This window comes from Sarcophilus harrisii, chromosome 2 (assembly GCF_902635505.1).
Source record: "Sarcophilus harrisii chromosome 2, mSarHar1.11, whole genome shotgun sequence".
In the NCBI taxonomy this organism is placed as follows: Eukaryota; Metazoa; Chordata; class Mammalia; order Dasyuromorphia; family Dasyuridae; genus Sarcophilus; species Sarcophilus harrisii.
This window is the reverse complement of record NC_045427.1, coordinates 252232845-252374897: the sequence shown is the minus strand read 5'-3', so window position 1 is coordinate 252374897 and position 142053 is coordinate 252232845. Positions and strand designations below refer to the sequence as shown.

The following is a 142053-nucleotide window of genomic DNA, read 5'->3' as shown; positions in this document are numbered from 1 at the left end:
GTTGGATTCCCAGAAGGACAGTTGATACCTGCCTGAGTAGCTATACTGCTACTAATTTAGCTTATGATATTTCACTAAAGTGTTACCTATTCAGAACTAGCCATTGACTCAATTACTTCTTAGCCAATGCAGTTGCTCAAATGTATAGCAAGAAATTGTAGTTATTTAACATCTCCAAACCTTGAGGTACACTGTGGTATGAACAACAGTCTAATCCCTTCCCCTATGTAAATTTAGTTTTGTTACTCAGTAGTTTTCAGTTGTGTTAGACTCTTTGTTACCCCATCTTGGCAAAGATACTGGAGTGGTTTGCCATTTTCTTCTGCAGTTCATTTTACAGATGAGGAAACTGAGGCAAATAGGGTTAAGTAACTTATCCAGGGTCACACAGCTACTAAATATCTGAGACCAAATTTTAACTCAGATCTTGACTCCAAGCTTGGAATTCTTTCCATTGTACCACCTAGCTACCCGATAATGGAAAACTATTATGCTGTAAGAAATGATGATCAGGATAATTTCACAAAAACCCAGGAAGACTGTTATCTATTCAAAATGAAGCAAGCAGAACCAGAAGAACATTGTATACAGTAACAGCAATATTGTAATGATTACTAACTGTGAAAAGCTTAGCTACTCTGATCAATACAATGATCCAAGATAATTCTAGAGGATCCATCAGGAAAATGCTATATACTTAATGACGGATGTTGGAGGGGATGTGGGAAAACTGGGACACTGATACATTGTTGGTGGAACTGTGGATGCATCCAACCATTCTGGAAAGCAATTTGGAACTATGCTCAAAAAGTCATCAAATTGTGCATATCCTTTGACTCAGCAGTGTTTCTACTGGGATTATATCCTGGAGATCTTAAAGGAAGGAAAGGGACCCATATGTGCAAAAATGTTTGTGGCAGCCCTCTTTGTAGTGGCCAGAAACTAGAAACTGAATGGATGCCCATTAATTGGAGAAAAGCTGAATAAATTATGGTATATGATTGTGTGGAATATTATTGTTCTGTAAGAAACGACCAGCAGGATGATTTAAGAGAGGCCTGGGGAGACTTACATGAACTGATGTGATTTCACTTAGGTGAAATGAGCAGAACTGGAGATGATTGTACACGGCAACAAGAAAACTATATGACAATCAATTCTGACAGATGTGGCTCTCTTCAACAATGAGATGATTCAAACCAGTTCTACTTGTGCAGTGATGAAGACAGCCATCTACACCCAGAGAGAGAATCATGGGAACAGAGCATGGAACACAACAGAACATTCTCATTCTTTCTGTTATTGTTTGCTTGCATTTTCATTTTCCTTCTCAGGTTTTTTTTCTTTCTTTCTATATCCGATTTTTTGTGCAACAAGATAACTATAAATAGATATACATTTATTCGATCTAACATGTATTTCAACAAATTTAACATGTATTGAACTACCTGCCAGCTAGGGGAGGGGGTGGAGAAAGGAGGGGAAGGAAAAATTACCCATCCATATGCTTTGTAAATAAAAAGCTTTAATTTAAAAAAAAGAAAATACTATCTACTTCAAGAGAAATCTGATGGACTGAGTGCAGATTAAAGCAAACTTTTTTCTCTTGCTTTATGTTTCTTTTTTTGCAACATGGACAATATAGTTTACATAACTTCACACATATATATGTACACACATGTGCGTGTATGTGTATGTGTGTGTGTGTGTTTGTGTGTGTGTATATATATATATATATATATATATATATATATATAAAATATCAAATTGTCTTCTTAAAGGGGAGAGGAGGAGCAGGAAGGAGAGAGAAAATCTTGACCAAAAAAAGGTTTTTAAAAGAATGTTAAAAAACAAATAAATAAAAAAAAAAATTAAATCCTTGAAACCTGATTGGCACAGAAAATTAAAATCTTAGGCCATTGCTATCATTTCCTAGTCCCCTAAATGCAAAGCAGCCAGGGAGAGCTCCAAATGATATCTGCTTGGTAGGAAGGACTTGAAAGCAACTCAGAAGCAAGAGAACTTCACTTAGCAGAATTAAGTTAGGATGACCCTTGTTAAATATTCTCTGACTATGAAAAAGTAAATTTCCTTTAGTCAGTTGTTGAATGCCCTACACTTAGCTCATTTTATTCTAACAGGAGACAGGCTCGAGTCCAGCACAGCCCAGAGCATGCACTCTCTCATAAGTATACTCCCAGAAGGGGAGAGTAGAGTTGGAGGAGGACAGGAGGTGTGAGAGGGAAGAACAGGCCCAAACTCTAGGTACAATGGTAATGAGGTACAATCTTAGGAAGCTTTTGTATCCAAAATGAGTTGTGACTTGGGAACTTTAACACCCTTTATCTCGACAGAAGTAATCACAAAGTTTACTGTGAGATATCACATTAAGGATTACTCCACTGCTGGGCCAGACCAGCCCCTCACAGAACATGGCATACCTGCTGAGCTCTCAGGTGCCTCTTCTGTCACCAGAAAAATAGGAGGTTGTGGTAGCTGATCTCTAATATCTCTCAGTTTTAGATCCTATGAGCTATTTAAAAAGTGCTGTATCCCACCAGCTTTCCACATAGTAGATATTTAATAAATATTAGGTGAGTTTTTTTTTTTTCTAGACTCCACCCAGCCTAAGGAGGGAGCTATTTTCATGTAGTTATGTGGTTGTCTTAATGACTCACTATATAGTTGTCGTTCTTATCCTTTGATACGATCTGTGGGAATGGCTGCTCTCCTCCCTTCATTCTACCAAGTAAATGCTTGAGGGAAGCAACATAATGGGATCGTAGATGATGTGAACCAGTGAAATAATTATATAGCAGCTCAGTCTTAATGACAAAAGATAATTGTCAGGGTGAAATGGTATTACTAACCACTTGTAGGTCATGCCACCAACAGCTTCTCCAGGGAACATACCTCCAGCCCCAGTCACTGCTGGCTAAGGGGGAAGCATGATGACACGGCAGCCCATGAACCAAAATTGAAGAAATCTCAAAATCACATGGAAATGAGTCAGATCCAATAAATGGAGACGTTTTTCTTCAACTGAGAAAGGAAGAGAAATGAAAATTCAGTAGAAATGAGGGCAAAGAAATCTTTCCCTTTTTAGATCCTGCCTCCCAGCATTGTTTACCAGGCTGTATCCTGAAAATATGGAATGCACAATATTAACTCAGGTTAACAAAAAATATGCATGATACCACACACAACACATAAACTGGAGGGTTTGTGATAAAAGCCCACTTAATTGAAGGAGAGTTTTATAGTGGTACATAGTACATAGTGGCAGAACTTGTTTGACCAGTAATCAATCGTGGCCAAGTAGAATCAGTAAATGAACATCTTAGATGGCATTGACTTAAAAAAAAAAAAAAAAAAAGATAGATTATTTCTGCAAAAGGCTTTCCTAGAAAGTACTTGCCCATGCAATTTTCCATTTATTTATGCCAAAAGCAATTTTTGAATGGCCTTTTTATTGGCTTGAATTCTTTATCCAGAATCGGTCCAGAATCCTTATCGGTCCAGAAATATATATGTGTGTGTGTGTGTGTGTGTGTGCGCGTGTGTGTGTGTGTATGTGTGTGTGTATGTAATACATATAATAATGTATTAGAAATAGTTTCATAGCCTAAGCCATGTAAGATATAAAAACTCAACTAATGGAATAAGAGGGTATGAACTAAGTGAGAAATGTTTTGTTGCAATACCTTGATATCTTAAATGTATTCATTTGTTTATTTATGTATATACTTAAAATAACACACTCAGTGGAGTGGAAGCGTGGTATAATAGATAGCACACCATCTTTGGAATCTAGGAGGATATAGGCTTTGACACATTCTAGTTGGGCAATCATAAGCAATTACAAAAAAATCAGTGCTCAAGGGAATCTTCATAAACCATAAGTAGCAAATGAGTTTTTGTTCCGGGGCCACTTCCTTGGATGGTGGATTCCTCCCAGAAGATCCATTTTAAGAAAAACGTTCAGGGCAGCCATGTTTTTTTCTTTTGATTCTAGTGCTGACTCTCCCAGCTTTCTCTTCTCTGTCACAATAAGATATCAAGTCAAAAAGCACTTATTAAATACCCACTAAGTGCAAGGCACTTTGCTAAACACTAGAAATATAAATTTGTTATTTATACTAATTTTTTTTCAGTTGTATCTAACTCTTTGTGACCCCATTTGGGGTTTCTCCAGCTCATTTTACAGATGTGGAAACTGAGAAAAACAGGGTTAAGTGACCAGCCCAGAGTCACACATCTAGGAAGATAAGTCTTCCTGATTCCTGACCCAGAACTCTATCGACTATATGAACCAGAGGAATAAAAACACAAGAGAGGAAAAAGAAAAATACAGTTACTGTTCTCAAGAAGCTAATATTCTAATAAAAATAAAATCAAGTTAAAACAACTCTGATTTTCTTTCTACATTATATCTGTGAATAAGGCAATTAAGATTAAAAAGGAAAGTAGCAATTGTTGGAGAATAAACGAATTGTTGTATTGTTGACAGAGCTATACATTGGTTCAATCATTCTGGAAATAATTTGGAACTTTACCCTAAAAGTCACTAAAGTATATATATCCTTTTCCCATGATTGTTACTATTAGGTAGATACCCCTAAAGAGGTAAATGATAGGGTATATACATGTACCTATAAGTACAGAAATAAACATAGGTACACTTTTAAGTTGTAAGCAAAGAATTGGAAAGAAAACAGATGTCCAATAATTGAGGAAGGGCTAAATAAATTGTGGTATATACATGTAAAAGAATTTTAAGGTACCACAGGGGAAAGTGGAAAGGGAATAAATGTTTTTATATCATTCATTGAATTGCAAACACTATGCTAAATGCTTTACTTATGTAATTTCATTTGATTCTCACAACAATGCTAAGATATAGGTATTGTTATACCCATTTTATAACTAAGGAAACTGAGGCAAATGGAGGATAATTGACTTGCCCAGAGTTACACTGCTAGTAAATACTGAAGCTGGTTTTAAACTCAGGTTTTCTTGAGTCCAGGGTCTCTAGCTACTCCACCACCTGGCTTCCAAAAAAATTGAGGAATATGTTGGAGAGATTTGTGTGAACTGATGTTGTTAGCAGAATGTTTACAGGTGTAAAGTTAGCAGAACCAGGAGAGTATTTTGTGCCATGAACACAACAATAATGTGAGTAGAAACAAACCAGAAAGACTTCAAATCTCTGACCAAAGCATCAAACAATCAAGAACACAAAAGTTAGATGATGAAACATACTTTCTACTCTTAGACATAAAACTGCAAACTCTAGTATCTAGGCCAAATTTTGCCCACCGCCTATTTTTAATAGCCTTTGATCTAAAGATTATTTTTACATTTTTAAATAAATTGTTATTGTATTTAAAAATGGAAAACTCATTCTTAGCTACAGGACCAAACAAAAATAAGTGACAGTTAGATTTGAATCCTGGGCTGTAATTTGTTGACACCCTCCCTAAACTAAGAAGTATAGAGCTACTCAAGAATTCCCCAGACATGGCCAATTGGTTGATTTCTTTTACTTGACTCTTCATATTTCTTATAACAAGGTGCATCTGCTGGAAAGAGGGTAGGATAGGGTGGAGTTTAGTAATAAATATAGGGGGGAAAGTTGTGATATTTCAATCATCAAAATGAATCCATTTAATGTAACTTATATTTGGGTGTCTCTGAGCCCATGGAACTGGTTTGAAGGACCTTTGAGTATACCCAGTTTGTCTAACTGGGAGCCCCTGCATCCCCTCTCATTTGAAAGGGCGCCTCCTTTGATTGTCTTTAAATGTGGTGAAACTGAGCCACATGATCTGTTTTCTGCCATCTTTTTCATGATGACTCCTATCTGCTGTGCCCAGCATAGAGATCATGAACTGAACCAGTGAGAAGGTAAGGACAGTCTTTCCTCAATTTACTTCTCTTTCACTTCAGCTCTGAGAAATGAATCTAATGATGTTTCTGTTTTGTTGTTTGTCCTCAGTTTCAGATGCTGGAGGTGATTCTATGTAACTGGAAGTTTGAATCATGACGACTTTAGAGCCAGAAATATGGAGGATGGCTCCATTTCAGAAACCCTGTGAAACCAGGGTGAGCCCAAGAAAGATTTTAAAGTTGCAACTGGGACTGTGTTCTATGGGAATGGGATTAAACTGTGAACATAATCCCTTTTTCCTGCCCAGGGACTGAGGTGGTATGAGAGGAAAATAAATTATGCCTCTCACATTTTAGGGAGAGTAAGTTTGTATGTTTTTAATTTTATTTTTTAGAAGCAAACATTCCTATGTAAAAATTCCTGTGTTATATTGTAAAAGCTAACCAAACAAGCTTGGGTGATTGTTTGATATTTAAAATTAAATTATTAATAGCTATGTGCTAATAAATAAATATAACATTTAATTTTGAAATATGTATAAGCTGAGCTTTTTAAAAAAGCAAATCTTTTTAGATGGATAGTTGATTCTTGGCTATAATCCAAGTTCCTTTGCCTTTCGGAATATCAGATTCCAAGCCCTTTGATCCTTTAAGGTGACAGCTGCTAGGTCCTGAGTAATCCTTATTGTGGCTCTTCGATATTTGAATTATTTCTTTCTGGCTGCCTGCAATTTTTTTTCCTTGATCCATTATTTCTGAAATTTAGCTACAGTATTCCTTGGAGTTTTCACTTTGGGGTCTATTTCAAGAAATGATCGGTGAATTCTTTCAATGGTTATTTTGCCTTCTGGTTCTAGGACATCAAGGTAGTTTTCCTTTATGATTCCTGAAAGATGATGTCTAAGCTCTTTTTTTCATCATGATTTTCAGGAAGTCCAATAATCCTTAGGATTGTGTCTCCTAGGTCTATTTTCCAGGTCATTTGTTTTTCCAATGAGGTATTTCACAATTTCTTCTATTTTTTCATTTATTTTGGTTTTGTCTGACTGATTCTTGATATCTTATTGAGTCATTCATTCATATTTGTTCAATTCTAATTTTTAGTGAATTATTTTCTTCAGTTACCTTTTTTTGGTTCCTTTTGTATTTGGCCAATTGAATTTTTAAATTAGTTGTTTTGTTCATGGTATTTTTTTTTCCATTTTGCAAATTCTATTTTTCAACAAATTGGTTTCTTTTTCATATCTATTTTGTAAGGAGTTGTATGGTTTTTCCATTTCATCAAATCCAAGACCCCAGCTTTTGGGATAAGAACTCACTATTTGACAAAAACCACTGGAAAGATTGGAAACTAATATGGCAGAAACTAGGTACTGATCCACACCTAACATATATAACATGTATACTAAGATAAGATCAAAATTGATTAATGACTTAGACATAAAGTGATATTAAAGCAAATTAGAAGAGAAGGAAGGAATTTGTTTTGTTTTTTTTAAAGTACTTCATTTTTTAAAATAGCTTTTTATTTACAAGTTATATGCATGGGTAATTTTACAACATTGACAATTGCCAAACCTTTTGTTCCAATTTTTCCCCTCCTTCCTCCCACCCCCTCCCCTAGATGGCAGGTTGACCAATACATGTTAAATATATTAAAGTATAAATTAAATACAAAATACGTATACATGTCCAAACCGTTATTTTGCTGTACAAAAAGAATCAGAATCTGAAATATTGTACAATTAGCTTGTGAAGGAAATCAAAAAATGCAGGTGGGCAAAAATATAGGAATGGGAATTCAATGTAATGGTTCTTAGTCATCTCCCAGAGTTCTTTCACTGGGTATAGTTGGTTTAGTTCATTACTCTTCCAGTGGAACTGATTTGGTTCATCTCATTGCTGAAGATGGCTAGGTCCATCAGAATTGGTCATCCTATAATATTGTTGTTGAAGTATATAATGATCTCCTGGTCCTGCTCATTTCACTCAGCATCAGTTTGTGTAAGTCTCTCCAGGCCTTTCTGAAATCATCCTGTTGGTCATTTCTTACTGAACAATAATATTCCATAATATTCATATACCACAATTTATTCAGCCATTCTCCAATTGATGGGCATCTACTCAGTTTGAAGGAAGGAATTTGTGACCAAAGAAGAATAGAGATCATTATTGAACACAAAATAGATAATTTTGGTTATGTTAAGTTAAAAAGTTTTTGTACAAACAAAACTAATGCAGACAAGATTAGAAGAGAAGCAATAAAGAGAAAACATTTTTACATTAAAGGGTTCTGATAAAAGCCTCATTTTTAAAATATATAGAGAACTGACTCAGATTTATAAGAATTTAAGCCATTCTCCAATTAAGAAATGGTCAAAGGATATGAACAGACAATTTTCAGATGAAGAAATTGAAACTATTTCTAGTCATATGAAAAGATGCTCTAAATAACTATTGATCAGAGAAATGTAAATTAAGACAACTCTGAGATACCACTACACACCTCTCAGATTGGCTACAATGACAGGAAAAGATAATGACAAATGTTGGAGGGGATATGGGAAAACTGGAATTGTGAATGGATCCAACCATTCTGGAGAGCAAAGGATTATCATACCCTGTGTATACTCTTTGACCCAGCAGTGTTTCTACTGGGCTTATATTCCTAAGATATCTTAAAGGAGGGAAAAGGATCCACATGTGCAAAAATGTTTGTGGCAGCCCTTTTTGTTATGGCTAGAAACTGAGTGGATGCTTATCAGCTGGAGAATGGCTGAATAAGTTATGATATATGATATGATATGTAATATGATATGATATATGAATGTTATGGAATATTATTGTTTTATAAGAAATGATCAATAGGATGATTTCAGAGAAGCCTGGAGAGACTTACATGAATTGATGCTAAGTGAAATGAGCAGAACTAGGAGATCATTGTACACAGCAACAAGATTATATGATGATCGATTCTGATAGACGTGGCTCTTTTCAACAACGAGATGATTCAGGCCTGTTCCAATGATCTTGTAATGATGAGAGCCATCTATTCCCAGACAGAGGACTATGGGAACTAAGGGTATATTACAACATAGCATTTCACTCTTTTTTGTGATTTTCTTGAATTTTATTTTATTTCTCATTTTTTTTTACTTTTTGATTTACTTCTTGTGCAGTAAGATAATTATATAAATATGTATGCCTATTTTGAATTTAATATATATATATATATATATATATATTTTACCATATATTCGATTACATGCCATCTAGGGGAGGGGGTGAGAGAAGAGGGGGAAAAATTGGAACATAAGATTTTTCAAGAGTCAATATTGAAAAAATTATCCTTGCATGTTTTTTGTTGAGGCAATTGGGATTAAGTGACTTGCCCAGGGTCACACAGCCAGGAAGTATTAAGTATTTGAGTCCAGATTTAAACTCAGATCCTCCTGACTTCAGGGCTGGTGCTCTATATACTATACAACCTAGCTGTCCCTCTTGCATATGTTTTGAAAATAAAAAACTTCAATAAAAAAAAAAGATGGAAAAAAATAAAATAGCAAATCAATTTAAAAACTTGAATGATACAATGGAAAAGAGCACAGAATCAAGAAAAAATGAATGGAGTTCAGAACCCAGAGCCAGGAAGAATTGAGTTCAAATTTGGCCTCAGACATTTATTAGTTGTGTGTCCCTTAGCAAGTCACTTAACCCTGTTTATCTCAGTTTCCTCATCTATAAAATGAATTGGAGAAAGAAATGGCAAACCATTTCTTTGGTAATTAAATCCCAATGGAGTCATGAAGAGTCAGATATGATTGAAAGGACTGAACAACAATAATGAACCAATCATTACTAGCATTTAATCATTGTGTAGCACATATTGGATTGGAGTACCTTGCATGAAGCTGGGCACACTCACTTTAGCTCCTTGCTAAAGGACATGAATGACTAAAAGTTCCTGGTTGTTTTCTTAGTCTTTATTACAGGGTAGGGAATGAGTGCTATGCCAAAAAGAGTATTGGAGATTGTAATGGGAAGAGCTTCCTACTTTTGTGGACTATCAGGACCAAGAACAGAGTTCCTGGTTTTTTTTTAAAGAAAGTCTCTCAAGGAATAGCTAGGTAGTACAGTGGATGGAGCACCAGCCTTAAAGTCAGAAGGACCTGAGTTCAAATCTGATCTCAGACACTGAACACTTCCTAGCTGTGTGACCCTGGGCAAGTCACTTAACCCCAATTGCCTCAGAAAGAAAGCCTCTCTGTTGGGACATAACTATAGCCATCTCTCCTTGGATTTTTCTTTTTTCCACCTTCTCTCACCCCCATATTCCCCAGCTCCTATTCCTGGCAGCAATTATGAATCTACAAGAGATAACATATGCTCGTCTTGGTGACCCTGAGGCCAGACACGAATGATACCCAAACGTTGTTTTAATAGATTTTCTTTGTAGTTCTGGGGTATGAATAAAATGATGCAGAGAAAGAAAAAACTCCCAAGCCCCATCTTAGGGGTCAGACTCCTACATGAATGCATCAGGTTCCATGTGAATCAACAACTTTGGGTGATGATTAGAAACCTATGGAAATTCAATTTCTGTATAAGACTATAAACATATGATATTGAAAGAGATATGGTCCATAGACATAGTGTCCCAAGTACCTTAACAGACTTTTTTTTGGATACACTGTGTTTTTTTACTTTGTTGATTAAAAATAGTGTTCAGTTTATAGGATATCTCTTTTTTTCTATTATTGAAGATTGTGATTGACAAGTTCCAACAGGAAAGAAGATCAGAGTATGAATCACTACATAGAATTCCCAATCCCTCTATTTTTGTCCGCCTGCATTTTTGATTTCCTTCACAGGTTAATTGTACACTATTTCAAAGTCCAATTCTTTTTGTGCAGCAAAATAACTGTACGGACATGTATACATATATTGTGTTTAACATATATTTTAACATATTTAACATGTACTGGTCTACCTGCCATCTGGGGGAGGGGATGAAGTGAAGGAGGGGAAAAATTGGAACAAAAGGTTTTGCAATTGTCAATGCTGAAAAATTACCTATGCAGATATCTTGAAAATAAAAATCTATAATAAATAAATAAAAAGAAAGAAGCTCAGAGCTTTATGGATGCTTACTGCTTAAGTCTCTCATGTGGAATGATGGTTACATATTACTAGATTAGAGTAGAATTGTAGAGACAAAATCTGATCTTGAGCACCCTCTTGTGGCCAGAATTTGGATATGACTGATTTAGTACATCCCGGTAAATCAATTTAAATACTGAACTTGCAGAACACTACTGTTTTTTGAGGAATAGAAGAATATGTTGTTTTGTTTTTTGAGGAATAGAAGAATATGTTGTTTGTTTTTTAATAACATAATCTTGATGCTTTAGTTTTTCTTAGTGATTATGACACATTGGTACTAAATGAAATACATGTAATGTGGCATTTTGATTCTACTTATACCTCTTTCAGGATTCTCAAGTCCTCTCAGGGGTTTGTGAGGATCTCTTCCTTCTTATCTTTGGTTTGAGTCCTCACTGACTGTGTTCCTTCTATTGTTAGGGGGCCACATTTATTTAACCACAAGCTTAAAAAAATTTCATCCCTATTTTTTAAAGCATATTCATAGTGTAGATTTTAAAATTACAGATATAACTGAAGAAAACCTCTAGACCCAAATAGTTAACAGGACCTAGGCTATTAATGCTAGAGAAAATACATACTCATGCATATTAAAGCAACGTAGAAATATCAAAGACTATATGTAACTCACACAGCTTATTCCAATCTAATAGAAGTGGAATTCTCATTTGAAAATCATACAACTGATATGTGTTACCCTTTCTCTGTAATATAGAGATCAAATTTAGTCACTTTTAGACGAATTAAAGGTTATTTCTGGACAGTATAAGTAAACCATTTTACAAACTTAACATTTGTTGTTTTTGAGACATTTTAGCTGTGTCCAATTCTCTATAATCCTATTAAGGTCAAAGATACTGTAGTGGTTTGCTATTTCCTTCTCCAGCTCATTTTACAGATGAGAAACTGAAATAAACAGAGCTAGTAAGTGTCTGAGACTGAATTTGAATTCAGTTCTTCCTGCCTCCAGGGCCAGGGCCACATCCACTGTGCCATCTAGCTGCCTATATTAGACTTAGTTGGGCATTTAATCTACTCATTACTATTTAGGCTGAAGGTACTCTACACAAAGGCCATTCTACTGAAGAAGCCTAGATAATGACGAGGATTAAAGAGCAGGAATACTGATAGTCACTTCAAATTTTAGATACTGTCACTGGTCATCAATATAGCAGTTGAAATGGATCCTACCTTATCATAGATCCAAAGATTTTCTGTTGGCATTAGTACCAATTATTCCACAGACTTCTGGCTTCTTCAATTGGACCATGAAATCTTGTCCACTCCCTGGGATATTAAAAACTTAATTTATGATTCTTCTTATAGATCTCAACACTTCCGTTCTTTCCTCTGGCAGATATGCCTTTTGATCAGCATCTTTTTTGGTCACAGTTTTACACATTTGGTTTGCCTTTACCAAAGAGAGAGTCCGTTTCTTAAGGCAGACCATCTTTCAAAGCTCTAGCAATTGGCATAAATCCTGAGGGATCAGATTATCACTACTTTAGAGAATCCATGCTTTGTTTCCTTCAGGAAGTCTCAGATAAGGTATCTCTGGCTCTGAGGACTTTCACTCTTGCCTGATTCAAGTTAGACACCTGGATCTTCTGCTGCTCAATTTGTTTCTCTTCCTCGCACCATTCTATTATCTTCAGTTTCTGTTGGCACAGGATGGGCTTTCTCAAAACTGAATTTTTCTGCTTTTGCATTTATTTCTTCTGACTTGAATTTGTTCAATGAATACTATCATGTGTTTGATCTGCTTTTGAATAAAGATATCACTGGGGACCATGGTGATAGCAATGACACCAAGGAACTTCCAGCATTAGAAAACAGCTGGAGGGGGGCAGCCCATTAGATAACTTTTACAAAGGAATTTGTGAATATATCAAGAAGGAATGTATAAACATTCCCTCCACGTCTTGAAGACATAATTCACCTTATACCTCTGTCAGGAATGGAGGGATAGATCCTAAAAACTTAGTTCACATAACATTGGTTTTACCCAAGTGTCATCCTAAAAAAAGGCATCAATGCTGTGTGAGTTTTTCCTAGTAGACTGGGATCCCAAAGGTCACTCTAAAAGTTGTTCCGTGGTTCTAGGTGGAAAATAATTCTGGGTTACCTATAACACCTAGTTTGGAGTCTGATTGCCTGGTTCTTTTTGCTTAGACTTCTGAACTTGACTAGAAATCCCACTGCCTATACTAGAATGGAAAAGAATGAACAAACAGGCTATAAAGTAGATCTTTTTTCTTGAGGGATATATGACCTCAGAGGGGAAGAAGACCCTCAGATCTTTCCTCTTATGGCATAATTTCTCTCTTTTTTTAAATTTAATAGGTTACATAATTACAGTTTATATGTATGGGTAACTTTACAGCATTAATAATTGCCAAACCTCTTGTTCCAATTTTTCACCTCTTACCCTCCCACCCCCTCCCCCAGATGGCAGGATGACCAGTAGATGTTAAATATATTAAAATATAAATTAGATACACAATAAGTACACATGACCAAACTGTTATTTTGCTGTACAAAAAGAATCAGACTCTGAAATATTGTACAATTAGCTTGTGAAGGAAATCAAAAATGCAGGTGGGCATAAATATAGGGATTGGGAATTCAATGTAATGGTTTTTAGTCATCACCCAGAGTTCTTTCTCTGGGTGTAGCTAGTTCAGTTCATTACTGCTCCATTGGAAATGATTTGGTTGATCTCATTGCTGAGGATGGCCGGGTCCATCAGAACTGGTCATCATATAGTATTGTTGTTGAAGTATATAATGATTAGGAGGTCCTGCTCATTTCACTCAGCATCAGTTTGTGTAAGTCTCTCCAGGCCTTTATGAAATCATCCTGTTGGTCATTTCTTACTGAACAATAATATTCCATAATATTCATATACCACAATTTATTCAGCCATTCTCCAACTGATGGGCATCCACTCAGTTTCCAGTTTCTAGCCACTACAAGGAGGGCTGTATGGCATAATTTCTCAAAGTTCATCAACATACCACCAGAACTCAGCTGAAAACAATGAGTTAAAGTGGTCAGTATTCATTCATATACTTCTGAAGATGCTGATAGTTCTAGATATTTAGCCAATGGAAAAAATCTCTTCCTTAGCATGTGATGAGCCAACTAAAACCAGTTATAGTATGTCTACATATAATCCATAATCCCTCCATGGCACTTACCTTCCTTGACATCATAATTCTCCTGGGAGCAGCTACTGAGTATCTTTCATGTTCAGATGCCATCTGAGCAAGCTGATGGGGTCTGTCCTTGTGCCAGAGCCCTTTTAAGGGATCAGGAGTCCTGCAGCCCATCTGTATAACTGAGAATTTTAATCATAGGTGATTTAGACATGAGTTCTATTATATCTGTGTGATATAATACCTGATATTTCATCATTAAGAAATTCATTTTATGATTTAAGAGAGGCCTGGAAAGACTTACATGAACTGATACTAAGTGAAGTGAGCAGATCCAAGAGATCATTGTACATGGCAACAGCAAGATTACATGATGATCAATTCTGATGGACGTGGCTCTCTTCAACAATGAGATGATTCAGACCAATTCCAATGGTCTTGTGATGGAGAGAGCCATCCACACCCAGAGAGAGGACTGTGGGAACTGAATGTGTATCACAACATAGCATTTTCACTTTTTTGTTGTTGTTTGCTTGCATTTTGTTTTCTTTCTCATTTTTTTTCCTTTTTGATCTACTTTTTGTTGTGCAGCATGATAATTGTGGAAATATGTATAGAAGAACTGCACATGTTTAAAATATACTGGATCACTTGACATCTAGGGGAGGAGGGGGAAGGGGAAGGGAGGGAAAAAATTTGGAACACAAGATTTTGCAAGGATGAGTGTTAAAAATTATCCATGAATGTGTTTTGAAAATAAAAAGCTTTAATTAAAAAAAAAGAAATTCATTCTGTTGGCAGGAGTTTTTGCTAGCCTTTGTAATAGAAATATTTCCTAACTTCACTTTACATTTTAATGTGAACAATTGTGTCAATCATTTTTTTGGAAAATAGATTTTGCTGGGAGGAAGAATAGTGAGTATGAAAGAAACAGGGCCAAAGGAATGAAGGCAAGAGAGAGATATTATATAACAAAACTTTGGTAGCATTATATTCTTTTTAAAATTTTAATAGTATTTGATTTTTCCAAATATATGCAAATATAATTTTCAACATTTATCTTCGCAAAACTTTATATTCCAAATTTTTCTCCCTCTTCTTTCCCTGCCCTCTCCAAAAACCAGCAAGCAATTTGACATAGGTTAAATATATGCAGTTCTTGCAAACATATTTCCATATTCATCATCTTATGCAAAAAAAAATCAGGTCAAAAGGAAAAAACAATATGTAAACAGGTATATATACAAAGCAAACTACATACATGATAAATGGGAAATAATTAAAAGAAATAAAGCACTGGAATTAATAGTATCAAGAAAAAGAGTGTGATCAATAGCATCAAAAGTTGCTAAGAAGTCAAAAAGGATGATTGAAAATAAGACTATTAGATTGGCTATGGGTACCTTTAGAAGGAACTATTATTCTTGAATTTGAAGAGTGAAGCAGTACAATTGATAGAATGCGTGGACTTGAGTCAGAGAGACTCATCTTCCTGAATACAAACTTTACTACTTAGTTTCATTTAATAGTTTTTCTGTTTGATTCTTAGTTTTTGGGCAGCTGGTAGACATTGCAGGAAATACACACTTGAACACTATTTATATAACTAAGATTACCCAGGAACATACCATCCTGGCCTTAGATAGTACTGTAAAAGATATTATTAAATGATGATATGATCAGGAAAGAAGGTGGGTCCATCATATAGGAAAAGCTAGGGATAGAAAACAGAGAGCCTGTTTGATTAATGGTGTCCCCATATTGTTAAAAAACCTACTTGCTGGAGGGTGGAGCTCTTAATTTAGGGTTCCTGGTCAGAGGGGAGAGCTGAGATGAAGCCAAAAGCACCATTCCCTCTACCCCAGGATTAAGGATGTTTGCACTAATACCTCTTATTAAAAAAAAATACTGGCAAAGAAGAACCAACCCCACGGTAGAAACACACTATGGGAACAGGGAAAACTGGGGTTCATCTTCAGAGAAGGACACTGAAATGAAAAAAAAAAAAAGACTTCTACCCCAAAGAGTAATGTGAAATGATTCCCTGCCCAGAGAAAATTTATAGTAGAATTCAAAAAAGAATTTAAAAATCAAATGAGAGACCTTGAGGAAAAACTAAAAATAAATAAAGAACCATCCAAGAAAAACAAGATGATTGTGGAAAAAAAAAAGTTAACTAGAAAAGGAGATATAGAGTCTTAAAGATGAAAATTAACTCTTTGTAAATTAGAATTGGACAAGACAAAGTTAGTGAAGCTATGAGAGACCAAGAAATAACACAACAAAACAACAAAAGAATGAAAAAATAGAACACAATGTGAAACATAAGAAAAACAGCAGATTTGGAGAACAGATCAAAAAGAAAAAATATAAGAATAATTGAACTGCCTGAAAGTTGTCACCAAAAAAAGAACCTTGACACAATAATGCAAGAAATATCCAGCCATTCTGGAGAGCAATTTGGAACTATGCTCAAGAGTTATCAAACTGTGCATACCTTTGATCCAGCAGTGTTACTACTGTGCTTATATCCCCAAGAGATCTTAAAGAAGGGAAAGGGACCCATGTGTGCAAGAATGTTTGTGGCAGCCCTCTTTGTAGTGGCCAGAAACTGGAAACTGAGTGGATGCCCATCAATTGGAGAATGGCTGAATAAGTTATGGTATATGAATGTTATGGAATATTGTTGTTCTGTAAGAAATGACCAGCAGGAGGATTTCAGAAAGACTTGGAGAGACTTACACGAACTGATGCTGAATGAAATGAGGAGGACCAGGAGATCATTATATACTTCAACAACAACATTATATAATGATCAATTCTGATGAACGTAGCCATCTTCAGCAATGAGATGAACCAAATCAGTTCTAATAGAGCAGTAATGAATTGAACCAGCTATACCCAACGAAAAAACTCTGGGAGATAACTATGAACCACTACATAGAATTCCCAATCCCTCTATTTTTGTCCACCTGCATTTTTGATTTCCTTCATAGGCTAATTGTACACTATTTCAAAGTCCGATTCTTTTTGTACAGCAAAATAACTGTTTGGACATGTATACTTATATTGTATTTAATTTATACTTTAACATATTTAACATGTATTGGTCAACCTGCCATCTGTGGGAGGGGGTGGGGGAAAGGAGGGGAAAATTGGAACAAAAGGTTTGGCAATTGTCAGTGCTGTAAAATTACCCATGCATATAACTTGTAAGTAAAAAGCTATAATAAAATATAAATATAATATATAAATTAATGCAAGAAATAATCCACGAAAATTGTCCTAGAATGATAAAACAGGAAGAGAAAGAAGAAATAGAAAAAAAAAAAATCTACTAATCACCATCACAACGAGATCCTTTGTGGGAAACACATAGGAATATTACTGCCAAATTTTGAAACCCCCAAATCAAAGAGAAAATTTTGCAAGAGACAAGAGAAAAAAAAATAATTAAAATACAGTGAAGCTACAGTTAGAATTGTATAGGACTTAGCAGTAGCCACAATAAAAGATCACAGATCCCAGAATCATATCTACTGACAATCAAAAAAACTAGGCTTGTGGCCAAAAATATCTTATCTAGCAAAATTATAATACTGAAGGAGAAAAAAATGGACATTCAATGAACTTGCAGATTTTCGGGACTTTCTATCAACCAAATCTGAACTTAATAGAAAATTTAGCATATTAAGGGCCAATATCAAAGATCAATTTCAAGGAACTCAACATGGATAAATCGTTTTATGTTTGTTTTTTTTTTTAACATGGGAAATGTATAACATATGTCTAAGATTGACATCAACAATGAGGCAGGTCAAAGGAAAGATTGGAGCTGAGTTAAGGTAAAAATAGTAGTCATATAAATGAAGTACAGAGGAAGAATAGACACAGAGGCATTAGAAGGGGGAGGAGGGATTATAATTCTGAAAACCTACTCATATTGGGAATGAGTTAAATAAGTGACACTATATATATATATATATGTACTATATATGTATATCATATATATTATGAATGGTATAGCACCCTCCAAAATCTATAAAATAAGGGGCAAGGGAAGCAAAGAGTGAAGGAAGAAGACAAGGAAGGGATCCATGGGTGGGAGGAGGTTAAGTAATAGCAAAGCAAGTTAGGAGCAGAATTAAAACAAAAGGTCAGCAGGGATAGGAAAGATATGTGTGTATGTGTGTGTATGTATGTGTATGTATATATCTACATATGTATATATAAATATATCCTTTCTTAACTATAACCTGCTTGGGAGTGATGGTGGGGGGATGAAAAAAGGAAAAAAGAATAAATTTAAAAAGGTGTGCAGCAGAGAACAAAAGAACAATTTACAAGGAAGTAAAGGAAAAACGTTCACTCGAATATAATTTCTTCTTTTAATATATATATACTTTCTTGAACTGGTATTCGTTGTTATATTTTGAATCCTCCTTGATGTTCTTCTGGGCACATGACAAAGTTCTCTTTTATTTTGTTTTCTTTTTCTGTTTTTTTTTTTTTTCTTATTCTGTTTCTTTAAATGAAATTTTTTTGGGGGAAAACTGTTTGGAAAAATAAAATTTAAATGAAAAAATATAATCCTATCAAAGTTTTTGTTATATAATATCTTTGCCTTTCTCACTCTACCCTTTTCCCCAGGGAAACCCAACAAGTATTGCCTGAGAGGGTTTAATTGCTGTTAATAGTAATAATAATCTCCTTCAATAGCCCCAGCCTCACCTTAGGAGTAACACCTTATAAGAAGAGAATGTAAAATAAGTGAGAGATAAAAGACAGAGAAGAATCTTTAATGTCTGGGAACATTACATAAGAGATTTCTCAAAATCTCTAGTTTGCTGGATCTTGGACCAAGAACTTTATCTAATTGACAATAGGATTAAGTGCAGTATGAAAGTGATGTCCTGGGGGCAAGCAGTTAGAAAGTGGCTTGAATGTGTTTCATTTGAGCAAGACTGAAAAGGATAGATAGAAGAGAAGGCTTTTTAAGAGGGGCCTATATATTAGTTTGAAAATGATGAACTGAAGGAGAATCCATTAAAATGGAGAGAGAACTGCAAGCATCTTTTTTTTGAGTTGTCACTTCATTTAGCATAGTGGAAAGACTAATATTTTCTCGTCACTGGAATCATGTGAAGTAGATTTTTCTAATATCTCAGTGACTGAATTTCATTTGCTATTATAACAATTAGGCCAATGATTAATGATATGGAGATCATTAAACAAAGTTATCTCTGTTGCATCTTTTGAGGAATCTTACATGATTTGTACATATGCATGGAAATACCTATAAGAGAGTCTTTAAGGAGATATTTTATTCTTCCACACTATATGTTATTTTGAGGAGGTGTTAGAATCCTTACAAGGTGTTAGGTCATTAGAATTGATAGAGGCAATCATTATCTAATTTAGTCTGGTTCAGTATGATTGATCTGATCTTACAAGGAGATGTTATGAGCCAGAACTTGAAACAAGGTACTAAGTGGAACGGATAGAAACAATGCTTGTGTTCACACATTTAGAGAGCTCATATAAGCAAGAAGCTCTTAGGGCCAGAGGCACTCTGGGACAGACACAGAGCACTCTAGGAGGAAGCCCACAAGGCCACTCTTGGAGATGGAGTCAGATTCATTCCAACTTTCATCTTGGTGCTTGGCTGGAGATATTTGGAAGAAGAGAAGCTGAAGCTGGCAGAGGCAAAAGATTAGCTGCAAGAGCTCTTAGAACCAAGGAGAGAGATAGGTCTCCGTTAAAGCTAAGTGGATTTTATCAGCTGGCTGTATTTGAGGTGATTATTGATTTGAACTGAAATTAAGGCTGCCTCCAGAAAACCTCCCCAAGAAACCTGCTCCCAGAGAGAACCATCTTATATTATATAAAAGAAGAGAACACCACGGGGAGGGGTCAACAAACAAAGAGCACAATGGGATCTTACATTTTTTTCACCTTTCAGTTAATTGTGTGATTGTAAATTATTTTCTTTTTAGAAAAATATCTCCAATTCTACCTCTTCTCTGCTTACCTCTTTAGCAAAGATAGCCTCAATGCATTTGTACTCTACTAAATATTATATAGAGATAGGCAAAATACCAATAAGTGCCTGCTTCCCTTTTTCAAGCAATAAGTTCCAAGTTCTCAGATAGGTCCTTATTAAAAATGGATTTTCATCACAATGCAGTAAAAATTATAATTAGTAAAGGATTACAAAAACAAATTAAAAATTAGCTGGAAATCGAACAACCTAATCTTAAAGAATTCATGTGTTAAAGAATAAATAATAGAAACAATGATTTCATTAAAAAGAATGACAATAAGACAACATATCAAAACCAACGAGATATAGCAGAAGCAGAAATCAGAGGAAAATTCATGTGTAAATGCTTATGTCAAAAGATCAAAGAATGAAATGGGGGTGCTATTTAAAAAGCTAGAAAAAGAATAAACTAAAAATCCCCAATTAAACACTAAATTGAAATGCTAAAAATTAAAGATAAGATTAATAAAACAGTGTAAAAAAACCCATTGAATTAATAAGTAAAACGAGAATTTTTTTTCACAAAACAATTGATTAATTTTATTTAAAAGGAGAAAAAAATCAAATCTATATTATTAAAAATGAAAAGTGGAACTACGCAATTGATGAAGATGAAATTAAAACAATTGCAAGGAGTCATTTTGCCCAATTACATACCAATAAACTTAACAATTAAATAAAATGCAAGAATATTTACAAAAATATAAACTGCCTATATTAGCAGAAGAGAAATATACCTATTTTAGAAAAATAAATTGAACAGACCATAAATGAGTTTCCTAAGAAAAAAAACACCAAGACCAGATGAATTTACAAGTGAATTTTATTAAGTATTTAAAGATCAACTAATTCTACTATTAAATTAATTGTTTGGAATAGTAGGCAAAAAAAAAAGATCCTACCAAACTGCTTTAATGAAACAAATGTGACACTGATACCTAAACCAGGAAGAATAAAAACATAAAAAGAAAATTATAACCCAATTTCATTAACGAATATGGATGCAAAAGTCCTAAATAAAATACTAGCTAAAAGATTACATTACAGAGATTATACATTGTGACCAAATAGGGTTTATACCATAAACGTAGTGTTTGACACTATGTGTTTCCCTTAGGAAACATCATATCATTATATTTATAAATGTAGAAAAAGCTTTTGATGAAAGACAACACACATTTCCATTAAAAACACTTGAATATATTGGTATAAATGGATTTTTTTCTGACTTTGATAAAAAAAAATCATTTACCTAAAACTATCAGCAAGCATTTTTTTTTTAAATGGGAATAAGCTTGTAACCCTGACAGATCAAGTGTAAAACAAAGATGCACACCTGTTACCAATATTATTCAATATTGTATGGAAATTATAGCAATAGCAAGGAGAAAAAAATAGAAGAAATTAGAATAGGGAATGAGGCAATAAAACTATCTCTTTTTGTAGATGACAAAATGATGTACTTGGAAAATTCCAAAGACTCAACTAAAGAGCTAGTTGAAACAATAATTTTGACAAAGTATCAGGACACAAAGTAAATCCACAGAAATCATCAGCATTCCTATATATCACCAACAAAATCCAGGAAGAAGAGATAATAAGAGATATTCTGTTTAAAATAACTCTAGACAACATAAAGTACTTGAAAGTACACCTGTCAAAACAAACCTAGGAAGGATAGGAACAAAATTATAATTTTATACAAGTAAATAATTGAAGAAATATTCATTGCTCATGGGTGGGCAGGGACAGTAGAATAAAAATTACAATTTTACCTAAACTAATTTATATATTCAACATCATCCCAATTATATTACCAACAAATTATTTCAATGAATTAGAAAAACACTAACAAAATTCGTTTAGAATAACAAAAAATAAAATAATGAAGTCAAATTTTATACAGTATCAGCAATACTATTTTAAGAACTTTGAGTAACTAAGTCATTTTGACTATTATAAATACCTAAATTAACTAAAGGACACATGAAGACACTATCTGAGAAAAATAGTGAAAGAACTGATAAATATAATATGTATAGAACTTTTTTTGTGTGTATATATACACATATAAACACACACACATGCATACATATATTTGTGTCTAATGTTTGCCCTATTTATTATGGATAGGAGGGAGGAAAAGAGGGGAAAAGTGAAAATTGCATAACAGTATTATATATTTAAAAGAAATAGCAAGTTGTACATAATAGATATGCAGTTTTATGTTCAATCATCTTTTTTTCTATTCTATTATGTTAAGGAAATGCTTGCTTTATTTCTTAAGTTCAGAATAAAAATTTTTTTAAATTTAAAAGAAAAAATAAAGAAAAATTAATCTCTCAAACTTTAAAAATTATTACCTCCAGCAGGAAATTTTCTTTTGTCCACTTAGTACAGCTTAGCTGCTCTTCCCATTTTTGCCTTGGTACAACTTTAACTCCCTCATGCAACACATCAAGGCTGTAATATTCAAGTTAACAAATGTATTAGTTCTTCTGTCATTGCTAAAGGGGCAATGTAGGACAGTGGATTTGGAATATAGGGACCTGGTTTAAAATCTCAGATATACTAACTACCAATTATGTAACTCTTGGCAAATCATTTCATCTCTGAGTCTCATTTTCCTCATGTATAAAATAAGGAAACTAGATGACTTCAGATATGACTTTGTTCTAAATTTATGTTCCCATGAACCAGATGTTGTTATAACATTCCAACTAACCTTTTGCTTAATTATAAAACACATTATGGCCCAAAGGCAGTATGTTGGTGAGCACTATTGCACATTTGATATTAAAAGTGTCAAATAAGCCTTAGAATATTGGAAGCTAAGCTTAGGGCTGGCTATGCTTAATGAAATAGCACATCAAGTGAGATCAAATAGTTGCTGATTTCCACTGGAGATGTGTATCTTTCAGTAAATGTCTCTAGTCTGATATTCATAATTCATATTCATACTGGGACAGGTAGGTGATATAGGGGAACAGAGTACTAGGCTTGGAATCACAAAGCTATCTCTCTGAATACTTCTCCCCCTACTCATCAATCTACTTTAATAGTATCTGCAATGCTGTTGGGATTCAAAGGAGACCCAAAAGGCTGGAGTTGCAGACTGGTGTCATGAAGTATCTCAAAAGAATTTGCAGGCTTGGACCCATCTCCAAGCCAAGGGGGCAAAGTTTATTATAAGTGCAATGTTAATTACAGCAGGCTAAGTTCCAAACGAATTTAGCAAAGAACCAGGAGCAAGAAGATAAATTTATAGGGAAAAGTTAGAGACCATGGCACTTCATGCACTCAAATGTTCATTTTATGGCTTACAGGTGGATTTGAGGAGTTGTCTGCAAAGCACCTCATTATTGTCTCAGAAACTTTGTTATTATTGACTAATTGATTGTTATTTGACAACCAGCAACATTAGTGAAACTATAGTGCTCCCAAGGCCAGGGGACCTTAGAGGTCTTCCCCTCTAGAAGCCAGGGGGAGAAATATATCATTTTAAACTACATCAGTCCCAAAGCCAGGTGGCTTTAGAATTACCTTTACGTCTATCCTTCGCACTGCACCCTATTAATTTCCCCTCAAGCATCTGGGACCCAAATTATTTGGGACAAAGGGATGAAGGTCTCATCTTCTGGAGCTTCGTCAGCCTAAGAGGTATAGAGTTGGCCCTGCCCAGTAGGGACCAGACTGAGGAGGGAAGATGTGGCTCGAAGATGTTGGCAGCAGCATCCAGGTTAAGCTAAGTCTCAGAATCAGGTAGCGGATGATAGGCTGGACAAGTAGTTAGTAGTTCATGACTTAGAGTCTGGAAGAAACAAAGTTCACAAGTAGATTGTGAACAAGGGGCCAAAAATGAGCCCCCCCAAAAAAATCAAAAGTGAAGATAGTATGAGGGTTACTAGGGACACTAACAAGGAATCCCACCTAGAAGAAGACTTGGGGAAGGGGGAAGATGAGACTGTCACAAATGTCTCGAATCCAGCCAGTTTTTTCTAATACTCTCTCAGAACACAGCTCAACCTTCCCTGAGGTTGATGTACATACATCAGGAGTGTTGGCAAGGGCACAGACACCACCACTAGAGGCAAGAAAATAGCCCAAGGCCAATTGGTTATCTAAAACCATGTGAGCAAGAGAGTCCAGGGATTCCTGGATCTCTCAGAAAGAGTGTGATGTTTCACTGACTAATTGATTGTGGGAGTCAGATTTGAAAGGATATTCTCATGTTCTAAATATCTAACCCCAGAAACTATCATTGTTGCAGCTTTCCTGAAATATCAAATTACATTTCCCCAAATCTTTTGACTCCTCAAAGGTGTAGGGGCAGTAGATGGAATAGTGGCAATATACACAGTGAAAGGAGTTGCCAGGCCTAGGGTGCAAGCACCATAATGTTTAAAAGGTGTGAAGCACTGGGGAAAGAGGATGACAAGCAGAGTGGAGATGATAATCTTAAATACCTCAGTCATAGCTTGGGTATTTGAGAAGTAAGACTGAGCTATTGTTCTGTAAAGAGCTGGACAAGTGAAAACAAGGTATGATCTCCTTTAGCAAAAACTTTGATTCCTCCTGAGCCTTTTCAGTCTTGCAAGGGAAGGCTTTTACTCAATTAGTAAAGGTGTCAACAAAAGCAGTTTAAAATCCCTACAAGGAGGCATATGTGTAAAATCTATCTGCTAGTCTTCTCCTGAGTATGTACCCTTCCTCTGGATGGGCTTCAGGACAGAAGGGGAAAGGTGGAGGAGGTTAGTAGCTCCTTCAGGATTTACTTGGGCACATATAGGGCAGGCCTGACAGACCTGTTTAATTATTTCTCCCAGCTTGTGACTGGTGAAAATAGGTTTCACAAGGGACTGGAGGACATTCTTTCCCAAGTAGTTTGATATAAGCCAAAGAGAAGATTTCACTGGCTTACCTCTGGGATTAAAAGCTGGGTTGAAGGTGTTTGAACCCACCCAGAACAGCATATCCCCTTTCTTTAGCAAGGGCCTATTCCTGGGAGCTATATGAGGGAGTATAGGAGTTAGAGAGTTGGGGAATCAAAGATGCCATGATCAGGGGCAAATGGCAGCAGCATGGGTTGCTGAATCTGCATGCCTGCTTGTCTTAGCCTGAAGTGAATCCCCCTTCTGCTGTCCTTTACAAGGCATAACAGAGACCTCTCTAGATCCATGTACAGCTTGCAGTAATTGTAGAATTCCCCTTGCATACTTAATGGAGAAATGTTTGGCTGTCAAAAATCCTCTTTCTTTCCACATAAGCCATCTGAAAAACAGGAAAGGCATATTTGGAGTCAGGATAGATGTTCACTCTCATTCCTTTCTCCTTCTGGGGAGGGCAATGAGTTTGACCCTCTGAGCAGAGATCCCAAGGGATTGGCTTAATCTCCAAGGTCTATTGAGGCCACAGAGTAAACTGCCTTCCTTTCCCCATTTTCAAGAAAACTGGACCCATTAATAAACCATTCACTATCTGGGTTGTGACAGGAATGTACCTCAAGTCCAGAATCTAAAACTTCCTCACAATTGTGAATGACATCACCGATGCCTTCCCCCACTCTGTGAAGGGGGAAAAAGATGTTGCACACCCTCATAGTTGAAGGAAAACTGATAAGGCTTTCACCTCATCCCTATTGTTCCACACCCAGTAACTACCAATTTTAGGCTTAACACAATGACAATAATTCTAAATAACTTAATTAACAATTTTAGAATTTTATAATAGCCAAATAGCCTTAGTTGTAATTTCCTCTTAATTTTCTAGCAAATATGGAAATATTCCCTAAATTACATTTACAAAACATTATAAAAGAGGGTTAGCAAGGCTAAATAAACTTTCCACAATGAGTGTAAACTGTTTGCATCTTTTCTTCCCAGGTTATCTATACCTTCTGAATCCAATTCTTCCTGTGCAACAAGAGAACTGCTCAGTTCTGCACACATATATTGTATCTAGGATATACTATAACATATTTAATGTGTGTAAGACTGATTGCCATCTAGGGGAGAGGGTGGAGGGAGGGAAGGGAAAAGTTGGAACAGAAGTGAGTACAAGGGATAATGTTGTAAAAAATTACCCAGTCATATGTTCTGTCAATAAAAAGTTACAATTTAAAAAAAAAAAAAAAGAAAGAAAAATAAATATATAAATAAACTTTCCACCTTTTAGTTGTTCAGCTTATTCTGTCTCTAAGCTATTGCAGCTTTGGAAATTCTCAGGAGGGTTCTGGCTTCCTCTCCTGTTCCCTTAAATAATTTTCCCTTTTGTTTTACGGAGAAACAAGACAATTTTAAAAACTGAGATAGAGCAAAATCATGAAAAACGAATGAGTCTCATCATGTACAATCAAGTTTCCAATTTTAACATACACACTACTTTAAAAGTAATTTAAAATTTTATTTAACTTTAATTTATGAGATCCAGATAAATTGAATTGCCACTTGATTATTTTCCAATTCATACAAACCATTTCTTCTTTTTGAGCCAGGAAAGAGATAAGTGCCAGTTTTTACTGATAGGGTCCTCAGAAGTCTGACTCCCTGCAACGAAAAAGCAGGATGTTTTGTTGCTCCAATTTTTTAAAGCAGCAGCAAATTGCTTTTCTGTTTTCCTAAAGTTCACGAATTTTTCAATCTTCTGTTAACACTATCGTGCAAGTAAATTACAACTTAAACATATCCCTTTAATAGGTTTTGATTACAGCTCCTTTTTTTTCTTTTTCTTTTTTTTCCATTTTCAAAACATATGCATGGATAATTTTTCAACATTAAGCCTTGCAAAACTTTGTGTTCCAAATTTACCCCTCCTTTCCTTACCGCCTCCCCTAGGTGGCAAGAAATCCAATATATATTAAATATGGTAAAAAAAAAAAATATATATATATATATATATATAAAATATGTTAAATCCAATATATGCATACATATTTCCACAATTATCATGCTACGCAAGAAAAATGAAATCAAAAAGGAAAAAATGAGAAAAAAAATAAAATGTAATCAAACAACAACAAAAAGAATGAAAATGCTATGTTATGATCCACACTCATTTCCCACAATCCTTTCTTTGAGTGTATATAGCACTCTTCATTACAAGATCACTGGAACAGGCATGAATCAACCTATTATTGAAAAGTGCTATATGATGATCAATTCTGATGGATGTGGTTCTCTTCAACATTGAGATGATTCAAATCAGTTCCAATTGTTTAGTGATGAAGAGAGCCATCTACACCAGAGAAAGGACGGTGGGAACCGAGTGCGCATCACAGCATAACATTTTCACTTTTTTTGTTGTTGCTTGTTTGCATTTTATTCTGCTGCTTCTGCTGCTTCTTCTTTTTTTTTCCTCCCACTGGTTTGATTTGACTTTTCTTGTGCAGCACAATAATTGTATAAATATGTACGCATCTATTGGATTTAACATATATTTATACCATGTTTAACATATACTGGACTACTTGCCAACTAGGGGAAGGCGTGGGGGGAAAGAGGGAAAATTGGAACACAAGGTTTTGCAAGAGTTAATGTTAAAGAATTGTCCATGCATATGTTTTGAAAAATAAAAAGCTTTTGGCTGTGTGACCCTGGGCAAGTCACTTAACTCCAATTGCCTCAGCAAAAAGAAAGAAAGAAAGAAAAAAGAAAAAGCTTTAATAAAAAAGTAACAGTTTTAAAACAGCTATTACTATCATATCTCAAATAACAAATTTCACTGTATGGAGCATATTTTATTTCTCTCTCTCTCACCTTTCTATTTATGTATTCCAGCTGCAGTCAGGGAAGAAGAAAGAAATTATCTTTCCATTATGCACTATCCTCCTTCTTCTGGGGAGCCCAGGTGTGGTAATCTTTATTTAGTTAAATTTGCTTCCAAATTACTTTACATTACAAACAATTTATAATTACAAATCATTTATCTCCACACTGGTGTTATATGTTCATCACATCTAAAAATCCATATAAAATAATCAAGTATGAAGCAATTATATCCAATAAAAGTTAACATTCATATAACATTTGCTTTATGCTAAAAGTTAACATTCATATAACATTTGCTTTATGCTAAGCACTTCTGCAATAATTTGATTTTCAAACAATCATTATTTCTCTTTACAAATCAGAAAACTGGGCAGAGATAAAATAATTTGCCATAAATTACATAGCTAATACATTTTTGCAATTGAAACAGAGACTGGTGGACTTACCAAATGCTGAGGCTGAGTGGCTTTCCCATTTCACACTGCCCTGCTGGGTGCTGCACTCAGATTTTTCCCAGGCAGTTGATGAACAGAACCTGCTCAAGTCTGGGGTAGCTGGTGCCAGATTGTTCCTTTGATGGTAGTTTCAGGTGCCAGGACTCAGGCAATGCTGACCATGAAGCATGATTCCCATTCCCACCCCCCACCCCTCAAGCTGAGTTGGAGAAGTGCTTGGGCAAGATGTGTGGGGTCACTACTGCTTTGCTGCTTCCCCCATTTCTACAGATGGGGCAGAATTTGAGTTTCCCTACAGTTCTTCAGCATTCTCTTTTCTTAATCTGAGATGAGATGAGAGAGGCTAATTAGAGGGACATGGGCTACATTGATCTTGATAACAATCTCCACAGCTGAGATAACCAGGATTCTGGGAAATGGAGCATGCGGAGTGATCAGGAATGTGGAGTGGGTTCTCTGCCTTCTGAGGTGCTACCTTAGCCTTTAGTAAAGTGAATCAAATTTTCCTTTCCCAATGGGAGCAAAAGGGGGTTCCAGAGTTAAGGAAGAGTTAGCAAAAAGTTTCTATTTACCTAGGTTTGGTTGTTGTTTTTTTCACTCTCCTTTCAGAATGAGGTAAATTTCTGGAATTATCCCGATGTCTCAGGAATTTTTTCCCTTGAAATCTTAAAATGACTAATTGCCAAATTCCTTAATCATTGGTCTCAAAACTTTGAGAATTTGCTAAAATGTTATTTTAGTGGTTCTATAATTTTAATTAGCTACCTTTATTTCTGTAGTAACCAGCTTGGGCAGAACTGGGGTCCACCAGACAAAAGTCACACTTTTCCCTTTCAAAGATACTAAGAAATTTTTTCCAGCATTCTAACTACAGCATATAGTTTTTGTTTTTTTTTAAAAGCTCCATTTTAAATCTTTCCAGGTAACAAAATCTAGCTCACAGAACAAACAAGATGCAGATAATTCTACACAAAGACACAGACACAGACAAAAATGACATGGAAGAGGACTGTCCCATCTTTGCCAAAAGCCGTAAAATTTCTATTCCTATTGCACCTTGCCTACTTTAATATCCCAAGGAGAGCAAAAAGATGGCAAAGGTTCCTTAGTCAAGAGGAAACCTATGCCAAGAATTGCAAGAACTCCCAATTCTAGGCATCCTCAATCAAGGAAAGTTTGCTCAGTGTGGAGCTCCTGATGACTCAACAAGCCTTCTGGAGTGCTTGGATGAGGGTCCCAGCTATAGGACAGAAGGGGAAAAAAGAATGGGGAGGGCTTACCTTGACATGGAGGGGGTGAAATCAGGGGAAAGCAGATTCTCCCTATACAGGGGCATCAAAGGTTGGTGTTCCAGACTGGCGTCTGGAGGTGTTTCAAAAGAATTTGCATCTCCAAGTCAAGGAGCAAAGTTTATTATAACTAATGCCAATTATAGCAGGCTAAGTTCCAAAAAAATTTAGCAAATACCAAGGAGCAAGAAGATAAAATTGAAGAAAAAAGTTAAGAAACCAGGTTCTTCATATCACTGATATGCTAATTTTATGGCTTACAGGTGGATTTGAGAAGGTCTTCCATGCACCTCATTATTGTCTCAGAAACCCTGTAATTATTGACTAACAGATTATTATCTGACAGCCTGAAACAAAGATAGAACTATTATAGCACTTCTAAGGCCAGGGGAACTTAGGGTTATCACTTCATCTCCCCTAGAAGCTAAGGGGAGAAATAGATCATTTTAAACTACATTACTCTTAAAGCTAGGTGGCTTTAGGATTATTGCTACACATCCCTTAGAAGCTGCACCCCATCAATGCTTAAAACCTAGTGTTTTACGGAAGCTGCACCCCATCAATGCTTAAAACCTAGTGTTTTACGGAAGCTGCACCCCATCAATGCTTAAAACCTAGTGTTTTACGGAAGCTGCACCCCATCAATGCTTAAAACCTAGTGTTTTACGGGAAGCTGCACCCCATCAATGCTTAAAACCTAGTGTTTTACGGAAGCTGCACCCCATCAATGCTTAAAACCTAGTGTTTTACGGAAGCTGCACCCCATCAATGCTTAAAACCTAGTGTTTTATCTCTCTGTAAGAAATAATGAAATTAATTTCTCAACTCTTGCCTTCATATTACACATATTGATGTTCCTTCAAGTACCCAAACTTCCCAATTCCTCCATCTATTTGCCATGGTCTGCTCCTACATTTCCCCTCAAATACAAATAGTTGTAACCATTGGCCTTACAGTGTTCCACTTGCATTTTCGTGACCTCTGAAATGTCTTTTATTGGATCATAATTTTTTTTTATTCCATCTTTCTCCTTCCTGAAGGTCTCTAACACTATTCTTTGTGCTCCCTTTCCCAGATCATTATCTCAGGCTACAAATCATATTCTCCAATCTTCACTATCTCAATCCCTTTGGGAATCAGTTCAACTGCATCCTCTTAGTGTACTACTACTATTACAACTAGAGTAATACTATACCTCTTCACTCAATTTCTTGCCCTATTATTTATAAGCAAGAAAATTATGTATCATAATTATATATTACTAATACTCGTTGCCAAATTCAGTAACCCTGGACTGCTTCCACCATCTTATTCCTTTTCTCCTAGTTCATTTCCTATAGAACGGATCTGGAGAAAATCATGAGCTAGGTTGACTAGCTCACTAAGACACCAGACTGGTCTTTAATAGGGACGGCGGCTGCGGGAGAAGGCGAAAAGAGCAGCGGGCGTGCGTACGTGCGTGCGTACGTGGGCGTGCATGCGTGCGCGTGCGCGTGCGCATGCGCGGGCAGCAGTAAGGTCTCTCCTCAAATCCTCAGCCTTGGGACTCACACCTCCTACCCCAGAACCTCAGAATGGGACGTGGATCGAGGGGCTCCTCCCTAAATGTCTGCTTAAAGAGGGCCCCAGGTCATCCATCTTTTCTTGTTTCCCACCTGCTGTGGATTGGGGGAGGGGGGAGAGCAGAGGCGAAGAGAGGGGGATTGGTGAGGGGCAAAAGAAGGATAGAGAAAAAAGCAGGGTGGGCCGCAGCATTAACCAGGGAAATGGAAGAGAATATCAAAAGCCACAAGCTAAGAAGACTCATCCCTTTTAAAAAACGCCAGGCCCCGCCCCTTTCTTCTCTCTCCCACGCATGTTCAGTCCTACCCTTCGGGTTGTGGCCTGAAGAGGACCAGAAGTGACGTGTCCGACTGACCCGGAAGTTATATTCGGGAGCCGAGGCCGGGGCTTTGCGAGGCCGTACTCTCGGGGTTTGGGGTTGTTTCCGCTGGAGGGCGGTCGGAGTTCCCGGTGCATCCCGGGAAAGTACGCGGTCCGAACCTGCTTCCTTCTCCGGGACTTTAGGAGCCAGCCGTTGCCATGACGACCCAAGCAAGTTTGGTGGCGAACCGAGGCCGGCGCTTCAAATGGGCCATTGAGTTGAGCGGCCCCGGGGGAGGCAGCAGGTGAGGTGTGAACGGGACCAGGGATTGGGGGAAGAGGGGAGAGACTCATTCTCTACCTGCCTGGGCAGCTCCCGGAAGACGGAACCTGGTTCCGCATACATACCCTTGCTTGGAGGCGCTTTCTAAGTGGGAGCGAGACGCCTAGCGCGCATCCCCTCCCCCACCCCCCCAGTGCGACAAGAAAGCGGGACACGCATCCAGGAAAAATAGCTTTTTAAGGTATTGGAGGAAGGGGGAGGCCTTAAAACATTTTAGGAAGGAATCAGGGACGTGATATCTTATGGGTCTTGAAGAAAAGGACGGATTTAGACTGATGGAGATTGAATGGAATAAGATAAATCAATAAAATCAACCAACATTAAAGAACCTACTGTGTTCCAAGCACGAGTTCATTTTAGGCATGGAGGGTGAGAACAAGGGACAGTAGTCCAGTTCAGGTGAAACAGGAGTGAAAATAAAACACCTGGCAGGGAACCGGATTGTAGAAGACCTTGATTGCTAGTCAGTCTCGGGTCTTTTATTGCAAGTTTACCACATGCTGAGTACTTTAAGCACTAGCTTAAAATACAGGTTCTGTCTTCAAGGAATTCAAGTTCTGATGTGAGAGATAGCATCCGAATTCTTGGTAAATTGGAGGCAGTCACGGAGGGAAGGTCGGTTTTGATCTAAAACAAGGAAGCCAGGGAAGTCAAAAGGGAGAAAGCATTCTTGGCCCAGAAAAAAAGGCATGGATTCTGGAGATGAAAGGAAGGTAGCCAGTGTCCCTGGATCGTAGTATATGTGAAGGTGAGCAAGGTGTAAGAAGGCTAAAAAGGAAAGAAGTGGCCAGGCTGTGAAATGCTAAATTAAATGTCAAGCAGCATTTCATTCTGGGAATAATAGGGAGTCACTGAAGTTTATTGAATAGGGGATTGATTTGTCCTCTGAATGGAGGATGGGATGGAGTGTAGAAGAGACCTGGGCAGGAGATAAATTAGGAGTTTATACTTTATTAGTTAGGTATTTTGGGCATGAGTGATGAAATCAGATGTGCATTAGGAATATTACTGTGTATCCCATTGATGATAAGGATGAACCTGAAAGAGGCACAGGCTGGAGGATAGGAGACTTAAGTCTTTCTCACCTGCCGTCCATCCTGCACAATATGATAAATATAGAACTGACGATGTGATTCCCCAATTTAATCAGTTTCAAGGCCTTCCTATTTCCTCTGGGATAAAATAAACTTCTGAGTTCCATAATCTTAAAACTTCTTTACAACTTAAAAGTGGGTGTTATTCTTCCTACACTATGCAATTCAGCCAAACTGAACTTTTCTCTGTTTACACCTATATGCCATCTTCCCTCCTAGTGCTTTTACACTGAATGTCTTACATCCTGGGATGCACTCCTTCCTTATTTACCTCCTCTGAATACCTCTCTTGATGAAGATGCAACTTAAGAGCCATCTTCTGGATTTAATTTTTCCTTATCTCCCCCACTTGCTAGTGTTCTCCCTCTCAAACTACTTTCCATTTAATCACTTTGTATATATTTTTCTTTGTTGCGTATATTTTTATGTATTCTTGTTTCTTGCAAGAATTGTTCTATTTTTTGTACTTTTAGGTCTAGCCTCTAACAAGAGTGTCTATCACAAAGAAGGCATTTAATACCTGAAGACTCAGTTATCATAGATTAGAACTGTGAAAGGACCTTAGATATCATCTAGCCTTAAATTCTTCCTTTTGTAGATAATCCCAAATCATGAAGATGGGAGTGACTGGGAAAGTGATAATGCTAACCCAGAAAGAGGTTACAGAAAAAGGCAGGATTATTTTTTGTGGGGGAGGAGAAGGGGAAGCTCACGATGGGAGGGGGAGTGAGATTTCACGGGAGATGAGATTGGGAAAACCTCTAGCCTCTGCTTCTTGGTCTGTTCTTTAGGGGCCGAAGTGACCGGGGCGGTGGCCAGGGAGATTCCATGTATCCGGTGGGTTATCTGGACAAGCAAGTACCAGATACCAGCGTTCAGGAAACAGACCGAATCCTAGTAGAGAAGGTATAGAGACATGAATAGGTGTTCATTGCCTTTGAAACTTTTGTACTTTACCTTTCTTCAATAGTGAGTAGAGTATCCCTTTAAAGATAAAGATCTATAAAATATAACTTTGGGTCTTTTAGAGTCAACTCTTGGGACAAAAGGGGGCAGGGATAAAGACAAAAACCATCTCTTTCCTCCACCAGTAGAAGCTGGAGAAAATGGGCCCTGAATAACCCCTTGGAAGATAGTCTAAAAATTTTAATAAGTAGGCCTCTCACTGCTATTTTTTTAATATTCAGATGAAAGATCCTCAGATTACATAGCAGAAAGCTAATTTGAGAAGATATTCTGCTGACAAACCTTGGTGAAGATAATAGCGGTAATTGGTTTGGGGGATATTAGTAGTTGATAAATGTAAAATAACCATGTTTCTTCTAGCGTTGCTGGGACATTGCCCTGGGTCCCCTCAAACAGATCCCAATGAACCTTTTCATCATGTACATGGCAGGCAACACTATCTCCATCTTCCCTACCATGATGGTGTGTATGATGGCTTGGCGGCCCATTCAAGCACTTATGGCCATTTCAGCCAGTAAGTATTCTGAGTGCACAGTTTTTTTTCAAAAAGTTTTATCACAGTGGGAACCACAGTGTTTTCCTCATTGCCTTTGGGGAACAAAAGCCAGTTTATTAGAGGTATTCCCATTGAAGTAACTTGAGACAAAGTCCTTTGTTAGTGAAAAATGAAGGTAATGCATTTTTGATTTCCTTCACAAGCTAATTGTACAATATTTCAGAGCCTGATTCTTTTTATACAGCAAAATAATGTTTTGGTCATGTATACTTGTTGTGTATCTAATTTATATTTTAATGTATTTAACATCTACTTGTCATCCTGCCATCTAGGGGAGGGGGTGGGGGGGTAAGAGGTGAAAAATTGGAACAAGAGGTTTGGCAATTGTTAACGCTGTAAAGTTACCCATGCATATAACCTGTAAATAAAAGGCTATTAAATAAAAAAAAGAAAAGAAAAGTGAAGGTAAATTGCTATATTTGAGTTTCTCGTTTTTCTATACCCCTCGGTTCTCATTAAGTGGTTCAGTCTTAGTATGACCTTGTATGTATTAGTCTGTGGTATCTTGGATCTATGTTGATAGATTCCGTTCATTGCCATTGCAGCTTTCAAGATGCTGGAGAGTTCAAGCCAGAAGTTCCTGCAGGGATTAGTCTATCTCATTGGGAACCTCATGGGGTTGGCTTTAGCTGTCTATAAATGTCAATCCATGGGGTTGCTGCCCACACATGCATCAGATTGGTTGGCTTTCATTGAACCCCCTGAGGTAAGGCAAAAAAATAAAAATTTTAAGCCTTAGGTTGAGGTGTAATTGGTAGCCAACTGGGTCAACTACCTTATTTGTCAGAAGTTGGGGTTGGTATTAGAAAACCAAACTTGGAAAATAAGGCACATAAGAAGCTTCAGAAAATGTTTAAGTAGATGGAAAGCAGGAGAACATGGGGTGAAAGATTAAAGGAACTCAGTAATAGACTATGCTATGACCTTTATCATTTTCTTTTTTCTTTTCAGAGAATGGAATTCAGTGGTGGTGGGCTACTCTTATGATCAGAGGAAAACGTGAATTGGCACCCCTCTCATATTTGGATCCCATTTGGTTTTTGTCAGTTGTGTCTTCTCAGTAGCATATCAGTCTGTTCTGCTTTGCAAAGGTTTTTTTGTGATGAAATGAAGAATGAGTTCTTTTCTCAAAGGTAAAAAAGAACAAAGTTTAGAGTCAGCGTACCAATGAAGAAAAATTACGGAGATGCTCCTGGCTGAAAATAATATAAAAAAAACTTTATTTATGATTCTAATACAGAGCAAAAACATCAAAACCATAATTCCATGTAAACAAAAGAGTGGCTGCTTCAGCCTCTCCTCTCAATAAATTAAACTGCTCAGAACAGCTCTTGGGAAAGAAAACAAAGTTGCATGAGTTCCCTTAATTCCATTTTCCTTAAAATAAAGATTCTATCTCTAAATGAATGATATTAAAGGAGACAAATACTGCTGGAAACACTTTTGGGAGATTAGAGAAACTAATGCTAGTTTCAGATTATACATGATGATAAGAAGGAAAAAAAACAAGCATTAATACCAGACTGAACCTGGGCATTTTCTACCTGCCATATTATTTTATTTAACTTGGGGACAGAGGAAGGCAACTGTGCTTAATCCACCACGGGGTAGTAAATGGAATTCTTAGGGAGAGGCAGTCCCCAGGTGCCTCAATAAGTTATGAGGCATATATGAATATGAAGTAGTGATCTTTCCCCTGCTAAAAAACTGGCCTCAGTATGTTTTTTAATCCACCTAGTGAAGGCATAGACCAATAATAGCAAGAGGATATTTGACACTACATTCCCTAGGAATATTATGGCTAAATCTCCAAATTTGATCTTGTCCCAAAGGCAGAAGGTTCTTCCCCTCTCTTACCTCTGTAAAGCAAATAGCCCATTTCCCTAAGGTGCGTTCTCTTGTTGAGTTTTCAGTATTGCTCTACTTTGCAATGATTGAGAGGCATTTTGTAGACACAAGACAAAATATACACATATACAATGACCGATAGAGAAATGGGAGTGAGAGTCTGGATGGAACAATATTATGTAACAGTTATTTAAAAAAAAAAAGCAACAAACATTAGATATATGGAGGTAGAGGGGCATACAAATAATCTCTAGTTCCCTCATCCCTTTAAAATATTCTCACTATAAACTTCAGGGAGAATTCCCTTAAAACATTTCATTTTTCTTTCTAAATTATGTTTTACATAATCTACCTGACCTCTAAAAAAGTCACCCTTTTGGGGTGGAAAATGCTTAGAAAAACTAAAAAGTCCCAGCAGGAGATGAAATTATTTTTTGGAGTATCAGGCTGCAAAGTTCTGCCTTGGGCAGAACAAGGGAGAGAATCTTCTGTTACTGAACTCTGGTCCATACCATAAATAGATAATTAGTAGAGGGATACAAGAATAAAAGGTACAACACAAACTATAAACATTCACTACCACTCCTTTCCTGATATTTTGGAAGAGGAAACTAGAACTAGGACTGATTAGATACTTTGTTCTACCCATGGAAGTCAAGAATTAAAGTTGACTCTTTTTTTGCTATTCATAATTTGCATGTAGCTACTAATGATTTTCCCCCTTCTCTGTCCATGGAGCTACCTGAATCATGAAAGTACAATCATCTGTTGCACATTCTGAATCTAAAAGGGCTATTTCAAACGCCATTGAGTAAAGTTTAGTCAGGTAGCAGCTTACTCCTTGAAGTAGCCATGGGCCTAGGCAAGGAGGAATGTTACCTATATATGAATCTCTGTAACAGAAAGAAAGATAGGCTAACTTCTGGTGTCTGAAATTATTGTCACAGATATATAAGGCAAAGATTTTCTATGCCTGGAAACAAAATATCTTGGTGATTGGCAAGAAAAAAAAAATATTTAACTTGTAAAATTACCCCCTCAGTTCAGTCCTTCATAGCATTCTTAAAATGTAAAGGAAATTGGCAATCATAAGGTTTTTAATTGATCTCTGAGTCCAGAGCCAGATCTTTATAGAGTAAAGAAGGAAATTGAGGAAAAGGTCAATGTTATCCTTCACCTCCCATCATAAAACAAAACCAAGCAAAAACCCCACTTTTAAAATTATTTGTACTGTGTTATCAACTTCCTTACTTTACCTCTCAACTCTAAAACCTAGGCCACACAAAATGAGGAACCTGGAACTTCTTAAGGCCAATGCCAATTCATATTCTGAGCCACTTGAGGAAAAACAAAGGGAATTTAGCAACTCAGTTATTTTGGCACTGTGAATTAAGATATGGCACCAGAACTTTGAATTCCGTTGCTGAATTCGCCTTTAAAATATAGGCCTATCTTACTTAAAGTGATCTTACAATCCTTATAGCATATCAGCCAGTCTCCTTGTCTGTTCTTGTGGCTCTGTACTGTGCCTACTAAACAGAAAGGTGGGAAGGAAAGTAAGGAAAGCCCAGTTAAGTTTCTCATTACATACATCCAGTTTGTTTATTTTACCCAAGTCACTCATAAGTATCCACGGACTATAGTTGTATCAGTCTGAGCAGTTAATTGGGGTTTGTATGAATGATTCAATCACCTAGATAATACACTCTTTCAAAAAAAAGTTATTTCCAGTGTATCATTGCCTTATAGTAATACTACAGAATGGGCCAAATTTGGAAAACTTGAAACATTCAATGTACATACAATGTACACACATGCTTTAACCTGGGATCAGACTAAAGAGCAGCATCTATTGGGAATAAGTTTTTTAAGTTCTTGCAGAAAGGGCTTTGTGTATGTGGTTGTTTAACTCTTTGCAGTACCACAATATAGAATGAGGTTCTTGGAAGGCAAGCGGAATGAAGATGAACTGAGAAAATTCTCCATATGGGTTTGTTAGAGACTGAGTTGCCATATACTTGTGGCTGTAGATTTTTTTTTGTTGGAATGTTGCACTTTTCTGAGGATCATCCTTGTGATAAATATCCTGGAATTCAGGATCACAATAGAGTAAATGTTTCTGAGATCCATCTTGCAGCTTCAGTCTTGCCCAAAGCAAAATGACTGCCTCCTGTTCTATTTAAATTTACACTTTGATTCTGGCTCCTTTCTGCCTCATCTCTTTTTCCTTTCTAGTTATAATGTACACTAAGCTGGGCAATGACAAGATTTTTAGGCTCCACTTGTGATGAGGGAGAGACTTGCATTTATGTACTGCTTTTTAGTCATCAAACATTTTATACACCTCATTTGACTTGCTTCTTTTAGAGGAAGGATGAGGGGTCAGATGGGAAGAAGGGCAGCTCCAACTCCCTTTTCATTAAGCACAGGGACAAAGGAGGTCTTGAGGCTCAGCTCTGCAAAAGTTCAGCATCACATATACTAAAAACAGCCCTCTAATCCAGTGGAATGGCAGCAAATAAAGTGCCAGATCATCTGAGATTTTTGTGGAGAATTGAAACCTGTGAGGAGGATTAGGTTAAGCAGAAGAGAACAGGTGCAGTTAGGAGTAGATGGTGATCACTTCACTGCCACCTCCTCTTACAAGGAGGACCCGCTCTAGCCCTTCTGTAAGCACCTCCAGGAACTCCATATCTATACAAATATGTTAAGGAAACAATCTGAGCCAGAACACCAGCACATTCAACTTGGCATCTTGATACCCAAAGGCTTTTTATCTATCTTCAAAGAATTGAAAAACAAGGCTTACTAATAAAACATGGTTTCCTAGCTAGGATTAGAGAGTTAGATTGACCTTTGGATCCATTTTGGTCCTGTACAAGAATAATCCAGGAACCTAGTCATTTTATTTTCCACATTGAACATCCTCATTTTATACAAAACCTGTCTCAATAGCTATGGATTAACCCATGTTGTGCTTTCATATTGACCCTTAAGAGGCAATAAAAAACAGAAGTCTATTGAACCATCTAATATTTGTTTCTACAAGGGTTTCTAAGATGATTAATTTTTTTACATAATTTTTATCACTTTCCCTTTCTCACCAACAGTTCTTGCTTACTCCTCTTTATGAGGTGGTGGATAAAGGATCAGTGCATCTTGTAGCCCCATAGGGTGTGCACCCTGAATTGCTCCTTGTTTGTAAATGGGGGGAAAGAATCTTTTTCTTTCATATATACAAAGCTTTTTATTAGAAGAGAAGCTGTTTAAGAGTAGATGGGATAAGGGTCCAGATGAAAAAAATGAAATCTATTCCAGAAAATCTCCACTTTACAGAAGTCCTTGTTTAAATTTAAAAAGTGATGAAGTATATCTGGCTTTATTTCTGTGGATTTCAAAATACTTTTGGTTACCTTATCCAGAGAGGGAAATTTGGGGCAAATTAAATTTTTTTTTTTTTGTAATCACACACTATTTCTATCTTATATTATATTTCTATCTAAGGAAAAGATTCATAAAAGCAGGGAAAGAACACAGTATTGGAAAGGATACAATTCTCATCACCTTCAGGGTTTCGGGGTGGCCCTGGCATGTTCAGCAATACCAACTTTGCTTCATGGGACTTGTTGACAATCACCTCATTCAGCTTTACTGCAGTGTGCATACGCCTCACATTAGATTGATCTCTGAAGAAGGAACAAAATGGAAGAAAGAGAAGTTAAGTTGAGGCAGACAATTTATCTGGCCTGAGTGTGAAGAATGGTAACGTGGTAAATAGGGATAAAACTAAATTGGGAATGATATACCACAAGTTTATACTTCTTCTCTTGCCTTTACTAATTAATTATTACACTATATTTGACTTGATATTTTAGGGCAAAATACCATTAACTCCCTTTTCCCCTCTCCCTCTGCCATGTAATCAGGAACTAGTTGGAAATTCTGGGCAGAAGAAAGATTTCAACACTTATTTCTTTAGTTTCTTCTCTCAGCCTTCCTCAGGTCAAGTACTGAATCTCCGTCAACTACTTTTACAGACCAGGATGACAAAAGGCAAAAAAACATGTTTCAAGTCCTGTAATAAGTAAGTATTAGAACTAAAAACAAATTTAGATTTTTCACACCATGTCAGATGCTGTCCACTTTTCTAAAGATGAAGAAAGGGTTTTTATATATATATATATATATGGCCTTTTTATATCCCTATATATCTTCTTAAAGCACCATAAATTCCAAGCCAGGAAATAGAATAAATTAAAAATTAGCTGCCAGGTCATTCAAGGACTAGTTGCTCAATTTATGGATTAGCTAGATGCTTCTCCCTATGGCAGCCTTTGTGGGCATTTCAATTTCCCCACCAATATATAATCATTTATAAGTTATGTTAGTACTCTGAATTTTCTCACCACCACTTGCTTTGTCAAGAGTTTGGTGGTGACAAGTTTTGGGGAAAGAGGGAGTATAAAAGATGCCTCTATGTCCTCAATCGTCTTTCTTTTGTTTGTACAGGGAGAGGATTTTCTAGTGATTCAACCAAATTAATAGGTGTCATACTGAAAAAGATTAAAAAATAGTAGTCTATTTTTTTTTTCACTGCTTAATAACACCTCAGCCAGAAAGTGAAATTCCAAAACAAAAGTTTTGATGAAAGATTTGGGGGGTTTGCAAATTAGTACTAATGGATAAATAGTTGGCATTATCAGGGGTTCCAATTGTGCTAATTCTATTCCCACTACTGTGAACTGTCATAAAATGGGGATACTAGTAAATTTAAAGTTCTAGGAAAGGGGTACATTTCCACTTAGACCATGTTATTAAATATCAATGTCTGTGTGGCCTATTCCAGGAGTCTGGTAGCAATATTCAACTTTAGTACATATTTAAACTTTTTTTGTTAATTTCATTTTTGTTGGGATTCCAGATGACAGATTCTGAAAACAATTCTAAGCAACAAGAAGTTGTATGTAATCTGTAAAACTTAAGTGTGAACTATATTATAAGACTAGATGTATGAGTTACATACATCTCAGAAGCCAGAATAAAACAGAGGAAGGATAGAAATACTACTTTGTAGTTAGCTTAATTCCAATGAGATACTCACGGTCGCATGTTGAGCAGGTCCTGAAATCCCTCCAAAGTCTTGGGTTTATGTCCTCGTGATGCCATGTATTTGTCTTTTGTCCAAGTCATGTGTACTTTTTCCTGATAGGTCTCTGTTTCCTCATCCTCATCAGAGCCAATACTGGTAAGGCGTAGCATTGAGTTTCGATCTTTAACCAACTGTGCCTGGATGAGATTCAACATAAACAACTCCACATTCAATTTCCCCCCACATCTTATATCTGCACAAATTCCAGAGGTTGAGAAAAGATTCCTCCTTCACCTAATGGTTACCTCAAACAATAGTGGAGTAGTCTAAATAGCTCAATCCATGGTGGCCAGTGGGAGAATTTGCTTACCTTTTGAGAATAAAATAAAATAGCACATCTGCTCAGTGGTTTGTCACATGGTTAGGATAAAGGAACTGATGACAGGATTCTTACCTCTCTGTCTCGTTCTGTTTTGGAGAGCCGCATATGCCGTAGCATCTGAGATCTTTGTTCCATCATCAGAGTGCGCTCATAGGTATAGGCTGATATATCACTGTCATGCTGTCAGGGAAACACCATGCTGAGTAAGCAATAAGTGCAAAGGAGAAAGATGACCAACTAATTTCTGTGTTTCAGATCTCTGGATCTCGCAGAAGACTTGTAGTCAACTAAATTTCTGATTTTACAGGGTCATTAAATACCAGAAGAGAAAGTTTATCTAAGGCTACCTTCATAGATGAATTATGAATATTCAATCCAAGGATAAAACGTATTCATAGTTTTTATTTGTTAGGTCTACCCTGACCACCATGCATACCTCTTTGATACAAACAAATAGTGTCTAGTCAGTATCCTTTGAATTGCCTGGCTAAAATAAGATGTATTAATTTAAAATGGGTTTTTAGGAATTAAGATAAAATAAATCCATCAGATAAATAGCTGGCAAAAATAAACATTTATCAAAAAGGGAGGAAAGGGGACATTCTGCTTAATACATAAGTTTTGCTGTAGCTAGAAGATTAATCTACAATTCCAACTCACAGGATCATAGTGAGCAGGTCCATGAAGTAAAAATATTCCTTAACCTTGAAGTATAAGGGTTGGGGATAAATTGAGACTGTTTTCATGATCTTCCTCATTTGAGTATCTTACCATCTCTACCACTTCTACTTCTGCCTCAATGCGGAGGTGATACAGGAAGGTAGCCAGATCCTTTTTCATCTGGATGCTATTGTCTTCTAACTGGGCTACTGTGAAGATACGGATGGCACACTTACGCCATACCTGGGAGAATATGCACACACAGAATTAATCATGAGAAATGAACCCAGTAACTTATACACAGGAATAGGTTTGTCTCCTTATTTGTTCCCAATATTCTACTTCTGGCCTCAAACAAATTAAATAGGTCCTTGATAAAATTATTTTACTATTTACGAAAAATGCTGGCAAAAATGATAAAAATACTAGAGGAGAAAAGATAGTTTTATACAATTTAATGTAAAGACTATTTGTATCATACTACATCATTTGAATCACATAAGATCTAATTTGTGAAAAATCTCAATTTACTTAATCTCACCAAAAAGATAAGCAACAATGATACTTAAGTGATGCAGTGCAGCCCTTAGGAAGGAGATAGCAATAACCCCAAGCCTACCTGGCTTGGGAGTGATCTAGTTAGAAATGATATATCTTGCCCCCATTTACTCTATCTGGCCAGGATGCTGAACCCATAAATGTTGCTGGCTGTCAGATAACAGGCTATTGGTCTGTGATCATCAGGTTTGAGATTAATGAACAACAATAATTAGATGCTCAATGCAGGTGTAGAAAAGAATTCAGAGCCCACCGCTTGACCTAGTGATGTTTCAAGCCTAAAAATACACTTCCCAAGGTTTGTTCTCCCTTCCCCCAGAGAATTATGGGTACTGCATCTGGCTACAAAATCAGAACCAGACTACTACCCAACTCTACCTCTAAGCCATAAAATGAACATATCAGTGGCATGAAGCAACTGGTTTCTCTAAATTTTCCCTATAAATTTACCTTCTTGCTTCTCTTCTTCTGGTTATTCTAATTTCTTTTGGAATTCTGCCTGCTTTAATTGGCATTACAATTATAATAAACTATGCCCCTTGACTTGGTGATGGATCTGAACCTGCAAATTCTTTTGAGACACCTCATGACACTGGTCTGGAACCCCAACATTTTGAGGGTTCCTTTTGAATCCCAACACTGAATATTCTGTTATTCAAGGCCTTGTTTTTATGTAAGTAATTTAAGTTTTCCTAAGATGAATGTTCTTGTAAGTTTTTCTCCTAAGGGTTCTGATAACAAAGCCTTTACCAGTATTTTTTCACTAGTCCTTTTTATTCCTCTGAGAGACAGGGAGATACTACATAATAAAATATCTATTTTTTTTTTTTTCAAAAGGGGGAAATGAAGAATTGAAAGGTTAACTCCCTGAATAAGGAGTAATATCCACCCCATTTTGACTTAAGTTTCAAAAGTTTCACTTGAATCAGAGGAAGAATGTATTTAAAGAGATTGGACAGATGCTAGACAGGGGAGAAAAGCAAAATGACCTAAAGGATGCTTAGGTTTTACCTTATGCTGTTTAAGTAGGAATGGTAAGAGCATGAGCATCCCGCCATCATGCACAATCCACCACACATCAATGTTGCCCTCAGCAAATGGTTCCACATTACTGGGAAAGAAGGAGACATTTTTGGCTACCAGTAGGGCAAGGTGGGCAGCTGTTGTCACCCGAACTGTGCCTGGGGAAAGAAAAGAAAAAAAGACTAAGAAATGATAAACAAAGAAATTTTTATATTTCCCCATCTTCTTAAAAGATCACCATTTGGGCTTTTTAGTTTTACATTCATATAGCAAGGATTAAAAGAAAAAAAAAAAAAGAACATGTGACCACCATGTGCTGTCTTAATGAGATGATAAAAATTTGCTCTTGGCTACATAAACGTGAACTCATGTGGAGAATCACAATGTTGTATTTTAATTTTCTTTTCTTTTCTTTTTTTGCTGAGGTAATTGGGGTTAAGTGACTTGCCCAGGGTCACACAGCTAGGAAGTATTAAGTTTCTGAGGCCAAATTTGAACTCAGGTCCTCCTGACTTCAGGGCTGGTGCTCTAACCACTGTGCGACACAAAGTTGTATTTTCAGGGAATTGGGAATCAATAAATAAGTGTGAGAGGCTGCTGATGGTGGAGGAATACAAAAACATTAAGACAGAAATTCACAATTAAAAACCTAGAAATAGAAAATTCAGAAATAAGAAGAAAATGTATTCTTAATGGAAGCATTTTGCAAACATTTCACATGCAAAATAAGATCAAGGAGCAAAGGATTAGGGTTAACCTTAACTGTCTTCATTATTCTAGCACTGCTCAATCTCAGCAATACAGTGGCCTCTAATTCAGAGGATAGAGAGGGGAGTTAAGAGTATAATTACAATTCTTGCTTAAGGCCTTGGGAAAAGATGAGGGGTGCTCTTTACCTATGAAAGTCTTCCAGGCACGGGCGTCTTCACTCTGGCGCCAGCCATTGGGCCACCCCATCACCACAGTGTTGTGTTTCATGCCCCCAAGGCCACAGGACTGGATGAGATGAGAGATGCCCTCCCTCAGTTTGGCTGCCACCACCAGCTGGCAGAAACCCTTCACTTTCTCTGCTTCCATTAAGTGCTTGATAGTCTGAAAGAAACACAGGAAAACTGAATTGATCTGCCTGAAATCCTGGGACACTTGTACCATTCCTCCCATCTAAAAAGCTGTCTGGTCTACTCCATGTTATGGCTTTTTATTTGCTTTGTATTTTCAGTCTCTACACAAGATTCATCTCTTCCATAAGACCTTGATTGAGATCTAATTTACCTAAAATTATTAAAGTAACTACAACTATTCTTTGTCTCCTCAAACAGTTAACAGTATTTCTAGTGTTCTCTACATCCAAAATTGGTTGCATTTTGGTTTATATGTTTCTCTGTCTCCCTTTCTTCCATTAACCACCAATTCTGTGAAGACTAGTATATATTTTCTTTCTTTTTTTTTTTTTTTTGCTGAGGCAATTGGGATTAAGTGACTTGCCAAGGGTCACACAGCTAAGGAAGTGTTAAGTGTCTGAGGCCAGATTTGAACTCAGGTCCTCCTGTCTTCAAAGATAGTGCTCTATCCACTGCGCCATCTAATTGCCCTGGGTCTTCTTTCTTTGCAACTCATCCCACAGCTTGGCACTGTGAGTGTTCAACAATCTGTGTTTGCTAAGTGGAGCGAATTAACTAGGGGGAATGCTCCCATTTTCTCACATCCAATCATATCCTAATTCAAATTACTAGTACAATTTTACTCCAGTCTCTCTCTTGGAGTCCTCTTCCCCCCCCCCCCCCCCCCATTTTCTTACCTTCAAATAATGGCACTTATTTATAACCTTTGTTGAAATGTTTTTCTGGGCAGTTTTAACTTAAAATTCTTTTTTCTTTTTTGGTCCTTACGATCCCTGGGAATACTGGTATAGAAAGTTTTGGCATGATCTACCCAAAGCCATAGAACAAGTAATGATTAAAGAGGATCAGAAGCTAGATAGCTTGATTATCAAGCAAGAGGGATCATTGTGGGGGCTCTTTAATTTTATTTTTTGAAAGAAAATGGAAACATTTATTTTTTATTTTGCAACTATCTTTAAAGCTTGTTTTCCTAGCATTTAAAAAATGCTAGCCTTATTTCATCAATATGAAACTATTTTAAATGGTCACAAAAGAATCTTTTATATTTAACTTGGGGAAAAAAATTCTTTCTTGATAAATTCATAACCTCCAAGAGGTTACAGTATACAATGTCACTTTTAAAGTATCCTTCTCAAGCAGAATTGCTAGTCTAGACAGACATTTTATTGTCTGTCTCTAGGATCTCACAGTATTTTGCAGATCCTTTAAAATGGAATCTGATGAAATTACTGAAATGCATACAGAATTTTTTCACAACACCTGTTTACTTATGGTGCTTTGAGTGCTGGTGAGAAACAAATTTTAAATGACAGGTTTGTTACAGATGATACAGCTAGAACATGATACCAGAAGCAATTTGTCTATATCACTAGTTACTAGTAAGAAGGTTGAACAACTGTTTTCAATTCCTCAGTCCGAGGTTATAAGGATATTTTGAAGGAACAGATTTCATTCACATAATTTCTCTCAAAACACACAAAAATCTGTAATTAGTAATTGTTTAGAAACCATTAATGTGACTATGATTTGCTCATCTTTTTATAATAGTATAATTTGCATACCTGTCAATATTTTAAATACAAGAAGGCTGGTTACCTATCTTATCTCAATCATGTGGGAGAAGCTAAAGATAGTATCGTTCCAAGTCAGAGCAATTACCTGAAAAGAACTTCTTAAATATTTTAGAAGCTTGAGAGCCAGCTGCATAACCTGGTATAACTGTCAATTTAATTAGATCCTATCCCCTTTCTTACCTGCTCAGCAGCTAATGCCTCACCATAGTTCTCTAGGAAGTTTCCCACAAGAACAGAGCCCACAATGGTGAGACCTTTCCCAGCTTTGAGCTGTGAGGCAAAAGTTAGGAGGCGAGGATGCTTAACATGTAAGTCCTCATCTAGTTTCAGCATCACCAACAATTGAGGCCTATGCAATAGAGAGAAAGTAAGAATAAATGGTAGGGGGAAAAAAAAACCTGTTAAAAATCATTTAAATGAAAAGGAATAGATTTAGAATAGTTCATAGTAGCTCTATTCTCCTAATTTCCTTTGTCATATCTTATATCACAATCATTTATTGAGTACTTATGTGTCACAACAACATATGAAGGTGTGCATCCTGCTTTACCTCCAGTTCTTTGTGTGTGGAGGCCCTTCCTCTAGCCGCAGCAGGGCAAAGCGGGCTGCACTTAGGGACAATCCCCGGATTCCATCACCCCACTCTTTTTCAGCCCTGTAGTAAAGAAAAAGGAAGAGATTGACATAGAGCAGGTAAAATCCAATTTACAAATTAAACATTCAGTTAAGAATAGATAATAGTACACACTTCATCAACATTCTACCTTCTCTATTAATTAATAACATTATTCTTCACCAGCAATCAGGATGCAATATGAAAATGGAAAGTGCATCAACATGACCAAAGAGGTCATTCAATCCTTTCTCCCATATGATAGTAGCTACTTAGCAACCAAAAAGTATGAGGTGATGCAATTAAATTAAATTAAACTTCCATTGTCAGTACAGGGGAAAATATAATTGAGTAGGATCCCCAAGTCAGGGTATTGACTAGCACTCATTATGGAAACAAAAAAACTGGAAATGAGTTGGGTGCCCATTCATTGAGGAAGATGAACATATTGTAGCATATGAATTTAATGGAATACTACTGTATCCTAAGTAATGAAAAATATAAAAAATTTACTAAAAATGTGGTAAGACTTTTGCAAGTTGAGGAAGACTAAAAGAGTAAAACCAAGAGAACATTATGTTCAGTGACCATAATAATGCAAATGAATACAGCATTAAAATACTATCAAATTCAGATTACTTACAACAAACATACTTGGTTGCAAAGGAAAGGGAAGAAACACATTTCCCTTCTCTCAGTAGTGAAGTAAGGGACTATCAGTTATAGAATATTATAGACATTGTCAGATTTGGTCAGCTTGTTGACTGAGTTTTTCCTCAACTTACTTCCTCTTCGCCCCCTTTTATCTGGGAAAACTCAATGGGAAGAGAGGAGGAAGCAATTCTGACATAAAAAAACAAAAACAAAATTTATGGGAGAAATTTTGCTGAAATTTTAGATAATCTTAGAGTCAGGGACATGCTCTCTTTCATTTCAGATATAACCTGGATAAAATATATATATATTTTATCCAGGTTATATATTTTTATATATATATATATATATAATGGGACATAGAACAAATCCATGTATGTTTGTCTTTTGCATATTTTTGATCTACCATCACTCAAAAATTTCTTTCAGTTGTTTTTTTTCCCTAGTTAATTCATAGTAATATACTCATTCAGTTTTGTCACTTCTCCCTGTGATACAAAAATACTTGCAAGATTGACAGAATTAAGTATGTAATTTATGGTCATTGAACAAGGTTAACTGAACCTAAAAAGCCTAGTTTCACTAAAATACTGCTTTAATCGGCTGTGCTACATACCCTAAGTTTTAACATTTATGGGGGTCCAAGTCCAAACACACAAACTATCATTCCTGCTGACTCACCCTTGGTACTCAATGTACTTGTAGATCATACCAGCTATCACCATAGCCACAATGGCATAATACCAAGATGAAATGAACATCAGGGCCACACAAATGCTCATGCCCATAAAGGAGAGTGTCCTACAGAATAAAAAAACAAAATGTCCTTAGCAGCTCAAAAACAGGAACATAATGAGAAATGATCTTATTGTTATCAAAACATGAAAACAGTGAAATAAGTAAAAATCTATGTGATCATTGAAATCTTTAAGGGATAAAATTCATAAAATCAGGAGATGAATTTTAAATCAACTCAATAGCTTTCATACTGAAATGACAGATCCATATCTCCCAAAACATTTCTTCTGATGATTTCTAAATGCTCTGTGAACATTACTACATCTGAATGAAAGGTGCCATTAATTTTCTTTCTTTACAGATGGGAAAACTGTTACAAATAGCATAAAGTACTTTTTTTCATACAATGAAGCAAATTATAGATTACAGAATGCCACAACACTTAAGAATTTAGCTATGAAAGGCAAAAGAAAGAGGATGGTAGTTTGAAGGACAGTGAAATCAAATGATAGTTCCTTTAAAACTAGGCATACCTGGGCTTATTTAAATGAAAAAAGAACTTTATGAAAGGGGAGAAACTGAAAGAGCTTAAGAAAAGAATATTATGTAATATGGCAAAAAAAAAGTAAATGGTGAAAGCCTAAGGACAAAACAGAAAGAAATAGTCATTCTCTAGTGGATCTTGTCTACAACCTTTGAGAAAGGAGAGAATATGGTTAGAAAGGAGTACATGGAATTTTTGTTTGATGACACCAAAATTGATGGGGATTAATTCTTAGAAAGGCTATAAGGGAAAGGATGTTAGGTAAGAACTAAAAATCTAAAACTTGCTTGTATGACAGAATTTAGTTCCCAGTTATGTAATTTGACCAATGTTCTTCCAATTTTTGAAACAAGAAAAACAAACTTACCAGTGATAGTAGCGGAAACGGGGTCGCCAATTGGGCGTTCGAAGCAGAGTTTGCAAGGCACATGCCAGGTTTACGAAGAGGTAACACATCAAGAAGAACCTGGGCAAATGAGAAGAGTGGTTATTAGTGTTGTTAAAATGGCTTTTTCCCAAGTTTTTTAAAAGCAACAGAACTCCCTTAATGTATTTCAGTATTTATTTGCAGATTAATTACAACATGACTAAGAGCTAAGGGAGGAAAAATGTGGACCTCATCTTTTTCTCAAGAAACAACTAAGCCCTGCTTTGTTTTTATTGTGAAGCTTTGGCAAACACCGAATATGAGTTTCACTGCTATTCTTATGAACAAAACCCAAGGGATCTCTTTTGTGTTCTACTCTTACTCTCCTTTGTTAGGGTTTATGTTGAACAAAAGAATACATTAAATAACAAATCTTTAAGCTAAAGAATATAATAACTAAAATAACTGAGTAATGCCATGAAAAAAGAACACATTCTAGAGTCTGCTGGCTGGTGACTAATTGAAATTGAGAGTGTTTTTACTGGGCTTATACCCCAAAGAGATACTAAAGAAGGGAAAGGGACCTGTCTGTGCCAAAATGTTTGTGGCAGCCCTGTCTGTGGTGGCTAGAAACTGGAAAATGAATGGATGCCCATCAACTGGAGAATGGCTGGGTAAACTGTGGTATATGAATGTTATGGAATATTATTGTTCTGTAAGAAATGACCAGAAGGATGAATACAGAGAGGATTGGCGCGACTTACATGAACTGATGCTAAGTGAAATGAGCAGAACCAGGAGATCATTATATACCTCAACAACGATACTGTATGAGGATGTATTCTGATGGAAGTGGATTTCTTCGACAAAGAGAAGATCTAACTCAGTTTCAATTGATCAAGGATGGACAGAAGCAGCTACACCCAAAGAAAGAACACTTGGAAATGAATGTAAACTATTTGCATTTTTGTTTTTCTTCCCAGGTTATTTTTACCTTCTGAATCTAATTCTCCCTGTGCAACAAGAGAACTGTTCAGTTCTGCACACATATATTATATCTAGGATACAGTGTGAGATATTTTATTTGTATAGGACTGCTTGCCATCTGGTGGAGGGGGTGAAGGGAGGGAGGGGAAAAGTCGGAACAGAAGTGAGTGCAAGGGTTAATGTTGTAAAAAAATTACTCAGGCATGGGCTCTGTCAATAAAAAGTTATAATTAAAAAAAAAAAATTGACATGAGACCCACAATGTATATCTAGACACTAGAAACTCCTTCAATCCAAGGGCATAGTCACTTTAATCTTTCATACAAGAAACATGAGTTAGAGCCTCATCTTACCTACTCTGAGTCAGAGTGTAATTTAGCTTGTCTGTTAAGAATTAATGTTTATAAGTTTAAAAAATAATTTTACTACATTTTCCAGCAAAATTTTTGTGAATCAATAAGAATTTGCAGTGGAAGAGTATCAGTTCATAGAGAAGTAATTAAGAACATTGTTATATAATTCATTAAAAAATAAACTATAGAGCATATATTGACTATTACATGGAAAGGATTGGGGCCACAAGATCCAAGGAAGCAATGAGGATCCCTAGTTCCGCAATGACAGCAGTAAGGAGTAAGGCCCAGGTAGGCTCCCCATTGGCTTTGCTATGTCCAAACACCTACAGTAAGAAAACAGATGGTAAAATTAAGAAATGAGAGCTCTAGAATGAGATAAGGGTTTTAAAAAAAATTACCTTTGGCAGCTACCACGTGTATTCTAAGTTATTATAATACTAAAGGTTCATATAACTATAAGAAATTAAAGAGAATACTGGAATCTGAGCGATTTGGTTTCATATAAACTCCATTAAAGAAGAGTGATGGTTATGAAGACAAAGAGAAGAGAAAGGAAAAAGCATTTGTATAACATCTATGTGCTAAGCACTGTGCTAAAAACTTCATAACAGGAACTCATTTGATTTTCACAACCCCCTTGAGAGGTAGGTACTATTATTATCCCTATTTTTCAGTTGAAGAAATTGAGGTAAACAGAGTGTGAAAAAATTAATTGCAATAACCTTTTGTAAAAGGGATGGAAATTAGAAAAGTAAAAAAAGGCTTAGGTCTTTTGTTTTGAGTCCTAGATTATCCCATGTTACTTTACCTAGTAATACTAAAATCCAAAACAGACATTGTTTAAGCCTTTTAAAAAAGCCAAATTATCATAAGGAATATAGTTACATCAAATTTATAAGAATACAAGTCATTCCCCAATTGATAATAGTCAAAGGATATGAATGGACAATTTTCAGATGAATTATAATCATATGAAAAAAGACTCTAAATCACTATTGGTTAGAGAAATGCAAATTAAAACAAGTCTGAGATACCACCTAACATTTTTAAGATTGGCTAAGATGACAGGAAAAGATAATGATTATAGAAAGATGTGAAAAAATTTATACAAACTGATGCTGAGCAAAACAAGCAGAACCGGGAATACTTTGTACACAATAACAGCAAGAATGTGTGATCAATTATGAAAAGCTTGGTTCTTAGCGATTCAGTGATCCAAAGCAATCCCAATAAACTTTGGATAGACAATGTCATCTGCATCCAGAAAAAGATCTAAGGAGACTGAATCAACACAAGCTATGTTTACTTCTTTTTTCTGGTTTTTTTTTTTTTCTTTTTTAAAAACAAATCTCTCCCATGATTTTTCTCTTTTGTTTTGGTTTTTCTCTCCCAACAAGATTCATAAAACAATGTGTACTAAAAATAAATGAACTTAATGAAAAAAAAAAAAAGGAATATAGTTACACTATAGGTAGAAGATTAGAAAGAGGAATATATAAGTCTCTTACCCGAAGAAATGGTATGATGTTGTCCTTGGCAATAGCCTGCAGCAGCCTTGGGGCACCAGTAAGGCTCTGCAGTCCAGCCCCACAGGTTGAGAAGAAGGAACCAATAACAATGACCCATGGAGATGGCCAAGATAAAGTACCTACCACCAAATTTCCTTTCACTGAATCTCCAAATCTGATTAAAAAGACAAAGGGAAGCTGAAATTTAACTTGCAATCAAAGAATAATGACAAAAAAGTATAAATGGAAAAAACAATAAAAGACTGAAACAATGCTATCTTATTTACTCAACTTGAATCCAAAGACAGATGAGACTGTAAGGGACTAAGAATACGGAATACTATTGAACTTGAATGATATGTTGTTACTTTTGCTGAATTGCTTTTCCTTTTTTAAAACTTGTATAAAGGATGTCTCTGTGGGGAGGGGAGGGAACTATCACAGGAAATGAAGTTGATGTAAAAACAAAAAATATGAATTAAAAAAAAAATTTAATTCATCAAGTCACTTAGCTTTTCTTTGGAATCAGTTTTCTCATTTGTAAAATGAAATTGAACTCTATAAGGAGTTTCCATCCAGTTCTATGATTCTATTAATCTATATGTTCATACCAATTTTCTGTGCTTTTATTGACCATTTGCCATGGGCTTTCTTTTCTCCTTTATCCCTCAAAACCACCTGACATCATTCCCCATTTTCTCCTTTAATCCATTCTCTGATAGTCTCTGATAGTCACAAAGACAAATCTCTTTACTATGACTCTATTCTTTCTATCACTCTTTTCAATTTCACTCTATTCACATTTTCCCTTCTACTTAGCAATGAGTCCAGGCCTCCTACATCCTTACAAAAATTTAACTTTTAATTTTTTCTTCCATTCACTTTTCAAAACCTTTGAGTCAGGCTTCTGATCTCACCAGCTGAAACTGCTTTTTCCAAAGTTATCAATGATCTCTTACTTGTTCTTTCCTCTTCCCAACTAGAGGCCATAAAGCAAAGGATGGATAATCACTTATCATATGCTGTACAAAGAATTCATGTTTAGGTATGGGTGCAGCTAGGTAACCTCTAAGATTCCCCTTTACTTCTAATTTCTGTCATTTTCATTCAATAATTCCTGTTTGATCCTTACCAAATAAATATGCTGAGCTAGCTCATCATATTCAAATAAACATGAATAACAATAACCTAATAAAATTAACAATGTGAATAACAATAAACTAATCACCAATGGAAGAATGAGTTGGTAATTCTGTTATACCTTCATTAGGACTTCTTTATATATCTGATTTAGACAAATCTTAAGCCCTCATAAGGAGAGGCCAGAGACCCTTGAATGTTTCATCTTTCTTACCTACCAGGTCAAGGACTTCCCTTTTTATAGCTTCCTAATGGTGTGAATACCTAGAAAACCTGGTTTTTCAAAATCATTCATTGCTTTACTGAAGAGCATCATTAATTCCTCCATATATTTAGATATACATAAAAACTCTTTAAATCTGAGGAAAGTTAACAGCTAACCTTTATTTCAACTCAAGTTAAGCTTCTTTTGGTACCTGTGTCTTAAGAAATAAATTGATAGCTGTCACAGAAAATACATGGAAGCAGCAAGAATTTGTTAAACACTTGCTTTGCTCCAGGCACCTTGATGATAGAACCATCATATCAAAAGATCAGAATACTTACTTATCTCGGAGAACAACCCCTTCAATGCAGGCCCCAAAGAGGACAACACTGCTCAAATCTACATCTGGAATCAAGGAAACTGTTGTTCTTCATTGTCAAACATGAGAAAGAATGCTGGGGGGGGGTGGGGTCTTTAACCAAACCCAGGCCTTCTCCTTCATTATCTATTAGCAGTTAGGTCTTTTAGTCTCTATAATTTGTCTTTTGATGTCTGTTTCTGTTTTTTAGAGGGAGAAAAACATGGAGGTAAAGGGAAGACGGATGAAACAGGAGATAAAATGAGACACCACAACCTGTCTCATTTCAAGTTCTTCCATGCTCATAATAATACACTCTTATTGGTTAGACAAGAAGTATTGATCCACCAATTTCTACAGCAGTCTTACCACTGATGTCCAAACTGGACCTATGTAAAGGATACAAACAAAAGAGGTGGTCAGGATGGCAAGGATGGTACCAATGGGAATGGATTTCTGAGCATCCTTCAAATCTCCAGACCTGTTTGATCCAGCCATGATACCTAGAGAAAAGATCCAACAAGTCAGTCCTTCGAGGTATGATTCCAAAGGGTGGGGGAATAAATCAAGAAATTCTAAAAACAAAACTCAATCATCTAACTAACTGATTTTCAAGAACTGACAGTTTCTGTAATTAAATAGACAGAAACCTATCTGTTTACCTGTGACAGAGGGAAAGAAGATTCCAACCAGGAGTGTGAAGGAGGTGGTAATGTCAACAAGCACATATTCATGATTCAAGTTGCCTAAGAAATCAGAAGATTTAGCTGACGGCTTTTCAATTAGCTCTCCCTTTGTTAGATAGTTACTCCAAAGATTCTCTGTTGTGAAAACAAGGGAGAAAATAAGAATTTAATTTAGCCAGAAGACTAAAATAAGAAAATTTGTTCTAACAACACTCAATTTTCTCTTTCAGTTGTTAAATATACATTTTGCTTCTATGAAAGCAAATAAAGCAAATTAAGCAAACAAACAAAAAAATCCCACAAAGACCACACCCACCAAAATAAACATGTTTTAAACTTTCCAAAATAGTTTCAAATGTAGTTGGCTAACTGATCTAATATATCCACATGCAATTAAATCAGACCTGGAAAAGCTGGTTAGAAGTGTTAAGAAAAGCAAACTGAAGCAGACTACCACTGAGTTCCTATGAGTGATCAATGCTGCTCTACACGTCTCAGTGAGATCAAAATTGCTTACATGCCAAAAAAATAGTTGTCATCCAAACCACTAAGTCGCTTAGGAAAGAAGTTTCATAGATTTAAATGAGTTGGGAAAATATGTGGTGAAATACAGTGATTCCATATGTGGTGACATTATAGTGATTCTGGTCCAGTTTGCTCATCATTTAGCCCTGCCCCTGGGAACTGCAGGAAGAACATTGTCAATTTTAGAAAGAAAACTGAAAATATGAAACTCTTTCCTTAGATACACAAATGATTTGTAGGTTATCCATAAATCAGATCTGCCTCAAGTGGGAAGCAAATGTTGAAATGGAAAACACTCTTGAAGCGAGCCAAAAAATTTAAGTTTCTTGTAGTCAAAGCAGGAGCTATGTAATGAGTTTAAAGAAGAGGGAGACAGCCTGGCAGATGTTTCCCAATGACAATGAAAAGGTCTAAAGGACTAAAGCGGTCAGTTTTACTTCCACACAAGGGATATTAAAAAAGAAAACCCTGTTTTGTATCGTACTCACCAACAATGATTCCACTAGCCAAACCAGGGATGCCCTGGATTGATGTGACATTGTTATGCTCAAAGTAATCATCACAGGTGACATTGAAATAGTGACTAGAATTACAGAAGAAACCCCACAATTTTGAAGGAACTGTTGTGTTGTTCATTTCCTTGGTCTTTGAACAAATGTCAATGTGTCTTGAAGAAAGAGTACGGTTGCCCAACATGCAAACTCTAAAGGGAAAACAGGTGGAAAAATGAGAATAGGAAATGAGCAAGAAAATGCACTAAGAGAAAACAAGATTTTTAAAATGAGAAGATTGAATTGGATATTAAAAGGAAATTATTAACAAAAATTTTTTATTGTTATTAAAAATTATTCATCCCTATTTTTTGTCCTAGAAATGTAACAAATTTGTGGCAATGGGTAAATATTCCCAACTAATATCTCCTAAAGAAAGCTGCCTTGCAAGAATGAAAAATACAACCTTGATAAACTGAGAAAAGACTATTCCTTAATTCCAAACCCTAATGTGGTAAATCATAGACTGTCAGTCTTGGAAGGATCTCAGAATTCATATAGTTCAATGCTTATATTAATACAAATGCCCTTTATATTCCTAACAATAAGTCATCCCAGATTTTGTGTGAAGATTTCTGAGACATTCACATAGAGAAGAAGGGACAGCTTGATGGGGCAGTAGATAAAGCACTGGCCCTGGAATCAAGAGGATGGGAATTCAAATCTGACTTCAGACACTTAACACTTACTAGGTGTGTGACTCTGGCAAGTCAAAACCTCAAATGCCTCATCAAAAAAAAAAAAAAAAAAAAAAAAAATCTGAGAAAGAAATTAAGTGCCATATTTACATAACCAGTAGGTACATAATATAACCATATGTTTACATAACCAATAGGTATAGAAATGAGATTTGAACTCAGGATTTCCCTGACTCCAGGTTCAATAGTCTCTTCATTATGATATGCTACTACTCTGGACCCCAATATTCATAATTCTAAAGGAGATTGAATTAGATGACTTCTAAAATCTACTCCAGTTCTAAATCATAGAATTTTGACTTTAAAATTGCAATTTGATTAATTCCAGAATTTGTCCTTTTTGTAACAATCACTTTTATTATAAGCAGAAGATCAAAGCTTTAAAATTGAAAAAGAACCTTAAAGGTTACCTAATTCAAAACCCTCATTTTACAGAGGAAGACCTGAGATCTGTCCAAGGTCATAAAGGTAGCAAGTGACAGAGCAAGAATTCAAAGCTCCAGTGTAATGTTCTGGTTAGCTTTCTGGAGATCTTGAAACCAGCCTTCTTTTCAGCAGAGTAATCACAGGAGAATAGCCAGGTGTTAAAGTCCAAAAATCTTTGTTGTCTTCTTCACAGTCTATTTCCTTGCCTGGGGCTGGGCTAGCTTTCTGGAGGCCCTTTAGACAAGCCTTGGTCTCAGTGGGGAAAGCAGGAGGACAGGCCAGCCAGCTCCAGACTCCAGTCCTCTATCTTCTCTAAGTCTGACTCTGAGTTTGTTCGATTCTTCCTCTAGGTCTGACTCTGACCTCTAAAATACTCTATTACAATTGAATCCATTCATCATACTGAGTATAAACTAATCATTATATCACTAGGAAACCATTATTTGTTGTAAGATTAATTCAATCATACTGAACTAGAGAACTATTAATCACCATGCTTAACTAGATAACCATTGTCTTATCAATTCCACTGAATTAACACCTTTCTCCAGAGTTCTGGCCCACTGTACTCCAGGGATTCAAATATAGCACTTTCCCCACTCTATTATGTTACCTCTTAACTTGAATAATTTTGCTTATAAAATATATTATTTCATTTAAAATTTTTACAAAAAATTCCTAGTGAGAAGTAAAAACAGGCTTCCTAGGTAACTCACTTCACTTTTGAGTAGCTCTTAATGGGAAGTTCCTTTCATCAAGCCTAAATTTGCCTTTCCTCTAAAACTTCCACCCATTTTTCCAAGTTTTACACCCTCCAAGCAGAAATCCCTATAAGAGCTTTGCAAATACTGAAAGCAAAAATAAAGAACTTAAAAGATTAAAAAAAAAAAAAAAAAGTTTTGTTCTTTCCTTAATCTAGAAACATCAATTTTAACACAGGAATAACACACATAGTTAAAATTCCTCTGAAATTAATATGACTACTATTCATACTAGCAATACAACATCTCAGGATAGGCAGAAAAGGAGAAGAAAGACAGGATGGAATTTTCCATATTGAACTGGGGATAGAATGATAATGATCATTTAGGCATACAGAAGCAAATCTAGAATTATGGAATAAATTCATTATTATGATCACAAAGTAGGATTAAAATAGGGGAAAGAAAATGGAACTAGAGGTTAGAAAACTAGAATTCTACTCCTCACTTTGGTAACAATTAACTACAGCCTTGGATAAATCAAAAATCCTTTAAACCTTAGTTTTTTCAACTATGAAATGAGAGAACTAAACTGGTTTCTAAGGTCTATTCCAAATTTAAAATTCTTTGACTTGAGTCTGACTAGCTCAACTAGCTTCCTGGCTTCTTTTAAGTCTCGACTAAAATCACACTTTCTGCAGGATGTATTCCTTAATTTCTCTTCATTCCAGTGTCTTCTTTCCTTTGATTATTTCCTACTTACCCTGTATATAAATTGCTTTGTCTTTTTTAGTTTTACATATTGTCTCCCACATTACACTGTAAGCTCTTTGAGGGCAAAGATTGTATTTTTATATCTCTAGCATTTAGCACAATGTCTGGCACATAGTAGGTTTTTAATATGTTTATTGAATTAATAAATATAAAAATATCCTTAATCCATGAATAATTCAGCAAATTTTTCCAAGAAAAGCTCTATTGCAAGCATGCAGCCAGTTTCCTTTAACCTCCTCTAAAAGGTCTCTATCAGATCTTTTGTCAGATGAATACCACTGATTATAAGAGAGAAGTATGATAATACAAAATGGCATAGATTGAATACCCATCATTGGTACTAGAAAGAAGTTTAAAATATTCATCTTACTGATGGATTAAAAAGAATCTGTGTATTCAAAAGGGTACCACCTACCCTACATTAAGAACTACATAGTTGAAGCTCAGCTTCTAGTACAGAGTAGAAAACTTCCTTGTTGCTCCCTTTTCTTTCCCCCAGTTTTCTAATTTCTAAAAATGGAATATTAAATTTACTTACCTCACAGAATTGTTAATAATAATGGATAATGTACTGCTGCAAATACAAACTGTTCTAAGAACACTATATAATCATTACATCACCACAAGATAAAAAAGATTTTTATGTGTCATCAGGAGATAGGATGGGCTACCCATTTTGTGCTGAGGCTCAATGTCATATCACTAAATTAATGAGTTTTATTGGGAAGATTTCTACATAGATGCTGACTAAGCTTATAAGCTTATATTAGAAGAAGCTCCACCTCTACTAACATGTAAATCCTGCAGATAAGCATGACTTTCCAGCAACATTCCAGCACACAGTTCCTTGCCTTCGCCCTCCCCCAGAAGATGAAATGTGGTAACATACGGGAAATTTGGAGGGGCAAAGGAAGATTTGATGGCCCCCGCATAAATGGCCAGGATAGATACAATGACGCAGGTCAAGAAGAGTGAGGCAAACTTGTTCACATAGCGTACGCCAACAAACACTACCAGCACCATAAGGACCAAGAAGGCTGTGCCATAGACACGCATGTTATTTAGCATGGCAGCTGATTCCTTAAGGGCATCATCACTTCGGAAAATGGCAGCTCGAGGAAAAATGTAGATCTGCCAGGATCAAAAGCAAAGAAAGAGAAAAAGAGGTCACTCTCATGGAACCAAAAAGTTGTGCTACAGCAAAGTACAACAATGGCCACATAGCAAGGCAGAAATATAGAGAACTAATTTGAAACACTCTTAAAGCTAGGACCAACCCTCTAAGATTATCTCCAATCTGTCCCATAGATCTCATTTGTTTGCACATTCTCTCCTCCATTAAACCATTGGCTGCTTGAGAACAGGAACTGTGTGTTCTTTTTTCTTTTTCTTTCTTTCTTTTTTTTGGGGGGGGCCATTCTTTGTATCCTCAAAACTTAGCATGGTGTTTGGAATATAGCAGGCACTTAATAAATGTTGGTTGACTTGAGAACTATTCAAATATAACTGAATCCTTTTAGGTTTTTCTTTTCTAATATATTTCTGAATTAAAATACTTGAAATGACTGGGGAAATAATTTATTAAAATTACTTTCTCCCCCTCTCCCTCACTATTCTGGCTAATTACCCTACCAGAGCAACAGGAAATAATAGTTTTTTGTGTTTAAAAGGTTAAATAAAAATATTATATTGAATCCTGTGTGCTGTTAAACTTATTTCTACTGTCAAAATGGAAATGATTCAAAGGGGTAATAATGACAAGAGAAATTATTTTGCTTTACTCAACTATTTTTTGTTCAGATAGAGAAAACAAATTCCTTTCTCAGTCTCAAAATGACACTGAAATATAACAAAGGAGGAAGTGAAAAATCTTCATTGTCATAATTATATCCACTCCTCCAAGTTCACAATAAAGAACATGGAGTACTAGGGACAGACTGAAAATCAGCCATTTGGTCAATTCTGCTAGCCAGTATTCGAAAGAATTTTGAGAAAAGGCATGCTATTATTTCATCAAATATATCTTCCTGCTCCCCAGAACCTAGCCCAGAACACATACAAGGCATTAGCTCACCAGGAATATCTCAATGGCACCAAGGATATACATGGCTGCTGCAAAGGTGGTACCAAGGTAGAAGCACAGGCCCACAGCTCCACCAAATTCTGGGCCTAATGCTCGGGAAATCATGAAGTATGAGCCTCCGGCTAGAGAAGTAAAATGAGAATTTTTTTAAAAAGAATATATACTAGTGAAAATAAAAATACAAAAGAAAGGAAAATATAAGTAAAATTATTAAATATCCTGGATTTTATGGGAAGCAAATTCCTCAGTAGAAGTTCAACATCATTAAGCCTTCACTGAATAAAAATCTTCATTTATTCCACATGAAGCAACCAAATTTATAGACTCAGAAAAATCAGATAGAAGTCACTAAAAATATGAACATGTAAATTATACTGAAAGAAAAAGGTTTACATGCCCATTTTTAGCTGACACACATTTCTAATACATAATGAAGTATCTTCCACAGACCAACATTCAAGGTTTTAGAAGGCAGTATACATGTTAAATGACATAAAACTCTACTTTCTTAGAATCTTAATTTCTGAATTCCAGAATGTATAAGCAACAGTAATGATAGAAGAACACAACCCTACGTAATACCACCAGAATGTAAACTGAACACTCACCTGGCACCACACCATTGGTGGCAATGGCACTCATGGAGATAGCAGTGAGCATTGTCTAAGCAAAAGAAAGAAATTAATACTAAATAAACAAGATACATTTGCATTTACCTAACCCAATGAGATAACATAAGCATATGTAAAATACTTTGCAAACAAAGTGCTTATGTAAGTGCTGACTATTTGCTGACTATTATTATTATCTTTTTTTTTGTGTGCATATCTAAATGCTTTGGAAATGCATAAGAAAAAGGGTATGTTTAAGCTAGTCAGAAGCATCCCACACCATTCAATTATAGTCTACATACTATAAAAACCTTAAGTGTTATATAAGTGTCCAAATTACAGCAGATTAGCCATGGAATCTGGTTTCTTCTTCCCGATTTACAGAGCCCTATACAGTCTGAATACTGGGATCATTAAAGTACAAGTCTTATGTGTCTCAAAATCGGCAGATGTGATCATGGTCTCATCATCTATACCTTAGGATTAGTCCAAAGCCAGTCCTTTTCATTTCTTCTTCCTTCCTCACAGCATAATTGCTATCCCATAACACACACATAAGAAAATTTTAAAAATAAGACAAAATTGAATCTGTGGTTTTACAGATATAGGGCGCTTCCAGTAAGAAATTTTTCTTTTGCAGTACAAAAGACAAAAACATCACTTAATTTTTGCATTTGTTTATACTTATCAGCCTACAATATTATTATAGGTTTGGTCACATCATTCTTGCTTAGATTCATTCAATAAAACATTTATTAATCATTTATTATCATAGTACCTAGCACAGTACCTGGCATATGATAATGCTTAATAAATGATGATTGCCTGATTGAATGAAATGCACTCATCTATGTGTTGTGGAGGCGACAAAGAATAAAACATATCAATGCTGTAAAATTACCCATGCATATAACTTGTAAATAAAAAGCTATTAAAAAAAAAAAAATATATATATATATATATATATGTACAGTGCCTTGTACTTAGCAGATACTTCTGCTAATTCTTCACACACACAAAAAAGAAGAAATCATAGTATCTGCTCTCAATGACTTTATGCTCTAAGAGTAAAGATGACAGATGACTTAAATAACTATAATAATGTGAGAAATGTATATTAGGGAGTATAAAGTGCCTTATATTCAAAGGAAGGGATTCAGAGAAGGAAAAAAAAATCTTCTAACTCAGGGAAGGCAACAATATGGTGGAATTTGAGATGAATAGGTCCTGAAGGGTGGACAAATTTTAACAGGATAAAATCAGGAGATTTCCAAAAAAAAAGGAACAACACTAACAAAAAATATAGAGGGAAAGTAGAAGGCATATTTGGCTGAAAGATTTGTTATATATATTGAAGGTTGTTCTCCTAGATTTTTAGAACTGAAAATGACTTTTGAAATGATAATGTTGAGGTCTAGATTTGGGGTACCTAAATGAAATTAGGATTTAGTTAAGGTCTAGTGGCAGGTTTGGGGTACAGGGAGTCAAGCATAACTCCCCTGCAACCCCCTTGGATTCGGCGCAAGGATACGGCGGTATATGAGGTCTAGTAGTGGCGCGAATTCCCAATAAAAGCATTTATTGGCCCGGAGAGCTAGATTGATAAAAGGGGTTTATTACTGAGTTTAGAAGTAGGAGATAGGTGAAGGTAGAGATAAGGAGGGCACTGGACAGAGGGTCCAGTGGACAGAGGGTCCTCACATGGCTGCCATGTTTGGAATCTCTGCAAAGAGGGGCTCCCAGTGTGGTCCTTTTAAGTGGGAGACTTAGTTCTAGGGGCTTTTGGGTGTAGCCCCAAAGTTGGCTCAGATCTGGGTGGGGCTGGGACAGGTCCAGATCTTCTATTGGAATTCAAAGGGACCAGGATTTGTGAGTCAAAGGGTAATTTACATTAACTGGGGGGGGGGGGGGGGGGGTTGGGAATCAAAGATTGGAATCTTTCCCGCATCAATAAGATCATAGATGTTAAAAAGCTGAAAAGGATCTTAGGGACTTCTCTGTCACCTAATTCAAAGATAAGAAAACTAAGGCCCAAATAGTTAGTTATTTGCCCAAGATTATGACTATAACTCAGTTCTCCTGTTTCTTCCATGTTTTCATGCTTATACTGAGAAGGTTTAGATTTAGGGAACCAAAATGAGATTAGGGTTTCTGGTGGTCAGGGAGTTAAATGATAAGGTCTAGTGGCAGGTTCCAGGTTCAGGGAACCAAATGGAGAGGTTTGGCTCCCTTGCAACCCCTTGGGATTTGGTGCAAGGATAGGGAGTTTTGGGGACTCCCTTTTGGCGGTGCAGAGATTCTCTGTAAAGGAATTTATAGACCTGAAAACCTAGATTGATAAAAGAGGTTTATTATAGGGATTGGAAGTAAGGTTAGAAATCCTGACAGAGAGGCATAAAGTCTGGTTAGGGAAATAGGTGAGGGTAAAAAGAGGGTAGCACTGGAAAAAATATTATCCAGTGGGCAGAGGCTCCTTAGCATCCCAAGCATAGCATAGCTGGCATGTTTGGAACCTCTACAAAGAGAGGATTTTAGTTTGGCTCTTTTAAATTGAGTGCCCTAGTGGGGGCTGGGAGAGCACAAATTGGCTCAGACCCAGTGAGGGCTTGGACAAACCTGGATCTCCTATTGGAATTCAAAGGGATGCTTTTTGACCAGGATTTGTAATTGAATCAAAGGCTCTGGTATCCTGGAAAAACAACTTGTCTGGGGAGGAAATACCTCAGCCAGGAGGGGCTGAGAATCTGAAAGGAATCACAGGTCAATAGGAAATAGTTTCTGAAAGGGACCACAACCCGCTTCAATACTACTAGACTGTATAACTGGGACCAGCCTGTGAAGAGGTTAGGAGTCTATTTCCTTAGGGGATGAGAAACCATGGAGGAATTTTTGTTGTTATTGCCGGAGAGAAGTAACATGTTATTAGAACTGTGCTCTTATAGAAACATTCTTTTGGGAGAAGTATGGTGGATGTATTAGAAGGGGAGGAAAATTTAGAGATAGTAGATCAAGATAAGAAATATTGAGAGTCCAAACAGAATAAGATCAAGATTGTGAGAAGAAAAAGGGAGAATTAATTTAGGACACGTTTCAGAGATTGGCAGGACCATACATAACTAAAAGAGATAAGGTTTGGCAGAAGACTGATGGTGGGAAACTTTCCTCTGATTCTTCTAGGATTCTGTACTTATCTGTGCAATAATCATTTGTTTGCTATCAACATACTTAAGAGTTCAAAGTTACTTTGGAGATCAACTATTCTAATCCCTCATTTTATAGATGAAGTAACAGATTAAGTTAAAAGTGACATGATGCAATCATCCAAGTAATAAGCAGCAGAGACAAGGCATGATTTCAAGCCCTCTAAAGATATATATTATATCCTTATTTATCCCATTTCAATGCTGCTTCCACTTTTGCTATAACTGATCCACTTCCTTTTCTGGCTTGGGGCACACATTTCCTTAAAAATATCTTTAAATCTATTTCTTGAGAATAAATAATTGTTGATAATGTTCTCTGGCTTACTTAAATTCATCAAATGTCTTTTTATTGACTTTTGGGTCATCTGAAATTATGACTGTTCAAAGATGATGACATTCCATGAATTACAATAGTGGAACACTAATGTTAAAAATATTAGTTTCTGCAGCAGAGATTAACTTGGGATCAGTAAAAGCACCACACAATTTTCCAAATGTTATTCAGTTTAATCTTTTCCAATCTAATATTTATGTATTGGTAGAATAACTCAAGAGGCAATCAGTGTTTATCATTCTTTTTTTTTCCCCCAGGCAAACTTCTCTTTTTGGTTCTAATATTGTCTTGGCCATTTACAATTTTTTAATCTGTAAAATGAAGTCAATGGATTGGAAGACCTCTAAAAAGCTTTTTAGCTCCAAATCTATTATCATCCTATGTTTTATGCCTCCAAGTTTTACGTTTACAATTTACTATTAATCAAAAGTTCTTCCTTTTTAAGTCCAATATTCAATTACAACCATACACTTCAGAAGAGTACTTCATCAATAGTTTGATACTAATAATAGCATAATTTTAAAAGTTAATAGTTAATCCTTTTTAGTGAAACTAGGAATGATGACTAGGGAACATAGATAGGCATTCAAACTAAAGGTGCAAAATAAAATTATCTGTTCACATTAGAATTTGCTTCGCACTATTGCTTCACATAAACTATTCTCTGGACCAGTTTCTGATCCTTAGAATTAAAGGGTGATACTACTTTAAATGAAAGTGAGTCCCTTAGCAAATTTATTTATTAAAAACTACATAACCTGTTGCTACTTTCAAGCTTTTAAGGAACAAAAAAATCATAATTCTTTTGATTGCAAGTTCTTTATAAATGGGATCCACATCTAACTTAATTGGATTTCACTGAATATAATACTTACTTACTGAATATATATTACAGGCAAAGCCTTTTGTTAGGTGCCACGGAACATTAAAGTGAATAAGATTACATTTCTGTCCTCATGCAAGGCACTCTATTTTCTTATAAACTTTTCATTTTGAAACTTCTAGAACAGTATATCAAACAATAGTGGCTCAATAAATATTTGACATTACACTTGATTTTGGTATCAGAATGTTCCCTTCTGGAGAGGATCATTGTTCTTTGCTTTAATGTTATTTTGGGGACAAAACAAAAAATTGGTCAGAATTTAATTCAATGCAGTTCAGGTAATCAAAAACTGAATTTTGAATCTAATAGTTGATATACACAGACTTTCAGAAGCACAAGATTCCCAAAATGTCCCAGAAAGCCATGTGGGACTTACACAGCAGCAGCAGATGAGGACAATGGCAAAGGCCTGGAGAACTCCAGCTGTGCCTACCACCCAAGTGAGGCGTAGAAAAAGGATCACCCCAAAAATATTCTGTAGACATGGGAGGTACACACCCATGAAAGTACCCATCTGGGGGCTCTGGAAAGAAAGACAAAGAGAAGAAAAAGAAAGAAGTTAAATGTCTATTCAGGAGAGAAGGTGTCCTTCCTCCTTGAATGCCCAAGATATGTAATCCTTACCCACCATTATAATTTCAACAGCATAAATAATAGGATAAAGAGTTTCCTGGGAAGAAGATACACACACACACACACACACACACACACACACACACACACACACACATATGAAATCCATATCTTATAGATGAAAGGTACCCCACCTTTTATTACAGATAGGTAAGTAGTTCCAAATAAAAATCTATGTTTTATCAATGGGTCGGTCCTCTATAATTTCATATTACCTGCTTTTCAGAACTATGTTTTGAGTTCCTCTCCAAACAGAGATCATCTCCATGAGTAATGGAATAATGACTCAGGTAGAAGGGCTCTTTCCCTTAGCACTACTTAATTTCCATTAGTATTTGGCAAGAAATCCTCAAAAGCAGCCTATAACATAAAGGTTGGTTTGGAGGCACTTCCTGTCTTCAGAGTTGAACAAGAATATTAAGTTATGTGTTTTTCCATATTTTTCTCTTAAGTGAAACTGATTATTGGTTTTACAAAAATTAGAAAAAAATGCTATCATCTAACAAACCAGAAAATATAAGATTTCTTCTCTTGTACTATTCTGACATTCTCTTCCTTTCCTATGTTCAGGGTTTCTTTTACATACTTGTCATATCCTGGGGCCTTACCTTGGTGGGTTTCTTTTTTCCTTCTGTAATATTCTCTGCTTCTTCATGTTCCTTTGCTCCTTGTGTCAAATTAGTATAATTAGCCATGCGGTTAAGCAATGAAGACACTTTTGGCCTAGTGTCCATTTCTTCCTATCAAGAGGAAATAAGTAATTGGGAAGAATGCTGAGCATTAAGTAAATAGCAGAGTAACACAAAGCCTAGAAAACTATAACAATATGCCATAGATTAATTATTCCCAAAACTTTACCTTTTCCCTCCTTCAATAGGCAGAGAACTACAAATTCAATTCAGAGAATATGAATGTAAGTACTGTCTTTTTAAAAGAAGACTAAGGCAAATGTATTTTATAAAGGCTTTTCAACTTAGCCCACAACCTAGGGGAAAAAAATGTTAGACATCTGTGCAAGATTATCCCCTAGTAAGAGTACTGAAAATATGACTGTTGTCTATAGCACTGTTTTTAGGTTGCTAATATATTCCTGGCAATACGATCAGACTTTTTCATCACTTTTTAAGAGAATAGGTCTATAAAAAGGTTTTTTAGTTGATTTTGCTTTTCTTAAAACTTCATTCTATCTCCTGAAGGTAGCTGAGAGAAGATGGTCGTTTATAAAAAGCAGCATTGAGACAGCAATTGTCCCTTGCTCAAAGTCAGCCAAAGGCAGTGCTGGCTCAATAATTAGGCCAGAGTTCTACAGAGCCTTTCAGAATGAGCTCTATTGTCTCTATTGGGAAATAGACAACTAGATCAGAATTATCAGTATAACTGTACTTTCTATGGTGATTTTTTTCTAATGTTTCTGAAAAAGGTTTTCAAATGGACATAAATTGTATTGCTTTACATACAAGAAAAGAAATGGCACAGTATAGAGGGCTGGCCTTTGAGTCAGGAAGGCCTGTGTTCATATGCTGTTTCTGACATAAACTGGTTATATAACCATTGGAAAATCACTTAAACTCTCCGTGACCAAAGCAATCCTCAAGACTATATATAAAAGACAAACTGCTAGATTATGAAATCAGGTGAAAGAAGTTTTCATACTGAAAGTTCTATATATTAATCAAATCTCAGTTATCAATTCCACTCTCACAGATAAGGACTATGGAAAAAGTCCCAGATCAACCCTTTAAATATTAACTGATCATTGTCATAATCCATATCTGAGATTTCAGGATTTTTTTATTGTTCAAGTAGAAATGCTAAATCAACCATTTATTTTAAGTGAGATTATAGATGTATTAAATTATTAACTATAATGATGAATTAAAACATTAATCAACCATTATTTTATTAGGTAATAATAGTATTAAGTTAAATTGAGCACAGCTGTCATTGTTTATTGCCAACTAATGGAATGGAAAATATAGAGAATTCTTGCCAATATTCTTACAGAAGTTTCATGACTGATTACACAGTAATTTCTATCTCTAGTTTTCTCTGAACTATTACCTCAAAGAGTGCCAGGTTTCTGTCAAAATATTCATCCCCCTCTTCAAAATTGGAGTTGTTGAGATAAGCATTTCGAGCTTTCTTATGCCCATCATCTGTTTTAAAGGGAAAAAAAGGTGGGGGGGAAAAACAATAAATTTCTTAGTGGGATTCAAGTGCCACAGTGGGATTCAAATGCCAGCAAATTAGTGCATCTGCTGTGACATATAAAACACACTTCCTAATAAGAAATAGTGATGAGCAAGTTTTTATTTAAGGTTGCCAAGAATTAGAAAATAGGATTTTCCCTTAAATACTGATAGTACAAAAGAAGCTAGGAAGAATTGAACATAAATTATTCCAATGATTCTTCAGGCAGTTGTTTGGAAGACCCTCAGATAATGAAAGCTCAGACAGACCCCCATCATCCAGTCACCTGTGCAAATAATAACAAGCTCACGTTTATATAATACTTTAAGATTTACAATGTGTTTTCTTCACAAGAGTCCTATGAGTTTGTTTAGTTCAATTATTATCTCCATTATTAAAGGAAAGGTAAAGGAGGGGATTAAGTATTATATAACACCTACCACATGCCAGGTACTGTGCTAAGTATTTTTATAAAAATCTCATTTGATCCTCACAACAACCTTTCAAGGTAGATGCTATTATTATTCTCGTTTTACAGTTGAGGAAAGTGAGTCAGAAGTTAAATGACTTATCCAAGATCACATAGCTAATTAGTATCTGCAGGTCACATTTGAACTCAGATCTTCTTGACTCCCGACCTAGCATTCTATCTATTCTGTCACAGTGGGCTATATGAGACACCCTCCTACTTTAATCAACTTTACCATTAATACTGCTAGTAGTTAAAAATCTGTTGTTTCAGATCTAAGTTACTTAACAACAAATTACTTGAAATATATACATATATATAGCCTTAAACAACAACTGTGATATCCCCAGAATTTTCCATAGCAAATCCATGCAGAAAAGCACATACTAGCCTTTAAAGGGGCCTAAAAGTTTGTTCACAACAACAATGCACCATACAAACATTAACTTCATTTGATCTTTAAAATAGTTCTGAGTGGTATAGATATTTTCCCCAATTTTGCAGAGGATACTACTGAGCATTAAAGGGATTTGTCTATAATCACACAGTATGTTTCCTGACACCAAGTCCAGGCTCTTTCCATTTGCTTTGAGGTTCTTCCCATATTCTTTTTATTTCACATTGAAACGGAAGATTTTTTCATATAGCCAGTTTAAATGTCAATCTCTTTATACTTCTTTATCACTGATACACCAACTTTAACCAAACGACTCCCTCCTTAGGTAATAAAATATGATGTACATTTTGCCACTGAGCTATGAGAGAAAATCAGTCCTCATATTAGGCTAACACCTCTGTTCAAGGTTATTTCCATTACTAGGCCCCAGTATGCAACAACTTTCTAAAATTTGTGTCTACAGGATAAAGTTCAAACACCTCAATTTTGCTATTCCTTAATCTTTACACACTATACTTCTCACCTAAACCAATCTCCCCTTTAATCTTTCCCTTCCATTAGGCTATATATCATTGTCCCATCCCATCCCATTTCCTCCAACATTCTGCCCCTTATTTAAATCACTGTGCTCACTTATCTTCAATCTCTACTATCCTCTTGTTCTTACAAATATACCTGTCTCCAACATCTTCAACAAATTCTCCCTTGATCCTTCCATCCCTGCAGTAATCCTCTACGTCTTGTTCCCTTTGTGACAAAACTTGAAAAGGACATCTGTCTTCACTTCCTCTCCTCTCAATCTCTTAACTCCTTTCAAACTGACTTCTGATCTTATCATTTTATAGAAACTGTTCTTTCCAAAGTTAGCAATGATTTAAGTGCCAAATTCAATGGCCCTTTCTCAACCCTGATCCTCCTTGAACTTTCTACAACCTTTGACAATGCCCATCACTCTCTCTTTTCCTTGATATTCTCTCTCTGTTTCAAAGAAATTGCTTTTGTAATTCTCTTTCTACCTGTCTGACCTCTCATCCATCTCCTTTGCTGATTATTCATCCAGTTCATACTCCACAGGGCTCTATGCTAAGTCCTCTTTTTTTCTTTCCTGTATTACTTTCCTTGGTGATCTCATCAGCTTCCATGGATTTAATTATCTCTATGTTGAAGATTCTCAAATCTACTATTTCTGTTGTCCTCTAGTCTTACAACTCCCAATGCCTTTCGGACATCTCAAATTGGCTACCAAGAGATATCTTAAATTTAACATGCCCCAAAAGGAACTTATTTTTCTTCTAGAACTCTTTTCCCTTCCAAACTTCCCCATCATTTAAGAGCACCAACATCCTCCAGTCTCATATGTAATCCAGGAATCATCCTGAACCCCTCACTATCTCTCATCCTCCATATCCAAGCTATTGTCAAGGTTTATGAATTTCACCTTTGCAGTATCTCTTGAATATTCTTCCTTCTGTTCTCTGAGGTTGCTGCCATTCTAGTGATGGCTTTCATTACCTCATGCCTAGACTATTGTGATAGCTGCTAACGGGTCTGCCTGTCTCTCTCCCCACTACAATCTATTTTTTATGTAGCCATTAAAATGATTTTCCTAAAGCTTAAGTCTGATCATGTCACCTCCCTCCTTAAGATATCCAATGGCTCTCTTATTACCACCAGGATCACATACAAAATGCTTTGTTGGCACTCAAAGCTCCTCATAACCTAGCTCAACCCCTACCTTTCTAGTCTTATACTTTATATCATCCCAGTACTCTTTGAACTAGTGAAACTGGCCTCCTAGCTACTCCATGAACAAGATGAGGAGGGAGAGCATTCCAGGCTTGGAGATGAGCCAGAGAAAATCCCTGATGATGGAGAAAATATTAATTATGCAGATTAAAGTTAAAAAAGTGTTGTATGTATAGTTTTTTTTCCCCTTCCTCTTTTTGGAAAGCTGGTTATTAAACATTTCCCACCACACCTCTATTATGACATGACTGACAAACAAGTGAAGGACAAGCATTTGAAGCAGACTTAGGGTAGCAGTAGGGAAGGTGTTCAGGAAAATGCTTCCCAGTGCAATCAGGAGGATATTTTTAACCTCTGACTCTAAAAAACAAGGATGGAGATAGTAGTATTTACATCAGTGATATTTCTACATTTAAATGTACTTGGACATAAAAATTTATTTATTCATATATGAAATGTTTATATATGTGAAATATACTATCTTATAGGAATAATGACTTATAGGAGAATTGAAGGTAAATGGCAGTTTTGATATTGTGACCACGGGTAAGTTACTTCTCACCTCCATTTTCCTTATCATAAACTAAGGATGTCATAATGCTTGCACTCCTATTCTGTCTGGACCCATTTCCTCCTCTATTAAGTAAGGGAACTGGATTCTGAGGTCTCTCAAAGCTCTAAATCTATTATTCTATAATAAATGTAGGTTATAATTATTTTTTTATAGTTTACAATTGATTTCCTTACAACTTATGCTATGATATAGGAAGTAAAAATATTATTTATATTTTTCAATTGAAGAATAGCATCAGACAATAAGTTTTGCAGAGAGAGCTCCAATTTTCATAGGAATGACCATATCACTACAATTAAATCAACTCCAGTAGCTATCACCTTCAAGAGGAATATAATTTTTTTCTCTATTTATTCTATAAGCTTCTATGTACCTACTTATTTGCTTATTGTCTACCCCCTTATCTTATAAGAACCTTGAGGGCAGGGACTACTGCTTGTCTTTCTTTGTATGGCCAGGGATTAGCACTGCTGAAAGAGGATTTGAATCAAGGACTTCTGATTCCAAACCCTGTGTTCTTTCTACAGTACCATAGTACCTCTCCAGGTTCAAACATACTGAAAAGAATATAAGATATGATAGGAAGTCCGTTTTAGGAAAAAACCAAACTAACTTCTGAAGTGCTTTATCATTGGCTGAGGTGGCGTGTCATTCTCATGGATTATCTTTACATTGTTAAAAATGACAAATATGAAGAATATAAAGAAAAATGGAAAGACAGGTATATATAAATTTATGAAAATGACATAGTATACTGACAGACCAGATGAACAATAGAATTTTGAGCACAAAAACAGAATAAGGAAAGGAAAAAAAAGTTATTTATTCTGTTAGCATTTACCTTATTTAAAAAATGCAAATATTTCTCATTATATGGGAGTACATTATATGGGGTCAAACTGGTCATATAGTAACTTTAAAAGGTTTTACCAATATTTGTCTTTTTATTTTAAAAATAGAAAAAGGAGGTAGCAAAGTAAGTGTTTAAGAGGTTAGTCTAATGTCTAAGACCAGCCATAGAAGAAGGTGGGGGGCAGTAGCACTTTACTGAAACTGTTGCACACAGAAAGTTGTTTTCTCTCCTAAGCCATCTGTCTACTGGTAAGAGAACCTGAGCATCATTATATCTATCTATCCATTTATCCATCCATATCGGGAGACATACAATCATACCTTGTTTTATTTCAGATATTTCATTTTTTACAAATTGAAGGTTTGTGGTAACCCTATGTCATGCAAGTCTACCAGGGCAACGTTTTCCAATATCATGCTTCTCTGTCACATTTTGGTAATTCTTGCAATATTTCAAACTTTATCATTATTATTATATCCTATTGTGGTGATCTTTGATCAGTGATTCCTGATACTAGTACTATAATTGTTTTGGGATGCCACAAACTGCCACCATTTAAGATGGTGAATTTAATTGATAAATGTTGTGTGTCTTGATTGCTCCACTGAAAAATCATTCCTCTTTCTCCCTCTTTATAGACCCCTGTATTCTCTGAGACACAGCAATATTAAAATTAGGCCAATAAATACCCCTACAGTGACCTCAAAGTGTTCAAGTGAAAGAAGGAATCAATCAAATGTGGCATTACTATTTTGTTTTTAAAAAATTTTAAGAAAACTTTCAGCAATCATGACCCTGATCAGTCAACAGCCATCAACACTGAGGCAAGATCCTCCACCAACAACAAGATTATGATTTGCTGAAGGATCAGATAATGATTAGCACTTTTTAGTAATAAAATAGTTTAGCTATGCCCAGAAAAAGAACTCTGGGAGATGACTAAAAACCATTACATTGAATTCCCAATCCCTATATTTATGCCCACCTGCATTTTTGATTTCCTTCACAAGCTAATTGTACAATATTTCAGAGTCTGATTCTTTTTCTACAGCAAAATAACGTTTTGGTCAGGTATACTTATTGTGTATCTAATTTATATTTTAATATATTTAACATCTACTGGTCATCCTGCCATCTAGGGGAGGGGGTGGGGGGGTAAGAGGTGAAAAATTGGAACAAGAGGTTTGGCAATTGTTAATGCTGTAAAATTACCCATGTATATATCCTGTAAATAAAAGGCTATTAAATTTAAAAAAAAATGCACATTAAAAAAAAAAAAAAGTAATAAAATAGTTTTAAATTAAGGTATGTAAATTTTCAGACATACTACTGTTACATACTTAATAGACTACATTATAGCACAAACATAACTTTTATATGCATGGGGACATCAAAAACTTTGTGTGATTCACTTTATTGTAATATTTGCTTTATTGGAACCAAACCCACAGTATCTCCAACATATGCCTCTGTGTGTATGTGTATGTATCTATCTCTACAGTGAGGTATGTGTCTCTATAGATATAGGTAAATAAATATAGGTATATGTGTACACACATATACATAGTTATACTGACAAATATAAATAGATATAATATAGAGCTAGAGCTAGAGAGAGATATCTAAGGATTCTGAATTATCATAATATTTTTCCTCTTACATTTTGAAGTAATACCTGCTCTTCCCCTCCCCAAGCAATCATCATGTTTCCTATTTTCAATTTTATCTTTTTTATTTTGTGATCTATTATGCATGCAATGGATATATTGCTTTCTCTTTGATATAATTTTTCAAAGGCTTCTTGTTTCATTATAAGCAATTTTACATTATTGTAGGGTCACCATTCCTTTTACTTTTCTTCAATAAAAAATCAGATTCCCATTAATTTAATTGAGGCAATGACTCGATACTCTTTAGTTGATGAATATGCGGCTGATTTCAAATGAACCCAAACTTTATTTTCTACCACATATCTAAAGAAAAATTGCAAACTGATGCTGAGTGAAATGAGCAGGACCAGGAGATCATTATATACTTCAACAACAATACTATATGATGACCAGTTCTGATGGACCAGGCCATCCTCAGCAACGAGATCAACCAAATCATTTCTAATGGAGCAGTAATGAACTGAACCAGCTACGCCCAGAGAAAGAACTCTGGGAGATGACTAAAAACCATTACATTGAATTCCCAATCCCTATATTTATGCCCACCTGCATTTTTGATTTCCTTCACAAGCTAATTGTACAATATTTCAGAGTCTGATTCTTTTTCTACAGCAAAATAACGTTTTGGTCAGGTATACTTATTGTGTATCTAATTTATATTTTAATATATTTAACATCTACTGGTCATCCTGCCATCTAGGGGGAGGGGGTGGGGGGGGGTAAGAGGTGAAAAATTGGAACAAGAGGTTTGGCAATTGTTAATGCTGTAAAGTTACCCATGTATATATCCTGTAAATAAAAGGCTATTAAAAAAAAAAAACCTGAAAGAAGCCTTCATGAAATGTAAACATCTCTATAATTTTTTTCTAAAGTATTGCTAGATCACTGAAGGACAAAGAATTAAACAGAAGTAGTATGGCACAGTAGAAAAACCACTGGATTTGAAGTCAAAGGACCTAAGTTCAAATCTTGTTTACAGTCTTAAACAATTCATATGCCTTTTCTGGACCTCAGTTCATCATCTATAAATTGAGAAGGCTGACCTGAATGGCCTCTGGGCCTTCTTCTAACTCCAGAAAACTAGAATTTGATTGGCAGCCCATCCAAAACTTGTATTTTATTAGAAAGGTAGCAGGAAATGGTCTCTACCTTTAGGGAAAAAACAAACAATCATATCGCAGGTCCATTTTGTCATTTTGTCTTCCTTTCTTATCCAACTAGTGTTTGGATTGTTTTAAAAGACATGATTACATATTAAATTAAATAGGAAAAATCACTGGGTTCATTGTCTAAAGGAAGAATTTTAGAAATGTTTCTAAAGTCCCATTCTACAATCCTCAGCAATAATCTTGGCTCTGAGTCATTTAGCTAATATTTTTACCTGTCTTGGTATAGTCTTGGCTGGGAAATATTTCTTAAACTGACCTTAACAATAATCAGCCTCAAATTGTAACTTCCTCCTTTTCTTTTTGAAACCTCACCCTGCTTGCTACACAGTTTTGTATATGATGATGCTGGCAGCTTTATTCTTCCATCTTTTGAGTTTTCCCTCAGCCCATCCCTAGGACTTGTGGAAGAGGCTTGGTGAGTAACAGAATAACAATTACAGGGAAAAGACTGTACCTTGCTGTCAAAATAAATAAAAGGAATGAAAGGGACTATTATAAATACAATTCAACATGTAATGTTTAACAAATACATTAATTCTTCATCTAAAAGGGTTAAATTACTACCACCCCCAAACAGTACCATTACAGAGAGTTACCAAAACTTGTATTGCCAATTATTGAAGCACCTTTAGGGAGAAAAATTATTGCCAATTATTGAAGCACCTTTAGGGATAAATGAAAAGCTTAACAATAATTATCATTGACTTTTCTTTATCAACTGTTACTTCTAGATTTCATAGATCTTTAAAAAAGGGAAAGAAAACAGTAATCATACCACATTAGTCCTAGCTTAGAGAGTCATTATGATGAGATCTTGAGTATTAGGTGTGGTTAGTAGATGAATTGATCCCTGAGGGAGGCAGGCAGGAGGCAAGGTGAGAGACCAGTTCAACTTCATGGTCCCCCACTCTGGGGAGGTTTTCCACTCTGAAATCCAAGTTATGTCAAATTCCTGAGCCCACCTTGCCATGCCTTGTCAGGAATCCCAGTCATGTCCCTGAAGTTAAATTTTCCCTATAACATGAACTTCTGGGCCATCCCAGGGCTGCTGCCTTCCCTTTGGGTCAGTCTGCCAGGGCATTCTCTTCCTCCTTACCTCTCTCCCAAGCCACATGGCATCTCCCCTAACTCTACTAAGCTTCCCAACCTTCCGGCTAACTAACTCTTTTGGGCTGCTGGGTCCCTTTCAGGATGTAGCCTGCCAGCGAAGGACATGCCCCGATTTCATGGGGTGCTTGGACTTCATATACTCTCCTACTTTATTTCATATTTACCCTTCCCAGTAACTATTGTATCCCTTCATTTGTCTGTAACCTATTCCCTAAATAAATCTATTTCTTATCAAAGAGAATGGCCATTGTGAATTCTTCACATGATTGAACCCTAATTTTTGGTGCCTGACGTCATTTGGTAACAAATCCCACATTATAGATCACATTATTGAAAGGGTAGAGGATAGTCTACCCTAACAAAACACAGGTAAGTTATTCAAAGTGGAACAAAAGATTGATTAACTGCTCAAAACGGTTAGAAGTTTTATGCAGCTATTGGTAACTAAAAGCAATTAATGTCTGAGGTTACTCTTTCACAGAAAGGCATTATCAGCTGCACGTTGGGCCAGCACTAAGGAAACAGAAAACACACACACACACACACACACACACACACACACCCCTATGGTTTGTCTGCACTGGACTTAATATCATGCATCAATGGTGAATAAGGAATTATGCCTAATCCTCAAGTCTATTGGGTTGGAAGTAGTCAAGTCCTGCTTCTCCTCTTCAAAATGCCTTTGTTTTATATTTACTGGAAAACTAATTAAAGTTCTTCCTTTAAAAGTCTTTAATGGTTTTATGTTCTTAAGATAGAGGCAATATGAAGTCCAGTTTCTAAGTATAGAGAAGTCTTAGGATAAAATAGGGGGGAAAAAAAAACCCAGTGAAAAATCAAAATATACAAGTATCTTGATATATGCATATATATATTAATATTCATAATACAGTTATTGGCAGATAATAAGTGCTTGTTGACTAATACTTAGTTTTTTAAAGGAAAATCTTTTCTTATGCAACTCCTGCCCCATCACATAAAACATTAAATTTCTAAGTACTACTTACTACTTGGAAATTGCTACAGGACAAAAATCTTAAGGAAAATAGTGGAAAAAATTTGTCAGTTTATCAATACTGGATCTCATATAATACTATAAACAAAGAAATCATCAGAATGATTTGATACAGGTTAAAAATTTGAAAGGTCATCCATCAGTGGAATGTATAAAATATGCAACATACAGAAGAAATCAAAGCTAATATTCAATAAACTCAAAGACTCCAGCTTCTAGGTTAGGGACTGATCTGATAAAAATGTCTTGAAAAACAGCAGAGTTGGCAGATACTGAGTTTAGAGGAAAAAAAAAAGTCATACTATGTACTAAGGTAAATTCCAAATGTATATATGACAAGCATTATGAGAATCATTTCCCAGTTGATAAAGGATCAATGGATTTGAATGTTGAGTTTTCAAAGGAAGAAATCCAAGATATCAATAACCATATGGAAAAAATACTTCAAATGACTAAGAGAAATGCAAATTAAAGCAAGCTCTGAGGTTCCACATAATAGACTGGCAAAGTTGATGAAAAAAGAAAATGGCAAATATTGGAGGTTTTTTGGGGGAGAAAAAGGAACATTAATAAACTGTTGGTATGCCTCTGGATTGGTCTGGTCACTTTGGAAAGCAATTTGGAATTATACTCAAAAAATTACTAAAATGTACATACTTTTTGACCCAGATATCCACTACTTGGCAATATCAACAAGGACTCATGCTTATAAAAATATTTATGTCAGCTTTTTCATTAGTGACAAAGGACTGCAAATTAAGAGGATGCTCAACAACTGGGGAACAGCTGAACAAATTATGGCATATGAATATAATGGAATACTCATATATCATGAAAAATGGATTGTTTGGAAAATGGAAAAAAAAGGATAGTTTCAGGAAAATCTGGGAAGATTTGTATAAACTGATAGAAAATGAAGTGAGCTGAACTAGAACAACTTATATAATAAATGCGATGCAATGACCAACTACAATTTCAGGAAGGTGATGGTAATGTATGCTACCCATCTCCTAAAAGAGAGGTGATGGACTCAAGTCGCAAAAACAAACACATTTTTGGGCAAGTCCAACGTCAGAATTTGTTTTACTTGGTTATGTGTATTTGAAATAAGGGTTTTGTTTTTCTTCCTTTTTTTTCCCCCAATGATACCTGCAGATGTGAGAGAAAAAAGATTTTTTTAAACTGAAACTGATGGGTATGTGAAACTGTTGTTCCCTTTTGATCTGTAAAATTAACACTGAAATTATGTCCCTTTTGATTCCTGACCTCCCAGACTCCAGAGAGTCTATGAGAGAGTGTGTTTCTTAGGCTGGACCATTTCTAAGGCAAATCACCCCCAAAGATAGCTGGATTTCCATTCAAATTCAGGCTGAAAAAGCCTTCAAAGTAATTTCAATTGGGAGATCCTGGCCTGATAGGCTCAAACTGCCCCAGCTCCCCACCAAGATCTGCTCATAAAATAGGTTTCTGCTCTCTCATTTCTTTGCAGAATGTCCAAAGTAGTATGCTTTACCTCTTTGGCATAGCTGCCAGAACCCTGCCTGCTGTGAAGACATTCTCTTCTCAGCAAAAAACCTTTTGTTATTTCTCTGCCAGGACTCTGCCACTGAAGAAGTCAGTCTTTCTAGCAAAGCTGGCTTCTCATCCAACAATAAACTTCCCTTTTTGCCATCTAAAACTCTTTGGGTACATGAATTCTTTCACGAAGGACCTGCACCAACCAAAAGGGGATTCCCACAACTCTGACTGCCACTAAAACCCCATCAAAACCATTTCCAAAATTAAAATTTGGAAAAAGAATGCCATTTGCGAAATACTGCTCTAGGGATACCACCATACTTCTATGTAGAATTTTATAGTTTTCAAAACACTTGGAATCTGTTATTTCATTTGATCTTAAAAAAACATCCTGAGAGCTAGGCAGGGGCAAGATAGCATTATCCTCAATTCAAAGTTCTGAGAGGAAAAGAGACTACAGTTAAATGACTAATAAACAGAGCCAGGATTAAAACTCAGCTGTTCTGACTCAATTCAAGTGCTAGGAAGGGAGATGGTGCCAACTTTCTGAAGTCCACAGATATATTTAAGACAATTTGTATAGCATATACATTCACTCAGCAACGTGTTCCCTGAATGAAAAGGGAATAAAGCACTAGTGTCTTTTATTTTTTACTTCAAATTCTGAGACTTTTTAATAGAAGTAAAGAATATATCAGCTATCTCCTCCACTTTGTACACTTTTTCTATGTACCTATCCCAACCTTTCTCTGAAGATCCAAAATTCCTGCAAAATTTCCCCAATTTTAGACACTATTCTTAAAATACAAAGGAAGGATGAGACAATTAATTTACCAGCACATCCTGTTTGGAAGAGAATGGGAAACATAAAGAGTTGCTTAAAATAATGTTATTTATTAAAAAACACTTTGAAACATTAAAATATAAGTAACCAAAACAACAACAACAAAATACCCACCAAATAGTCACATAGTAAGGGAGTTACAAAGTTCAAGACATCATGCAGTATTTGTCTTCTCCCCATTTTATTTAGTATAACCAACAACAGACTCCTTTAAGGATTATACTAAAACAAAAGGGTTCTAATTCCCACAATCTTCTAACTATAAACTTTGGGAAAAGATCATTAACAAACTGGTTTTCTAAATATGGACAAAATGGGCCTTATCAAGGTTCAGGATGATCTCCAAAAGTCCCTACTAAATGATGGCTATGAAAGGTGGAAAAAAGTTGAAAATGATGAGAAAAGAAAGAAAGAAATAAAAAGTTTTAGTGAGGAAACTCAATTCACAAGATCTTAAATGTCCAGGTTAGTATAGTCAGGGAGGACCACAGAGAGAAGTTGGTCCTCTCAGCAATACTGTACCTAGCAGCTGGCTGTGTTCCCCTGTGATGGAGTTCTGACTTGGGTCTGAAAAACAAACAATCAAAAAGAAAAGGAAAAATGAATGACAAAAAGAAAAGAAGGAAATGAGCAAATGTTAAAAACCTCCCCCCAAATACATTAACAAAATAAAACAGTCATGAAAAGTCTGAATGTAACAATTTTTCTCTATTAAAAAAGAAAAGAAAAATGAGTTTTAATTATCATTCAGGTTGGAGGATATGAAAAAAGAGCTTTCCCAAGAATTTCACAGTACAAATGAACATATGAAAACACATTTCAGAAAGATATAGTTAAAAATTCCATTGTTTCACTTCACACCTTGCAAAATAGCAGATGACAAAAACTAATCATGTTCAATGCTTTACTCCCTCAAATTTTTTAAATTAAGAAACATCAACAAATATGGACATTTCCACAAACAGAAAAAGAGTTGAATATGAAAACATGAAATTCTATTGTTTATGAAAAACCTCTATTACTAATTTCCTACTCTCCAAACTCTTTCCCTACACCATAAAAGCTTAATTTTATAATACATAGTCAAACAAGACAAATTTATATCAGTCCTGTCTGAGAAAGTATCTCATTCTGACAAGGGAGCCCCCAAACTCTCTAAAACTCCTTCAAGGAGAAAATCTCCTTGAATTCTGTCTGGCCTCTGGCGTCAGGACAAACAGCTTCATTCTAGGTGGGGCTGGTTGAGTCCAGAGCTGGAGAATTCCAACCCTATTGAATTGAAGAGACACCCATTCAATTCTAAGATTTTCTATTCAATTCCAGCTCAAGCTGAAACCCAGCCCCCATCAAGAGCAAAAAATTCAGCTTGTAGCTAAGGCTTCTATTATAAAAAGAGCCAATTTTAAACTCACTTGAAGAGGACCTAACATACCATTGCCATGTCATGCCATACCAAGGAAACCTCTGCCCAATGAAATAATATTCTTTCAGCGTTACCTTCTCTTTATCTCCCTCACCTATTTCCCTAACAAGACTTTATATCTCTCTGTCCCGACCTTGCCACTAAGGAATTCAGTCTTTCTATTCATGCATAGCAAAGGCTAACTTCCCAATGCCAATAATAAACCTCTTTTACCAGTCTAGGTTTTTGGGTTCATAAATTCCTTTACAAAGAACCTCTGTTCTGCCAGAAGGGGGTTCCTACAATTCCCTACCTTGTGCCAATCCTAAAGGGGATTTAAGGGAGCCAAACCTCTTCATTTGGTTCCCTGAACCCCGAACCTGCCATAACCTCATCATTTAACTCCCTGACCACTAGGAACCCTCATCTCATCATTTTGGTTCCCTGAATCTAATCTCATCATTTGGTTCCCTGACTGGTTATCGAGGGGAGGCTACCCTGAATCTAATCTCATCAATTCTATATCTATTATATCCATTTATTATAATTATTATTCTATATACATGTATATTGATAAATACATATGTAATGGATTATAATCCATTAACTTTTTGCTTAGAGATCCTTGCTTCATCATGTCTTTTGAAGTTATGATTGGTCATTGCATTTGATTTTGTTTATTTCACTCTGTATTGGTTCATATAAATCTTCCAAGGTTTCTTTAAATCCTATCCCTTAGTCATTCTTGAAGTGAAATAGTTTCACAGTTTGTTAAGCCATTCCCTAATAAGTGGAAACCACTTTGTTTTGAGGCATTTTTTTTTTTTTTTAGCATCATAAAAACCTTCTATAAACATTTTTCTACTTATTGGTCCCCTCCTTCTGTCTTTCATCTCTTTGTGGCATATGCCTACTAGTTGGTCCCTGGATCAAAGAGAATGCACAGAATAAAGGCTTCTTGTATACAGTTCCAAATAGTTTTTCAGAATGGCTGTCCTCAACATTTACAATTACACCAACAGTGTATTAGTAGTGTGCCTTCACTTTCACTGGCACTCCAATAACTGCCATTTCTCATTTAGTCATCTTTGACAACTTGATGAATATGAAGTACAACCTCAGAAATGTTTTAATGTATATTTCTACTGCTATTGTTATGCCATAGTTCTCTTTAACTGTTCTGACTCGGTTTCCCTGAACTAGTTTCCTTTGTCTCAGTTTCCTTAACTGTTCTGTCAAATCCCCTTAGTCGTAAAAACCCACTCTGGTCCATTAAGATTGGGAACCATTTACTCTAAGGTTATAAACTGCTAGCAAGATAAACAAGAGAGCAGAACTCCTGACCCTCCCCTGTTCTCAAGAATTTACAATATTCCTCTAAAATATTCCAAGATACCTTACAGACATCTTTATCTCTGGGTATTCAGACATCCTGTCTCTGGGCTTTTAGGATTTATGGTCTCCCCCCCATCCTCTTGGTTCTTTGTTTCTAAAGGGTATTTAAGGAATTGAGCAGCTCCTATTGCTTGCTGGATTCTTTGAGATGACAGTCTCCCCTGCCCTGGGACCAACATGGATTCCTTGGTCCCAGTATATCTTTATCTGACTGGATAATTTGAGACAAGAGTCCTGTCCAGTCAATTATACTCTCCAATTAATAAACTACTGAAAACTCTCTAATCTCTCTCCTGCCTCATTTTCTCCGGCATTACACTATTAGTGATTTTAAACTGCAGAGTGAACTGAGGAGTATCAAAAGAACACAGAGAATAAATAAAAATACAAACAGAAAAACAAATGCGGACTAATTTTTAAGGTTTTTTAAAATGGCAATTTTATTTGCATGACATATCATTTTCTATTCCAAATATATCCTTTCTAATTAGGGAGCCACTCTTTGTAAGAAAAGATAAAAAAAAAAAAAGGCATATTTCAGCAAAATCGATCAATCTGTTACCTGTTTCTACCAGTATATACTAGTATACCAGACTGTTTGATTATCTGTATCCTTGATCTCTATCAAGATGTGACAAGGATACGTTTTTTCCAGCTCTTTTCCAAAGCCAAACCTAAATGATGCTCAGAATTACACAGCACTCAGTTTTGTTGGTTTTTTGTTCTTTCCATTCATAAGAATACTTCCTTTTGTTCCTTTGCAGAGGTCAGATTTGTAAATATAAAACAATGCATATAATATCAATTTTTTAAAGGTGTTTATCAGTTCTAATGAAATTTTTCTTTTAAAAAATTCTTTGTTTTAAGGAAAGGCTTTTTGGCTGAAAGGAGGGGAAGAAATATGAGAAAAATTATGTTGGTACCTTGGATTCCCTCTCACTTCAGCTCTGAGAACAGCACACCAAGGTAGGTGCTGGCAGGTGGTAGGTACCATGTGTTTCCTGTTCTGTGTGTTATCATGTCTTCCTTCCTCCTTCCCTCCCTCCCTCCCTCCCTTCCTTCTTCCCTCCCTCCCTCCTCCCTCCCTCTTTCCTCCTCCCTCCCTCCCTCCCTTCCTTTTTTTTTTTTTTTTTTTGAGGCAATTGGGGTTAAGTTGACCTGCCCAGGATCACACAGCTAGGAAGTATTAAGTGTCTGAAGCCAGATTTGAATTCAGTTCCTCCTGACTTTAGGGCTAATGCTCTATCCACTGCACCCTGTAGCTGCCCTATCATAACCTTTTTCAATTAAAAAAAGGAATAGTCTTTTTTTATGTTTGTTTTGTTTTGTTTTTAGTGAGGCAATTGGGATTAAATGACTTGCCCAGTGTCACACAACTAGGAAATATTAAGTGTTAAGTGTCTGAGGACAGATTTGAAGTCAGGTTCTCCTGACTTCAAGGCAGATGCTCTAAAAAAAGGAATAGTCTTAAAAAATGGCAGGCAAATACCTACCCAATAATTACTGATATTGCCAAAATTTGAATGCCATTATTTGATTATAATTAATACTATGAGTTGAAAACAAGGACAAATATGGAAATTCATTCTTTCTGGTCTGAATGTGCCCTGAAGCTAAACATGTCTGGGGAAATTCAGATTCAGCCACTGGGTTTAAATGGAATGGGCATTAATCTGTGTATATACTATATGCCAAATTGTGCAGTTAATATCTAATAGCCCTATTTTGATACATACCAAATCACCTTTCTATTATGTTAATGAATTATCTTATCTTATCTTACTCTTTCCTGCTTAGTTTTAAAGTAATTCCCAGATATAACCAGGTTTGAACATTGGGAGTATATATTACTAAAAAGACTATAAATTCTTCCTCATTTATTACTCCATATTTAAAGCCACATAATCCTCAAAGTGATTTTTACATTCCTATTCTCCCATACCCTTCATAAATCAAGTCATTCTTGAGTCATAATAGACATTGTCACAACCAATATTGTGGTTGCAAATAAAAACCAGAAAAACATAACACAAAACTGAATGGGTGACTCTGGGAACATAATTTCCATTTTTTTCTATTCTCAGTTAAGTTTACTCTGAAAAATAAAATTTAAAATATCTCATATGAGACATACAACCCTTTTGTATGCTCAGAATAATTCATCCTGGCTGACTAATAAGGAATACATATTTTATCTAATTCCTTTATGCCAAAAGGGTCAAATAAAAAGTCTGTAGACTATTTGCATTGGAGAATTACATAATAAAAACCTTTTCAAAGGGCTTGATTCAAAGCTAATCTGCAATTCAGTCTTGGAAGTAGCCTGGGGCACTCAAATAAAATAAACAAGACTACAGTCAGCTAGCCAGTATATATATGTTTACAGTTGAGACTTAAACTCAATCAAATCTTGTAAGACTTTTAGGACAGAATTCCTGCATAATTCTTAACTTCCATGGAGAAATGGCTTATTTTTTGATTCTTGGGTTTTCACTAGACAAACACCTTGCTGGAGAAAATAGGGCTAATCAAGACCATCAGTATGTTTCAATCACTAATTGTCTAACTGTAGTTGCTAAAATGTGGTGGTGGTGGTGGTGGTGGTGGTGGTGGTGGTGGTAGTAGTAGTAGTAGTAGTAGTGTAGCGTAGTCTCATTTCTCAGTATCTTTACAATCTATAGCACAAGCTACTAATCAGTCTCTACATAAATGTATCTTGCATTCTCTTGATAAAGACAGACTTAAGAACATCCATCATCAAAAAATATATTTCACCTCAGACCTCTTTGAATATATTTAAAAATATATATGTATATATATATATATATAAATGCCAATCTTAGATACCTGATCTCTACTTTCTTGCATTGAGGTATTACCATTTCCTCAAAAGTCAAAAAAGTGGAAGGAAACATGAGGACTTAGAGCTCCAAAGAGCCTATATTGGCCAAATACCAGGTATAAAAAAGATTATAAACTGCTTGTATGAGGACTTAGAGCTCCAAAGAGCCTATATTGGCCAAATACCAGGTATAAAAAAGATTATAAACTGCTTGTTTCTCTCGTCTCTCTAATTGGACAAACTCTCATATTGGAGTGACTTATACAATTGCTCAAGATATCCTTACATAGGCCTAATAGTTAAAGTCAGCATTTCATGGAAACATCTAACCCAGTGGTTCTTAACCTGGGATATCTGACCTTATTTTTAAAACATATTTATAACTATTTTGATATAATTGTCTTTCCTTTAGAAGTGCATTTTTTTTGTTGTATGCATTCAAAAAGGTGTTGTGCCAGTTTCCTTTTATTGTTCTGCCTCAGTTTCCCTGAATTGTTCTGCCTCGGGTCCTTGAATTGTTCTGCCTCAATCCCCCTGACTGCAACCCCTCTTCCTGACCATTCGGACTGAGATATTTAGGACTGGGAGCCTTGACCATTAGCAATCCACAGGCAGATAAGTTACTTAGAGATATCTGACATAATTCTTATTCCAGATTTTCTGTCTCTAGTGACTATACTCCCTTCACTCCCAGTCCATTAGAATTTATGGTCCTACAGCCAACTTGTCAGAACTGAATTGATGGTTCCTGCCTGAAAATTCCTGCGTTCAATAGTGTTTGAACTCCACCCCTTGCCTTTGTCTCCTCTGCTCTCTGGAGCCATATAAAAATCATTGGACTCTCACATTCAATGCTGAATTCTTTGAGATGAAAGTCCAATTCAGCCCTGGGGGGAATCAAATGGATTTTGATCTGCCCCCCAGAAAATCTCTCTCCCTCTCAGAAACTCAAATAAAATATTAAAAACTGTCTTATCTCTATCTTGCCTCAATTTCTTTGGCATTACAAAGGCACATGGATTTGTAATTTGAACTAATTAAGTTTTAGAACATGTATAAAATGCCTCAGACAATTCTTTCTGATGAAGGATAGTGACTTTTTCCCCTGCTCTTTTCTTGTGTGTTGATTTTAATTTATGATAATCTTAGTACTAATGAAAAATACTGTTGCACTTTCTCAAGAAAATTATTTTGTGTCAGATATTATGTTAAGTGCTGGGATCCAAACACAAGAAAAACAGAGACTCTGCAAGGAATTCACATTCTAATGGGAAGACATACAATACACAAAAGGGAGACAAAAGAAGGTGGAATATGAAGGGGAATCATGGTGTTCTAGTTCAGAAAGTTAGAAGTAAATTTGGGAAAGACAAAAGGACCCACACATGCAAAAAAGTTCATAGCAGCTCTTTGTGTGGTGGCAAAGAATTGGAAAATGAGTAGGTGCCCATCAATTGGGGAATGACTGAATAAATTATGGTATATGAAAGTTCTTTTTTTTTTTTTTTTTTTTTAATTTAATAGCCTTTTATTTACAGTATACATGGGTAACTTTACAGCATTAACAATTGCCAAACCTCTTGTTCCAATTTTTCACCTCTTACCCCCCCCACTCCCTCCCCTAGATGGCAGGATGACCAGTAGATGTTAAATATATTAAAATATAAATTAGATACACAATAAGTATACATGACCAAAACATTATTTTGCTGTACAAAAAGAATCAGACTCTGAATTATTGTACAATTAGCTTGTGAAGGAAATCAAAAATGCAGGTGTGCATTAATATAGGGATTGGGAATTCAATGTAATGGTTTTTAGTCATCTCCCAGAGTTCTTTTTCTGGGTATAGCTGGTTCAGGGTATATGAAAGTTCTATAAAAAATAAACAAGTTTATTTTAGAAAGGCTGAAAAGATTTACATGGTGATGCTGATTAAAATAAGCAGAATCAGGATTACATTGTACACAGTAACATCAAAACTGCGCGATGATCAACTATGAAAGACTTTGTTCTTCTCAGCAGTTCAATGATTCAAGGAAATCCCAATAAACTTTGGATAGAAAACACCATCTGTATCCAGAAAGAGAACTATGAGGAATGAATGTGAATCAACACATGTTATGTTCACTTTTTTCTTTTTTTTTCCTCCTACTAGTTTTCCCTTTTGCTCTGATTTTTCTCTCCTAAGACGATTTATAAGGAAATAGAAAAAAAAAAAAAAAAAAAAAGAATATGTGAGGGGGGAGGGAGGGAGGAAGGGAGGAAGGGAGGAAGGGAAGAAGGGAGGAAGGGAGGAAGGGAGGAAGGAAGGAAGGAAGGAAGGAAGGAAGGAAGGAAGGAAGGAAGGAAGGAAGGAAGGAAGGAATCTGGGAAGAAAATGAAACCTGGTCCATCTGGGCTCTCTCTCCAAATGAAGTGCAAGATGGGTGGAAGAGAGAGAAAAATTTATCAATGGATGAAAAGTCCTAGAATGGCAGAGAAATATTCCACAGTGAGAAGGTATCACATTTTGAAATTATTTTAGTCTATGGTCTTATTCAAAGAAGTGACATATATTTTTCAGGCTAACTATAGGGGGAATTTGATGAAATGGTAAATCAGAGTAAACTGTTTAGGCAGAGGAAGTCTTCTACAATCCCTCAAAAAATAACCTATAGGTGACTACAAAGCTATCCACATAGAGCAAATCCTAAACAAATGTTCACCTTAAGGTACTAAATGTACCAGATTATCTTGTAGTCACTGAAACCCACACTAAAGAAATATTCTAGCTTGGAAAAGTGGAAGATTTGTTTGCAAGAAGAATATTATATCACATTCTATCCCAAAACTATTGTAGCCACTTTCTTTCTATATATTCAAGATACAGCTAATGGTATTTTTTATAAGGCCTCTCCCATCTTCTTCTTTGGTCTTCTCTTTCCTTAAAAATCTTGCTACTAGCAAGCAATATTGTACAACAAAAAGCTGATAATGATTTAGCAATTCCTAAGAACTCATGATGAGAAATGTTATCTTCCTCCAAAGAAAAGAACTAATGGAATCAGAATGCAGATTTGACTAAATTTTATTTTTCTCATGTTTTTTGGAGAGGAGGAGAGGCTGTGTTTTCTTTCATAATGTGACTAATATGGAAATATGTTTTGTGTGATTGTACATGTATAATCTATATAAAATTACTTGTTTTCTCAATGGGGGTAGAGGAGAAGAAAGAGAGAATTCTGAATTCAAAGCTTTAAAAAAATATTAAAAATATTTTTTATGTGTAATTGGAAAAAATGTTCTGGGGAAAAATAATTTTTCAGATCTAGATTCTGAGTAGACTACATGTAATGCAAAAATGAAATGATAGCATATGATTTTATCTCAAGAAATTTCTTACAGATTTGTAGTACTGTTTCTTTTCAACCTGTGCTATCCCATTGCCCCCTACCAAACAGTGAATTACACACAGAATGTGCTTAGTGTCTGTGGAATGAAGCCTTTTCAATAAACAGAACTCACTTCTAAAATATTTGTTAAATGTCAACTATGTGCAAGATATTATATAGTTCAAAACACTGAAACTATAGATAAAAATCATCACTGTTTTTGCTCCCAAAGAACTTTACTTATTTTTTTGCTGAGGCAATTGGGATTAAGTGACTTGCCCAGGGTCACACAGATAGGAAGTGTGAAGTATCTGAGGCAAGATTTGAAACTCAGGTTTTTCTGTCTTCAGGGCTCATGCTCTATCCACTGCGCCCATCTAGCTGCTCCTCCCAAAGAACTTTAAAAAGAAATATTGGAGTTGAAAGGGAGTTCAGACTATCCTAAGACTGAGGAAGAATGGCCTGTAGAACATTTACTCCCCACAAGCAGCCACCTCACCTTTGTTTGAAGACAATGGGGAAGAACCTTCTATCTCCAAAGCAGCTCATTTCTTTTTGAAAGACAAATAATTGTCAAGAAATTTTTCTTTAACAACCAGCAGAATGATTTCAGAGAGGCCTGGAGGGACTTACATGAACTGATGCTAAGTGAAACAAGAGATCATTGTACATGGCAATAGCAAGATCATACAATGATCAATTCTGATAGATGTGGCTCTTTTCAACAATGAGATGATTCAGACTAATTCCAATGATCTACACCAGAGAGGATTGTGGGAATTGAGTATGGATCACAATATAGCATTCTCACTCTTTGTGCTGTTTGCTTACTTTTTATTTTCTTTCTCATTTTTCCCTTTTTGATTTGATTTTTCTTGTGCAGTATGATATTTGTGGAAATATCTATAGAAGAATTGCATATGTTTAACATATATTGGATTACTTGCTATCTAGAGGAGGAGGTGAGGGGAAGGAAAAGAGAAAAAAAATTTAGAACACAAGGTTTTGCAGCAAGGGTGAATGTTGAAAACTATCTAAAAACATGTTTTGAAAATAAAAAGCTTTATTAAAAAAAAAAAAAAAGGAAAATTTTCTTTATATTATAAATAATTGCCTGTTCATTATTCATAGTCCTGTAATCCCTTTTCCATATTTCAACCCTTTAAATATTTGAAAGATGATTAATATTTCTAACCCTACCTGCTCCCTCCCCATCTTTGCTATTCTTGGTAAAGGATTGCTGATTGGAAGAAAGGAGTGAGGTAGGACTATATTTGAATATAAAGGTTATGTTAAAAAACTGCTAATAAAATCTAGAAAAATATGTGCATCTGAAAGCAGCAACCATATGCTAACCCCTCATTCTCTAAGCCTCAAATTTTTTTCTTCACTCAGCTAAACATTACTAATTTCTTCAACCAGTATTCATGTCACAAACTCAAGATCCTTTATCTCCTCAGTTACTATCCCCAGGATTGACTCCAGGGTATCATTTCTTTCCTAAAATGTGGTGTCAAAGCGTATACAACAGTCAAAATGTGGTCTAATCATAAAAGGGCATAATGGGACTATCATCTTGCTAGTCCTGGACACAATGCCTTTCTTAGCCAAAATAACTTACCTTGACTTTAGGCTATACTATCATATCAACTCCCAGATATTCTCTAGATAATCTATTTCTAACTATGTTACTCACCTTGTACTTTTTCTTCTCAATAATATTTTATTTTTTTAAATAACATGCAAAGATCGTTTTCAACTTTCATTTTTATAAAAAATTTGTGTTCCTGATGCTGAGTGAAATGAGCAGGACCAGGAGATCATTATATACTTCAACAACAATACTATATGATGACCAGTTCTGATGGACCTGGCCATCCTCAGCAATGAGATCAACCAAATCATTTCCAATGGAGCAGTAATGAACTGAACCAGCTATGCCCAGAAAAAGAACTCTGGGAGATGACTAAAAACCATTACATTGAATTCCCAATCCCTATATTTATGCACACGTGCATTTTTGATTTCCTTCACAAGCTAATTGTACAATATTTCAGAGTCTGATTCTTTTTGTACAGCAAAATAACAGTTTGGTCATGTATACTTATTGTGTATCTAATTTATATTTTAATATATTTAACATCTACTGGTCATCCTGCCATCTGGGGGAGGGGGTGGGGTAAGAGGTGAAAAATTGGAACAAGAAGTTTGGCAATTGTTAATGCTGTAAAGTTACCCATGCATATATCCTGTAAATAAAAGGCTATTAAATAAAAAAAATAAAAAAATAAAAAAAATTTGTGTTCCACAGCAAGCACTCTGATATAGGTTAAATATGTGCAATCCTTTTAAGCATATTTCCAGAGTTGTCAAGTTGTACAAGAAAAATCAAGGCAAAAGTTACTTTATATTCTGGAAGATGATTTGCTAAATCCAAATACAAGACTTTATTTTTATCACTATCGGATATCAAAAGTACAGAATCAAGTAGAGATCTATGGGATACTCCATCTTCTTGTAAGCTGTGCCCAAACTACTGAAAAACCAACAAAAAGACTGAAATTGAGAGGGTCACTTTTACAAAATTGAACTCAGTTTTAGAAATGCTGATTTTGAGGTGTCAGTGGCATATCAAGATAATGATGTATAGCAGGCAGCTGGCAAGTGATACTGTTTTGTTTTGTTTTTTTGAGGGGAAGTTCACTCAAATGACTAAAGTCAACCAACATGAACTGAATAAATCTAGAAGAGAAAATAAAAGAAAAACAAAGTTAACTATTCTACCTAATCTCTTATTTCACCTGGTTCCCCTTCCTTCCTTTTTTCTCATCTGCTTCATTCTATGGGTGAAAAGTACAGGGCAAAAAAAGAAATTGGGAGATCTCTTTAATGCTTTTTAGCTCTTTCTTGTATACAATTGTAAAGATTTCCTAGTGAATACAATTGGCAGAAGAATAATGTAATGTTTCTTAGGAAGGAAAAAATAGTATAAAATCACTACTAATTTTAAGAAGTTAATAGCACCTGTGATGAGGCAGCTAGATGGTACAGTGGATAGAGCATCAGCCCTGAAGACAGGAGGACCTGATTTAACTCTTAAAATTAACTCTTACATGATAGGAGAGAAAGCAACTTGCACTTGAACACTAATTATTTTCATATATTCACATCAATAAAACAACAACAAAAAAAAAACAGGCCCTCCAAAAGTCTCTCAATGTCCTTCCTCCATTCATGTCATGTCATCAAAACCAAGTATTTTGAATTGTAACAAATTAAACAACTTATCAAGTAGATTTATATACAACTCATGGAAGCTTGCCATAAAAATAACGGAAATATTGGATTTTACATTAAGAGTTTTAGTCAGCTAGCCATGTGTTTGGGGGAAACAAGGTGGGAATAAGAGAAAGAAATAGAAGCAATAGGAAGGCAAAAAATAAAAAAATAAAAAGGAAAACTAGGATAACATCATTGCTATCCAAAGTTGCCTCAACAAGCTATGTGAGGAAAAATAAAAGATGACTGAGAATGAAAAGAGGTGTGCCTGCATTAGCAAGGAATATTGCCCACACATGTAAGAAAGATGACTCAAACTAATTTATCTGGGCAATCTTCCCTTTGGCCCTGTGACTTGACTCAAGAAAATGGTAGCTAAGGAATCATAGGCAACCCTATCTCATACAACTCATACAAAATTGTACATTTTACTTTGTGCATACTTTGTCCAATCTATCACGCAGATACTCTTGGAAACGTGATAACCAGAGTGCTTTTTATATTCCTTATCACAAATCTAATTTTATTAAAACTCTGCAGAAATAAACCATTATTCCCCTTAAGTTTCTTCAGAATGCCTCTATTCCCTTGACAATACGTGTAACCGAATAAATCTGGCAAAAGTTTTGGTGGCTTCAAATTCTCAGTTTCTAAAAAGTCAAGGCAAAATGTAGGTGATTATATGTTTACACAGCATGGAGGAAAGGGACACTTTGCAAATTATTATTACCTCAGATTGGACTTGAAAAACATTAAAAATACTATTTAAAAATTTGAGACACTGAAATTAATTATAAATAAAAAAGACAATAATGATAGGAATTTTCATAGTTCCATAATTTCTTGATTGTTTTAGGAAATGGTTTATAATATACAATTTATAATTTATAAAATATTATCTTATAACCTTGTGAGATAAACAATAACCTATTTTAAAGATAAGGAAATAGATTCAATGCTGTTGAGTGATTGTTGTCAAAAGTCACAAAATTGGTAATTATCAGAAGTGGGATGTGAACCTAACTTTTCCATTTTCATATGCAATGTTTCTTTGGACTAAAATTAAAATCATTATATTCTTACAAAATATTACTTAAGTCTACAGGAAAAAAAAGGAGCAAAATATACTATGACTTGATTACCATAATTTTAGGCTAAAAGCTAAGGAGAATTAGATAAACAAGAATTTAATCTGACACTTCAATCAAAGGATTTGAGTTCAAATCCCAACCTGGTTACTTTTTTGACAACGGGGCAAGTCACTGGATCTCTCTGGATTTCTTTTTCCTCAACTGTAAATGAGGTAGTGGGGTTGAATGAGATGATCTGAGATCCCTTCCAGCTCCAAGTCTTTTATTGTATGACTAATAAATCCTATGGCATTTTGATATCCATTAATTTTTTTACAAGGCTAAAACCTTAGGAGTCTATGCTTCTAAGCATGATAAAAACTCTCATCTTAATTTTTTTAAATCTTGAGACTTTAAATTTTTTTTTTTTTAAATCAGCTTCCTCCAAGGGCTGTTCTATATAAGTATGTTCTGAACTATTTTAAGCTATGTTCACATTGTACTGTTAAAATTGTTGTAAACAGCACTTGAAAACCTTTCTATAAATGAGACATTTGTCTACAATTGAAATTTCAATGTTAATAGCTGCTCAATAAGTAAATGAACCAAATAAAAAGAAGAGTTGTGAGGTTTTCAGAGACCCTATTATAATATAGGACTGTCTAATTATCATCTTGTTTTCTATTGCTTTTTAAAACTCACATCTACTTTTATCTAGAGAACATGAAATCTTTTGGGGTTAGACTAAAAGATAAGTAGGTATTCTCCACTTGTATTTCCTAATAGTATTACAAATTCAACACGGCCCAAAGAGAATTAATCTCTAAATTCTGTATTTCTAGCATCCCAGGAACTCAAACTCAGGCACTTACTCTAGTTCTTCACTCTGGACCCCCATTCTATTGTTTTTTTTTTTTTTTGCAAGGCAATTGGGGTTAAGTCACAGCTAGGAAGTGTTAAAGTGCCCGAGGTCACATTTGAACTCAGAACTTTGGGTCTGATGCTCTAACCACTGTGCCACTTAGATGCCTCTCTATTCTCAACAAATTGTCCTTTATCTTAGGCCTCTTCCTAGGACTTCTAGATACCAGCTTCTCCTCTACCCCTAACCAATCCAAGACCTTGTTTCCCTGGCAGCTCCCTTCTCTAAACTCCTCCTTCCCCAGGATCCTGAGCCCATAATGGGTCTTGAAACTAAATGTGGGAGTTGCAGAATTATGATTATCAATAAATGTTTGATTTATATACCTTTTTTTATATATCTTATGTCCTGGAATCATGTAAAAATTTCTTGGGTTGCCAGTGGAAAAAGTTAAAGAAAGCCTTGCTCTAATTTAGAGGACCCATCTCAACTACTACTTTTACTTCTCTCTATAAACCTCTATTATCCTCTCCAGATCCTGGTTGCTTTTATCTACTGGTGTTTGGGGTCAGCTATTTTTTTTCTTCTTCATTCAATCTTACTCTCCACCTCAGCACCCGACATTACTTGTGGACTTTATTATATATACTGGTATCCATTTAAACGCTTCATCCTTATGGTACCTCAATCTCTTCCATTCCTGTTACTGGCACCTTTACTCTATTTCAGCTTCATACATGAAAATCATACTGTCCATTTCATTACTATTCATAATAGTACTACTTCTGTGATGACAACTCTGAAATTTCTGTCTGACCACAATCTGTTTATTCTTTCATTCTCCCTCCATTTTACTCTTCTTACACATTCTTCATCTTCAGAAAGACAATTAACTATCTACTCCATAGAAGTGAAAATTTATTCAAATGCAATTATATTATTGCTTAATTTGCTCCTCCAAAACCCATCCCAGTAACAAGGATGAGTCTTGAGTTTTGTGCTTAAAGCTGGAATTTTACTATACAGAGAAATTTAGAACAATTGCTATATTCAAATAACATTAACATAATGTGGACACAAGAATATGTTTCATTTTGATACATATTAATAATAGTGAACAATTAGATATTCAAGGCTTATAAAATGAGATTACCCTTGAAAGAGAAGTCAGAGATGTGGAAGAAATGGCATGGAGGGTCATCTTCATGAAGGCAGAGAGGTTTACAGAAAACAGGAAATAGCTTAGTAGCCCTCTTGGGCTGCAATGTAGTTTTTGAAGGGACAGGGAGAGCCCCAAATAGAAGTCTATATTTTATCCTTTCATTAATAAAGAACCACTGGAAGGTTGTTGGTTTTTTTGTTTTTGTTTTTGCAAAGAAATCACCTTTGTCTAGAAAAATTATTTTGGCAGCTAGGTAAATAATGGTTTGGAGAGGAGAGAATGGATGACAAGGAAGCCCTGTTCAGATATTAAATAATTTCAGTGGAAAGAAATTAGTTTTACTGGGTAGGGAATGAAAAGAGAGGGAAGCATATGATTGTGATTCCCTTCAATGAGCTTTCATTTTACCTGAGGTTTCTGAGGGAATGGAACATCCTACTAGAGAATGTTGACAATATACCCAACATTACTTCTATAAGTGTGTATGTTTGTAGATAGAGAGGTAGTGTCAAATAGTAGAGGAGGGCTGGCCTTGCTTGATCCACGTTCTGATACTAGTTTGGGGACCAACCAAGTCACAACTTCTCAGAGCTCTAAGAAAGGCTAAGGCTATAAACTTCAGACTCACTGATGTTTTGATTGCTAGAGGAAATTTTCATAGAACAAATTCCCTAAAACTGATGAATGTATGGGTCTGGACAACAACATCAACAAAAAAGACACTAAGTAGTAATTTCCAGAGGCTAAAGGGAGAATAATAACTTGAAAGGATCAAGAAAGTTCTCATGCAGAAGTTGCAATTGAATTTCATTTTGATGATAACCAGGAAATCTTAGTGACAGAGTTGAAAGTAAATGTTCCAGGTATGGGAGACAGCCTGCAAGGGTAAAGGGACAGGAGATAGACTGTCATATATAGGGGAAAGGAAATAAACCAGTTTAGCTGGAATTTAGTGTATAAAGGGGAGTAATATGAAATCAATCTAGAAAGATAAGTTGGAAGAAGACTGATACACTTTAAATATCAAAGGACTTTTCTCTTATCTTTGAGGAAATTAAGAAACTAAAGGAGAGAATGGTTACACCTGTGCTTTAGGAATATCAATTTATCAACTATATGGAAGAAGGTTGGGAAGAGAAGATGCTATAAACAAAGGAAAATAGCAAGGATGCTGCTGCAACAGTCTAAGAGAAAGGTTATCAGGATCTTTAGTAGGCTACTCTGTACTCTCCCTGTATGTGTAGAGAGAAGCATGTGTTTAGAGATGGAGATGACAAGACTTAGTAGCTAAGGAAATGAGAAATATGTAAGAGTTTAGGATGAATCCACTATTAGAACCTAGGTGATTAGAAAGATGGTGGTGTCCCTTCATTGAATAGGAAAATTAGAGTGCAGAATTAATGTAGACAGATGAGTTCTGTTTAAAGATATATTGACTTTAGGACGCCCGCGGAATATCCAGCTGGAGGAGTCCAACATGCAGGTGGTGACATGTAATTGGAGCGCTATAAAATGTCATCTTTTGTGAAATAAGTGAACCCATGTAAGCTGAATAGGTCTTTGAGAGAATGTATAGAGAGCAGTGAGATATGTGGTTGGAACCCTGGGCTATAACCGCCCACAGGTGGAACCGGTTATGGAGAGTTGATCACAGGGAAAAGAGTAGGCATTTTTACAAAGGGGAAGGGCTACCATTTGTCAGAGACTGATGGACATGCAGAGATGTAAAGACTTGAACTGTAGAACTGAATAAAAGAGGCAATTCTCACCGGATGTACTCTTATTTTCCTCAAAGTTTTAAATTTTAAAGTTTTTTTTTTTTTCTTTTTACATCACTTTAATTTCTGAAACTGTTCTCCCCTATCCCTTAAGAACTGGTCTTGACTGAAAGGGAGATGAAGAATGATACAGATTACTTGATTTCAGAAGAGAAGGTCTAGAACAGAATGCAACAGAAGGTAAAATGAAGTTCACCTGAGATTAGCTAACATAAATTTACAGTGTACTTAGTGAATGACTAGTTTTGTTTCTCTAACAGTTTCACCAGCCTGCTAAAATAGAAACAGAGAAGGAAAATAATGGGGAAAAACCTAGGTTTGGACTTCTGGGAAAGAAAGATTGATAGGAAGAAAAGGTCCAGGAATTCAGGGTAGAAGAAAGAGTTAATTGAACTGATTAACTACAGAATTATCTCAAAGAGAAAAAAGAAAAGACAGAGCAGAGTTGATAGAATGACCAGATAGAATGATAACGACCAGCTGTAGGTGCTGTGATCTTAAGAACTAGGCCCAGAGAGGGGAGGAACACAGAAAATAAGGTGCGTTAGTGGTGGTGGCGGCATGTATGTGTGTGCACATGCCAGCATGAGTGCCCATATGTGTATATACTGACAATAGATTGGAAAGTTGAGGCAATCAAGCCTTCATCAGCACTAGCTGGATTCTAAAATCCTTTTAAGCTCTAGCTTTATGCTCTACAGTGACCTATTGGAGTTTTGCTTCAAAATACGCTTTGCTATGTTTTACATGTATAACAGATATCACATTTCTTGCCTTCTCAATGGATGAAGAACAGAAGGGGAAAAGAAAATTTTGGAACAAAATTTTTTTAAAAATTAATTTTATATATGTAAATATATATATAATTTTTTTTAAAGTCCATGATGATGGACCTAAATTGGTTTATAATAAACAATACTAGCCAAGATGGTGCAAAGTCTAAAAGGTCAACAATAAAAATGCAAAGACAATATGAAAACTTCATTAGTGTCTGTAGATACTATGGTAACGGATAAAAATCTAGAAAAATAAACTTCATCTGTGTAATTAATTTTGAATTCTCTAAAAACCAAGTTGACACTTGGGTAAATTAACTTTAAAAAACCCAGTCACATGAGTTCAGTGTCACTTTGCAAGATGAACCACACCTAAAAAGGGATTAGACAGTTTTATTCCATTATCGAAGCCCTAGTTAATGATGTGATAATGAGAAGAAAATGTTTTAAGCTACTTCATACCACATTATTAAATGAAAACATTTTATAACCAAGGGATTTAAATACAGCTTTTAAGCTACCTCCCACTCCACATTTAATGAAGTGTGAAGTTGCTAGGGAAATACTCAGTACTTTTTATACTGGAGACTGGAATGTACTAGTTTGTTCCAGGCCCAGCATCTGGATTCAGATAAAAATATCTGTGCTCACCTCATGTTAGCATCAGGATAAGTGAAAATTGTAAATTCACAAAAACTCAAATTATGCTCTTTAGTTGCCATTAAGCCAGTCCATTGAGTAATAATAAAACATGTAATTCAATTTGGCAAAACCTCAAGTTAGTTATTACACAATTATATGAAGTGATTCTACTATATGAAGACTGCCTCAACCAAATGTCACCATCTACTTTGGCCATCTTCTTGAGAATCTATGGTGGTAGTGGATGGACTGTATCTGACCTCTAGAAACCATGCCTGTGGAGACAATCAACTGAGCTTTGGAGCCCCTGCCTACAGGCCCAAGCTCTGCTGGGAGAATACAAATGCCATCTCACCCAGATAAGAAGTCCACTATTATCTAGCTGACCCTAGGCATCTTCACATTCTACTCTGACTGCCTTTTTCTCATCCGTTCTATCCAGGAGCTTATTTTCCGTTCCAACTTCTTCCTCGATAAACTGCAATCAACTTAATAACTGCCATGGGTAACTGAAAAGAAGTGCTTGTTGATAACTATTTATCCTCTCTATGTCTTCTTAAGTTATAATGACCAAGCTAGACCAAGAGATGGCACACAAATATAATGTCAAGACTTTTTCGATATGTTCATTAGCATTGCTCAGGTTTTTTCCCTTTCTTTTTTATTATTTATTTATTTTTTGGGTAAAGGCTAGCTCTAAGGGAAGAGAAATATGCTGAGAAATTAAAAAAATGAAATATCTAAATACATTAAAAAAAAATAAAGTTACCATAAAGGGCAAAAAAGGTAAGTCTCCTAATTCTCTATCGATAATAACTATTAATAGTAGTATATTTAGGATCCATAGATCCAGAGCTAGAAGGAGCCTCAGAAGTTATCTAGTTCAACTCCATTATTTTACAGATATGGAAACTGAGGCCAAGTGATTTGCCTTTGGGAGTACACATAGAAACAGGATTTGAAGCCAGATTCTCTGACTCATAGTGCTAGCACTCTTTCTTCTGAACTACCCTGTAAAATGAGTAGTAAACTGACTAATCATTTCACTTATGGGTGCCTATTAAGCAGGCAAGATCCATTAATCAGAGTTTAGAATGTAACTGCATCTGAGGTTAGCTAGACATTTTTGAAAAATTTAGCATTAGCTACTAAATCTTGGAGAACGTTAATTCTAAACTAGTAACTCGATTCCATAAGATAGAGTTCTTATAATACAAATTTTTAAAGTTCAGACTTCAGATAAAAACAAATAATACTATGATGAGGCTTTAAAGTTAAGTGAATTTAACACGAATGCATGAAACATAAGATTCCTAAAGGAAATGATCACCACTGGCCAATATACTGCATTTTGCCATAAAACTGAAGCTGTAGAAAATGATAGTGCTTTAAGAAAAGTTTTTGATGGGAAATAAAACTTAGAACTTTAGATTTCGAGGTGTAAGTCTTTTTTTTTTTTTTTTTTTTTGCTGAGGAATTGGGGTTCAGTTACTTGCCCAGGGTCACACAGCTAGGAAGTGTTGTGTCTGAAATCAAATTTGAACTCAGGTTCTCCTGACTTCAGAGCTCGTGATTTATCCACTACGCCACCTAGCTGCCCCTAAGGAAGAGCAGTCTTTGTCATATGCACTGACTCCCTAACACAACAAATCATATTGCATTGCATTTTTAATGTAAATATAGGATCATACCCTGAAAAGTCATAATTAGGGAATATTAAGACAAAAGCGAAAAAAGTCAACATTCCAAAAGCATCTAGCTTTTCTAATAAACTTCACCTTTTTTATTATTCTTACCTTTCTCCTCAACCACTCTCTTTATCTACTTGCTTGATACTGGCAATAATACCTGGTCAAAGTATAGTGATTAATGAATCCTGACCAAGTAACACCAACAGACAGATGAATAAAAGGCTGACTGCTATCCAAAAAGAAAACAAGGGAGCTTAAAGTATTAAATCTCCACTATTCAAGTCAGGAGCTCTCTTTCACAGTTAAAAATTATATTTCCTGAGTTGTATTACCATATAAGTGATCTTTCTTTTTCAAAATTCCTACTAGCTGGCAAAAAGACCAATTTCATGGTAACGATAAGCATACTATTTAGACAAAGTTTTAAATTTTTTAATATAAAAGCAATACTAATAATGGGCTTCATCTTCTTTGGTATGATAGTTCCCTGCTTGCCTTTAACCAACATCTGTTTATCATTGAAATGACCAGGATTATTCTTCAAATAGCATACCTTAAAAAAAAACAAAACCAAAAAACAAACAAAAAAATTATCTCGAATTCAATTTCAGTTTAAATCGACAGTATTATTCCAGTTACAAGACATTTATTTTGGGTGATGCTGTTTCAAGTAGGAAAACTGAAGTTGTATTTTTAGATTTAAATGTGGAGATCGAGAAACTGGCAAATATAGCTACATAAAATTTCAAATTTCTGAACACATTCTCCACTTAGGAAAAATATTTTCAATTAGAAATATGAAGCACACTGAAGGAGGATGTATGGAACTACAAAATATTCTTTTTCATATAGTAATGTTGATGACTAAGTTTTTAAAAATTGCTTGATTTTTTAGGCTCATATTTCAACTACCACCTAGAAACTTGTTATAGAGGAAGTTGGAAATTAATTAAATGTTAAGATTTTAAAAAGACCTCAAAGAACTGTATTGATCCTCTCTTACTAAGAGAGAAGTAAGGTAGTATAAGGGGAAGAAGTTTAGACATGGAAGGAAAGAATGATGACAAGCCCAGTTTGTTGCAGGGGTCTATTGGAGACAAGGGAAAATATGTACTAATTTGTACTTAGGATCCATAGAGCCAGACCTAGAAAAAAAATCCTGGAAAGAAAAATGGAGCATAAGAAATTGATGTTGTTATTATTGCAAAGAATGGGGAAATACAAAGGATGTTCTTTCAAGGAAATACATACAATATTTACAGTTTTCAACATTTAAAATTCACATGGTACTGGGTCATTTTATTAACTAGACATTTTATTAGCATAAATAAGTCCCTTAATTTTTCTGAGTTTTATTTTCATAACCTGTAAAATGAAGTTATCTTTACTACCCTGTGCACTATGATTGTCAAAATAATTTTCCTAAACTTTGTCTGACCATGTCACTTCACTATTTAATAAACCCCAATGGCTTCCTACTCCTTCTAGGATCAAACTTCTTTGACATTTCAAACTCTTCACAACCTGGCCCCTTCTATCTTTTTCTGTTTTATTTCATTATTTCCCTTTATATACTCTGCAGTCAGGCTTAATTTGTTGCTGCTCAAATGTGACTTTACATTTCCTGTCTCTGTGCCTTTGCATTAGCTGTTCTTGATTTTTGGAATGCTGTTTCTGAGAATTTGTAGCTTTCTAAATTTACAGCTCTGCTAGAAGGTCACCTCCCAGTTACCCAGATACTAGTGCTTTTTCTTTGAGGTTAATAACTCCCATCTATTCTATATCTTTTTTCAAGTAGCTTTTTATTTCAAAATACATGCAAAGATAATTTTCCAACATTCACCCTTGCAAAATGTTGTTTCCAAATTGTTCTTTTTCCCTTCCCCTCATCTCATTCCCCTAAACAGCAAGTAATTCAATATAGGTTAAACATGTGCAATTCTTCTAAACATATTTCTACATTTATCCTGTTTCACAAGAAAAATCAGATTAAAGAGAAAAAAATGAGGAAGAAAAAAAAAAAAAACAAGCAAACAACAAAGAGGGTAAAAATACTATGTTATGATCCATATTTAGTCCCCATAGTCCTTTCTGCATGCATATGGTTGTCTCCATCACAAGTCTACTGGAATTGATCTGAATCACCTCATTGTACAAAAGAGCCAAGCCCATCTATACTGTCTAAGAAGTTCTAATTTGTGGATATATTGCCACCTCCATTAGGATGCAAGCTCCTAGAGAATTGGGATTGCTTTTGCTTTTTCTTTGTATTCCTAGCACTTAGCACTATATATACATAAATGTTCATTGACTGATCCAAGTGGAAAGGCTTTGTAATCAAGTGGAACAATGATGATATGAAAATAAAAGAGTTATCCATGTAAGGTTAAGAGAAGAGACAAGCTTTAAAAAAAAAAAAAAGAAGAAAATTAATAGTGAACAAGACAGAACCTGGAGGGATAGTCACCATTAAGTGATAGGAAGTAAAAGTTATAAGGATGACTGGTTAGAAATAGAAATATAAAGAGTAAAAGATAAAAGCAGCGTAACATGTCAAAGAAACTAGGGAAGAAAAAGAATTCATGATAATGGGGGAGGAGTTGACCATCAGTGTTCAATGAAGTTTAAAAGTCAAGAAGTAAAACTGAAGAGAAAAAAAACCCCAAAACACAAACTAATGTATCTGAGACTATTAATGATCCTGAAAAAAAAACAAACAGTTCCAGTAAAGAGGATGAAAACTTTTTTTGAGGGTGTGTGTGAAGATGGTAAGATCTTGCCAGTAAAGAAAAAAGTGAAATGGCAACTGGAAGGGACAAATGACAGAAATAAAGTCATCTCTCCTCCTATATAAATGAAAATGAAAGAAGACAATATCGCTAAAGAGAGGAAAGGAATTTTGGAATCAAGGTTTTTAAGGCAGAAGAGGATCAAGATGAAAAAATTAGTTTTTGAGTAGGACATCTCTGCTCAAACAATGGGAAAAGTAAGAAAAAAGCACTTGCAGAAATGAGAATATGTCCAGGTGTAGATAGTATATAACCAGTATATATAGTGTTCCAAATCTTTGAGAAAATGAAAGATCAGTGAGGCTTGAAAAAAGAAAAAGCTTCAAACAGTAGACTTGGTGTGGAAACTAAGAAGTTAATGATAGAGGATAAGTAGCATTGTCTGGCTGTGGCAAGGCAAAACTGCAAGTCAAACAAATGAAGTCCTGAGTCACGTAGAAATATGAAGGCTCAGGAGGAAAAAACAACCTAGAAAAATGTAGTTAAAAAAACTCCAATCATCCTTTGAATTTTTCGAAGGACATCATCCTTCATCAAATAGAAAAGAAATGGATTGTGGGTTTTTTTGCCAAGGCAAGTGGGATTAAGTTTCTTGCCCAAGGTCATAGAGCCAGGACTTCAGACACTTAAGTGTCTGAGATCAAATTTGAATTCGGGTCCTCCTGACTTCAGGGCTGGTGCTCTATCCACTGTGCCACCTAGGTGCCCCAAGAAATGGATTTTTAAAATATCATTAATAAAAACTGCATTCATATTGCTAAGCAGCCTTTAAAATAATATTGAAAAATTTTAAATTATATACAGTAATTGTTGCATATGAATCATACATTATACAAATATTTTTTCTCAAATGATCCAAATAAAATTTGAAAAACTAAGTGCATTTTTACTTACAAGTACAGAATAAAGCCAAATAAAAAACCTTATTAAAACAAAAGAATGTTTTTTGATTATTCAATTCACATTGTGACAATTCTCTTAGGTCAAAAGATTTACATTCAGAAATGTAAGAACACTGCTATTAAAATCAATTGGTTTATAAAATAGGCAGCATGGTTAAAACTCAGTGGTAGAAAGGTAGTTTACTATTTCAGATGACTATTTTGGGGAGGTGTAGAAATACATTTTGGGGTTCTGAAAGTAAATTCTTTCTGCAATACACTAGACCAAAGCTTTCGTACAACATTGCTGGAATCTTCTTGTTTTAAATTTCTTCCTCAGCATATTAAAGAGATGAAGTCTATGTGGTATTAGATCTGAATTTAAATCCTGTCTCAGAAATTTACCTACTTGTGTAACCCTGGGCAAGTTCCCTAATCTCTGAAACCTTTTATTCACTGATAAAATAATAATAGCACTTACCCCATGTTATGAGGATTAAATGGAATAGCATGTAAAATGGTTTGTGAACTTTCAAACACTCTATATAAATGCTACTTATTATTCTAATACTAAACTAAGATACTTTTTAATTTAGGTAAATCTTCAATTTTCAGAACTTCATGAAAAGGATTTTAATAAATGAACCATTATTCAATATTATCTTAGAATGAGGCTAATAAACTCAAGTAATGGTTACATTAAGTTCAGAAAGTCTGTTTTATTGTAAATGTTGTTGGTTCATTTTCTGTTTCACATTTGCTTTGGTATTCCTAGCGCTCAGCACAATTCCTGGTACATAGTTTTTCCTTATAAAATGCTTGTTTTTTTCTGTTCAAGTTATTGACTCCTTTTTCATTGACTCATTCATTTTAAACCCTCTTCCCTACAAAACAAAGAAATCTAACATGCTAGATTTGGAGAAGAGTTGAGAAACTGTATCTCCTGCGGTGTAGGCTAATAATCCTTGCTGCAGAAAAAGCTAGGGTCTATACTTTTCTTAATTCTGGAGTTCTGAGCTGTAGCTCCTGAAGGGGATGGGTGGGTGGAATGGGGTACACCACCACTACTGAAGAAGGGGAAGGAGGAAGAGAGAAAAAAGCAATAAAGAAAAAAAGAGAGGCAGAGAAAAGGAGAAAGGGAAAAAAAGAAAATTCACTTTCCTTCAAACCCTGGGACTCCACCCATGATCCCCCTTCAACTTGTAGCCAAAGCTCCCATTATAAAAAGAGCCAAACTAAAACCCTCTCTCTTTGCAGAGGTTCCAAACATGCCAGCTATGCAGTGCTTGGTATCCCAAAGAGCCTCTGTCCACTGGAATACGGTTTCCAGGACCCCTTCTCTTTACTCTCACCTATTTCCTTAACTAGACTAGACTTTAACCTTACTTCCAATCCTCATAATAAACCTCTTTTATCAATCTTTTATATCAGGTTTTCGGGTCTGAAAATTTCTTTACCGGGGACTCTTGCACCACCAGAAGGGAAACCCAGAACTCCTCCCTACTCTTGTGCCGCCACTAAACCTCATTTAGACCTTATTTAACTCCCTGACCACCAGAAACCCTAATTTCATTTGGGTACCCCAAATCTAAACCTCATCAAGCTGATGTTTTATTATCTGGGAAAGAAAAAATAAATTCAGGGAAAAAAATGATGAAAAAATGAAAGAAATCATCAATAAAACAATTTTTTAAAATGAAGTTGACTTGTATAAAAATGTTAAATATTTAAGAAAATTACTTAACCTCCCTGAGTCTGTAAGTGAAAATTAGGATCTCTAAGGTTCTTTTTGAGTTTAAAATACTTTTAAAAACTTAACATTTGATTAGTTATTGCTCTAATTTTTCTTTAAAATTTAATATACCAAACTTTATAATATGTTTATGTTCTTAAACTAAAGGAAACTTATATCTGCAAAATAAATGTGAAAAAAGTGTATATTTGGGTCTTACCAGATACAAAACCCACCACAATAAGGATCATTTGATTTAGAACTGGAAAGGACCTTAAAGATCGTAAAATGTCTTGACTTATTAAGGAAAAAAAATCATTTTACACATGTGGAAATTGAAGATCAGAGAAATTAAGTGACTTGGGAACAGTTCTGTGAGTGGTAAATAAAGTCAAGATTTAAATCCAGGTCCTTTTGACTCCAAATGTAGTACTCCCTCTACTACAATATAAGCAAAGGCAGACCTATTATGAGAGGGGTTATTCTAGTTGCCCTCTGATTTCTCTCACAATTTCAAAGTTTATGTTTCTATTGAAGAATTGGTTAAATTTCTCAAGGAAGTGTGTAGAGGGCCACAGATAGTGGAGAACACTGGGCGAGATATTAACTCTTTAGTTCAGTAAAAGGACTGTTGCTGACCTGTCTGGTTTGGCTTCCCATCCCCTAGGGGCCTTCCTGAGAAGTCAGAGGAAGTGACAACCTGTGTTGTAATTAAAGCAGAGTTACACTGAAGTGGCAAGGAAACATCTACACATAATAGTAAGTTGTTTATGAGGTTCCCCCAAGCCCTATATTAAATGCTTAATTGTATCAGGGAAGAATAAACGGACTCCAGTTTGACCATCCTCTTGAGTTCCTTCCCGTCACTCCTCAGGATTCGGGCTGGTACCAAAATACTTTAGCAGGTCCAGACAGAAGTATTCTTAACAGTTAACTGCTAAGGCTATCATAGGACAAAGGACCACACTTTTCTTGATGGCCCTAAAGGGAGTCAGGAACTTCTAGGCAAAGGACTTCAATACCTCTAGCACTTAACACAGCACTGCCAATTAGTAGAAGTCTGCAATTGTTAAAACTAGGATAAAGAACATTTAGGACTTTATTTTATTCAAATAAAATTTCTCACAAAAGCTCTGAAATTCATTGGAAAGAAAGGAGCTCTGTTGGAGTGTGGGAATGCCTCTGGGTCCTACCTCTGAAGGCTGACACAAACATGGCTACTTCCAGGTGTCATCTGTGAAACCAGGAGCCACATAGATCCTCAGATCTAGCAGCGCAGGTCAGAAGCTTAGGTTCTCAGGCAAAAGCTTAGAACCCTAGAACATCACAAATAGGTGAAAGGGGAAAAGGAAGAGGTGTTGGATAGGGGAAGACATTAGGAGGACCACCCATGGGGGCCCCCAAGAGGGGGTGGCCCAGGACCACATTAGAGGAATAGAGGCAAATGACAGTGATATCCTGAAGTTGAAGGGGAAGACCTCAAGGTGAAGAAGTATCTCACTTTCAGATTAGCTGGCTAGGGACAAAGTGCTAAAGGCCCCATCTTAATTATAGCTTTGTTTCCCATAAGTGTCTTTTTTCTAATTTAACCTTTTTTTGGATAGTCCACATGAAAAAAGAGTACTTTTAACATTTTAGAACATAAGCTTCTGGAAGGATCAACACAACTAGATGCTTGGTGGATTTAGGTGAAAGGCTAGGATATGGAAGGGATTTAATACAATTTAAAACACAAAGCACAAATGCTTATAGTATTCCTTTCATTGCATCCATATAGTCTCCTTGCTAGGGAGTGTTTAGTAGAGTTAGTCACTTAATATATGTTCCTTAGCTCTGGTATAGATCAGTTTCTGAAAGAATGTTTTCTTAAAGTAATTTAATTCAAATGTCAATGTGTATATTTATATCAGGACTCCAAACTGTCTAACCCCTAGTCACCAGTTATTCAGGAGTATTTTAATCACTTAAGCTATCACATGCAAGAATCATAACATTCTACAAACTACCTATGACACTTATAGTATTTCATTTGGACTAAAATGGATTTAGACAGTTAAACCCTGTTATGAAAGCAATTCTCAGTATTCTACAAATAAGAGAATTCTTTTGAGTTACTCAGGTACACTAAGAGCCATACTATGAAACTTTTATAAACAGAAAAAGAATTAAATAAGCAGAATCTCAGAATATTTTAATAACAATTTTGTAAAGACAAACAACTTTGAAAGCTGTAAGACCTGTGCTCAACACAACAATCATTCATGATTCCAAAGAATGATCCAAATGATTATCAAAGGATAACATGAAACACATTATTTATTTCTTGACAGAGAGGTGACAGATTTGGAGTACAGAGCCATATTTTTTAATAAGGGCCAACTGCAAAATTTATTTTGCTTGACAATGCATATTTGTTACACGGAATTTTCTTTTCTTTAGGAGTGGTGTTCAAGACAGGGAGAGTTCTGGCAATTAAAAAAAATAGAGAGGTTTAGGGGGTACTACAAATATGGAATATTGCATTTTTCAGATGAGATCATCATACTATTAAATCTAATTTACTATTTTTATTTTTTACATTGGTACAAGAAAATCTCTCATGGAGTAAGAATAACAAAAATATTTATAATGTAAAAACAAAACGTCAATAAAACTTAAAAGAAAAATTAAAAGCTCTGGGGAAAAGAAACCAATTCCTGTTTGACTTTTAAAACCTGTTATATTCTAGCTCTGGCCTAATTTTCCACATTTATTCCACATTATTTACCTTTACATATTACATGTACATACATTAGCATATGTATATACAATTATGTATATATGCTCACTAAAGTGGCCTGGTAGTCCTTCCTTGCTTATTGTCTCCTGTTTCAGGACCTACTCAATAGTTGTCCCCATGTTTGGAATGCACTTTCTTCTTACTCCGAATTTCACAGAATTCTGAGATTGCTTTAAAACTTAGGAATAGGTACATTAGGTAAAATAGATACTTCATAAAATGTGGTGGTTTCCTTAGAAAGCCACAAGTTACTCACAGGGTGGCTGGGAGGAAAGTCGTTGGAAAACATTAAAATGCAAGAGAAATATAAATTAATTGGTAGAAAATTTTGTGGGAACCCTAAGAAATTTAGAACCTTTTAATTATTTTGATTTGTTTTGGGATATTTTTTGAAAGAAAAAGTAAGATTTATATAGATTTTTCTTAGGTCGTATTCTTAACAATAAATAAATGCTTTAGAAAAAGTAAAATTAAAAATTTCTTTTTCTCCCATCCTCTTTGTGCCTATTGAAAAAAAAAAAAAGAAAAAAATCGTTAACATGTATTTCCTACATCAAAACCAAATTAGAACAAAGAAGAAATTGCCTTCTGAATCTCTGGATAGGAAGGAGCTCACGATCAAACAAGAAATAAGAGAAAATATGTGTTTTTCTCAAAGATCAGAAACAGATGGTAGTGAAGTAGATAAAGTGCTTGGCCCTGAGTCAGGGAGACCCAAGTTCAAATCCAGCCTCTGACTTCAGGACTGAATGATTCTGGGCAAGCCATTTAACCCGTTTGCTTCATTTTAGTCAACTGTATATAGGGATAATATTAACACTCACCTTGAAAGGTTATCGTAAAGATTAAAGGAGATATTTTTTTAAAAGTGCTTAGTCTAGCACCTGATAATGGGCACTTTACAAATTCTTGTCATGAAGCTCCATTATAAATAGTTTTTTTTTCACAAAGCAAACTTACAACACTCTTGCTGTTACCACTCACTGTCATGGGTATACCTCTTTGTCTAGTCAAAACTCTATGTACCAAGGCTTAACATAGGATATCTTGGGTCTCCTCCTGCATAAATGACTAGTTTTCCTTCTACAACAGAATAAAGAAGGCCTCTACGAACGCTTTGGTTTTATTTTTTCAGAATTTACAATAGGCTTTATGCTTTGGGTATTACCTCTGTGGCCCTTTGATCAGAGTTGAAGTAATAATCTCTGTAGCTCTTTGGTTTATTTTATTTTTCAGAGTTTAACAGTTGATGTATAACATCTGGAGCTCTGATCATTTTCAGTTTGCTTAGCAGAGCACCTGATCATAATGGATACTATTTGAATTCTTATTCCTTTCCCTTCCAAAGATGACATGATGATGCTATAGAAAAAGTACTGGTTCTGGCAGTAGAGGACGTGGATTAAATTTTGTGCCTCCTTTAGGCTTCAGTTGTTAAAAAAAAAAAAAGAGTGTAAAAAAAATGACAATAGATTCATGATTCTAAGCCAGAGGTTCTTAACATTTTTATTGCCACGGACACCTTTAGCGGTATAGTGACACTTAAAATACTTTTTCTCCCTGTAACACTTGCTTCCTACATTCATGATTGAAGGGATGCAAAGGCTAAATTTCAGTTAGGGTTTAGTGAAAAAAAAGATGTAATCTAATGTTTTCCCCAGTTTACAGACTCCCCTGAAATTTAACCACAAGCCCCACTAAGAATGCCTGTTCTAAGCCTATCTCAAAGCTGGTAGGTACTGTTTCTACACATTTATCAGTCAGATCTTTAGTTATTTTCTGAGCTTAAGTTCTCTCATTTGTAAAATGTATTTGTACTATGTATATTACAAAATTACAGTGAGAAAAACAATGTATGAACTTTAAGTCCCATATAAATAATTCATTATTCATTCATGTCTTGGTTAAACATTTTATCCTATAATCAATTATCAAATTACAAGAATGCATGTTATATTTTTATTTAATTGGCTTGTCTTCCCAACTGGACTTTTAAAGCTCAATGAAGGCAAATGATCATCTATCTTATCTCTTTGCATCCCATATATTCTATATATCTCCCATAGGGCTTATCACAGTGCCTAATACATAGGAAGGACTCAAGAATACATTTATTATCGATCATGATTTTCCTTAGTCATGATTAGCCTTATCTGCAACCTTTCTTAAATATGCTCTAAAAGAACAAAACCAAGCAAGCCAAGCAAAGCTAGGTACCAGGATCTAGTTTCAAGTCCTGTCTTATTAATTCTATAACTTTAGGAAAGTCAATTAACCCAAGTCTCAGTTTCCTTGTATTTAAGATGAGGATAATAATACGTTTACTACCTATTTCTGAGTTATTCTAAAGAAAATTTGTAAACCTTAAACATATTACATACATGTAAGGAGTTCTTTTGGGAAACTGACATGCTCCTCTTCAGTCTTTCCTTAGCTTCTCAACTGATTACCTCTTTGTTAATCACATAGATTAGAAGTGCAATGCAGCTCTTAACAGATTGTCTAACAATAGGATTTTAGCTAGGAGAGACAGATAACACAAAACACCTGGATGGTAACCCAAAAACATTTCTCATTTTAGTTTCCTACAAACATTCTGGAGCTAGAAAACTTCATCTGGTAAAACTGGGATAATGGGAAACAGTTTAAATTAAGAAAGAAAATGAGATGAATGTGGAAGGATGAATTTGTTTCTCTTTTGTACAACTAATAAAGACAGCAGCAAAAACAACTAACAATGCTGCATAAAAGTTAATACCTAAAAGTAGAACACATTCATCAGGTGGTAGGGCTCAGACATAATCATGAAAAGACAGTTTCTTTTAGCTGAAATATTAGATTACCAGGTTCAATTTCAAAGTAACTGATAGCTGCTTTCAAGTTTCTTATCATTCTGTCTGGTTATTTAATGAATTCTATGTTGAATGGAATGAGAATAACCTCTTGGACCAATGATCTTAATGTCTTCTGCTATATTTCCAATAATAACTGACCTGAATTATTATTAGTATTTCCCATAACAGAAAAAGATTAAACCATGTTCTCCATAAGAACCCCTCCTAGTTCACTGCCTTGTCGTGGTGGAAGAGCTGGTGTACTTCAATGAAACCAAGAACTATGTCTTGTAGGGGCTTCCCAAGGTGAAAAGGAAGAGTACTGACAAGAAAGTACTGGAGAAGGAAATGCAAAGGGTCAAGGAAAGTTGGACTCAACAGAACAATTCTTCTTTAGAAGAGTCTTCAAAAATCTCTGAGAACTAGACAGAACAATTAAATTCTATGGCAGCTGAGGCAATATGCCAATGAATATAGGACTTGATAGATGAATGACCTCCTACTCTTCAGGTCACAACCTATTCATACTTGTCTATTCTACCCAACTATTGTTCATGGCTCTTGATAGAAGATGAAACTTCAAAATCATGTCACAGATTGGGAAGAGACTCTGAAAAAAACATTTATATTGTAGATCTCATTACTTTAGCGATACTTAAGGAAATTCATAAACTTTTAAGATGCTTCTAAATGAGAATATTTAATACCAAAGTATTACCAAAAGCATATACTAAATCAATGGTTTGGTTTCAACCTGACAAAGCTGTCAGGAAGTCATTTTTGTACCAATAGTTATTTGCAGAAAAATGAGGCAATCACCCTCATCAAACATTACAAAGCTCTTTTGTTATGTAAAGTACAGCCAACACAATGTTAATATTTCTGATTTTCATAAAATATTTTTTAAACTACTTCACTATCTAGCAGTTCCCTGCAAATAACTCGGGAGACTGGTAAACTGAGCCAGGAAAGATAAAAGTAACTTTTAAAGTCAGAGACAGCTTCAAAGTCCAAGGTGGTAAACTACTGAACCATGTTCTGTGATATTTTAATAAGCTGTTAAGTTTTAATGCCCTCATGTAGTTCATTGTTACTAGATAACTTATAACGTCTGGGGACAAAATTTCAACACTCAATGCAAAATCAAAACACAGGCTTCTTTTTTCATTTTTTGTGTGCGCAAAAATCAAGTATCTTGGTATTACTGACGATTCTAAAAGTAGGTGGGGTACATCTTGTAAAGGAGGAAAAAAAAAATCTGGAGAAGTCAACAGACGAGTATAAAAACAAGCTCCCAAAGCGGATCCATGATGAAAGGGTCTTAGTTCCCACAGTCACTTTAACCCATACCCGGGAACAATCCCGGAAACTCTCCGCCCTACACCTTCGGGCTAAAATAGGTGTGCTTCCCCACTCCCCCGTCTCTCGCTCACCTGGTTTTAGGGAATCCTGAATCCAGGGTTTTGCCTCTAACAGGCTGAGCTCTTCTGGGGTGACACAAGTTGCACCCCCCTCTTCTGGATCCTCTACCTTAGTCACAGTAAATTGGGGCATTTTTCGAACTCGGTTTTTTCAGATGCTTTGATTTTCCGGTTGCCCTTCTTCCAGTGTCTCCGATAGCCCGGCTCTCGGACTTCGCACAATCTCTATTAGAGATTGGGACGGAGAATGGGGAAGTTCTCCTGACTCATGTGACCTACAACCCCAGAGGGGCGGAGGGGAGATGAGAGGACACGCCTTCTGCAGTGTTTATCTGTCACTTACAAGGATTAAGCAGCACTCCACCTCTTATTGTTATTAAACTGTAGAAATGCGGAGAGATCTGCTCAGCTCCTTTCCCTGGGCCACCTGGGAAACAGGCGACACTGGGCAAGGCTGATGGAGTGTTTTTTGCACCCTTTGGATCATGATTCCAATCTCTGTTCATAAAAAATTCTAGCATGAGAAAGCAAAGTAGTAGTTTACTTCATGATCCTTACTTTCCAGAGAACTATGTGTTGTACATTGACCAGACAGGTCCTAGTTTTTAAGTCTATTAATATCCTTCAGGATTTTAGAGAGGTCTTGTTAGAATCTGTCATTTAGTTAGCATCATGATAACAGCTCACATTAAGCCATTACAAGTTTTACAAAGTACTTTCCTCAAAATAATACTGAGAAGTCTACAGTTAAGTACTTAAATTCCATTTTGTAGATCAAGAAACTAAGCTTCTGGGGTAAAGTAAAAAGTAACCAAGTAGAGGTCACAAGCTAGTAAACTGCCAAAATCTGAATCCAAGTGCTCTAACACTTAGTCCACCTCTCTCCACTATACCAAGATCATTCGTTCACTCTAAAAATATTTGAGTTGAACAAAGTTACTCAGCTAGAAATTGAGGGTGAGAGGAGGGATTAGGTTTTTCAAAAATCCTAAAATACAGTTCCTACCCTCCATAAATTTACAAATTTTATCAGTATATCCAGAATGAAAAATGTTTCCTCAAAATACAAGTACACAAATCAGTTTTATACTTTCAAAGAGTTTAAATTTCTCATGCTTTTAATTAGAAAACAATTTCTCTCATTAAGAGTCACAGCTTTCTTCAGCACCTAGTTAAATAATTGGTGCCAATCTTTGACCTATGTGTTCAGAAAATCATGTGGAATTTCTCAATTCATATTTTTAATTTATGACATTTCTATTACCCAGTACTAGATCTTTGCATTCTAAAGTATGCTCAATAAATCAAGCTTAAGAGTTTGTCTGTTTTGATGATATAATTCTTTGCATCTGGGAATATATTTTATCTGAAAAACATTAAGTTCTACAGCTCCAAAAAGCCAGTAACTCTTCTATCCCATATTGAATTGAAAAAGGGAAAAATTTCTGGCAATCAGAAAATTTGAAGGTTTTAAATTTTAGACTTTTCATGGGTATACTTGTATAGAAAAGAGAAAGATTTATCAACTTCTAAGTCTATGTTACTAAACCATTTTACTTTTGGACTAAACTTCAATCTGGATCCAAATGTTTTCTTGGTAATCTTCCTATTTAGATCTTTGGTAACTGCTATACCACAATTAAGTGAAATGTTTTAATCAATTTATCATAACTTGAATAAAAATTTATAATTAAAAGTTTGAGAGTTTTGAATACAGTATTTCCAGTGTCTTTATCCTTCAGACCAGCTAGCTCTAAGGACATTAATGAGTTCCAAGGTTTTAGAAAGAACAACAAAAAGACAATTCATGGTTTGTAATAAAAGATTTATTGTAAGTGTAATCCTACCTCCATCCAAACTTAGAGTCTACACAGGTGTAAGGCATCTTTTTTACCAAGCCCACTGAGGCATAGAACTTGGAAGTTTTGTGGAGGATGGGAATAGGTTTTGCTTTCTCTCCTCCAGAGCAGGATTCTTAAAATGACTAAATGCTTAAAACAGAGAATTACAAAGGAAACAAAATATATTGAAACAGTTATCAACAAATCTTTATTTTTTATAGGAATAATTTTTCAGTTTTAAATTACTTTAAATTTTAGGACCTCTTTCTTTTACTTAATAGTTTTTTAATTTTTTTCAATTACATGTAATGATAATTTGCAACAGCATCTTTGTAAAATTCAAAATGTCTCTTAAAAATAAGTTCTTGGTTCCCAGGTTAAGAAGTTTTGTTCTAGGAAGAAGCCATTTCTGCCACCAAGAAAGAACCCCTTAACTTCCTATTTTACCCTTGTGCAAAAGAAGTGACAAGCTGAAGCCATCATAGGGAAAGGGTTCTTCTAACTGGTTTATTTTTACAGTTGCTATAAATCTAAAATGCACATATAAATCCTAATGGCCATTAATGTAATTTGAGTTGATTACTGTGTGTACTTATTAGAAAATGGATTTCCCCCTTCAAAGGCAGGAGATATTTATTTTTTCAACAGAAAGAACTCACCTGAGAACTAGAGTCATCTAGACACCTGGACAGATCACACACACACACACACACACACACACACACACACACACATTTTGTTGTATTCTATAAGACTATCTCAGACCAAATATAGAAGTCTAGATTCAGTTCTATTCTTTCTGTCAAAGAAATCACAAACTTAGAAGAAATAGACTGTAGGGAGAAAAAAAACAACACTTCTCTTTATGGAATAATTGAGGGCTGTTCCCCCCAAATTTCAAAAACCTACCTACTTTTATCCAATCTCTCTGCTGAACCTGTACTAAGAAAGGGAGAAAGTGAAAAGGTAGGTAAGAACTCTCAGGCTTCATAGACATACAGCACACAAGTAGCTCACAAGCAATTTTAGTGCACAATTCTGTTAGGTTGGCAACACTGTTCGAATGCCAAATGTATGCTTGCCAAAAAAACTTATTTTATGGAAATTTCACACAGGGAAGTTATTCCAAGACAGTCAGAAATAGCCATACAAGGAAACTCTCAAGGTCTCTCTTGACAACTTTAGAATAGATTGTATGACATGGAAGACACTGCCACAGGGCTGCCCAGAGAAAGTGGTGTGCTGTATGAGCAAAACAAAATTGAATTAACCCAAAAGAAATGTGAGGTGTGCAAAATTAGAGAAACCACCTCAAATGTTCATATGGACTATTTGTGCCCTATCTGTAGCATTCTGAGCTCTTTTTGGTCATCAGCCACAGTTGAATACACTGTAACTCGACTCTAACAGTGAAGTCATTTTGGTCTTCTTCACTAGGAAGGACAACCACCAACCAATCCACATGCACTTCTGCCTTAAGAGGGCCATTAACAACTGGGAGTAGGTATGGGCAAAGGAATTCTCCCTTCCCCTATCTATTGTTAACTGGCAATAAAAGCATTTTGATATATGTCTAGAAATCTTGCCATTAAGATGGAAAGAAAAAGGCAAAAAAGCAGCTTAGTTCTTCATGACTCCATTTATAAGTCAGCAGAAAAGGGTGGCTCCAAGTCCTCAACTGATTCATTTATGGAATGGAAGGAAAAGGACAAAACACTGATGCACTGTTTTATTTTAAAGTCCCTTAAAGGTACCTTTTGTTTAAAGGGTGGTTCCAAATTAACCAATTCATTTTAGGTTAACCTCAGTCACTAAAATGATCAGAAATTCTCTTTTGTCACATACATGTTCACACCCTTTTTAGGGAGAGGTACAGAACAGACAAAGATTCTAAAGCTTACCTCCTGGTAAACTCCAAATTGGTTTTGAAATTCCAGATTCAACCCCACCCTGTTCTCACATTATAAGTCTGCATCATAAAACAGAATTAACTCCAAGGAAACCCACAAACATTTTGTAATTAGGCAATCTTGTAAGTAACTGAAATTACTTAAATGATTGAAAATCTTATTTGGCTATACCAACTGTACCACTCAAAACATTACGATGGAAATTTCATGGATTTGTATAAGAATGAATCTTTCATTAGGAGATAAAACACTAGCCAGATGGGCTAGTTTCTCATACACACCAAGTTGTCCATATTTTAATAATTCAAGATCACAGTAGATAACAAATCACATTTATTTATGACATTTGATAGCTTATAAGAGGCAGTTAGGTGGCAAAAGTTGACAATGCTGGACCTGGAGTCAGGAAGACCTGAGTTCATATGTGACTTCAGACAACTACTAGCTAAGTAACTATGAACAAGTCACTTAATCCTGTTTGTCTTAAGTTTTCTCATCTGTAATGAGCTGGAGAAGAAAACGGCATATTGCTTCAGTATCTTTGTCAAGAAAGCCCCCAAAAAGGTTTACTGACACAACAAAAAGGTTGTCAGACACAAATGAAAAACAATAGCAATTTATAAAGCAGTATCAAGTCCACAACCATTAACTGTCCTCTATATTAGGATACAAAGAAAGGCATTTCTTGTCCTCAAGTAGCTCACAGTTTTTCCTGTTTAGGAAACCTAAATCAGATTAAAATATGAGGAAAAAAATAGCTAGATAATCTATTACTTATTTTCTTTGGGCCTTAAACAAAAAATATCTTTAAGGGACTTCAAGATATATTCATGCAACAGTGTTTTGTCTTTTTCTTTCCATTATAATCAACTAAATTCATTTAATTAGAGAGATTATCACTTTACCTTAGGTTAACATTAGAATTTTGGAATATTTTTAAAGAGATGAAATTTTACATATTCAATTTAATTAGCTGATAGAAAATGGCGAGCTAAGTCATAAATCCTAGGTATAGATACTTTAACAAATTGATCTCTAATTAGCCTGTTCATTAGCTTAAAACAGCTGTTGAAGGTACTACTTGATAAACTTGTTGGTATTCAACCATAGACTATATTTGTATATTATATCTGCTTATAATTAATTTGCTTAGCAAGCTCTGCTTTCTTAAGAGATTTAATGTGAACCTCCTTTCCAAATTTCATCATCATCAGATTAACTTTTATCAATCAGAAACATGGCTAAAAATGTGTAGAGTGAAGCCAGATTTTTACAAGACTCTGAGTGCCAGACTAAACAGTCAGAAGTTAACTTGGTAAGCAATAAAGAGCTGGTAAAGCATTTTTAAACACAGGAGTAATAAGAGTTAAGTGTTAATAAGGAGTAATAAGAGCTAGTTACCTAAGCTAACTAGAAGCTGTGTGTGTGTGTGTGTGTGTGTGTGTGTGTGTGTGTGTGTTTTTCTTCCACTATGATAACTGTTTTCAATCTTGTTGATTGTATGACAAAAAACAAAGATAGTGAGGGATTAGTGATGGAATGATCTGATAGAATATCCCTTGCTGATGGAAATGGAGGCTTTCTACTAAAATGGTAATGAGAAGAGAATGGAGATGACAAATATATGACATATTGTGGAAATAGTATTGGTAGCTAATCAGAATATGAACGATGAAGACCAATAATGAGTCAAAGAGAATATTCAGTTTCCACTGTTGGAGAGTACTAATGAAAAGATAAATTGACAAAAATAATGAGGAAGAGGAACAGGTTTGACATCTAGTCTTGGCCTCAATCCAGAAACAAGACACTCAAAACCATAATTAATGTCAACAATCATAAATTGATATAATTTACATTGTATAAAAGACAAAATATTTCACACATGTATATATATATATGTATGCACATATATATGTATATGTATATATGATAAATTTGCAATCATCTCAGAGGGAAAGGATTCTTGCAGAAGGTAGAACTTTAGTTGAGACTTGAAGAAGTCGGGGAAGCCAAGTGGAGGAAATGAAGAAGAATAGAGTTTTAGACACAGGGCAGTGAAAATGCCTGGAGTCAGGAGATAGACTGTTCTGTATCAGGAGCAGCAAGGAAGTCAATGTCATTTTACATATTCATTTTAATTAGCTGATAGAAAAATGGCGAGCTAAGTCATAAATCCTAGGTATAGATACTTTAACAAATTGATCTCTAATTAGCCTGTTCATTAGCTTAAAACAGCTGTTGAAGGTACTACTTGATAAACTTGTTGGTATTCAACCATAGACTATATTTGTATATTATATCTGCTTATAATTAATTTGCTTAGCAAGCTCTGCTTTCTTAAGAGATTTAATGTGAACCTCCTTTCCAAATTTCATCATCATCAGATTAACTTTTATCAATCAGAAACATGGCTAAAAATGTGTAGAGTGAAGCCAGATTTTTACAAGACTTTGAGTGCCAGACTAAACAGTCAGAAGTTAACTTGGTAAGCAATAAAGAGCTGGTAAAGCATTTTTAAACACAGGAGTAATAAGAGTTAAGTGTTAATAAGGAGTAATAAGAGCTAGTTACCTAAGCTAACTAGAAGCTGTGTGTGTGTGTGTGTGTGTGTGTGTGTGTGTGTGTGTTTTTCTTCCACTATGATAACTGTTTTCAATCTTGTTGATTGTATGACAAAAAACAAAGATAGTGAGGGATTAGTGATGGAATGATCTGATAGAATATCCCTTGCTGATGGAAATGGAGGCTTTCTACTAAAATGGTAATGAGAAGAGAATGGAGATGACAAATATATGACATATTGTGGAAATAGTATTGGTAGCTAATCAGAATATGAACGATGAAGACCAATAATGAGTCAAAGAGAATATTCAGTTTCCACTGTTGGAGAGTACTAATGAAAAGATAAATTGACAAAAATAATGAGGAAGAGGAACAGGTTTGGCATCTAGTCTTGGCCTCAATCCAGAAACAAGACACTCAAAACCATAATTAATGTCAACAATCATAAATTGATATAATTTACATTGTATAAAAGACAAAATATTTCACACATGTATATATATATATGCACATATATATGTATATGTATATATGATAAATTTGCAATCATCTCAGAGGGAAAGGATTCTTGCAGAAGGTAGAACTTTAGTTGAGACTTGAAGAAGTCGGGGAAGCCAAGTGGAGGAAATGAAGAAGAATAGAGTTTTAGACACAGGGCAGTGAAAATGCCTGGAGTCAGGAGATAGACTGTTCTGTATCAGGAGCAGCGAGGAAGTCAATGTCATTAGATCACAGAGTAAATGGAGAGGAGTAAGGTATAAAAAGATAAGTGAAATAGGAAGAGGCCAAATTATGCAGAGATTTAAAAAAAGAGAAAACTTTTATTTTGATCCTAGAGATGATAGGTAGATATTGAAGTGGCCTGAATAGGGATGTGACATGGTTAGACTTGTACTTCAGGAAGCACAATTTGACAGTTGAGTAAGATCTTTACTTTCTACTTCATTCCAGTGCCATTCTAGTAAATATTTCACTGTGTCATGTATGTGACTCTTGGTTCTCAAAGGCTATGTATGCTCTGGCAAGCTGGAAAAGAATGATTCTCCAAAGACCAGTCTAACTTATTCTTAGAAAGTTGACTACCAGATAATTATTTTTTAACAGCAACTAAGACTTTTATACTTTCTTTTTCTCTATATCTATATATAGGTGTATGTATAAGCTCAAATAAATATATATATATATATATATATATATACACAAGTATATATAAACATATGGATATTTGCATACAAACACTAAGGCATGAAGTATTTTCCATTTACATTGGCATTATATAATTTGTTCGTGAGAACCAGGACAGAGCTATGAAGCAATTAATTAGCATTAGCAGCTAAACACTGATAGCGATCTGAGCTAACATGACACTGTTACTCAAATTTTTCTGTAACTATACAGTATTTTCTCTAAAGCAGTGTGATCCCTAAAGTTATCCACTGTTGACACTGAAGAATAGCACAATACTAAAATGATGGCGAAAATTCTTTTTAGATGCTGCAATCAACTTGTATACTGAAGCATGACATTTGAGACCCTTTTACACTAAAATATTTGCAGCACCAAAAACAGGAAGCTAGCAAATATAGCAAGTAGTTTATGGTGGTAAACTCTTATTATGCAATACTTTCAAAACTAAGGATATATTTCTTTAAAAGTAAAATGCAAAGTAAAGAGAATCCAAAACTGAATTTTATTTCTCCTATTTGCCTAACATTTCCTCAGAAAACAAAAAAAAAATTTGTAAATTTTGACTATTGAGTTTCATATACTACATAAATATTAATTTTAGAATAAAAGTAGCTAAATAATGCTTTAATATTAACTCAACAGCCACAACGTAGTAGGCACTGTACAGAATGCACAGTGTACAACACAACACAGTAACTATAAAATGAAATTATCATATCTAGATAGTTCTGGAGGAACTATTACTACTTCTTGTCTTGTTTCAGTCATGTCCAACCCTTTGTGACCCTATCTGGGGTTTTCTTGGCAAAAATACCAGATTAGTTTGCCATTTCCTTCTGTAACTCATTTTATAAAGGAGGAAAGAAAGGCAAACAGCTTTAAGTAACTTGTCTAGGGTCACACAGCCAGTAAATGTTTGCAGACAAATTTGTAGTTAGGCCTTCTTGGCTCTAAGACTGGTGCTTTTATCTGTACCACCTAGCTGCCCCAAACTCATTATAAATTTTTCTAATTGGAAAAAAAAAGCAAAGAAAAATCTGATAAAAGAGTAAAGTCAAACTGTTAAAGGAATGGATTAGTTAATGCTCAAATAACTTTTGAGGATGCATCACAACAAGTGGTTGAAAAAGGAAGGGAGGAGAATCAAGGTTTTTATCTTTGATTACTTTATTGCTGGAACTATTCAAATCAGTTTACCTTTGATTACTTTATTGCTGGAACTATTCAAATCAGTTTTGATGGAGTCTACATATATTAAATGACAAATAGATCAGTGTTTCAACAAGAACTGAAAAATTTGATACCCCAGTCAATGGAAAAGTACATTTGGCTCATTTAGAAACTTTGTACCTATCTTCTTGGGATAGCCAGTTTATAAGTGATAAAGGAATGTTTTCTCGTGGATCAGATTTGTTGTGAAGTACACAAGAATGAATAAATTGAGAAGGAAAACACTTGGACAAGTTATTTAGCAGGAAGAAAAATGATGAAATACTAGAAACTGAGCCAGGAGAGGATGGTAAATTTTCTTAGTAACAATGGGGAGTTAGATAAAGTACCTGTGCAGTAGATAAAGTACCTGCCCTAAAAACTGGACAATATGAGTTCAAATCTAGGCCTCAAATATGGTTAATACTTATTATCTGTGTGACCCTGGGCAAGTCATTTAACCCCAACTGCCTCCCCCAAAAACCCAAAACAATAGTTCCTCTTGAACACAGCACTTCTGTTTATGGATACCCCACAGTTTCACAGTCCATTTGGTTCAGCCTACAGTTCTCCTTATATTCATGAAATGTGTTCTATCTTCTATGTTAACTAGTGTAAGTCATTTTTTACTTGAATCAGATAGTGTCACTTTAGTATGGATTTCATTAGTTCTTGTTTTTTTAAAACCTAGAAATCATTTCTATACATGAGTTTTCATTTAAATTTTCATATAGTTTGTATACTATTAAAGAACAGTAAAATAATGCAATAGAAAAATTTTTAAAATTCACTAAGTAAAAACATTCAAGAAAATGTAAACATTCAGTAAAAACCAAGTCTTGAAATTCACATAGTTAGATTGTACATAACTTCATGAAATTTTTTTTCTAAAACATTTTTCACTCCTGAATATTTTCATATTTTTTATACTGTACACATTTCTTAAAATACATTATACCAGAAGCAACTGAAAATGATTATCGAATTTGGTACACATGTATTATGTACTTAAAGGTACCAAAGAACTTCACAATAAAAACTTATATTTAGCCAGTGTTATTATAGTAATTTCTTAATAAGAATCATTGAGTATTGTTATTTGGGATTCTTACAAAGTGATAAGTCAGTTGTCTAGTAGTTCTCTAGTTCAGAATTCACATCTTTCACACCTTAGTTCACACATTAGCATTCTCGAGATTCACAAGTCAGAATTCAGTTGGGAGATTCACAAGTCAGGAAGCCACAATCCCATTCTCTCAGAGGAGGAGTCAACCTTTGACTTCACATCTCTAAAAGAGCATATAAAAGGATGAGCCTCAACCAGGAGTCAGTTTAGGAGATTGAGAGCCAGAATTCAGTCGGGAAATTCAGAGCCAGGATTCAGAGAGAGCTGGAGGCTGAAGCTGAAGCTGGAAGAGACAAAGGACTAGTGGGAAGAGCTCTTGGAACCAAGGAATTGGGCTATTTTGAAGGAGAAAATAAAGGATCTGAACTTTTAACAGTTGGCTGTGTTTGAGGTGATTATTACACTGAACTGAATGAAACTAAGGCTGCCTCCAGAAGCTCCCCAAGAAAGCTGCTCCCAGAGAACGATTATATTTTATTAAAGAAGAACTCTACAGAGTATTTTTGTGTTCTGGTAAACATTCTTTATAGTTAAGTGTTAATATACCACATCTTTTTTGCAAATCAATATATATTCTGCATTTAATTCTAAAAAGTTAACTTAGTTTTTTTTTTTTTTAATAAAATTTTTCCATTTGGTATAGTTTAATGCCTACCTAGCTGATCTTCAAAATGTCAGCTTGTTCTGAGGCTGTTCACATACTCAATAAATGTTCATAAATAAAATATTTTCATTTTAAGTAAAATGCTCATTGCATATAAAATTTATATTTTGAAGGTATTTACTCTATATAAAGAAAAAACAGGTAATTATTATAAAATGCTACTAGAAGTCTTAATTGTATTTTTTTTTAATAAATTGTAATGTTAGACTTGTGTGCATGGATGTAATTAAAGTACATCATTACTATAAATTAAAATTATATGTAGTAAAACATGTTTTATTTTACTGTTATGTTTTTATTGAATGACCTGCTCCTATCCCAAAGCAAGCAGAATTAGGATAATATAAAAACCAAAAACCTCCAAATGCCTCAAATAATATAGGGTCATAGGCTCATTGAAAGTAGGAAGAAACCATTCTATCTAGTCCACTTCCCTTCATTTTAAAGATAAGACTCAGAAAGTTGAGGGGAGTAAATATTAAATATCTAACTGCCCTATTCTTTTTCTTTTCTTTTCTTTATTGATGAGGCAACTGAGAAGAATCATTTGCTCATACAGTAGCAAGTGTAAGTGTCTGAAGCAGGATTTGAACAAGAAAGAGTGAGGAGACCAGTGTCGCTGGACCACAGAGTATGTGGAGGGAGTAAGGTTTTTTTTTTTCCTTTCTTCCCCAATAGTTTCATGTTTTCAAAAACCTTATGTTCCAAGTTTTTCTCCCTTCCTCCCTCCCCAAGAGCAATCTGATATAGGTTAAACATGCAATTCTTCTAAACATATTATATTTGTCATGCACAAGAAAAAATCAGATGAAAAGGGGGAAAAAATGAGAAAGAAAAAAAATAACAACAAGCAAACAACAACAGCTACAACAAAAAAAAGTGAAAATACCACCCTTTGAACAAAATTCAGTCTCCATAGTTCTCTCTCTCTGAATGCAGATGGAACTTTCCATCCCAAGTCTATTGGAATTGCCTTGAACCACTTCATTGTTGAAAAGAGCCAAGTCTATCTTGTTGATAGTGTGTATAACGTTCTTTTGATTCTGCCCACTTTACTCAGCATCAATTCATATAAGTCTTTCCTGGCTTTTCTAAAATCAACCTGCTCATCATTTCTTGTAGAACAATAATATTCCATAACATCCATAAATGGCTGATGAATTTATTAAATGAAATAGTATAAAGAGAAAAGAAGAAAGCGCCCAGAACAGAGCCTTGGAAATTAGTCCTAGTTACTGGGTGGAAGAGAATCAGAAGATGGCAGTGTCAAGAAAATCTAGAGAGAAAAGAATATCAAGAAGAGGATAATCAAGATTTTAAAGACTACAGAAAGTTCCAGGGTAAGTGCTGAGAAAAGGAATTAGATTGGCAATTAAAAGATCATTGATAACTTTGAAGTGAGAACTTATAGTTGAGTGATGAGGCTGGAAGTCATACTAAGAGAATTAAAGAAGAGAGGAGAGAAAAAAAAAAAAAGAAGAGAGAGGAGAGAAGATGGAATGCTATGGAGTTACTAATGCATGTAAAAGAGTTTTTCTTGGCAAGAAATCCCACCTTTTCATGTGGGACAAGAGAAGGAGATAGTGTCAAAAGGTATCTGAGTGATATGAAATGAACAGAATGGGGAAAGATGGAGTTTTAAGTAAATATTTAGTCATTTGCATTATTTCTAATCCAGACCTGGATTTTGGGAGTGAGATTTGTTGAAGAATAGATTCTGTCTTATTTAAAATTCAAGATCCAAACTTTTGCAGCAGAATCCTAAATCTGATATGCTACAAATTGTCTTACTAGTGGTGTTGAAAACACCCTCCCTTAGGAAGTATTAAGGAACATAATCATAACAATAATAATAATAATAAGGAAAATAAGTATTAAGGAAGATAAAAGTCTTTCATTTATCCTTTGGTGAGGCCTCTTCTCTTTCTCTAGCTTCATCTCTATACCAGCACCCTCAAAGAAAAGTTTAATGACGGCCAAAAAACTTAATTCTTAGCCCTTGTTGCTGAGAAGAGAGAGATTATAAACTGATGTGGAAAGGAATGATGAATGGCTTAAACATAAGTATTAAAACAAAGAGATAAAGAGAAAAAGGAGTTAAGAGCCATCATTTGTTAAATAATTTAATTGAAGTAATACATGATATATTAGTTTCCTAAAGGATTAATAAAAGTTTCAGATATTACTAGAAAAGATTAAAGTAGAGGAGGTTTTTTTTTTTTTTTTTTCATGAATGATTTAGAAAAATCACTACCACAAAATCCAAAGATCTAGTTGTCATCCTCTCTGAAGTCTGAAACCAAAGGGCTCTGGCAGCCACTAAAACAAAACAAAAACAAAGCCTACTGAAAAAAACTAGTACGAAACCAGTTTGTACCTAAAATTAACTATATAGCTTGTAAAGAATTTTTTATTTTGAAATTAAATATTAAAAATATTCCTATAACTTGGCTCCTCTAGAGGTGTGACTCATTATTAAAGGGTAGCATCTTCTGCTACAAAACATAGCAGTTATTTAACAATAATATACCACATAAGACATTTTAAATAACAGGATATCTAGTTCTTATACTGTTGTAGGACTTTGGACAAACCATCTAACCTCTATAGGGATCACTTTTGTCTTCTGTAAATTAATGAAAGGCACTGGGTGTTTTATGGTGAACTAGTTCCAGAGTTAGAAAGTCTGGGTTCAAGTCTTATTTCTTTTATATACTATGTTTGTGCTCCCATTTAACTTCTATAGGTATAAGTTCCAGAATAGGTGCTGATAATCTATGTCAGGACAAGTTTCCTCAAGATCATTTCATATTAACAAAATCACAGATTGGACTAATTAATGACAATAAAATAGAAAAATTTGCTGAAGATACATAGATCCTAAAATACCTATGAGAACTTAAAAAATAAACTATATTGGAACTGTTGAATAAAGACATAATTCTTGCCTCAAACGACCAAGAAATAACACTGATCCAAAAAAATTTAAGAACAATGTTTTCAATAGATATTGTATGATAGAGTACATCTATTAAAAACAGATATCTCATATATATATATATATATATATATATATATATATATATATATATTCAAACAAATAAATGGAATAAAAAGTTTTCAAGACAGAGAGACTTGGGGAAGAAATCAAAACTACATGAGAACTTGACAAGGTAAATTGTAATCCCTTGTCATCCTGTCTGTTATATACTTCTGAAAATGCTTTCAGTTAGTGTAAAGATGTTCAACTTAAATATCTTAGTAGTATTACTCAAAAAAACCAACAACAACAACAACAACAACAACAAAAACCAAAACCCAAACACCCCAGGATCTTTTTACTATACATCAGTGCAATAATTTGGAGAACATTAAATGCAAAAGAAAAATTTTAGGATAGTGAATTATCTTTGGACAAAAATGATGAGATGATATAAGTAGTATGACAATTGACATTTACATAGCACTTCAAGGTATTTTTTTACTCTTTTTAATGAATTATCTCATTTGATCCTCACAATAATTGAGATAAATATTGGCATTATCCCCATTTAAAAGATATAGAAACTCAGTTCCTTTACAAATATAGTCACAGATAGAGTAAACTAAGAAGGGGAATGTGCACATAGTAGGTAGCATTCCAGAGCAAAAAGTGGTTGTAGGTCTTAGGTTGTTTACTGAGAAAAAAGCAAGTATAAAATGAAATAGTAGTCAGTAGAAGTAGAAAGTGGTCTCATTTCCAGCCCACTATGATACCTGCAGTGGAATGACTAGGGCAGGAATCCTAAACCAAAGAAGATAAGCATTAACTTTAACTCTAAATCTGTACTGTTTTTTAGTTGGATTATAGAAGCTGAATCCAATAGCAGTTTAATTTTATCTTCAAACTCTATCTGTTGCATTGTTGGTGGAGTTGTGAACAGATCCAACCATTCTGAAGAGCAATTTGGAGTTCTACTCCAAAAGTTATCAAACTGTGCATACCCTTTAATCCAGCAGTGTTACTATTGGGCTTATCCCAAAGAGATATTAAAGGAGGGAAAGGGACCCACATGTGCAAAAATGTTTACACACTTTTGTATGTCTAGAAACTGGAAATTGAATGGATGCCCATCAATTGGAGAAAGGCTGAGTAAATTATGGTATATGAATGTTATGGAATATTATTGTTCTGTAAGAAATGACCAGCAGGATGAATATAGAGAGGCTTGGAGAGACTTACATGAACTGATGCTGAAATGAGCAGAACCAGGATATCATTATACAGTTCAACAACAATAATATATGAATAACAATTCTGATGGAAGTGGCTATCTTCAGAAATGAGAGGATCCAAATCAGTTCCAATTGATCAGTGATGAACAGAACCAGCTACACCCAGCGAAAGAACATTGGGAAATGAGTGTGGACCACAACATAGCATTTGCATTCTTTCTGTTGTTGTTTGCTTGCATTTTTGTTTTTCTTCCCAGGTAATTTTTACCTTCTTTCTAAATCCAATATTTCTTGTGCAATAAGATAACTGTATAAATATGTATACATATATTGTATTTAACATATACTTTAACATTTTTAACATGTATGGGATTGCCTTCCATGTGGGGGGTGGGGTGGCAGGAAGGAGGGGAAAAATTGGAACAGAAGTGTTTGCAAGGGTCAATGTTGAAAAATTGCACGGGCATATGTTTTGTCAATAAAAAGCTATTAAAAAAAAAAAAAAAAAAAAAAAAAAAAAAAAAAAACCTAGCAGTGCAGGCTGACATCTGTTGCTCAGATCCAAACTCAGGTTAGGAACTTGTAGAGCTCAGACCTCAAAGGTAGTGATCAGATTTGGTCCTGAGAATCAGGTTACTTTTGAAACCCTGAAAATTTGTATTTCCTCAGCCCAGGCTTTCCTAAAGCACTTGGAATAACATAACATTCAGCAACTCAAGAAAGCAGCAAGAAGAACCTAGAGAACATTCCTAGAAGTATGCAGAGATAGAACCTAACAAAGTCCAAAGCCAGGAAGTAGGATGGAAGAATGAGAAAATTTCACTAGAAAAAGGTATTAGGGTGATAGGTCACTTAAGACAGAAATCCAGAAAAAGAGAACAATTTGAAAACATCTACAGGCAAAGCCTCAAAGAAAAATACAATTTGGGTACAAGTGAAATTCAAATTCCTAAAAGTGAATTTTTAAAAAGAGTTTAAAATATTTTTTATAAATAAGAATGCTATAAGGTTAAAAACAAATTGAAAGAAGTGGGAGTCAGGGAGGAAAGAATAGCAAAGAGAATTAAATGCTTGTCATGATATAAAACCTTAGTCAAGAAAGTCCATGAAAATTAGAATGGACCAAACAGAAGATAATGATTCCATAAGACAACAAAAAATTTTAAAAGAAAATCAAAAGACAAAGAGAAGAAAATGTAAGGTATTTCATGGTAAAAACAACTGATCTGGAGAACAGATTGAGGAAAAATAATTTAAGAATCAATGGACTACTCTAGAGAATCAACTAAAAAATTATTAGAAATAATCTACAACTTTAACAAAGTTGCAAGACACAAAATAAATCCACATAAATCATCAGCATTTTTATACATCACTAACAAACTCCAACACCAAGAGATACAGAGAAATTCCACTTAAAATAATTGTCTGTAGTATAAAATATTTGGGAATCTATCTGCCAAGGGAAAAACAGGAATTATATAAGCAAAACTACAAAACATTTTCCACACAAATAAAGTCAGATCTAAATAATTGGAAAAATATCAAATGCTCTTGGCTAGGTCAAGTGAATATAATAAAGATAACAATACTATCTAAAATAATCTATTTATTTAGTGCTATACCTATCAGACTCCCAAGAAACTATTTAATTGACCTAGAAAAAATAAGAACAAAATTCATCAGTAAGAACAAAAGGTCAGAATTTCAAGGGAATAAATGGGGAAAAAAAAAAAAAAAAAGCAAATGAAGATGGCCTACCTGTACCAGATCTAAAACTATATTATAAAACAGCGGTCATCAAAACCAATTGGTACTGGCTAAGAAACAGAATAGCTTCTCAGTGGAATAAGTTAGGTTCACAGAACAAAATAGTCGATAACTGTAACAATCTAGTATTTGACAAACCCAAAGACCCCAGCTTTTGGGATAAGAATTTAATATTTGACAAAAACTGCTGGGAAAATTGGAAACTAGTATGGCAGAAACTAGGCATTGACCCACACTTAACACTATATACCAAGATTAGATCAAAATGGGTTCATCATCTAGACATAAAGAATGATATTATAAACAAATTAGAAGAACATAGGATAGTTTACCTCTCAGATCTGTGGAGGAGGAAAGAATTTGCAAACAAAGAAGAGCTAGAGATCATTATTGATCACAAAATAGATAATTTTGATTGTATTAACTTTAAAAAGTTTTGTACAAACAAAACTAATGCAGACAAGATTAGAAGGGAAAAAATAAACCGGGAAAACTTTTTTCCCCCTAGATCAACCTACAATAGTTTTTTTGGTTTTGTTTTTTTAATAGCTTTTTATTTAGAAGTTATATGCATGGGTAATTTTATAGCATTGACAATTGCCAAACCTTTTGTTCCAATTTTTCCCCTCCTTCCCCCCACCCTCTCCCCCAGATGGCAGGTTGACTAATACATATTAAATATGTTAAAGTATAAATTAAATACAAAATAAGTATATATGTCCAAACAGTTATTTTGCTGTACAAAAAGAATCAGACTCTGAAATAGTGTATAATTAGCCTGTGAAGGAAATAAAAAATGCAGGTAGACAAAATTGAGGGATTGGGAATTCTATGTAATATTCTTAGTCATCTCCCAGAGTTCTTTCGCTGGGTGTAGCTGGTTCAATTCATTTCTGCTCCATTGGAACTGATTTAGTTCATCTCATTGCTGAAGATGGCCAGGTCCATCAGAATGGATCATCATATGGCATTGTTGTTGAAGTGTATCATGATCTCCTGGTCCTGCTCATTTCACTCAGCATCAGTTCATGTAAGTCACTCCAGGCCTTTCTGAAATCATCCTGTAGGTCATTTCTTACCAAACAATAATATTCCATAATATTCATATATCACAATTTATTCAGCCATTCTCCAATTGATGGGCATCCACTCAGTTTCCAGTTTCTGGCCACCAGAAAGAGGGCTGCCACAAACATTCTTGCACATACAGGTCCCTTTGTCTTCTTAAAAATCTCTTTGGGATATAAGCCCAATAATAACACTGCTGGATCAAAGGGTATGCACAGTTTGAAACTTTTTGAGCATAATTCCAGATTGTTGTCTAGAATGGCTGGATGTATTCACAATTCCACCAATGTATTAGTGTGAGAAAACATTTTTACATCCAAAGGTTCTAATAAAGGCCTCTTTTCTAAAATATATAGAGAATTAAGTTCAATTTATAAGAATTCAAGCCATTTTCCAATTGATAAATGATCAAAAGATATGAACAGACAATTTTCAGATGAAGAAATTGAAACTATTTCTAGTCATATGAAAAAGTGCTCCAAATTACTATTGATCAGAACAATAAAAATTAAAACAACTCTGAAATACCACTACACACTCCTCAGATTGGCTAAGATCACAGGAAAAGTTAATGGTGAATGTCAGAAGGGATGTGGGAAAAGTGGGACACTAGCACATTGTTGGTGGAGTAATGCATTGATCCAGCCATTCTGGAGAGCAATTTGGAACTATGCTCAAAAGGTTATCAAACTGGATACCCTCCCAGAAATGTTTCTACTGGGCTTATATGCCAAAGAGATACTAAAGAAGGGAAAGGGACCTGTATGTGTAAGAATGTTTGTGGCAGCCCTCTTTGTTGTGGCTAGAAACTAGAAACTGAGTAGATGCCCATCAGTTGGAGAATGGCTGAATAAATTGTGGTATATTAATATTTTGGAATATTATTGTTCTGTAAGAAACATCCAGCAGGATGATTTCAGAGAGGCCTGGAGAGACTTACATGAACTGATGCTAAGTGAAATGAACAGAATCAGGAGATCACTATACACGGCAACAATTAAGATTATACAATGATCAATTCTGATGGACATGGCTCTCTTCAACAATGAAATGATTCAAACCAGTTCCAATTGTTCAGTGATGAAGAAAGCCATCTACACCCAAAGAGAGGACTGGGGGAACTGAGTGTGGACCACACATAGCATTTTCACGCTTTTTGTTGATGTTGCTTGCATTTTGTTTTCCTTCTCAGGTTTTTTTTCTTTCTAGATCCAATTTTCCTGTGCAGCAAGATAGTTGTATAAATATGTATACATATATTGGATTTAACATATATTTTAACATACTTAACATGTATTAGACTACCTGCCATCTAGGGAAGGAAGTAGGGGGAAAAATTGAAAAATTTGGAATAAAATTTCGCAAGGGTCAGTGTTGAAAAATTACCCATGCATATGTTTTGTAAATAAAAAGCTTTTTAAAAAAAAAATCAATGGACTATCTGAAAGCCATGTCCCCCAAAAGAACCTAAAAACTGTATTAAGAAATCTTTTTTTTTCCCCTCCGAGAATGGTTAAATGACTTGCCCAGGATCACATAGCCAGGAAGTGTTAAGTGTCTCAAGGCCAGATTTGAACCTCAGATCCTCCTGACTTCAAGGCTGGTGCTCTATCTACTATACCAGCTAGCTGGTACATATTTCAAGAAATCTTACAAGAAATCTGTGTAGATTTTTTAGAACCAGAAACTAAAATAATAGAATCAACTGGTTACTTCAATAAAGAAATCCTGAACATTATAGTCAAAATTTGGAGCTTTCAGATCAGAGAAAAAATATTGCAAATAATCAGAAAAAGAATTTAAGTACCAAGAAACCACAGTCAGAATCACACAATATTTAGCAATCACCAAATAAAGGAGTGGAGAGCTGAGAATACAATATTCCAGAATATTCTCTCTCATCTCACATAATCAGAATATAAAAATAGAAGTCAATATAAATAATAGGGAAAGAGTAGGGAAAATGGGTGAAACTCTAAAGTAGACAAAGGAGGAAAGAATATACACACAATTGGATATAGAAATACATTTTGTTCAACAATCAAACAGAAGAGAAAGAGGAAAAAGTGACAGGGGAAATTGGAATGAAAGAGCAGAGTAAAGGAAAGATTAGTCCTAATCAAAACAAACTAAAAATATACACAGATATAATCAACTTTTTTTTTTTTTTTTTGTAGCAAAGAAATAAAACAGAGTGTGTCTTATCATTTGGGGAATGGTTTAACAAGTTATAGTTTATAGGTATGATAGGATATTATGGTGCTGAAATGATGAAGGCAATGGTTTTAAGAGAAATCTCAGAAGACTTATATAAACTGATATAGAGTGAAATAAGCAGAACTATAATATTGAAAAGATAAGTAATTTTAAAGACTCAGAAACTGCATTCAATCCACTGCAAAGGATTCATGATGGATGTTACCCATCTTATGATAGAGAGGTAATATACTAGGTGAATATTAAAAGAGTTTCTTTGGCCTGAGCCGTATAGGAATCTGTTTGGTTCAATTCCAGATGTTTATAACAGGAGATTTATTTTTCCTTCTTTCTCAATGGAGTTAAAGAAGGAAGTAGGAAGGTGGCAAGGAAGATTATTATTGGGAAAAAAGAAACTAAGAAAGGCAAAGAAAGAGGAGGTAGAATGTCATGTATAAAGAATGGCAAGTGATGTAGTTTGGCTAATTTACAAAATGTTTGGAGGGGAGGGCACGATAAGTCTGGAAAGTTAGGTTGGATCAGTTGGTGAAGAGATTTAAACAGATGTTTTTGTATTTGGGCAACTAGATAGTACACTAGACAGAGAACTGGGCTTGAAATCAGGAAGACCTGAGTTTAAATCTGACCTCAGGTACTTTACTAGCTATGTGATCCTGGGCAAATCCCAATCTCTATGTCAGTTTCCTCATCTGTAAAATGGGGATAATTATATCTACTTCCCAAGATTGTTGTGATGATCAAATGAGTTATAAAAAGCTCAGCACAACGAATGTTTGTGGCAGCCCTTTTTGTAGTGGCTAAAAACTGGAAACTGAATGGATGTCCATCAGTTGGAGAATGGCTGAATAAATTGTGGTATATGAATATTATGGAATATTACTGTTCTGTAAGAAATGACCAACAGGATGATTTCAGAAAGGCCTGGAGAGACTTACACGAACTGATGCTGAGTGAAATGAGCAGGACCAGGAGATCATTATATACTTCAACAACAATACTATATGATGACCAGTTCTGATGGACCTGGCCATCCTCAGCAACGAGATCAACCAAATCATTTCTAATGGAGCAGTAATGAACTGAACCAGCTATGCCCAGTGAAAGAACTCTGGGAGATGACTAAAAACCATGACATTGAATTCCCAATCCCTATATTTATGCCCACCTGCATTTTTGATTTCCTTCACAAGCTAATTGTACAATATTTCAGAGTCTGATTCTTTTTGTACAGCAAAATAATGGTTTGTTCATATATATTTATTGTGTATCTAATTTATATTTTAATGTACTTAACATCTACTGGTCATCCTGCCATCTAGGGGAGGGGGTGGGGGGGTAAGAGGTAAAAAATTGGAACAAGAGGTTTGGCAATTGTTAATGCTGTAAAGTTACCCATGCATATATCCTGTAAATAAAAGGCTATTAAATTTAAAAAAAAAAAAAAAAAAGCTCAGCACAGTATCTGACACACAGTTAATACTAGATAGAGGCTAATCATTAAAATTATTATTAAATTGATCCAAGAAATAGTTATCAGCCATTGGAGCTATCTGTGCCTTAATGCCACTACTTTAACAGCTAAATGGAGTATGGATTAGAGAGAGGAGAGGTAGAAAGCAGAGAGACCAATTAAGAGTCTATCAAAATAGTTCAATTAAAAGGTGATAAAGACCTGAACTATAGTCATTAGCATGTGAATAGTGAGAAGGGAATAGATATGAGTGATATGAAGATACAGAAGGTAAGGAAGAGTCCTTGTGACTAGAAGAATAGTGATATCCCTCCATGGAAATAGGAAAGTAAGAAAGAGGAGGTTTTGAGAAACATATATGCCTATATTTCTATTATTTATCTACTTTGGCTATGTTAACTATGAGATATCTATTGGTCCAGTTGAAAACTGTCAATAGGCAATTGGTAATGTGTGATTGGAGCCCAAATAAGAGATCAGAAATAGATATGTAGATCTGCAAAATGATCATAATTGAATCCAGGAAAACTGACAGGGAAAGAGAGGAAAAAAAGAGAGGGAGGGAAGGAAAGAATAGACTGGGGAGGGGGTAGGAGAAAAAGAAAAAATAAGAGATGGGGGGAAGAGGGGAAAAAAAAAAGCGGAACATGAAGGGAAGATAGGCCAGTTCAGAGAGCCTTGGGAATGGGTGGAGTATAGGAAATATTAGTCACAAAATTAGGAGATGGAATCTGAATGATAATTAAGTAATGCAAATTGAGTAGTAGTATTTAGACAGATGCAGAGGGAAAAAAAAAAAAAGAGAAAAATGTCAGGAAAACCTAGAGAAGAAAGTGTATATCCAGGAGAGCAGAGTAGTTGACACTGTCAGATGCTACAGAGAGATCAAAGAGGATGAAAACTCAGAAAACACTGGATATGGTGATTTGAGAGATCACTACTAATTGTGGAGAGAGTAGTTTTAAATTGTGAGGTCAGAAGCTATACTGCAAGGGATTGAGAAACAAGTGAAAGAGGTCCTCTTTTCTTACTTAGAAAAAGAGGAGATCTGAGGTGAGTTTTCTCTCTTTCCCTACTCAATACCTCAAAACCCCTTACATCTCCACTTATCCTTTGTCCTTGTCTGAAGAGATGGGACTTCTACTACAGGTCGACTACTATACTAGAGTCTTGAATCGCAATATCATCTCATTTCCATCAGGAGCGAGCCTCCTTGAATATCCTGTCTTGATTATCTTCATTCTCTTTCCCCATCACACAACTGTGAAAAAACCCTCAATAGATTCTCCCCTCCCCACAAGCTATCACTCCTTATCTCTCCTTCCTTTTATTCTTAAACCTCTAAAAAGAATTGTCCACATTGGACACTCCTTCCTCCCTTGGTTTCCCTGACAGAACTCTCTTATCTATTCTTCTGCCTATCTGGCTATTTCTCCCTCAGGCTCGTTTTACTGGCTCATAACACATCTCTTTTTCTCCCCTTGATGTTTCCTTAGAGGTTTGACCTGGACTCTCAGTCTCTGTTTTCACTATCTCCTCCTTGAAGATCTCATTAGTTCCCATAGGTTCAATGATCATCTCTATGCAAATAACTCCAAAAATCTCTATAATTCAGTCCTTATCTCTTTGTACTTTATGCATAATCAATTGCATGTTGGATATCTCCTCCTGGACATTCCTTGGGTACCTTAAACTTACATGTGTGTGAAATAACATTGTCTTCTAACCTAAGTCAATCTTCCCTCCATAAGTACTATGGAAAGAATTCTTTTCCTTTGTGAGTTCTTTGTTCTTGTCTTGGATCATTGTGTTGCTGAGAAGAACTGTTGGGAGCATCACCATCCGTTTGCTCATACTCCTGGAATCATATCAATTTTTTTCTTTTCCTCATATCCAATCATTTACCAAATCTTGTCAGTTCTGCATCATCAACATCTCTTGTATCACACAGCTACCACTTTAGTTTAGACTCTCATCATGTCTTGGCTGGATTACTTTAAAATACTTCTAATTGTTCCCTTGCTTTCATTTTGTGTCCTCTGATTTATAACATGCACTCTCCCCCCCCCCCCCCCCCCCGATCTTTCTAAGGTGCAGGTTTGATTATATCACTTTTTTGTTCAAAATACTTCAGTTGGTTGCCAAGTGCCTGTGGGATAAATTACACTCTTAAACTGACATTTAAAGTCTTCTATAATCTGGCTTCATCCAGTCTGTCTTAATGGTTTTATTTTTCACATTGGTCTCCTTCCATAAATGATATATTCAGGCAAACCATAATTACAGCCATTCCTGGACTTTGTTATTCTATCTCCTGCTTCTGGACACTCATATCAGATATCCCCATGCCAGGAATGCACTCATCTCTACCTTTCAGAATACTTGCCCTGCTTCAAAGTTTCAACTTTTAAAATCTTCCCTGATCTCCCCAAGTGTTAAGTGTTCTCTTAACCTCAAATGACCGTGTATTTTCTTATCTGTATATATGATGCATTCCCAACAAAGTATAGGCTCCTTGAGGACTGGGATTATTTCCTTTTGCTCCCTAGGGGCTTGCAAATTTATTCAACTGAATTAAAATAGGAGCATAATAGAATACAAACAGCACCTATAGTTAAAATATAAAGATATTAAAACATCTTCTCCAAAGGGTAACAACAAGATAAAAAAAATTAAGAAATAAGAATGGATATTAAAAATGTTACCTGCAACTTAAACATAAGTACATAAGGCAAATATAAATAAGTTGTTCTTCCCAGTAACCAGAATATTAGCCAAAAAAATTCTCTCACAGGAGAAATTTTGGGGAAAATGTGACATTTATGGAAAAGAGGTGAAATACTACCAATGACAGAGCAATCAAAGAATCAAGGAAGTAAAAAAAAAAAATTAGAAAAAATCCACATAATTTTATTTTAAACTTTAAATAGATTTTAGTAGATATGGAAGAAGTTATAGGGTTGAGATAATAATGAAAACAGCAGCTTACATTTACATACAAATAACACTGTAAAGACAAAAAAACTTTTGATTTAATAATTCTGTTCAGTGCAGCAAAAAACCCTTGATTCCAGAGAACCACTTATGCTATCCATCTCCTGACAGACTCCAGGTGGAGAATGAGAAACGTTTTTGAAAATAGACCATGGGGGAATTTGTTTTTCTTGTCTATTCATATCTATTAGAGAAGTTTTCCTTTTTTGAGGGAGAGAAGGGGAAGAGGAGATCTGAGGGAGAAAAAATATAATTTTGTTAATTGAAAAAAAACAATTAAAAAAATTTACCATGCAGCTACATGTGTTCTTTTATTTCATCCCTCAAAACTAATGCCTAAGGTAGTTGACACAAGTGTAATTATTCCTATTTTGTAGTTGAGGCTAGTAAACTTAGGTGTGTTAAAGAGACTTGCTTGAAGTTACAGCTGGTAGATGACAGAAATGTAGCTATAAGTCAGTGCTATGGCACCTAAACCCATTCAAAAAATGCTATACCTGTACTCTTGACATTTTTCATATTGCTCCTCCATATATATTCTAAGCTCCAGGCAAACTAGACTACTTGCCATCCCTTGTATTTTTATGCTTCCTTGACTTTTCACATCATTCCCTAAATCTAGAATAACTTGTTTTTCTCTTTTCCTCTGATTAAAACAGAATTCAAACACTACATCTGAACAACCCAGCTAATCTTTTCTTTTCTGAAGGACCTCAATTCTTCATTTTTACTTTTTTATGCATTTATCATTTGTTGTAATTTTGGTTCTAAATCTGTGATTTTATAGGTGCAAGGAGTCTTCCCTTTCTAATGCAAACTTGCAAATGTCAATCAATTTATAATTTTAGAGAGCTGAATGAGAACTGTTTAAATGACTCATCCCAGTTCACAAATCCAGTATGTTTATCAAAATTGGGACTTGAGACCAGTAGTTCCTGATTCTAAAGATGGCTCTCTCCTCTACACCATGTAGTCTATCATGTATTACTTTGTATTAATGACATTGTAGATGTCATATTGCCCTTCCAGACTACAATCTCTAAGAAGAAAGTAATATTGTTTATTAAAATTTTGTATTTGTACTGTGCACCAAGCACAATGCTCTGCACACACTTGGGCAATTAGTTAAATGTTTGGTGACTTATATACCAAGTTTTGTCTAGTTATAACCAAGGATAGTGCTAGATTTTTTTTTACTTTGTTTAACTCCATTACTACCTTGAACAATACACATAGGACATTCAAGAAAGTAGGAAAATTTGTACTGGATGACTGTCACAATAATGATTCCCAAGAATGCAGTAAAAACAATTGTTTCAGAAAACAGAAAGCTAGTATGCAGGAAAAAAGGAGAAAATAAAAATCTAATCATTAGATTTTTCAAACATTTCAAAGACATAAAGCAGGGTAATTCCTCTTATCTGAGGAGACTGGGATAATTGACGTTACTGTCAAAGAGAGTTATGCTATAAATTCCATACTCACACTGGTATGTGATTTGGGTGTCACTTATTCATTTTTCCTAATTCTGCTTCCATAATATGAAACCAATCACATGTACTATTATAATCTGTTAACGAACATTCAAAGTTGTGATAACAGCAGCATCCTGAAAAAAATCTAGTTCTGCAAAAATGATATACTATGTGAAAAAAAATTAGTTAAGATGATGGTTATAATTCAAGTGATGAAAATATGAAAGGTAATTTGACACTCAGCAACATAAGTACATAAGTATTTTACTTCAGTTACAAAATATATTCAAACTTTATTGAGTACCATTAATTTGTAAGCTCACAAGGTTCCTTAGACTTATAAACCTAAATACAGTATGATGGATAAAGACAAAGAAACAATACATAATACATTTTAAAAGGCTACCATTAGGTAGCTGATTTTAAACAGTCTTTATTAATTGTCTAAATCTTACATTTTATAGTTCAAAATGATCAAGCCTTAACTCTAGCATCCTCATAGAAGGTGGATTAATCAAGGATAAACAAATTCTGTGATTGAAATAAACCAACCTTCTCTTGTTTAGAAAAAAACAATGGAATTAAGAACTAAAATCATTCTGGTCTCTCCCATCTTTTGTTCAGCGTAAGATTTCTGAAAACAGAAAATGATAAAATAGACCTTCTTTCAGAAGTTTATACAATTCAGCTGGGTGGCTGGCGCCTATGATTTAAATTACAGTAAAATAATTTAAAAATAACGCCAAACCCAGCTAGTTTGACAACTCCTTCCAGGTGACAGGCGCCAGTCCCCTTCTATGGTGGGGCCAGGCCGACCTCTGACCTTTTAAAAAAGTTATCTTTAAGAAACTTGAGAAAAGTTACCCATATATATAAACTATAAATAAAAGGCTATTATCAAAAAAAAAAAAGAAAGAAAGAAACTTGAGAGAAACTTCACAAAAAGCTCCAATCTACTAAATATACAACAAACAATGGAAACCAAAGGCAGCATATCACAGTGGTTCTAAAACTTTTCTATTCTGTAACTTTTTTTTAAGTACTACTGTAACCTCATGTAACCTTTCACTTCCTTCTTCATGCCTTTCCCCTATAGCAAATAAAAAACAAGACGTTATAACCCATACCACCATGTTAGGAAGAAAAAAGGAAGAACTGTCAAGTACAAGTTATATACGACTTGTGTACTACTGTTTTGAGAAGGGAAGAAAGTCAATTGAACTTATCTGTTATTTAAAGGGGAAGAGGTCATTTGGAAATAAACTTCCACAGTCTCTACAGAACTCTGTTTTGAGAAACACTGGTCCACAACTGGGCAATAACTGCTACCTTCCCTAACCTTACATAACCTTATGCAAATACTTTACCTTTCAGTCTTTTTGGAAAATGAGAACTACTTAGAAAGTATGTTGGAAGATAAAGGATATTATACTATATAATAACATTCTGAACCCTCTGGAGAAAAGGTACCTTATAAATCCAAAAAAAAAAGGATCACTGCTTAATCCCAAAACCAAGCACAACCTCCTGGGTTTCATAACCAATTATTCTTTAGAACAAAAAAAGAAAAATTAGCTAATTTGCTATCTTCTCTTAAGCAGAAAACACTTCAACTGCTCAAAACGGTCTGCCACAAAAACAACAGCATTTTATCTCATTAGTTACTTTTGCCACAAGGCCAATGGCCTCAAAGCTCTAGGTTTCCTTCACAATGAAAAAGCTTCCTATGGTTCCGCCAGTAGAGCATCAGTCTCACCTACATACCAATCGAAAAACGAGGTAAGTTGGCAAGCACCCTGGTTAAAGAGAGCAGCTACAAACACACTCTTCTCAGTTGTTTCGCTTACCTTCTGCAACATCTCGGGGATTGGAAGTCCGGTCACTGGCTGGATCCACAGCTATGGTCGCCAGCGAGGTGGTGGCCCCTGACATTTCACTCATCGGCTCACTCCGGCTGGTTTCAGGCACACTTTCCCGGGAGCTAAACCGAACACGGGAACTGGAACGGGAGCTGAGGTCCGGGCTGGTGTCTGACAAACCTGGAATGTCATCGATTTTTGTTGGTGTCACCATGAACCGAACCGAAGCCATCTTGGTGGTGGTTTCTGGAGGATGCATTTTTTTTTTTTATAAGAACAAGAAAAGAGCAAAACAAAACAAAAAATCCTTCCTCCTACGGAGATTACTTTTAATCTTGACGTTAGTAATAAACTCAATCCTTGACTCAAACACGAATCAACCAAAATCTGGGTACCACTAATCCAAAAGCTGTCCCAGAGCACTACCCAATACACAAATAGCAGGGGGGAAACGCCAATTGGGTGGAACTTCGTTCCTTCGGGATGAGTAGGTGTCTAAAGAGCTCCCTGGGCCCTGTGTTCGAGGCTCACAGCCATAGTCTCTGGTTAGGTAAGCGACGCTACCCTTCTCCCCCCGCGCTCTCCCCCGGGTTCTGGCTGAGGTAGTCGTTTATCAGGGGAGTATCCCGGGGCTTTAGCTGCGGAAGAAACGTGCAGGACCACCGTTATCAGGTGAGCATAGCATGGATCTGGTCGCCCAAAGGCGCGCGCCCAGCCACCTGTTGTGTATATCAGGTGAATACCCCGCAGGTCTGGCAGGGAGGAGGCGTGTGCACCGACACCCGACGTTTTTGAGGCAGGTAATCCGCTTGGGTCTGGTGAAAAAGGTGCGCGTGCATAACGGGAAAAATATCCCACACCGCTCTGATGGAGGTGAAGAAGATGGGAGAGGCAGAAGAGGAGGAGGAAAGGACGAGCAAGAGGGGGCCAAGGAGCAAAGGGGCTTCCAGAGGTGCCCGGCTGCAGGAGGGTGTGCGGGGGCAGCGAGATCACACCGGGGTCTGGGAGAAAAAAGCTACCAGACAGACCCAGCCCGGGCTGCGGGGCAAGGATGTGGCAGGTGGATCGTCCCCAGTCATCAGTCGAGTCCGCCGACTGCTCACTCCCTGGGTCTCCCCCGCTGCTGCTAGGACAGGGCCCCCTTCCTCTCCCAGCAGACTTCCTCCCCCTACCAGGGCCCCGGCACAGCTCTGGCCCTCGCCAGCCCTCCTCCGGCAGACCCTGTCGCTGCGTGTCTCTTCGGGTCTCCGCTGGAAGAGACGACAACGCAGGTTGTCCCCCGGTTCCAAGAGAGGCAAGGATGCAGGAAAGGGCGAAGAGGAGGAGGGGGAGGAACAAGAGGAGGAGCTTTCTATCAGGTGCTGAGATCACAGGAGCCCAGCTGATGTGGGATGCGCGCGCAGCGGTTGTTTACTAGACGGGTAACTGTTTCAGCCGCGGCAAATTAGGGCTAAGGAGGCGGGGCTTGGCGCTTCGGTCGCGCCGGGGGAGGACGGAGGAGCCGAGCGGGGAGAAGGGCGCGCACCGCCTTCTCCGCAGGCCCATCTTCTCGGTCTGCGCGCGCCGGAAAAGTCGCTTCCCTCGTCTCCCGACGCTTCGGTTGGGTTCGAGCCCCCGAAGGCTCTTCTCCCACCTCCTATTCTCGAGCAGCTCCAGTTCGGGGGGAACGGGCTGGGACAGAGCGTGTGACGGGACAGCGGGGAGGGTTCAGAAAAACGGGAAAAGATCTCGCTGGCCCCTCCCTATCCCCTCCAGGCCTTTGGCCGGTGCACTTCCGCCTCGCCACCCGCCGC

General features: G+C 35.6%; 2 protein-coding genes across 5 annotated transcripts; one reads left to right on the top strand and one right to left on the bottom strand.

The window, feature by feature from the left end:
* Positions 1-31259: 31259 nt before the first annotated feature.
* Positions 31260-36636, top strand: EMC4 (ER membrane protein complex subunit 4). Of its 2 annotated transcripts, XM_012545808.3 has the most exons (6): positions 31260-31392; positions 31831-31931; positions 33855-33969; positions 34390-34543; positions 35131-35291; positions 35537-36004. In XM_012545808.3, exons 2-6 carry the CDS (start codon positions 31846-31848, stop codon positions 35570-35572), a joined length of 552 nt encoding a protein of 183 aa, XP_012401262.1. In that variant the 5' UTR covers positions 31260-31392; positions 31831-31845; the 3' UTR covers positions 35573-36004. The 2 variants fall into 2 exon arrangements, with proteins under 2 accessions (XP_012401262.1, XP_003756011.1); XM_003755963.4 differs by lacking the exon at positions 31260-31392 and having other exon boundaries at positions 31665-31931; positions 35537-36636.
* SLC12A6 (solute carrier family 12 member 6) lies at positions 36320-141578 on the bottom strand. 3 transcript variants are annotated; one of them, XM_003755961.4, is made up of 25 exons: positions 140249-141578; positions 80502-80546; positions 68483-68577; positions 67030-67161; positions 66165-66311; positions 61363-61417; positions 60746-60876; positions 59561-59802; positions 56010-56224; positions 54973-55131; positions 54715-54813; positions 54294-54351; positions 52608-52782; positions 51304-51422; positions 49757-49855; positions 48789-48908; positions 47391-47495; positions 47021-47189; positions 45042-45237; positions 44134-44303; positions 42676-42807; positions 41977-42084; positions 41535-41719; positions 39986-40119; positions 36320-39127 (listed from the first exon to the last, which is right to left on the bottom strand). In XM_003755961.4, the coding sequence occupies exons 1-25, from the start codon at positions 140517-140519 to the stop codon at positions 39036-39038; spliced, it is 3453 nt and encodes a 1150-aa protein (XP_003756009.1). In that variant the 5' UTR covers positions 140520-141578; the 3' UTR covers positions 36320-39035. The 3 variants fall into 3 exon arrangements, with proteins under 3 accessions (XP_003756009.1, XP_031807880.1, XP_031807879.1); XM_031952020.1 differs by lacking the exon at positions 140249-141578 and adding an exon at positions 112701-114747 and having other exon boundaries at positions 38987-39127; XM_031952019.1 differs by lacking the exon at positions 80502-80546 and having other exon boundaries at positions 38987-39127.
* Between the last annotated feature and the right edge of the window lie 475 nt (positions 141579-142053).

Bases quoted from the DNA above. Each gene is read 5' to 3' on its own strand.
- SLC12A6 (XM_003755961.4), bottom strand. From the start codon at position 140,519: ATGCATCCTCCAGAAACCACCACCAAGATGGCTTCGGTTCGGTTCATG. The intron at 51,423-52,607 runs GTAAGAGACTTA...TTCTTACTGTAG, and splicing joins ACATCATACCATTTCTTCGG to GTGTTTGGACATAGCAAAGC. The intron at 47,496-48,788 runs GTGAGTCAGCAG...TCTTTACTACAG, and splicing joins AAGTACATTGAGTACCAAGG to GGCTGAAAAAGAGTGGGGTG.
- EMC4 (XM_003755963.4), top strand. From the start codon at position 31,846: ATGACGACCCAAGCAAGTTTGGTGGCGAACCGAGGCCGGCGCTTCAAA. The intron at 33,970-34,389 runs GTATAGAGACAT...TGTTTCTTCTAG, and splicing joins ACCGAATCCTAGTAGAGAAG to CGTTGCTGGGACATTGCCCT. The intron at 35,292-35,536 runs GTAAGGCAAAAA...TTTTCTTTTCAG, and splicing joins CTTTCATTGAACCCCCTGAG to AGAATGGAATTCAGTGGTGG.